Genomic DNA, 144,179 nt, shown 5'->3' with positions numbered 1-144,179 from the left:
TGGACACTCTCAGCAGGGCCATACAGTAACTAAAACAGAAAATACTGGACAATCTCAGCCGTTCCATACAGTAACTAAAACAGAAAATACTGGACAATCTCAGCAGGTCCCTACAGTAACTAAAATAGAAAGTACTGGACAGTAATAAAAACAGAAAATACTCGACAATCTCAGCAGGTCCCTACTGTAACAAAAACAGAAAATACTGGACAGTAATAAAAACAGAAAATACTGGACAATCTCAGCAGGTCCTTAGAGTAATTAAAACATAAAATACTGGACAATCACAGCAGGTCCTTACAGTAACAAAACAGAAAATACTGGACAATCACAGCAGGTTCATACAGTAACTAAAACAGAAAATACAGCACAATCTCAGAAGGTCCTTACAGTAACAAAAACAGAAAATACTGGACAATCTCAGCAGGTCCTTACAGTAACTAAAACAGAAAATACTGGACAATCACAGCAGGTCCTTACAGTAACTAAAACAGAAACTACTGGACATTCTCAGCAGGTCCATACAGTAACAAAACAGAAAATACAGGACAATCTCAGCAGGTCCATACAGTAACAAAACAGAAAATACTGGACAATCACAGCAGGTCCTTACAGTAACTAAAACAGAAAATACAGGACAATTTCAGCAGGTCCTTACAGTAACAAAAACAGAAAATACTGTACAATCTCAGCAGGTCCGTACAGTAACAAAAACAGAAAATACTGGACAATCTCAGCAGGTCCATACAGTAACTAAAACCGAAAATACTGGACAATCTCAGCAGGTTCATACAGTAACTAAAACAGAAACTACTGGACAATCTCAGCAGGTCCATACAGTAACAATAACAGAAAATACTAGACAATCTCAGCAGGTCCATACAGTAACATAAACAGAAAATACTGGACAATCTCAGCAGGTCCATACAGTAACATAAACAGAAAATACTGGACAATCTCAGCAGGTCCATACAGTAACAAAAACAGAAAATACCGGACAATCTCAACAGGTTCATACAGTAACAAAGCAGAAAATACTGGACAATCTCAGCAGGTCCGTACAGTAACATCAACAGAAAATACTGAACAATCACAGCAGGTCCCTACAGTAACAAAAACAGAAAGTACTGGATAATCTCAGCAGGTCCATACAGTAACTAAAGCAGAAAATACTGGAAACTCTCAGCAGGGCCATACAGTAACTAAAACAGAAAATACTGGACAATCTCAGCAGGTCCCTACAGTAACTAAAACAGAAAGTACTGGACAGTAATAAAAACAGAAAATACTGGACAATCTCAGCAGGTCCCTACTGTAACAAAAACAGAAAATACTGGACAGTAATAAAAACAGAAAATACTGGAAAATCTCAGCAGGTCCTTACAGTAACAAAAACAGAAAATACTGGACAATCTCAGCAGGTCCTTACAGTAACTAAAACAGAAAATACTGGACAATCACAGCAGGTCCTTACAGTAACTAAAACAGAAACTACTGGACATTCTCAGCAGGTCCATACAGTAACAAAACAGAAAATATAGGACAATCTCAGCAGGTCCAGACAGTAACAAAACAGAAAATACTGGACAGTAATAAAAACAGAAAATACAGGACAACCTCAGCAGGGCCATACAGTAACTAAAACAGAAAATACTGGACAATCTCAGCAGGTCCCTATAGTAACAAAAACAGAAAATACTGGACAGTAATAAAAACAGAAAATACAGGACAATCTCAGCAGGGCCATACAGTAACTAAAACAGAAAACACTGGAAAATCTCAGCAGGTCCCTACAGTAACAAAAACATAAAATACTGGACAGTAATAAAAACAGAAAATACAGGACAATCTCAGCAGGTCCGTACAGTAACCAAAACAAAAAATACTGGACAACTCAGCAGGGCCATACTGTAACATAAACAGAAAATACTGGACAATCTCAGCAGGGCCATACAGTAACAAAAACAGAAAATACTGGACAATCTCAGCAGGGCCATCCAGTAACATAAACAGAAAGTACTGGACAATCACAGCAGGGCCATACAGTAACAAAAACAGAAAATACTGGACAGTAATAAAAACAGAAAATACAGGACAATCACAGCAGGTCCATACAGTAACAAAAACAAAATACTGGACAATCTCAGCAGGTCCATACAGTAACAAAACAGAAAATACTGGACAATCTCAGCAGGTTCATACAGTAACTAAAACAGAAACTACTGGACAATCTCAGCAGGTCCATACAGTAACAATAACAGAAAATACTGGACAATCTCAGCAGGTCCATACAGTAACATAAACAGAAAATACTGGACAATCTCAGCAGGTCCATACAGTAACATAAACAGAAAATACTGGACAATCTCAGCAGGTTCATACAGTAACAAAGCAGAAAATACTGGACAATCACAGCAGGTCCATACAGTAACAAAAGCAAAATAGTGGACAATCTCAGCAGGTTCATACAGTAACAAAACAGAAAATACTGGACAATCTCAGCAGGTCCGTACAGTAACCAAAACAAAATATACTGGACAATCTCAGCAGGGCCATACAGTAACAAAAACAGAAACAACTGGACAATCTCAGCAGGGCCATACAGTAACAAAAAAAGAAAATACTGGATAATCTCAGCAGGGCCATCCAGTAACATAAACAGAAAGTTCTGGACAATCTCAGCAGGGCCATCCAGTAACAAAAACAGAAAATACTGGACAGTAATAAAAACAGAAAATACAGGACAATCACAGCAGGTCCATTCAGTAACAAAAACAAAATACTGGACAATCTCAGCAGGTCCATACAGTAACAAAAACAAAATACTGGACAATCACAGCAGGTCCGTACCGTAACAAAAACAAAATACAGGACAATCTCAGCAGGTCCTTACAGTAACAAAAACAGAAAATACTGGACAATCTCAGCAGGTCCATACAGTAACATAAACAGAAAATACTGGACAATCTCAGCAGGTCCTTACAGTATCAAAAACAGAAAATACTGGACAATCTCAGCAGGTCCATACAGTAACAAAACAGAAAATTCTGGACAATCACAGCAGTTCCTTACAGTAACTAAAACAGAAAATACTGGACAATCTCAGCAGGTCCATACAGTAACTAAAACAGAAAATACTGGACAATCTCAGCAGGTTCATACAGTAACAAAAACAGAAAATACTGGACATTCTCAGCAGGTCCGTACAGTAACAAAAACAGAAAATACTGGACAATCTCAGCAGGTCCTTACATTAACAAAAACATAAAATACTGGACAATCACAGCAGGTCCATACAGTAACATAAACAGAAAATACAGGACAATCTCAGCAGTTCCTCACAGTAACAAAACAGAAAATACTGGACAATCTCAGCAGGTCCATACAGTAACAAAACAGAAAATACTGGACAATCACAGCAGGTCCTTACAGTAACTAAAACAGAAAATACAGGACAATTTCAGCAGGACCTTACAGTAACAAAAACAGAAAATACTGTACAATCTCAGCAGGTCCGTACAGTAACAAAAACAGAAAATACTGGACAATCTCAGCAGGTCCATACAGTAACTAAAACAGAAAATACTGGACAATCTCAGCAGGTTCATACAGTAACTAAAACAGAAACTACTGGACAATCTCAGCAGGTCCATAAAGTAACAATAACAGAAAATACTGGACAATCTCAGCAGGTCCATACAGGAACATAAACAGAAAATACTGGACAATCTCAGCAGGTCCATACAGTAACAAAAACAGAAAATACCGGACAATCTCAACAGGTTCATACAGTAACAAAGCAGAAAATACTGGACAATCTCAGCAGGTCCATACAGTAATAAAAACAGAAAATACTGGACAATCTCAGCAGGTCCATACAGTAACAAAAACAGAAAATACTGGACAATCCCAGCAGGTCCGTACAGTAACAAAAACAGAAAATACTGGACAATCACAGCAGGTTCATACAGTAACAAAAACAGAAAAATCTGGACAATCTCAGCAGGTCCGTACAGTAACATAAACAGAAAATACTGGACAATCTCAGCAGGTCCATACAGTAACAAAAACAAAATACTGGACAATCTCAGCCGGTCCCTACAGTAACATAAACAAGAAATATTGGACAATCTCAGCAGGTTCATACAGTAACAAAGCAGAAAATACTGGACAATCACAGCAGGTCCATACAGTAACAAAAGCAAAATAGTGGACAATCTCAGCAGGTTCATACAGTAACAAAACAGAAAATACTGGACAATCTCAGCAGGTCCCTACAGTAACATAAACAGAAAATACTGGACAATCTCAGCAGGTCCATACAGTAACAAAAACAGAAAATACTGGACAATCACAGCAGGTCCATACAGTAACAAAACAGAAAATACTGGACAATCTCAGCAGGTCAGTGCAGTAACAAAAACAGAAAATACTGGACAATCTCAGCAGGTCCGTACAGTAACAAAAACAGAAAATACTGGACAATCTCAGCAGGTCCATACAGTAACAAAACAGAAAATTCTGGACAATCACAGCAGTTCCTTACAGTAACTAAAACAGAAAATACAGGACAATTTCAGCAGGTCCTTACAGTAACAAAAACAGAAAATACTGTACAATCTCAGCAGGTCCGTACAGTAACAAAAAGAGAAAATACTGGACAATCTCAGCAGGTCCATACAGTAACTAAAACAGAAAATACTGGACAATCTCAGCAGGTTCATACAGTAACTAAAACAGAAACTACTGGACAATCTCAGCAGGTCCATACAGTAACAATTACAGAAAATACTAGACAATCTCAGCAGGTCCATACACTAACATAAACAGAAAATACTGGACAATCTCAGCAGGTCCATACAGTAACATAAACAGAAAATACTGGACAATCTCAGCAGGTCCATACATTAACAAAAACAGAAAATACCGGACAATCTCAACAGGTTCATACAGTAACAAAGCAGAAAATACTGGACAATCTCAGCAGGCCCGTACAGTAACATCAACAGAAAATACTGGACAATCACAGCAGGTCCCTACAGTAACAAAAACAGAAAGTACTGGATAATCTCAGCAGGTCCATACAGTAACTAAAACAGAAAATACTGGACACTCTCAGCAGGGCCATACAGTAACTAAAACAGAAAATACTGGACAATCTCAGCCGTTCCATACAGTAACTAAAACAGAAAATACTGGACAATCTCAGCAGGTCCCTACAGTAACTAAAATAGAAAGTACTGGACAGTAATAAAAACAGAAAATACTCGACAATCTCAGCAGGTCCCTACTGTAACAAAAACAGAAAATACTGGACAGTAATAAAAACAGAAAATACTGGACAATCTCAGCAGGTCCTTAGAGTAATTAAAACATAAAATACTGGACAATCACAGCAGGTCCTTACAGTAACAAAACAGAAAATACTGGACAATCACAGCAGGTTCATACAGTAACTAAAACAGAAAATACAGCACAATCTCAGAAGGTCCTTACAGTAACAAAAACAGAAAATACTGGACAATCTCAGCAGGTCCTTACAGTAACTAAAACAGAAAATACTGGACAATCACAGCAGGTCCTTACAGTAACTAAAACAGAAACTACTGGACATTCTCAGCAGGTCCATACAGTAACAAAACAGAAAATACAGGACAATCTCAGCAGGTCCATACAGTAACAAAACAGAAAATACTGGACAATCACAGCAGGTCCTTACAGTAACTAAAACAGAAAATACAGGACAATTTCAGCAGGTCCTTACAGTAACAAAAACAGAAAATACTGTACAATCTCAGCAGGTCCGTACAGTAACAAAAACAGAAAATACTGGACAATCTCAGCAGGTCCATACAGTAACTAAAACCGAAAATACTGGACAATCTCAGCAGGTTCATACAGTAACTAAAACAGAAACTACTGGACAATCTCAGCAGGTCCATACAGTAACAATAACAGAAAATACTGGACAATCTCAGCAGGTCCATACAGTAACATAAACAGAAAATACTGGACAATCTCAGCAGGTCCATACAGTAACATAAACAGAAAATACTGGACAATCTCAGCAGGTCCATACAGTAACAAAAACAGAAAATACCGGACAATCTCAACAGGTTCATACAGTAACAAAGCAGAAAATACTGGACAATCTCAGCAGGTCCGTACAGTAACATCAACAGAAAATACTGAACAATCACAGCAGGTCCCTACAGTAACAAAAACAGAAAGTACTGGATAATCTCAGCAGGTCCATACAGTAACTAAAGCAGAAAATACTGGAAACTCTCAGCAGGGCCATACAGTAACTAAAACAGAAAATACTGGACAATCTCAGCAGGTCCCTACAGTAACTAAAACAGAAAGTACTGGACAGTAATAAAAACAGAAAATACTGGACAATCTCAGCAGGTCCCTACTGTAACAAAAACAGAAAATACTGGACAGTAATAAAAACAGAAAATACTGGAAAATCTCAGCAGGTCCTTACAGTAACAAAAACAGAAAATACTGGACAATCTCAGCAGGTCCTTACAGTAACTAAAACAGAAAATACTGGACAATCACAGCAGGTCCTTACAGTAACTAAAACAGAAACTACTGGACATTCTCAGCAGGTCCATACAGTAACAAAACAGAAAATATAGGACAATCTCAGCAGGTCCATACAGTAACAAAACAGAAAATACTGGACAGTAATAAAAACAGAAAATACAGGACAACCTCAGCAGGGCCATACAGTAACTAAAACAGAAAATACTGGACAATCTCAGCAGGTCCCTATAGTAACAAAAACAGAAAATACTGGACAGTAATAAAAACAGAAAATACAGGACAATCTCAGCAGGGCCATACAGTAACTAAAACAGAAAACACTGGAAAATCTCAGCAGGTCCCTACAGTAACAAAAACATAAAATACTGGACAGTAATAAAAACAGAAAATACAGGACAATCTCAGCAGGTCCGTACAGTAACCAAAACAAAAAATACTGGACAACTCAGCAGGGCCATACTGTAACATAAACAGAAAATACTGGACAATCTCAGCAGGGCCATACAGTAACAAAAACAGAAAATACTGGACAATCTCAGCAGGGCCATCCAGTAACATAAACAGAAAGTACTGGACAATCACAGCAGGGCCATACAGTAACAAAAACAGAAAATACTGGACAGTAATAAAAACAGAAAATACAGGACAATCACAGCAGGTCCATACAGTAACAAAAACAAAATACTGGACAATCTCAGCAGGTCCATACAGTAACAAAACAGAAAATACTGGACAATCTCAGCAGGTTCATACAGTAACTAAAACAGAAACTACTGGACAATCTCAGCAGGTCCATACAGTAACAATAACAGAAAATACTGGACAATCTCAGCAGGTCCATACAGTAACATAAACAGAAAATACTGGACAATCTCAGCAGGTCCATACAGTAACATAAACAGAAAATACTGGACAATCTCAGCAGGTCCATACATTAACAAAAACAGAAAATACCGGACAATCTCAACAGGTTCATACAGTAACAAAGCAGAAAATACTGGACAATCTCAGCAGGTCCGTACAGTAACATCAACAGAAAATACTGGACAATCACAGCAGGTCCCTACAGTAACAAAAACAGAAAGTACTGGATAATCTCAGCAGGTCCATACAGTAACTAAAACAGAAAATACTGGACACTCTCAGCAGGGCCATACAGTAACTAAAACAGAAAATACTGGACAATCTCAGCAGGTCCCTACAGTAACTAAAACAGAAAGTACTGGACAGTAATAAAAACAGAAAATGCTGGACAATCTCAGCAGGTCCCTACTGTAACAAAAACAGAAAATACTGGACAGTAATAAAAACAGAAAATACTGGACAATCTCAGCAGGTCCTTACAGTAATTAAAACAGAAAATACTGGACAATCACAGCAGGTCCTTACAGTAACAAAACAGAAAATACCGGACAATCACAGCAGGTTCATACAGCAACTAAAACAGAAAATACAGCACAATCTCATAAGGTCCTTACAATAACAAAAACAGAAAATACTGGACAATCTCAGCAGGTCCTTACAGTAACTAAAACAGAAAATACTGGACAATCACAGCAGGTCCTTACAGTAACTAAAACAGAAACTACTGGACATTCTCAGCAGGTCCATACAGTAACAAAACAGAAAATACAGGACAATCTCAGCAGGTCCATACAGTAACAAAACAGAAAATACTGGACAGTAATAAAAACAGAACATACAGGACAACCTCAGCAGGGCCATACAGTAACTAAAACAGAAAACACTGGACAATCTCAGCAGGTCCCTACAGTAACTACAACAGAAAATACTGGACAGTAATAAAAACAGAAAATACAGGACAATCTCAGCAGGGCCATACAGTAACTAAAACAGAAAACACTGGACAATCTCAGCAGGTCCCTACAGTAACAAAAACAGAAAATACTGGACAGTAATAAAAACAGAAAATACAGGACAATCTCAGCAGGTCCGTACAGTAACCAAAACAAAAAATACTGGACAACTCAGCAGGGCCATACTGTAACATAAACAGAAAATACTGGACAATCTCAGCAGGTCCGTACAGTAACCAAAACAAAATATACTGGACAATCTCAGCAGGGCCATACAGTAACAAAAACAGAAAATACTGGACAATCTCAGCAGGGCCATCCAGTAACATAAACAGAAAGTACTGGACAATCTCAGCAGGGCCATACAGTAACAAAAACAGAAAATACTGGACAGTAATGAAAACAGAAAATACAGGACAATCACAGCAGGTCCATACAGTAACAAAAACAAAATACTGGACAATCTCAGCAGGTCCATACAGTAACAAAAACAAAATACTGGACAATCACAGCAGGTCCGTACCGTAACAAAAACAAAATACAGGACAATCTCAGCAGGTCCTTACAGTAACAAAAACAGAAAATACTGGACAATCTCAGCAGGTCCATACAGTAACATAAACAGAAAATACTGGACAATCTCAGCAGGTTCTTACAGTATCAAAAACAGAAAATACTGGACAATCTCAACAGGTCCATACAGTAACAAAACAGAAAATTCTGGACAATCGCAGCAGTTCCTTACAGTAACTAGAACAGAAAATACAGGACAATCTCAGCAGGTCCATACAGTAACAAAAACAGAAAATACTGGACATTCTCAGCAGGTCCGTACAGTAACAAAAACAGAAAATACTGGACAATCTCAGCAGGTCCTTACATTAACAAAAACATAAAATACTGGACAATCACAGCAGGTACTTACAGTAACTAAAACAGAAAATACAGGAGAATCTCAGCAGTTCCTCACAGTAACAAAACAGAAAATACTGGACAATCTCAGCAGGTCCGTACAGTAACATAAACAGAAAATACTGGACAATCTCAGCAGGTCCATACAGTAACAAAAACAAAATACTGGACAATCTCAGCAGGTCCCTACAGTAACATAAACAAGAAATATTGGACAATCTCAGCAGGTTCATACAGTAACAAAGCAGAAAATACTGGACAATCACAGCAGGTCCATACAGTAACAAAAGCAAAATAGTGGACAATCTCAGCAGGTTCATACAGTAACAAAACAGAAAATACTGGACAATCTCAGCAGGTCCATACAGTAACAAAACAGAAAATACTGGACAATCTCAGCAGGTCCATACAGTAACAAAAACAGAAAATACTGGACAATCACAGCAGGTCCATACAGTAACAAAAACAGAAAATACTGGACAATCACAGCAGGTCCATACAGCAACATAAACAGAAAATACTGGACAATCTCAGCAGGTCCTTACAGTAACAAAAACAGGAAATACTGGACAATCTCAGCAGGTCCATACAGTAACAAAACAGAAAATACTGGACAATCTCAGCAGGTCAGTGCAGTAACAAAAACAGAAAATACTGGACAATCTCAGCAGGTCCGTACAGTAACAAAAACAGAAAATACTGGACAATCTCAGCAGGTCCATACAGGAACAAAACAGAAAATACTGGACAACCTCAGCAGGTCCGTACAGTAACAAAACAGAAAATACTGGACAATCTCAGCAGGTCCGTACAGTAACAAAAACAGAAAATACTGTACAATCTCAGCAGGTCCATACAGGAACAAAACAGAAAATACTGGACAATCACAGCAGGTCCGTACAGTAACAAAAACAAAATACTGTACAATCTCAGATGGTCCATACAGTAACAAAACAGAAAATACTGGACAATCTCAGCAGGTCCATGCAGGGACAAAACAGAAAATACTGGACAATCACAGCAGGTCCATACAGTAACAAAAACAGAAAATACTGAACAATCTCAGCAGGTCCATACAGTAACAAAAACAAAATACTGGACAATCTCAGCAGGTCCTCGCAGTAACTAAAACAGAAAATACTGGACAATCACAGCAGGTCCGTACAGTAACAAAAACAAAATACTGTACAATCTCAGATGGTCCATACAGTAACAAAACAGAAAATACTGGACAATCTCAGCAGGTCCATGCAGGGACAAAACAGAAAATACTGGACAATCACAGCAGGTCCATACAGTAACAAAAACAGAAAATACTGGACAATCTCAGCAGGTCCATACAGTAACAAAACAGAAAATACTGGACAATCTCAGCAGGTCCCTACAGCAACATAAACAGAAAATACTGGACAATCACAGCAGGTCCATACAGTAACAAAAACAGAAAATACTGGACAATCACAGCAGGTCCATACAGTAACATAAACAGAAAATACTGGACAATCTCAGCAGGTCCATACAGTAACAAAACAGAAAATACTGGACAATCTCAGCAGGTTAGTGCAGTAACAAAAACAGAAAATACTGGACAATCTCAGCAGGTCCGTACAGTAACAAAAACAGAAAATACTGGACAATCTCAGCAGGTCCATACAGGAACAAAACAGAAAATACTGGACAATCTCAGCAGGTCCGTACAGTAACAAAACAGAAAATACTGGACAATCTCAGCAGGTCCGTACAGTAACAAAAACAAAATACTGTACAATCTCAGATGGTCCATACAGTAACAAAACAGAAAATACTGGACAATTTCAGCAGGACCTTACAGTAACAAAAACAGAAAATACTGTACAATCTCAGCAGGTCCGTACAGTAACAAAAACAGAAAATACTGGACAATCTCAGCAGGTCCATACAGTAACTAAAACAGAAAATACTGGACAATCTCAGCAGGTTCATACAGTAACTAAAACAGAAACTACTGGACAATCTCAGCAGGTCCATAAAGTAACAATAACAGAAAATACTGGACAATCTCAGCAGGTCCATACAGTAACATAAACAGAAAATACTGGACAATCTCAGCAGGTCCATAAAGTAACAATAACAGAAAATACTGGACAATCTCAGCAGGTCCAGACAGTAACATAAACAGAAAATACTGGACAATCTCAGCAGGTCCATACAGTAACATAAACAGAAAATACTGGACAATCTCAGCAGGTCCATACAGTAACAAAAACAGAAATAACCGGACAATCTCAACAGGTTCATACAGTAACAAAGCAGAAAATACTGGACAATCTCAGCAGGTCCATACAGTAATAAAAACAGAAAATACTGGACAATCTCAGCAGGTCCATACAGTAACAAAAACAGAAAATACTGGACAATCCCAGCAGGTCCGTACAGTAACAAAAACAGAAAATACTGGACAATCACAGCAGGTTCATACAGTAACAAAAACAGAAAAATCTGGACAATCTCAGCAGGTCCGTACAGTAACATAAACAGAAAATACTGGACAATCTCAGCAGGTCCATACAGTAACAAAAACAAAATACTGGACAATCTCAGCCGGTCCCTACAGTAACATAAACAAGAAATATTGGACAATCTCAGCAGGTTCATACAGTAACAAAGCAGAAAATACTGGACAATCACAGCAGGTCCATACAGTAACAAAAGCAAAATAGTGGACAATCTCAGCAGGTTCATACAGTAACAAAACAGAAAATACTGGACAATCTCAGCAGGTCCGTACAGTAACCAAAACAAAATATACTGGACAATCTCAGCAGGGCCATACAGTAACAAAAACAGAAACAACTGGACAATCTCAGCAGGGCCATACAGTAACAAAAAAAGAAAATACTGGACAATCTCAGCAGGGCCATCCAGTAACATAAACAGAAAGTTCTGGACAATCTCAGCAGGGCCATCCAGTAACAAAAACAGAAAATACTGAACAGTAATAAAAACAGAAAATACAGGACAATCACAGCAGGTCCATTCAGTAACAAAAACAAAATACTGGACAATCTCAGCAGGTCCATACAGTAACAAAAACAAAATACTGGACAATCACAGCAGGTCCGTACCGTAACAAAAACAAAATACAGGACAATCTCAGCAGGTCCTTACAGTAACAAAAACAGAAAATACTGGACAATCTCAGCAGGTCCATACAGTAACATAAACAGAAAATACTGGACAATCTCAGCAGGTCCTTACAGTATCAAAAACAGAAAATACTGGACAATCTCAGCAGGTCCATACAGTAACAAAACAGAACATTCTGGACAATCACAGCAGTTCCTTACAGTAACTAAAACAGAAAATACTGGACAATCTCAGCAGGTCCATACAGTAACTAAAACAGAAAATACTGGACAATCTCAGCAGGTTCATACAGTAACAAAAACAGAAAATACTGGACATTCTCAGCAGGTCCGTACAGTAACAAAAACAGAAAATACTGGACAATCTCAGCAGGTCCTTACATTAACAAAAACATAAAATACTGGACAATCACAGCAGGTCCATACAGTAACATAAACAGAAAATACAGGACAATCTCAGCAGTTCCTCACAGTAACAAAACAGAAAATACTGGACAATCTCAGCAGGTCCATACAGTAACAAAACAGAAAATACTGGACAATCACAGCAGGTCCTTACAGTAACTAAAACAGAAAATACAGGACAATTTCAGCAGGACCTTACAGTAACAAAAACAGAAAATACTGTACAATCTCAGCAGGTCCGTACAGTAACAAAAACAGAAAATACTGGACAATCTCAGCAGGTCCATACAGTAACTAAAACAGAAAATACTGGACAATCTCAGCAGGTTCATACAGTAACTAAAACAGAAACTACTGGACAATCTCAGCAGGTCCATAAAGTAACAATAACAGAAAATACTGGACAATCTCAGCAGGTCCATACAGTAACATAAACAGAAAATACTGGACAATCTCAGCAGGTCCATACAGTAACAAAACAGAAAATACTGGACAATCACAGCAGGTCCTTACAGTAACTAAAACAGAAAATACAGGACAATTTCAGCAGGACCTTACAGTAACAAAAACAGAAAATACTGTACAATCTCAGCAGGTCCGTACAGTAACAAAAACAGAAAATACTGGACAATCTCAGCAGGTCCATACAGTAACTAAAACAGAAAATACTGGACAATCTCAGCAGGTTCATACAGTAACTAAAACAGAAACTACTGGACAATCTCAGCAGGTCCATAAAGTAACAATAACAGAAAATACTGGACAATCTCAGCAGGTCCATACAGTAACATAAACAGAAAATACTGGACAATCTCAGCAGGTCCATACAGTAACAAAAACAGAAAATACCGGACAATCTCAACAGGTTCATACAGTAACAAAGCAGAAAATACTGGACAATCTCAGCAGGTCCATACAGTAATAAAAACAGAAAATACTGGACAATCTCAGCAGGTCCATACAGCAACAAAAACAGAAAATACTGGACAATCCCAGCAGGTCCGTACAGTAACAAAAACAGAAAATACTGGACAATCACAGCAGGTTCATACAGTAACAAAAACAGAAAAATCTGGACAATCTCAGCAGGTCCGTACAGTAACATAAACAGAAAATACTGGACAATCTCAGCAGGTCCATACAGTAACAAAAACAAAATACTGGACAATCTCAGCCGGTCCCTACAGTAACATAAACAAGAAATATTGGACAATCTCAGCAGGTTCATACAGTAACAAAGCAGAAAATACTGGACAATCACAGCAGGTCCATACAGTAACAAAAGCAAAATAGTGGACAATCTCAGCAGGTTCATACAGTAACAAAACAGAAAATACTGGACAATCTCAGCAGGTCCCTACAGTAACATAAACAGAAAATACTGGACAATCTCAGCAGGTCCATACAGTAACAAAAACAGAAAATACTGGACAATCACAGCAGGTCCATACAGTAACAAAACAGAAAATACTGGACAATCTCAGCAGGTCAGTGCAGTAACAAAAACAGAAAATACTGGACAATCTCAGCAGGTCCATACAGTAACAAAACAGAAAATTCTGGACAATCACAGCAGTTCCTTACAGTAACTAAAACAGAAAATACAGGACAATTTCAGCAGGTCCTTACAGTAACAAAAACAGAAAATACTGTACAATCTCAGCAGGTCCGTACAGTAACAAAAAGAGAAAATACTGGACAATCTCAGCAGGTCCATACAGTAACAAAAACAGAAAATACTGGACAATCTCAGCAGGTCCATACAGGAACAAAACAGAAAATACTGGACAATCTCAGCAGGTCCGTACAGTAACAAAACAGAAAATACTGGACAATCTCAGCAGGTCCGTACAGTAACAAAAACAAAATACTGTACAATCTCAGATGGTCCATACAGTAACAAAACAGAAAATACTGGACAATTTCAGCAGGACCTTACAGTAACAAAAACAGAAAATACTGTACAATCTCAGCAGGTCCGTACAGTAACAAAAACAGAAAATACTGGACAATCTCAGCAGGTCCATACAGTAACTAAAACAGAAAATACTGGACAATCTCAGCAGGTTCATACAGTAACTAAAACAGAAACTACTGGACAATCTCAGCAGGTCCATAAAGTAACAATAACAGAAAATACTGGACAATCTCAGCAGGTCCATACAGTAACATAAACAGAAAATACTGGACAATCTCAGCAGGTCCATAAAGTAACAATAACAGAAAATACTGGACAATCTCAGCAGGTCCATACAGTAACATAAACAGAAAATACTGGACAATCTCAGCAGGTCCATACAGTAACATAAACAGAAAATACTGGACAATCTCAGCAGGTCCATACAGTAACAAAAACAGAAATAACCGGACAATCTCAACAGGTTCATACAGTAACAAAGCAGAAAATACTGGACAATCTCAGCAGGTCCATACAGTAATAAAAACAGAAAATACTGGACAATCTCAGCAGGTCCATACAGTAACAAAAACAGAAAATACTGGACAATCCCAGCAGGTCCGTACAGTAACAAAAACAGAAAATACTGGACAATCACAGCAGGTTCATACAGTAACAAAAACAGAAAAATCTGGACAATCTCAGCAGGTCCGTACAGTAACATAAACAGAAAATACTGGACAATCTCAGCAGGTCCATACAGTAACAAAAACAAAATACTGGACAATCTCAGCCGGTCCCTACAGTAACATAAACAAGAAATATTGGACAATCTCAGCAGGTTCATACAGTAACAAAGCAGAAAATACTGGACAATCACAGCAGGTCCATACAGTAACAAAAGCAAAATAGTGGACAATCTCAGCAGGTTCATACAGTAACAAAACAGAAAATACTGGACAATCTCAGCAGGTCCGTACAGTAACCAAAACAAAATATACTGGACAATCTCAGCAGGGCCATACAGTAACAAAAACAGAAACAACTGGACAATCTCAGCAGGGCCATACAGTAACAAAAAAAGAAAATACTGGACAATCTCAGCAGGGCCATCCAGTAACATAAACAGAAAGTTCTGGACAATCTCAGCAGGGCCATCCAGTAACAAAAACAGAAAATACTGGACAGTAATAAAAACAGAAAATACAGGACAATCACAGCAGGTCCATTCAGTAACAAAAACAAAATACTGGACAATCTCAGCAGGTCCATACAGTAACAAAAACAAAATACTGGACAATCACAGCAGGTCCGTACCGTAACAAAAACAAAATACAGGACAATCTCAGCAGGTCCTTACAGTAACAAAAACAGAAAATACTGGACAATCTCAGCAGGTCCATACAGTAACATAAACAGAAAATACTGGACAATCTCAGCAGGTCCTTACAGTATCAAAAACAGAAAATACTGGACAATCTCAGCAGGTCCATACAGTAACAAAACAGAACATTCTGGACAATCACAGCAGTTCCTTACAGTAACTAAAACAGAAAATACTGGACAATCTCAGCAGGTCCATACAGTAACTAAAACAGAAAATACTGGACAATCTCAGCAGGTTCATACAGTAACAAAAACAGAAAATACTGGACATTCTCAGCAGGTCCGTACAGTAACAAAAACAGAAAATACTGGACAATCTCAGCAGGTCCTTACATTAACAAAAACATAAAATACTGGACAATCACAGCAGGTCCATACAGTAACATAAACAGAAAATACAGGACAATCTCAGCAGTTCCTCACAGTAACAAAACAGAAAATACTGGACAATCTCAGCAGGTCCATACAGTAACAAAACAGAAAATACTGGACAATCACAGCAGGTCCTTACAGTAACTAAAACAGAAAATACAGGACAATTTCAGCAGTACCTTACAGTAACAAAAACAGAAAATACTGTACAATCTCAGCAGGTCCGTACAGTAACAAAAACAGAAAATACTGGACAATCTCAGCAGGTCCATACAGTAACTAAAACAGAAAATACTGGACAATCTCAGCAGGTTCATACAGTAACTAAAACAGAAACTACTGGACAATCTCAGCAGGTCCATAAAGTAACAATAACAGAAAATACTGGACAATCTCAGCAGGTCCATACAGTAACATAAACAGAAAATACTGGACAATCTCAGCAGGTCCATACAGTAACAAAACAGAAAATACTGGACAATCACAGCAGGTCCTTACAGTAACTAAAACAGAAAATACAGGACAATTTCAGCAGGACCTTACAGTAACAAAAACAGAAAATACTGTACAATCTCAGCAGGTCCGTACAGTAACAAAAACAGAAAATAGTGGACAATCTCAGCAGGTCCATACAGTAACTAAAACAGAAAATACTGGACAATCTCAGCAGGTTCATACAGTAACTAAAACAGAAACTACTGGACAATCTCAGCAGGTCCATAAAGTAACAATAACAGAAAATACTGGACAATCTCAGCAGGTCCATACAGTAACATAAACAGAAAATACTGGACAATCTCAGCAGGTCCATACAGTAACAAAAACAGAAAATACCGGACAATCTCAACAGGTTCATACAGTAACAAAGCAGAAAATACTGGACAATCTCAGCAGGTCCATACAGTAATAAAAACAGAAAATACTGGACAATCTCAGCAGGTCCATACAGCAACAAAAACAGAAAATACTGGACAATCCCAGCAGGTCCGTACAGTAACAAAAACAGAAAATACTGGACAATCACAGCAGGTTCATACAGTAACAAAAACAGAAAAATCTGGACAATCTCAGCAGGTCCGTACAGTAACATAAACAGAAAATACTGGACAATCTCAGCAGGTCCATACAGTAACAAAAACAAAATACTGGACAATCTCAGCCGGTCCCTACAGTAACATAAACAAGAAATATTGGACAATCTCAGCAGGTTCATACAGTAACAAAGCAGAAAATACTGGACAATCACAGCAGGTCCATACAGTAACAAAAGCAAAATAGTGGACAATCTCAGCAGGTTCATACAGTAACAAAACAGAAAATACTGGACAATCTCAGCAGGTCCCTACAGTAACATAAACAGAAAATACTGGACAATCTCAGCAGGTCCATACAGTAACAAAAACAGAAAATACTGGACAATCACAGCAGGTCCATACAGTAACAAAACAGAAAATACTGGACAATCTCAGCAGGTCAGTGCAGTAACAAAAACAGAAAATACTGGACAATCTCAGCAGGTCCGTACAGTAACAAAAACAGAAAATACTGGACAATCTCAGCAGGTCCATACAGTAACAAAACAGAAAATTCTGGACAATCACAGCAGTTCCTTACAGTAACTAAAACAGAAAATACAGGACAATTTCAGCAGGTCCTTACAGTAACAAAAACAGAAAATACTGTACAATCTCAGCAGGTCCGTACAGTAACAAAAAGAGAAAATACTGGACAATCTCAGCAGGTCCATACAGTAACTAAAACAGAAAATACTGGACAATCTCAGCAGGTTCATACAGTAACTAAAACAGAAACTACTGGACAATCTCAGCAGGTCCATACAGTAACAATTACAGAAAATACTAGACAATCTCAGCAGGTCCATACACTAACATAAACAGAAAATACTGGACAATCTCAGCAGGTCCATACAGTAACATAAACAGAAAATACTGGACAATCTCAGCAGGTCCATACATTAACAAAAACAGAAAATACCGGACAATCTCAACAGGTTCATACAGTAACAAAGCAGAAAATACTGGACAATCTCAGCAGGCCCGTACAGTAACATCAACAGAAAATACTGGACAATCACAGCAGGTCCCTACAGTAACAAAAACAGAAAGTACTGGATAATCTCAGCAGGTCCATACAGTAACTAAAACAGAAAATACTGGACACTCTCAGCAGGGCCATACAGTAACTAAAACAGAAAATACTGGACAATCTCAGCCGTTCCATACAGTAACTAAAACAGAAAATACTGGACAATCTCAGCAGGTCCCTACAGTAACTAAAATAGAAAGTACTGGACAGTAATAAAAACAGAAAATACTCGACAATCTCAGCAGGTCCCTACTGTAACAAAAACAGAAAATACTGGACAGTAATAAAAACAGAAAATACTGGACAATCTCAGCAGGTCCTTAGAGTAATTAAAACATAAAATACTGGACAATCACAGCAGGTCCTTACAGTAACAAAACAGAAAATACTGGACAATCACAGCAGGTTCATACAGTAACTAAAACAGAAAATACAGCACAATCTCAGAAGGTCCTTACAGTAACAAAAACAGAAAATACTGGACAATCTCAGCAGGTCCTTACAGTAACTAAAACAGAAAATACTGGACAATCACAGCAGGTCCTTACAGTAACTAAAACAGAAACTACTGGACATTCTCAGCAGGTCCATACAGTAACAAAACAGAAAATACAGGACAATCTCAGCAGGTCCATACAGTAACAAAACAGAAAATACTGGACAATCACAGCAGGTCCTTACAGTAACTAAAACAGAAAATACAGGACAATTTCAGCAGGTCCTTACAGTAACAAAAACAGAAAATACTGTACAATCTCAGCAGGTCCGTACAGTAACAAAAACAGAAAATACTGGACAATCTCAGCAGGTCCATACAGTAACTAAAACCGAAAATACTGGACAATCTCAGCAGGTTCATACAGTAACTAAAACAGAAACTACTGGACAATCTCAGCAGGTCCATACAGTAACAATAACAGAAAATACTAGACAATCTCAGCAGGTCCATACAGTAACATAAACAGAAAATACTGGACAATCTCAGCAGGTCCATACAGTAACATAAACAGAAAATACTGGACAATCTCAGCAGGTCCATACAGTAACAAAAACAGAAAATACCGGACAATCTCAACAGGTTCATACAGTAACAAAGCAGAAAATACTGGACAATCTCAGCAGGTCCGTACAGTAACATCAACAGAAAATACTGAACAATCACAGCAGGTCCCTACAGTAACAAAAACAGAAAGTACTGGATAATCTCAGCAGGTCCATACAGTAACTAAAGCAGAAAATACTGGAAACTCTCAGCAGGGCCATACAGTAACTAAAACAGAAAATACTGGACAATCTCAGCAGGTCCCTACAGTAACTAAAACAGAAAGTACTGGACAGTAATAAAAACAGAAAATACTGGACAATCTCAGCAGGTCCCTACTGTAACAAAAACAGAAAATACTGGACAGTAATAAAAACAGAAAATACTGGAAAATCTCAGCAGGTCCTTACAGTAACAAAAACAGAAAATACTGGACAATCTCAGCAGGTCCTTACAGTAACTAAAACAGAAAATACTGGACAATCACAGCAGGTCCTTACAGTAACTAAAACAGAAACTACTGGACATTCTCAGCAGGTCCATACAGTAACAAAACAGAAAATATAGGACAATCTCAGCAGGTCCATACAGTAACAAAACAGAAAATACTGGACAGTAATAAAAACAGAAAATACAGGACAACCTCAGCAGGGCCATACAGTAACTAAAACAGAAAATACTGGACAATCTCAGCAGGTCCCTATAGTAACAAAAACAGAAAATACTGGACAGTAATAAAAACAGAAAATACAGGACAATCTCAGCAGGGCCATACAGTAACTAAAACAGAAAACACTGGAAAATCTCAGCAGGTCCCTACAGTAACAAAAACATAAAATACTGGACAGTAATAAAAACAGAAAATACAGGACAATCTCAGCAGGTCCGTACAGTAACCAAAACAAAAAATACTGGACAACTCAGCAGGGCCATACTGTAACATAAACAGAAAATACTGGACAATCTCAGCAGGGCCATACAGTAACAAAAACAGAAAATACTGGACAATCTCAGCAGGGCCATCCAGTAACATAAACAGAAAGTACTGGACAATCACAGCAGGGCCATACAGTAACAAAAACAGAAAATACTGGACAGTAATAAAAACAGAAAATACAGGACAATCACAGCAGGTCCATACAGTAACAAAAACAAAATACTGGACAATCTCAGCAGGTCCATACAGTAACAAAACAGAAAATACTGGACAATCTCAGCAGGTTCATACAGTAACTAAAACAGAAACTACTGGACAATCTCAGCAGGTCCATACAGTAACAATAACAGAAAATACTGGACAATCTCAGCAGGTCCATACAGTAACATAAACAGAAAATACTGGACAATCTCAGCAGGTCCATACAGTAACATAAACAGAAAATACTGGACAATCTCAGCAGGTCCATACATTAACAAAAACAGAAAATACCGGACAATCTCAACAGGTTCATACAGTAACAAAGCAGAAAATACTGGACAATCTCAGCAGGTCCGTACAGTAACATCAACAGAAAATACTGGACAATCACAGCAGGTCCCTACAGTAACAAAAACAGAAAGTACTGGATAATCTCAGCAGGTCCATACAGTAACTAAAACAGAAAATACTGGACACTCTCAGCAGGGCCATACAGTAACTAAAACAGAAAATACTGGACAATCTCAGCAGGTCCCTACAGTAACTAAAACAGAAAGTACTGGACAGTAATAAAAACAGAAAATGCTGGACAATCTCAGCAGGTCCCTACTGTAACAAAAACAGAAAATACTGGACAGTAATAAAAACAGAAAATACTGGACAATCTCAGCAGGTCCTTACAGTAATTAAAACAGAAAATACTGGACAATCACAGCAGGTCCTTACAGTAACAAAACAGAAAATACCGGACAATCACAGCAGGTTCATACAGCAACTAAAACAGAAAATACAGCACAATCTCATAAGGTCCTTACAATAACAAAAACAGAAAATACTGGACAATCTCAGCAGGTCCTTACAGTAACTAAAACAGAAAATACTGGACAATCACAGCAGGTCCTTACAGTAACTAAAACAGAAACTACTGGACATTCTCAGCAGGTCCATACAGTAACAAAACAGAAAATACAGGACAATCTCAGCAGGTCCATACAGTAACAAAACAGAAAATACTGGACAGTAATAAAAACAGAACATACAGGACAACCTCAGCAGGGCCATACAGTAACTAAAACAGAAAACACTGGACAATCTCAGCAGGTCCCTACAGTAACTACAACAGAAAATACTGGACAGTAATAAAAACAGAAAATACAGGACAATCTCAGCAGGGCCATACAGTAACTAAAACAGAAAACACTGGACAATCTCAGCAGGTCCCTACAGTAACAAAAACAGAAAATACTGGACAGTAATAAAAACAGAAAATACAGGACAATCTCAGCAGGTCCGTACAGTAACCAAAACAAAAAATACTGGACAACTCAGCAGGGCCATACTGTAACATAAACAGAAAATACTGGACAATCTCAGCAGGTCCGTACAGTAACCAAAACAAAATATACTGGACAATCTCAGCAGGGCCATACAGTAACAAAAACAGAAAATACTGGACAATCTCAGCAGGGCCATCCAGTAACATAAACAGAAAGTACTGGACAATCTCAGCAGGGCCATACAGTAACAAAAACAGAAAATACTGGACAGTAATGAAAACAGAAAATACAGGACAATCACAGCAGGTCCATACAGTAACAAAAACAAAATACTGGACAATCTCAGCAGGTCCATACAGTAACAAAAACAAAATACTGGACAATCACAGCAGGTCCGTACCGTAACAAAAACAAAATACAGGACAATCTCAGCAGGTCCTTACAGTAACAAAAACAGAAAATACTGGACAATCTCAGCAGGTCCATACAGTAACATAAACAGAAAATACTGGACAATCTCAGCAGGTTCTTACAGTATCAAAAACAGAAAATACTGGACAATCTCAACAGGTCCATACAGTAACAAAACAGAAAATTCTGGACAATCGCAGCAGTTCCTTACAGTAACTAGAACAGAAAATACAGGACAATCTCAGCAGGTCCATACAGTAACAAAAACAGAAAATACTGGACATTCTCAGCAGGTCCGTACAGTAACAAAAACAGAAAATACTGGACAATCTCAGCAGGTCCTTACATTAACAAAAACATAAAATACTGGACAATCACAGCAGGTACTTACAGTAACTAAAACAGAAAATACAGGAGAATCTCAGCAGTTCCTCACATTAACAAAACAGAAAATACTGGACAATCTCAGCAGGTCCGTACAGTAACATAAACAGAAAATACTGGACAATCTCAGCAGGTCCATACAGTAACAAAAACAAAATACTGGACAATCTCAGCAGGTCCCTACAGTAACATAAACAAGAAATATTGGACAATCTCAGCAGGTTCATACAGTAACAAAGCAGAAAATACTGGACAATCACAGCAGGTCCATACAGTAACAAAAGCAAAATAGTGGACAATCTCAGCAGGTTCATACAGTAACAAAACAGAAAATACTGGACAATCTCAGCAGGTCCATACAGTAACAAAACAGAAAATACTGGACAATCTCAGCAGGTCCATACAGTAACAAAAACAGAAAATACTGGACAATCACAGCAGGTCCATACAGTAACAAAAACAGAAAATACTGGACAATCACAGCAGGTCCATACAGCAACATAAACAGAAAATACTGGACAATCTCAGCAGGTCCTTACAGTAACAAAAACAGAAAATACTGGACAATCTCAGCAGGTCCATACAGTAACAAAACAGAAAATACTGGACAATCTCAGCAGGTCAGTGCAGTAACAAAAACAGAAAATACTGGACAATCTCAGCAGGTCCGTACAGTAACAAAAACAGAAAATACTGGACAATCTCAGCAGGTCCATACAGGAACAAAACAGAAAATACTGGACAACCTCAGCAGGTCCGTACAGTAACAAAACAGAAAATACTGGACAATCTCAGCAGGTCCGTACAGTAACAAAAACAGAAAATACTGTACAATCTCAGCAGGTCCATACAGGAACAAAACAGAAAATACTGGACAATCACAGCAGGTCCGTACAGTAACAAAAACAAAATACTGTACAATCTCAGATGGTCCATACAGTAACAAAACAGAAAATACTGGACAATCTCAGCAGGTCCATGCAGGGACAAAACAGAAAATACTGGACAATCACAGCAGGTCCATACAGTAACAAAAACAGAAAATACTGAACAATCTCAGCAGGTCCATACAGTAACAAAAACAAAATACTGGACAATCTCAGCAGGTCCTCGCAGTAACTAAAACAGAAAATACTGGACAATCACAGCAGGTCCGTACAGTAACAAAAACAAAATACTGTACAATCTCAGATGGTCCATACAGTAACAAAACAGAAAATACTGGACAATCTCAGCAGGTCCATGCAGGGACAAAACAGAAAATACTGGACAATCACAGCAGGTCCATACAGTAACAAAAACAGAAAATACTGGACAATCTCAGCAGGTCCATACAGTAACAAAACAGAAAATACTGGACAATCTCAGCAGGTCCCTACAGCAAGATAAACAGAAAATACTGGACAATCACAGCAGGTCCATACAGTAACATAAACAGAAAATACTGGACAATCTCAGCAGGTCCATACAGTAACAAAACAGAAAATACTGGACAATCTCAGCAGGTTAGTGCAGTAACAAAAACAGAAAATACTGGACAATCTCAGCAGGTCCGTACAGTAACAAAAACAGAAAATACTGGACAATCTCAGCAGGTCCATACAGGAACAAAACAGAAAATACTGGACAATCTCAGCAGGTCCGTACAGTAACAAAACAGAAAATACTGGACAATCTCAGCAGGTCCGTACAGTAACAAAAACAAAATACTGTACAATCTCAGATGGTCCATACAGTAACAAAACAGAAAATACTGGACAATCTCAGCAGGTCCATGCAGGGACAAAACAGAAAATACTGGACAATCACAGCAGGTCCATACAGTAACAAAAACAGAAAATACTGAACAATCTCAGCAGGTCCATACAGTAACAAAAACAAAATACTGGACAATCTCAGCAGGTCCTTACAGTAACTAAAACAGAAAATATTGGACAATCTCAGCAGGTCCATACAGTAACTAAAACAGAAAATACTGGACAATCACAGCAGGTCCTTACAGTAACTAAAACAGAAAATACTGGACAGTCTCAGCAGGTCCATACAGTAACAAAAACAAAATACTGGACAATCTCAGCAGGTCCGTACAGTAACTCAAACAAAAAATACAGGACAATCTCAGCAGGTCCATACAGTAACTAAAACAGAAAATACTGGACAATCTCAGCAGGTCCATACAGGAACAAAACAGAAAATACTGGACAATCACAGCAGGTCCTTACAGTAACTAAAACAAAAAATACAGGACAATCTCAGCAGGTCCATACAGTAACTAAAACAGAAAATACTGGACAATCTCAGCAGGTCCATATAGGAACAAAACAGAAAATACTGGACAATCACAGCAGGTCCTTACCGTAACAAAATCAGAAAATACTGGACAATCTCAGCAGGTCCATACAGTAACAAAAACAAAATACTGGACAATCTCAGCAGGTCCTTACAGTAACTAAAACAGAAAATACTGGACAATCTCAGCAGGTCCATACAGTAACTAAAACAGAAAATACTGAACAATCACAGCCGGTCCTTACAGTAACTAAAACAGAAAATACTGGACAGTCTCAGCAGGTCCATACAGTAACAAAAACAAAATACTGGACAATCTCAGCAGGTCCTTACAGTAACTAAAACAGAAAATACAGGGCAATCTCAGCAGGTCCATACAGTAACAAACACAAAATACTGGACAATCTCACCAGGTCCTGACAGTAACTAAAACAGAAAATACAGGACAATCTCAGCAGTTCCATACAGTAACAAAAACAAAATACTGGACAATCTCAGCAGGTCCTTACAGTAACTAAAACAGAAAATACTGGACAATCTCAGCAGGTCCATGCAGTAAATAAAACAGAAAATACTGGACAATCACAGCAGGTCCTTACAGTAACTAAAACAGAAAATACTGGACAGTCTCAGCAGGTCCATACAGGAACAAAACAGAAAATACTGGACAATCACAGCAGGTCCTTACAGTAACTAAAACAGAAAATACTGGACTATCTCAGCAGTTCCATACAGTCACAAAAACAGAAAATACTGGACAATCACAGCATGTCCCTACAATAACATAAACAGAAAATACTGGACAATCTCAGCAGGTCCATACAGTAACAAAAACAGAAAATACTGGACAATCCCAGCAGGTCCGTACAGTAACATAAACAGAAAATACTGGACAATCTCAGCAGGTCCATACAGTAACAAAAACAGAAAATACTGGACAATCACAGCAGGTTCATGCAGTAACAAAAACAGAAAAATCTGGACAATCTCAGCAGGTCCGTACAGTAACATAAACAGAAAATACTGGACAATCTCAGCAGGTCCATACAGTAACAAAAACAAAATCCTGGACAATCTCAGCAGGTTCATACAGTAACATAAACAAGAAATATTGGACAATCTCAGCAGGTTCATACAGTAACAAAGCAGAAAATACTTGACAATCACAGCAGGTCCATACAGTAACAAAAACAAAATAGTGGACAATCTCAGCAGGTTCATACAGTAACAAAACAGAAAATACTGGACAATCTCAGCAGGTCCCTACAGCAACATAAACAGAAAATACTGGACAATCACAGCAGGTCCATACAGTAACAAAAACAGAAAATACTGGACAATCACAGCAGGTCCATACAGTAACAAAACAGAAAATACTGGACAATCTCAGCAGGTCAGCGCAGTAACAAAAACAGAAAATACTGGACAATCTCAGCAGGTCCGTACAGTAACAAAAACAGAAAATACTGGACAATCTCAGCAGGTCCATACAGGAACAAAACAGAAAATACTGGACAACCTCAGCAGGTCCGTACAGTAACAAAACAGAAAATACTGGACAATCTCAGCAGGTCCGTACAGTAACAAAAACAGAAAATACTGTACAATCTCAGCAGGTCCATACAGGAACAAAACAGAAAATACTGGACAATCACAGCAGGTCCATACAGTAACAAAAACAGAAAATACTGGACAATCTCAGCAGGTCCATGCAGGGACAAAACAGAAAATACTGGACAATCACAGCAGGTCCATACAGTAACAAAGACAGAAAATACTGGACAATCGCAGCAGGTCCATACAGTAACAAAAACAATATACTGGACAATCTCAGCAGGTCCTTACAGTAACTAAAACAGAAAATACTGGACAATCTCAGCAGGTCCATACAGTAACTAAAACAGAAAATACTGGACAATCACAGCAGGTCCTTACAGTAACTAAAACAGAAAATACTGGACAGTCTCAGCACGTCCATTCAGTAACAAAAACAAAATACTGGACAATCTCAGCAGGTGCGTACAGTAACTAAAACAAAAAATACAGGACAATCTCAGCAGGTCCATACAGTAACTAAAACAGAAAATACTGGACAATCTCAGCAGGTCCATACAGGAACAAAACAGAAAATACTGGAAAATCACAGCAGGTCCTTACAGTAACTAAAACAGAAAGTACAGGACAATCTCAGCAGGTCCATACCGTAACAAAATCAGAAAATACTGGACAATCTCAGCAGGTCCATACAGTAACTAAAACAGAAAATACTGAACAATCACAGCCGGTCCTTACAGTAACTAAAACAGAAAATACTGGACAGTCTCAGCAGGTCCATACAGTAACAAAAACAAAATACTGGACAATCTCAGCAGGTCCTTACAGTAACTAAAACAGAAAATACAGGGCAATCTCAGCAGGTCCATACAGTAACAAAAACAAAATACTGGACAATCTCACCAGGTCCTGACAGTAACTACAACAGAAAATACAGGACAATCTCAGCAGTTCCATCCAGTAACAAAAACAAAATACTGGACAATCTCAGCAGGTCCTTACAGTAACTAAAACAGAAAATACTGGACAATCACAGCAGGTCCTTACAGTAACTAAAACAGAAAATACTGGACAGTCTCAGCAGGTCCATACAGTAACAAAAACAAAATACTGGACAATCTCAGCAGGTCCGTACAGTAACTCAAACAAAAAATACAGGACAATCTCAGCAGGTCCATACAGTAACTAAAACAGAAAATACTGGACAATCTCAGCAGGTCCATACAGGAACAAAACAGAAAATACTGGACAATCACAGCAGGTCCTTACAGTAACTAAAACAAAAAATACAGGACAATCTCAGCAGGTCCATACAGTAACTAAAACAGAAAATACTGGACAATCTCAGCAGGTCCATACAGGAACAAAACAGAAAATACTGGACAATCACAGCAGGTCCTTACCGTAACAAAATCAGAAAATACTGGACAATCTCAGCAGGTCCATACAGTAACAAAAACAAAATACTGGACAATCTCAGCAGGTCCTTACAGTAACTAAAACAGAAAATACTGGACAATCTCAGCAGGTCCATACAGTAACTAAAACAGAAAATACTGAACAATCACAGCCGGTCCTTACAGTAACTAAAACAGAAAATACTGGACAGTCTCAGCAGGTCCATACAGTAACAAAAACAAAATACTGGACAATCTCAGCAGGTCCTTACAGTAACTAAAACAGAAAATACAGGGCAATCTCAGCAGGTCCATACAGTAACAAACACAAAATACTGGACAATCTCACCAGGTCCTGACAGTAACTAAAACAGAAAATACAGGACAATCTCAGCAGTTCCATACAGTAACAAAAACAAAATACTGGACAATCTCAGCAGGTCCTTACAGTAACTAAAACAGGAAATACTGGACAATCTCAGCAGGTCCATGCAGTAAATAAAACAGAAAATACTGGACAATCACAGCAGGTCCTTACAGTAACTAAAACAGAAAATACTGGACAGTCTCAGCAGGTCCATACAGGAACAAAACAGAAAATACTGGACAATCACAGCAGGTCCATACAGTAACAAAGACAGAAAATACTGGACAATCGCAGAAGGTCCATACAGTAACAAAAACAAAATACTGGACAATCTCAGCAGGTCCTTACAGTAACTAAAACAGAAAATACTGGACAATCTCAGCAGGTCCATACAGTAACTAAAACAGAAAATACTGGACAATCACAGCAGGTCCTTACAGTAACTAAAACAGAAAATACTGGACAGTCTCAGCACGTCCATTCAGTAACAAAAACAAAATACTGGACAATCTCAGCAGGTGCGTACAGTAACTAAAACAAAAAATACAGGACAATCTCAGCAGGTCCATACAGTAACTAAAACAGAAAATACTGGACAATCTCATCAGGTCCATACAGGAACAAAACAGAAAATACTGGAAAATTACAGCAGGTCCTTACAGTAACTAAAACAGAAAATACAGGACAATCTCAGCAGGTCCATACCGTAACAAAATCAGAAAATACTGGACAATCTCAGCAGGTCCATACAGTAACAAAAACAAAATACTGGACAATCTCAGCAGGTCCTTACAGTAACTAAAACAGAAAATACTGGACAATCTCAGCAGGTCCATACAGTAACTAAAACAGAAAATACTGAACAATCACAGCCGGTCCTTACAGTAACTAAAACAGAAAATACTGGACAGTCTCAGCAGGTCCATACAGTAACAAAAACAAAATACTGGACAATCTCAGCAGGTCCTTACAGTAACTAAAACAGAAAATACAGGGCAATCTCAGCAGGTCATTACAGTAACAAAAACAAAATACTGGACAATCTCACCAGGTCCTGACAGTAACTACAACAGAAAATACAGGACAATCTCAGCAGTTCCATCCAGTAACAAAAACAAAATACTGGACAATCTCAGCAGGTCCTTACAGTAACTAAAACAGAAAATACTGGACAATCACAGCAGGTCCTTACAGTAACTAAAACAGAAAATACTGGACAGTCTCAGCAGGTCCATACAGTAACAAAAACAAAATACTGGACAATCTCAGCAGGTCCGTACAGTAACTCAAACAAAAAATACAGGACAATCTCAGCAGGTCCATACAGTAACTAAAACAGAAAATACTGGACAATCTCAGCAGGTCCATACAGGAACAAAACAGAAAATACTGGACAATCACAGCAGGTCCTTACAGTAACTAAAACAAAAAATACAGGACAATCTCAGCAGGTCCATACAGTAACTAAAACAGAAAATACTGGACAATCTCAGCAGGTCCATACAGGAACAAAACAGAAAATACTGGACAATCACAGCAGGTCCTTACCGTAACAAAATCAGAAAATACTGGACAATCTCAGCAGGTCCATACAGTAACAAAAACAAAATACTGGACAATCTCAGCAGGTCCTTACAGTAACTAAAACAGAAAATACTGGACAATCTCAGCAGGTCCATACAGTAACTAAAACAGAAAATACTGAACAATCACAGCCGGTCCTTACAGTAACTAAAACAGAAAATACTGGACAGTCTCAGCAGGTCCATACAGTAACAAAAACAAAATACTGGACAATCTCAGCAGGTCCTTACAGTAACTAAAACAGAAAATACAAGGCAATCTCAGCAGGTCCATACAGTAACAAACACAAAATACTGGACAATCTCACCAGGTCCTGACAGTAACTAAAACAGAAAATACAGGACAATCTCAGCAGTTCCATACAGTAACAAAAACAAAATACTGGACAATCTCAGCAGGTCCTTACAGTAACTAAAACAGGAAATACTGGACAATCTCAGCAGGTCCATGCAGTAAATAAAACAGAAAATACTGGACAATCACAGCAGGTCCTTACAGTAACTAAAACAGAAAATACTGGACAGTCTCAGCAGGTCCATACAGGAACAAAACAGAAAATACTGGACAATCACAGCAGGTCCTTACAGTAACTAAAACAGAAAATACTGGACAATCTCAGCAGTTCCATACAGTCACAAAAACAGAATATACTGGACAATCACAGCATGTCCCTACAATAACATAAACAGAAAATACTGGACAATCTCAGCAGGTCCATACAGTAACAAAAACAGAAAATACTGGACAATCCCAGCAGGTCCGTACAGTAACATAAACAGAAAATACTGGACAATCTCAGCAGGTCCATACAGTAACAAAAACAGAAAATACTGGATAATCACAGCAGGTTCATGCAGTAACAAAAACAGAAAAATCTGGACAATCTCAGCAGGTCCGTACAGTAACATAAACAGAAAATACTGGACAATCTCAGCAGGTCCATACAGTAACAAAAACAAAATACTGGACAATCTCAGCAGGTTCATACAGTAACATCAACAAGAAATATTGGACAATCTCAGCAGGTTCATACAGTAACAAAGCAGAAAATACTGGACAATCACAGCAGGTCCATACAGTAACAAAAACAAAATAGTGGACAATCTCAGCAGGTTCATACAGTAACAAAACAGAAAATACTGGACAATCTCAGCAGGTCCCTACAGTAACATAAACAGAAAATACTGGACAATCTCAGCAGGTCCCTACAGCAACATAAACAGAAAATACTGGACAATCACAGCAGGTCCATACAGTAACAAAAACAGAAAATACTGGACAATCACAGCAGGTCCATACAGTAACAAAACAGAAAATACTGGACAATCTCAGCAGGTCAGCGCAGTAACAAAAACAGAAAATACTGGACAATCTCAGCAGGTCCGTACAGTAACAAAAACAGAAAATACTGGACAATCTCAGCAGGTCCATACAGGAACAAAACAGAAAATACTGGACAACCTCAGCAGGTCCGTACAGTAACAAAACAGAAAATACTGGACAATCTCAGCAGGTCCGTACAGTAACAAAAACAGAAAATACTGTACAATCTCAGCAGGTCCATACAGGAACAAAACAGAAAATACTGGACAATCACAGCAGGTCCATACAGTAACAAAAACAGAAAATACTGGACAATCTCAGCAGGTCCATGCAGGGACAAAACAGAAAATACTGGACAATCACAGCAGGTCCATACAGTAACAAAGACAGAAAATACTGGACAATCTCAGCAGGTCCATACAGTAACAAAAACAAAATACTGGACAATCTCAGCAGGTCCTTACAGTAACTAAAACAGAAAATACTGGACAATCTCAGCAGGTCCATACAGTAACTAAAACAGAAAATACTGGACAATCACAGCAGGTCCTTACAGTAACTAAAACAGAAAATACTGGACAGTCTCAGCAGGTCCATTCAGTAACAAAAACAAAATACTGGACAATCTCAGCAGGTCCGTACAGTAACTAAAACAAAAAATACAGGACAATCTCAGCAGGTCCATAAAGTAACTGAAACAGAAAATACTGGACAATCTCATCAGGTCCATACAGGAACAAAACAGAAAATACTGGACAATCACAGCAGGTCCTTACAGTAACTAAAACAGAAAATACAGGACAATCTCAGCAGGTCCATACCGTAACAAAATCCGAAAATACTGGACAATCTCAGCAGGTCCATACAGTAACAAAAACAAAATACTGGACAATCTCAGCAGGTCCTTACAGTAACTAAAACAGAAAATACTGGACAATCTCAGCAGGTCCATACAGTAACAAAAACAGAAAATACTGAACAATCACAGCCGGTCCTTACAGTAACTAAAACAGAAAATACTGGACAGTCTCAGCAGGTCCATACAGTAACATAAACAAAATACTGGACAATCTCAGCAGGTCCTTACAGTAACTAAAACAGAAAATACAGGGCAATCTCAGCAGGTCCATACAGTAACAAAAACAAAATACTGGACAATCTCACCAGGTCCTGACAGTAACTACAACAGAAAATACAGGACAATCTCAGCAGTTCCATACAGTAACAAAAACAAAATACTGGACAATCTCAGCAGGTCCTTACAGTAACTAAAACAGGAAATACTGGACAATCTCAGCAGGTCCATGCAGTAACTAAAACAGAAAATACTGGACAATCTCAGGTCCTTACAGTAACTAAAACAGAAAATACTGGACAGTCTCAGCAGGTCCATACAGGAACAAAACAGAAAATACTGGACAATCACAGCAGGTCCTTACAGTAACTAAAACAGAAAATACTGGACAATCTCAGTAGGTCCATACAGGAACAAAACAGAAAATACTGGACAATCACAGCAGGTCCATACAGTAACAAAAACAGAAAATACTGGACAATCTCAGCAGGTCCATGCAGGGACAAAACAGAAAATACTGGACAATCACAGCAGGTCCATACAGTAACAAAAACAGAAAATACTGGACAATCTCAGCAGGTCCATACAGTAACAAAAACAAAATACTGGACAATCTCAGCAGGTCCTTACAGTAACTAAAACAGAAAATACTGGACAATCTCAGCAGGTCCATACAGTAACTAAAACAGAAAATACTGGACAATCACAGCAGGTCCTTACAGTAACTAAAACAGAAAATACTGGACAGTCTCAGCAGGTCCATTCAGTAACAAAAACAAAATACTGGACAATCTCAGCAGGTCCGTACAGTAACTAAAACAAAAAATACAGGACAATCTCAGCAGGTCCATACAGTAACTAAAACAGAAAATACTGGACAATCTCAGCAGGTCCATACAGGAACAAAACAGAAAATACTGGACAATCACAGCAGGTCCTTACAGTAACTAAAACAGAAAATACAGGACAATCTCAGCAGGTCCATACCGTAACAAAATCAGAAAATACTGGACAATCTCAGCAGGTCCATACAGTAACAAAAACAAAATACTGGACAATCTCAGCAGGTCCTTACAGTAAATAAAACAGAAAATACTGGACAATCTCAGCAGGTCCATACAGTAACTAAAACAGAAAATACTGAACAATCACAGCCGGTCCTTACAGTAACTAAAACAGAAAATACTGGACAGTCTCAGCAGGTCCATACAGTAACAAAAACAAAATACTGGACAATCTCAGCAGGTCCTTACAGTAACTAAAACAGAAAATACAAGGCAATCTCAGCAGGTCCATACAGTAACAAAAACAAAATACTGGACAATCTCACCAGGTCCTGACAGTAACTAAAACAGAAAATACAGGACAATCTCAGCAGTTCCATACAGTAACAAAAACAAAATACTGGACAATCTCAGCAGGTCCTTACAGTAACTAAAACAGGAAATACTGGACAATCTCAGCAGGTCCATGCAGTAACTAAAACAGAAAATACTGGACAATCACTGCAGGTCCTTACAGTAACTAAAACAGAAAATACTGGACAGTCTCAGCAGGTCCATACAGGAACAAAACAGAAAATACTGGACAATCACAGCAGGTCCTTACAGTAACTAAAACAGAAAATACTTGACAATCTCAGCAGTTCCATACAGTAACAAAAACAGAAAATACTGGACAATCACAGCATGTCCCTACAATAACATAAACAGAAAATACTGGACAATCTCAGCAGGTCCTTACAGTAACTAAAACAGAAAATACAGGGCAATCTCAGCAGGTCCATACAGTAACAAACACAAAATACTGGACAATCGCACCAGGTCCTGACAGTAACTAAAACAGAAAATACAGGACAATCTCAGCAGTTCCATACAGTAACAAAAACAAAATACTGGACAATCTCAGCAGGTCCTTACAGTAACTAAAACAGGAAATACTGGACAATCACAGCAGGTCCATGCAGTAACTAAAACAGAAAATACTGGACAATCACAGCAGGTCCTTACAGTAACTAAAACAGAAAATACTGGACAATCTCAGCAGTTCCATACAGTAACAAAAACAGAAAATACTGGACAATCACAGCATGTCCCTACAATAACATAAACAGAAAATACTGGACAATCTCAGCAGGTCCATACAGTAACAAAAACAGAAAGTACTGGACAATCTCAGCAGGTTCATACAGTAACAAAAACAGAAAAATCTGGACAATCTCAGCAGGTCCGTACAGTAACATAAACAGAAAATACTGGACAATCTCAGCAGGTTCATACAGTAACAAATACAGAAAAATCTGGACAATCTCAGCAGGTCCGTACAGTAACATAAACAGAAAATACTGGACAATCTCAGCAGGTCCATACAGTAACAAAAACAAAATACTGGACAATCACAGCAGGTTCATACAGTAACATAAACAAGAAATATTGGACAATCTCAGCAGGTTCATACAGTAACAAAGCAGAAAATACTGTACAATCACAGCAGGTCCATACAGTAACAAAAACAAAATAGTGGACAATCTCAGCAGGTTCATACAGTAACAAAACAGAAAATACTGGACAATCTCAGCAGGTCCCTACAGTGACAAAAACAGAAAATACTGGACAATCACAGCAGGTCCATACAGTAACAAAACAGAAAATACTGGACAATCTGAGCAGGTCAGCGCAGTAACAAAAACAGAAAATACTGGACAATCTCAGCAGGTCCGTACAGTAACAAAAACAGAAAATACTGGACAATCTCAGCAGGTCCATACAGGAACAAAACAGAAAATACTGGACAACCTCAGCAGGTCCATACAGTAACAAAACAGAAAATACTGGACAATCTCAGCAGGTCCGTACAGTAACAAAAACAGAAAATACTGTACAATCTCAGCAGGTCCATACAGGAACAAAACAGAAAATTCTGGACAATCACAGCAGGTCCATACAGTAACAAAAACAGAAAATACTGGATAATCTCAGCAGGTCCATGCAGGGACAAAACAGAAAATACTGGACAATCACAGCAGGTCCATACAGTAACAAAGACAGAAAATACTGGACAATCTCAGCAGGTCCATACAGTAACAAAAACAAAATACTGGACAATCTCAGCAGGTCCTTACAGTAACTAAAACAGAAAATACTGGACAATCTCAGCAGGTCCATACAGTAACTAAAACAGAAAATACTGGACAATCACAGCAGGTCCTTACAGTAACTAAAACAGAAAATACTGGACAGTCTCAGCAGGTCCATTCAGTAACAAAAACAAAATACTGGACAATCTCAGCAGGTCCGTACAGTAACTAAAACAGAAAATACTGGACAATCTCAGCAGGTCCATACAGGAACAAAACAGAAAATACTGGACAATCACAGCAGGTCCTTACAGTAACTAAAACAGAAAATACTGGACAATCTCAGCAGGTCCATACAGTAACTAAAACAGAAAATACTGAAAAATCACAGCCGGTCCTTACAGTAACTAAAACAGAAAATACTGGACAGTCTCAGCAGGTCCATACAGTAACAAAAACAAAATACTGGACAATCTCAGCAGGTCCTTACAGTAACTAAAACAGAAAATACAGGGCAATCTCAGCAGGTCCATACAGTAACAAAACAAAATACGGACAATCTCACCAGGTCCTGACAGTAACTAAAACAGAAAATACAGGACAATCTCAGCAGTTCCATACAGTAACAAAAACAAAATACTGGACAATCTCAGCAGGTCCTTACAGTAACTAAAACAGGAAATACTGGACAGTCTCAGCAGGTCCATACAGGAACAAAACAGAAAATACTGGACAATCACAGCAGGTCCTTACAGTAACTAAAACAGAAAATACTGGACAATCTCAGCAGGTCCATACAGGAACAAAACAGAAAATACTGGACAATCACAGCAGGTCCATACAGTAACAAAAACAGAAAATACTGGACAATCTCAGCAGGTCCATGCAGGGACAAAAACAAAATACTGGACAATCTCAGCAGGTCCTTACAGTAACTAAAACAGAAAATACTGGACAATCTCAGCAGGTCCATACAGTAACTAAAACAGAAAATACTGGACAATCACAGCAGGTCCTTACAGTAACTAAAACAGAAAATACTGGACAATCTCAGCAGGTCCATACAGGAACAAAACAGAAAATACTGGACAATCACAGCAGGTCCTTACAGTAACTAAAACAGAAAATACAGGACAACCTCAGCAGGTCCATACCGTAACAAAATCAGAAAATACTGGACAATCTCAGCAGGTCCATACAGTAACAAAAACAAAATACTGGACAATCTCAGCAGGTCCTTACAGTAACTAAAACAGAAAATACTGGACAATCTCAGCAGGTCCATACAGTAACTAAAACAGAAAATACTGAACAATCACAGCCGGTCCTTACAGTAACTAAAACAGAAAATACTGGACAGTCTCAGCAGGTCCATACAGTAACAAAAACAAAATACTGGACAATCTCAGCAGGTCCTTACAGTAACTAAAACAGAAAATACAGGGCAATCTCAGCAGGTCCATACAGTAACAAAAACAAAATACTGGACAATCTCACCAGGTCCTGACAGTAACTAAAACAGAAAATACAGGACAATCTCAGCAGTTCCATACAGTAACAAAAACAAAATACTGGACAATCTCAGCAGGTCCTTACAGTAACTAAAACAGGAAATACTGGACAATCTCAGCAGGACCATGCAGTAACTAAAACAGAAAATACTGGACAATCACAGCAGGTCCTTACAGTAACTAAAACAGAAAATACTGGACAGTCTCAGCAGGTCCATACAGGAACAAAACAGAAAAAACTGGACAATCACAGCAGGTCCTTACAGTAACTAAAACAGAAAATACTGGGCAATCTCAGCAGTTCCATACAGTAACAAAAACAGAAAATACTGGACAATCACAGCATGTTCCTACAATAACATAAACAGAGAATACTGGACAATCTCAGCAGGTCCATACAGTAACAAAACAGAAAATACTGGACAATCACAGCAGGTCCGTACAGTAACAAAAACAGAAAATACTGGACAATCTCAGCAGGTCCATACAGTAACAAAACAGAAAATACTGGACAATCACAGCAGGTCCGTACAATAACGTAAACAGAAAATACTGGACAATCTCAGCAGGTCCATACAGTAACAAAACAGAAAATACTGGACAATCTCAGCAGGTCCGTACAGTAACAAAAACAGAAAATACTGGACAATCTCAGCAGGTCCCTACAGTAACAAAAACAAAATACTGTACAATCTCAGATGGCCCATACAGTAACAAAACAGAAAATACTGGACAATCACAGCAGGTCCCTACAGTAACAAAAACAAAATACTGTACAATCTCAGATGGTCCATACAGTAACAAAAACAGAAAATACTGGACAATCTCAGCAGGTCTAGACAGGAACAAAACAGAAAATATTGGACAATCTCAGCAGGTCCGTACAGTAACAAAAACAGAAAATACTGGACAATCTCAGCAGGTCCGTACAGTAACAAAACAGAAAATACTGGATAATCTAAGCAGGTCCATACAGTAACAAAAACAGAAAATACCGGACAATCTCAACAGGTTCATACAGTAACAAAGCAGAAAATACTGGACAATCTCAGCAGGTCCATACAGTAATAAAAACAGAAAAATCTGGACAATCTCAGCAGGTCCGTACAGTAACATAAACAGAAAATACTGGACAATCTCAGCAGGTCCATACAGTAACAAAAACAAAATACTGGACAATCTCAGCAGGTCCTTACAGTAACTAAAACAGAAAATACTGGACAATCTCAGCAGGTCCATACAGTAACAAAAACAAAATACTGGACAATCTCAGCAGGTCCTTACAGTAACTAAAACAGAAAATACTGGACAATCTCAGCAGGTCCATACAGTAACTAAAACAGAAAATACTGGACATTCTCAGCAGGTCCATACAGGAACAAAACAGAAAATACTGGACAATCACAGCAGGTCCTTACAGTAACTAAAACAGAAAATACAGGACAATCTCAGCAGGTCCATACCGTAACAAAATCAGAAAATACTGGACAATCTCAGCAGGTCCATACAGTAACAAAAACAAAATACTGGACAATCTCAGCAGGTCCTTACAGTAACTAAAACAGAAAATACTGGACAATCTCAGCAGGTCCATACAGTAACTAAAACAGAAAATACTGAACATCCACAGCCGGTCCTTACAGTAACTAAAACAGAAAATACTGGACAATCTCAGCAGGTCCTTACAGTAACTAAAACAGAAAATACAGGGCGATCTCAGCAGGTCCATACAGTAACAAAAACAAAATACTGGACAATCTCAGCAGGTCCTGACAGTAACTAAAACAGAAAATACAGGACAATCTCAGCAGTTCCATACAGTAACAAAAACACAATACTGGACAATCTCAGCAGGACCTTACCGTAACTAAAACAGAAACTACTGGACAATCACAGCAGGTCCTTACAGTAACTAAAACAGAAAATACTGGACAGTCTCAGCAGGTCTATACAGGAACAAAACAGAAAATACTGGACAATCACAGCAGGTCCTTACAGTAACTAAAACAGAAAATACTGGACAATCTCAGCAGTTCCATACAGTAACAAAAACAGAAAATACTGGACAATCTCAGCAGGTCCATACAGTAACAAAACAGAAAATACTGGACAATCTCAGCAGGTCCATACAGTAACAAAACAGAAAATACTGGACAATCTCAGCAGGTCCATACAGTAACAAAACAGAAAATACTGGACAATCTCAGCAGGTCCGTGCAGTAACAAAAACAGAAAATACTGGACAATCTCAGCAGGTCCATACAGTAACAAAACAGAAAATACTGGACAATCACAGCAGGTCCCTACAGTAACAAAAACAAAATACTGTACAATCTCAGATGGTCCATACAGTAACAAAAACAGAAAATACTGGACAGTCTCAGCAGGTCCATACAGGAACAAAACAGAAAATATTGGACAATCTCAGCAGGTCCGTACAGTAACAAAAACAGAAAATACTGGACAATCACTGCAGGTCCCTACAGTAACAAAAACAAAATACTTGACAATCACAGCAGGTCCGTACAGTAACTAAAACAGAAAATACTGGACAATCTCAGCAGGTCCCTACAGTAACAAAAACAGAAAATACTGGACAATCTCAGCAGGTCCACACAGTAACATAAACAGAAAATACTGGACAATCACAGCAGGTCCGTACAATAACATAAACAGAAAATACTGGACAATCTCAGCAGGTCCATACAGTAACAAAACAGAAAATACTGGACAATCTCAGCAGGTCCGTACAGTAACAAAAACAGAAAATACTGGACAATCACAGCAGGTCCATACAGTAACAAAAACAGAAAATACTGGACAATCTCAGCAGGTCCATACAGTAACAAAACAGAAAATACTGGACAATCTCAGCAGGTCCGTACAGTAACAAAAACAGAAAATACAGGACAATCTCAGCAGGTCCCTACAGTAACAAAAACAAAATACTGGACAATCTCAGCAAGTCCATACAGTAACAAAAACAGAAAATACTGGACAATCTCAGCAGATCCATACAGTAACAAAACAGAAAATACTGGACAATCACAGCAGGTCCATACAGTAACAAAAACAGAAAATACTGGACAATCTCAGCAGGTCCACACAGTAACATAAACAGAAAATACTGGACAATCACAGCAGGTCCGTACAATAACATAAACAGAAAATACTGGACAATCTCAGCAGGTCCATACAGTAACAAAACAGAAAATACTGGACAATCTCAGCAGGTCCGTACAGTAACAAAAACAGAAAATACTGGACAATCACAGCAGGTCCATACAGTAACAAAAACAGAAAATACTGGACAATCTCAGCAGGCCCATACAGTAACAAAACAGAAAATACTGGATAATCACAGCAGGTCCATACAGTAAGAGGTAGTTAGGTTCTTGATTAACAAGGGGATCAGGGGTTATGGGGAGAAGGCAGGAGAATGGGTATGAGAAAATATCAGCCATGATAGAATGGCGGAGCAGACTGAATGGGCCAAGTGGCCTAATCTTGCTCCTATATCTTATGGTCTTATGGTTTAATTTAAGGCAGTGCACAGAGCCCACATGACTCGAGGATGAGCCATTGTTTTGGGGGGGGTGGAGGATAGCTGTGGGCGGTTTCCGGGGGCGGGGTCCAGCGAACCATGTGTATATGTTCTGGGCGTGTCCGAGGCTGACGCCGTTTTGGAAGGGGTTTTTGGATGTAATGTCCGAAATTGTGGGTGTAGAGGTGGCTCCAAGTCTGGAGGTGGCGATATTCGGAGTGTCGGAAGATTTGGGAGTTTTAATAATAATCTTTGTTACTGTCACAAGTAGGCTTACATTAGCACTGCAGTGAAGTTAATATGAAAAGCCATACTCCGGCGCCTGATCGGGTACAACTGTGGGGAGAGAGAGGCCGATGTCGTGGCCTTTGCCTCCCTGATAGCCTGGAGATGGTTTTTGTTGAATTGGCAGGATTCACACGAGGGTATGGGTGAGTGACCTGGCAGAATTTTTGCACCCAGAAAAAGTAAGTTCGCCAAATACGGAGTGGAGGAGGGATTCACCCTGAGGTGGAATCCGTTTATCAACTTCTTTAAAGTGAATTGAGGTGGAGGGGATGTTATGGAGGTTTTATTTTGTTTGGGGGGTATAAGGGGAGGAGGAAAAAAGAAGGCGGTGAGCTTGTGGTGACAGTGGGGTGGAGGGTTGGAGAGTGCGAGGGGGGGCGATGGAAAGGATGGAGTGTTAGTTTTGTTACCTGTTGCCAAGGTTTGGCATGTGTAGTTTTGTATTTTTATATATGTGAAAAATACCTTCAATAAAAATATTTCTCAAAAAAAAGCAAGTACCCCAGTCGGGGTACTCCAGTACGAAAAAGTGGAAGCCACCAGAAAGATTAAGTTTTTGATGGACTGATGAAAAATATTCATTGTTGTAAATTATGGGGAACTGTATAAATTAACTATCATTCTGGGAATCAAGGATCAAAGAGGGGGAGGGATGCAGTAGCTGGCTCCTTTAAGGGGTGTTCTTTTGAAGGGTCACGTTACCTATTCACCCAATCAGTACCTAGTGTGCGGAATTGCCAAGCAGAGTGCGTGCTTTTGGCAGTTGGATCCAGGAGACATACTGGCAGCAACGAGGCCACACTCCTATGTGAAATAGCATGTTGTATAAATCAATGATCATTGTTTGTACCTAACTGGTAGAGTCAAGTTACTGCACTGGACAATACCAGGCACAGGAGAAGCTGCAAGGGCCCCTGCTACTCAAATGCTGTGTTGGAGACTCTCGACAGCAAGAAATCAAGGCAGCTACACGGCATGAGGGTGAATAATGGATTAATGTCGGCAGGATGGGTTCAATACAGGAAAAAGTTCAATAACCTCACAGACTCGTTGAAGTAAGCCTCCTAACATATCTTTCATTACTCTCTACTTAGCTCTGGTGTATCTGTATTGTCAAGCCTCCCCTCCCCCAAGTATCACCACTCTTCTTGTTTAACTGCACACCTTTCACTCCACCTGCTCCGAATGCCACACTCTGGATGTATTACACTCCTCATTATTACCTCCTTCACCCATCCACACCCAAGTCACCTTTCACACACCTTCAGCATTATTCTACCTTAACACAAGTGTCCTCAAAATTTCTTGTTTCTCGGCCACCGATGTGCTCTCTTGCAGGGCGAACGTGCACCGAACAAAAGAGAATACCTCATCATGTTTCACCCCTGTGCCATTCCCACAGGTCATGGACATTGTGGGCAGGGGGCATGGCAGGGGCACAGCATCTAGCCGGGTTGGAGGACAAACCCTGCAAGGTTTTTAAACCATCCTCACTCTTGTTCCCTTCTCAAGTAAATTTCACCCTCACCATGTCTGACAAATTGCTGCTGCTTTCAGAAGCTGCTCACCTGTCTCTGCTTAACCCTGACACTAAATGCTAACCCTCGTCCCTTTCTTTGATTTTAGGTCAAGAACCTCCAGTCAGCCCTCAGGCGAAAGAAGAGAGAGGAAAAGAGGGCAGCACTGAAGAACAGGAAGTGTCGTGACCTTAGATTTACAGACATTGTCTCAGAGTCTGGCACCCTGTGTGAGCAAGTGGGGTCTGCGTGTGGAGCTGTACCCAACACTAGTGCAGAGAAACGTGAGGCAGGGAGATGGGATGGCCGAGGGGCAGAGAGAGGCAGCCAACACCCTGTCCCTGTTGCAAAGCATAAAGGTGAAGACACTGAGGGATACAACACACATGACGACTGATGGGAAATCCACTCCAATCTTCTCAACGCTCTGGTTGGCCTCTAAACGAGCTTGACCACCATGGCAGAGATCCAGCTCCAACTCTTCATGGAGACTCGAGCCTTCCAAAATACTCTTGTGGCAAACGTGATTTTGAATCATGCCCACAGTGCAGAAGGAGGCCATTCAGCCCATCAAATCTGCATAGACTCATATATTGCATAGGCCCATCGCCCACCCAACCTGCACATATTTGGACTGTCACTTGAGGCCGGAATTGAACCCAGGACCCTGGCAGCAGTGCTAACCACTGTGCCACCATGCTGCCCAGTAAAAACAAAATCTTTATTAGTGTCACAATGTGGTAGTATCAGGTATTGCTGTACCCGAGAGGTTGTAGACCATTGGGTAAGCCTAGCAGCTTACCATTGGCTGTTTGGTATGTGGCTCCGCCCTGACAGGCGGGGTATAAGAACCGGTGCCGTCCCAGCAGCTCTCATTCTGTACCGAAGCTGCTGGGGAACAGATCTAGTCTATTAAAGCCTTCAGTTATGATACAACCTCGTCTTCGAGTTTAATTGATCGTGCATCACACATGTAAGCTTAAATTAACACTGCAATGAAGTTACTGTGAAAATCTCCTAGTCGCCACACTCCACACTGTTCGGGTACACAGAGGAAGAATTCAGAATGTCCAATTCACCTAACACGCACGTCTTTCGGGACTTGTGGGAGGAAGCTGGAGCACCCGGAAGAAACCCGCGCAGACATGGGGAGAACATGCAGACTCCACACAGACAGTGACCCAAGCCGGGAATTGAACCTGGGACCCTGGAGCTGTGAAGCAACAGTGCTAACCACTGTGCTACCATGTCGCCGGTATCCTCTATTACGGCAAATACCACACACAGTAATAGCAAACAGCTCTTAGGGTATTTGAAGCTTGCTGCCAATTGCTAAGAAAAGACTGGCACAGTCACCGTAATTAGGTTACCGTAGAGGGGTGGATGAAGCTTTCCGTGCTCCCGGAGTCAAGAAGGCAGGAATTCTTGTGCCCATCGATTTTCACCGTAGTTGTTGCGGTTGCGAGGTTGTGTGGCCGGGACTGGTCCAGGATGATCGAGGCAAGCTGCGGCTGGTGCTGGTAGGCCCCGGGCTGGTCGGTGTTGGTGGCAGGCGATGAACGGCCAGACAAAGTTCCCGACGAGCAAGGGTCCAGAGGCGCCGGCCAAAATGGCGCTGAAGATGGCGGCACCCACGGGGCGCACATGGTGGGTGCACACACATTTATACACCGCCTACTGGGCGGAGTCAGCAGGCAGGGATTTACCCCCGTACCTCTAGTACAGGAGCCTTACCGTACTACATCTAATATACAATTATTACATCTAATATACAGTTAAATGGTGACGACCACACTAACAATCTGTTAGGATTTGTGGGGGGAAACCAGAGCACCCGGAGGAAACCCACGCAGACACGAGGAGAACTAGCAGGCTCCGCACAGTGACCCCAGCCCGGAATCGAACCTGGGTCCCTGGCGCTGTGAAGCAACAGTGCTAACTACTGTGCTACCCTGCTTGTCACATTCAGAAAGTGACATTTCAGGTGAGACAATGTCACGAAACGATTCAAAATTCAGGCGCTGGCCTCTCTTTAGCCTTTTGAAATAAAGTCTACATTTGTTCCATCACCCAATGAGTGGCTGAAACAACACGTCGCTTTGTAGGGTGCAATTCCAGTGCTGTCCGGGAGGGGGGGGGGGACAGCACCGTGCTGCGGAATACCACTTCATGTTTCTCCCCCTCCCTCCCCCCCCCCCCCCCCGACCTTTTGGGTCCGGAAGATGTTAAACACACACAGCAAATTGCATCTCTAAAATTGCATTTGCCGCTCTCAAGATCACACCAGTATACAACAAGTAGCGGTGCTCTAACTGCACAAAATACACATTCAGAGTCACGGGTCATTGAAGAAAAAATACCCTTTGATTTACGTCATATCATTTTCACTTTCAAGGGCAATGAAATCACAAGCGTGAACCCCAATCGTTTAAAATAAATACACGCCTGCCAGTCATTTTAAGGCACAGTTGCAGCCTTTGGGGTTCAATTTAGGAAATTTTACACCTTCATTATTCTCAAAGTGTGCGATACTCGTAGAGGCACTCAATTAAATTACTGGCTTATAATTCACCCAGACCCAGTAACGACTATTATAACCCAAGGTTGTTTAGCCCAAAAGTAAAGGTCAAATTGACAATAAAAGTACAAGGTAGGGCTGATTATTTTAATCATTCTGAACCCCTGCCAGAAACTCCCTGGCATTGACATCAAAATCACTGCAGAGATAAATTCGGTCTGGGCTTTTCAAGAAATTACAGATTTTGCTGTAATTGTGCGATAAAGCCTGGCAATTGTACAGTTACAATTTAATTTCTTTTTCCTGCCGCCTGGGCTGTATATCCTGGACCCGAGAGTGAATATATTGCCTGGAATCAATAAACTGTTAAAATGGGAAAGGATTGGTGGGGGGGGGGGGGAGGAGGAGCTTGGGCACAGTTTCTGTAGAAAAGTCTGCAAAAAAAACCCTGAAAAATAATTAGAGTTTAAACAGTCTTCGCCTAATCAAAAATTCAATAAACTATTAAATAAGCGTTGCAGCCAATTGCCTAGAAAGGACTGGCACACTCATCATAATTAGGTTAACAAACTTTACACTTAATCTCATTTGATGGCGAATATGAACTATTTAATCCTGTCACACAAAAAAATGGAAGTGAAGAGAAAGTGTTTAATTACTCGAAGCAAAATTTGGACCCCAAAAAAATGTGCATATGTTTCCCTTCAGTCTACACATGGTTTAGTTTTGGAAACCAGATTTTTTTTGTTGTGTGGCAGCTGTTAGCTCGCCGAACCATTCCGAAGCAATTTTTTATAAAGTAAACTCCTAAATCAGGTAACTGATCCCATAAGGTAAATTATTTCCTTCCATCAGTTTGTCTCTACAAACAACTGACCTAAAGAATTCAGCGTAGTTAGTCAAACATGCACTCAATTATAGGAAAACCCAACCCAAAATAGGGGGGGGGGGAGAGAAAGCACGGGTTCTTCCATGGCACACACTGCGCTCCTTAGACAGAGCTTCTTTGAATTAAAGTGGTTAACATGTCATTTCAAATCTGCTGGAAATCGTGATTGCCTGATACAGGGAGATTGTATATTTAGCTTTGTGTCTGTGGTAATTTCCTGACCTACAGCCTTGATCCTTAGCGACTTAATGTTCAATATTGATAGTTCTATGAGTACAGTACCCACAACATGTTGCTCCAGGACTCTACGGAGCCTTAAACCATGCTATTGTTCAGGATTTTGATTTGCACGTGCAATTTGGCTGAATTCTGAAAGTAAAAGCATATGCCTATCATGTTTTAGCATGGCATTACTGTGGAGGCATTGAGGCTGGAAATCAAACGCTCAAGAGGCTCTATGCGTGTTTTATTTATGTCTCAGAGACTTCATTATTTTCAGCATATTTACCGAATCAGTTATTTACAGTTATTTTCTATTTTGGGTCTGCTCAATAGTCTGCCAATTCTTCAGAGCACCAATAATGCTCTGGCAATTATTTAGCGAGAGATATTCTTCCACAAGGCATGACAAAATTAAGATCGATCGTATCCTTGTAAGTCTATTTTTACTGGAACGAATAGCAGAAATGATAAATGTGACTATTCCTGTCTGCACAAGATGAAGATAAAGCAACACAACGGAGCCATGGAAGAAGCACTGGCTGGTTTGAAACTTCTGGGATAGAACACATGGTCATTTGTTAAACTGTGTTACAAATGGTCCTCTGCTCGCTATCAACTCTTGCTCCATCAACACATTGTGTCAGTCTTTTTAAGCTAGTCATCCCCAACAGAAATAAATCAAATCATAGCTATATTTGTTAATATTAATCCAAGTAATGCTTCATGGTTATGATTGACATTTCCATGTGTACATCTTTAGGAAATTTAGTTACAAGGCTCTTTGTTTTTTTTATTGGTTTATGGGATGGGATGTGGGCATCGCAGGTTGGGCTAGTATTTATTGCCCATTCCTGAGGGCATTTAAAAGTCAACCAAATTGGACCAGGAGCCACATGTTGGCAAGACCAGGTAAGGTTGGCAGATTTCCTTCCCTAAAGGAATTAGTGAACCAGATGGGTTTATTTATGACAATCGTTTTATGGTTCTTAATTCCAGATTTTTATTGAATTCAAATTTCACCATCTGCCCTGGTGGGATTCGAACCTGCATCCACAGAGCATTTCCCTGGGCCGCTGTATTATTAGTCCACTGACTACCACTGTGCCACTGCCTCCCCATGGTATGCCACTGTTAAAGAAGATTGTGGCATGAAGGAACAGCAAGGAGTAGGAGTTATGAGTGCACACCTGTTGTAGGTGGTAGGACAAAGATGTAGAATACGTGGAGCTGTTTAACAGAAGTTTATGCTCGTCAACCTTTATCTTTATTGTCACAAGTAGGCTTATATTAACACTGCAATGAAGTTACTGTGAAAAGCCCCTAGTCAACACATTCCGGCACCTGTTCTGGTATACGGAGGGAGAATTCAGAGTGTCCAATTCATCTAACACGCACGTCTTTCGGGACTTGTGGGAGGAAACTGGAGCACCGGGAGGAAACCCACGCAGACACGGGGAGAACGTGTAGACTCCACACGTGACCCAAGCCGGGAATCGAACCTGGGACCCTGGAGCTGTATCCTCTATTACGGCAAATAGCACACACAGTAAAAGCAAACGGCTCTTAGGGTATTTGAAGTTTGCTGCCAATTGCTAAGAAAAGACTGGCACAGTCACCGTAATTAGATTAACAAACTTTACACTTAATTTCATTTGATGGTGAATATGAACTATTTAATCCTGTCAAAAAGAAGAATACAAAACAAGGTAGTAAACATCTTTTCTGGTCAGTAACATTCAGGTGTATCACTGTCTGATACTTGGGTCTTAACCTAATTGCTCTTCTGTCATTATTTTCATTTCAGCCATTTCTTGCAGCTGCAGCCTTCCGGTTCAAGCCTGTCAAGGACTAGGTTAGAAATCATTGCACAAAGGCAGTAGATTAACAGTGACTCCTAATCCCTGTGGGCAAAATAGATCAGGAAAAAGATTGGTAGATTGTGGTGAGATTCACATATTTCATACGCGTCACTTAAATGCGAGTAGACAGCTCCATCCCTGATGTTTGTACCCCTTCCTCCCTCACAGCTGTAACTTGTAAAATTGGGAAATTCAGTGAAGATTTTTTTAGAATGCTTGTGTGGTCCCAGAGCTGTGGGAGCAAAAATCGTGTTTCACACTGGCAATGGCAGTGACACCGCCACAGGAATGGCCTGGGCTTCCCGTGAGCTAGAACGGAGAAGGGAAACTGCACAACAGCGCAAATCCACGGAAAACTCAACTTGTACAAACAGAATTGTTCGTGGGCAGCACGGTGATGCAGTGGTTAGCACTGCTGTTTCACGGCGCTGAGGACCCGCTGAGGTTCAATCCCGGCCCTGGGTCACTGTCCGTGTGGAGTCTGCACACCCCGCACAACCCAAAAAACATGTACAGGGTAGGCGGGTTAGCCACGTTAAATTGCCATTTAGTTGGGGAAAGAAAAGAATTGGGTACTCTAAATTTATTTTAAGAAACCCAGAAATAGTCAGGCAATTTCATTTTTTTGCACACTCATAAGCCTGCCCCATAACATATCAACGATGATTGGAGTGAGGTGCAGACGTGATGGGCCGAATGGCCTGATTCATCTTCTATGTCTTATGGTCTTAACCAGGAAGAGATCAATGAATGAGTGAGCTTTGGCTGCTGTTTAGGAGGAAAGGAGTCACTGAATCAAGCAGATTCCATGGAGAGTGCGCAGATTCACCTTTAAAGACACTTTAGAATTCAGACTGTTTTCATTCAAAGCGGGAGACGTTTGTTTGATCACATCCAGAGTGGATGCAAAACACAAACCGTTTCAGAATTGTAGGAGCAACAGCCTTCTACCATCAGCATTTTTATAATGAATAACTGTTCCCTGGCATCAAATTCAAGTTACACCCATGAAATGAAATGAAAATCGCTTATTGTCACAAGTAGGCTTCAAATGAAGTTACTGTGAAAAGCCCCTAGTCGCCACATTCCGGCACCTGTTCGGGGAGGCTGGTACGGGAATTGAACCGTGCTGCTGGCCTGCCTTGGTCTGCTTTCAAAGCCAGCGATTTAGCCCTGTGCTAAACAGCCCCTGATCATCGCATTAACACCTTCTTTCAATTTTGCAACATGGGGTTCCATTTATTGGTGAAAGTGGATGTTATCAGAGGATAATCAATAGCCATCTGCATTTGTTGTTGGGCTTTCTTCACAGATGATGTATTTTCAGCAGATTACTGTTTACATTCTTGCATTTGAGTCAGTATCATAAACTATACTATCCCATAGAGGCATTAGTTCTTATAAAAGCCTCACGTTTCTGTAAACTTCTATTTTATTCTCCCCAGGCATAGTTACTTCATACTAAATTGGCAGTGTGGTCTATTCTGACATACGCTGAATATTAGAAGCAAAACAGAGGGGGCCTGTCAGTCACAGCAACATCAAACCAATGCCTTGTGCCCTCAGAGCACATCTTCTGAAGAGGCTCCAAAGTAATTTGTAGTACCGTAGAATAATAAATGTTTACCTCGGGCGTTTATCTGTTATTTAATCTCTTCATCAGTACATCATTTGCACACAGGCTCTTACTACAGCTCTAAGCTGCAATGGTTTAAACATTGGTTCAAATGTTACATATCTTTCAGTAGCTATATAAAATTGTGGACACATATTGGACTACAGGGAGGTAGATCTTTCTCTGCCTAATGGCCTCACTGGGCTGGCTTCTGGGGCACAAGGCAGGAGGGAGATTTGAATGGATCCATGTAGTGCTGGGCTGGGTATTTCCTGAAGCGTCCAGGAAACAGGTGGGAACACAAAAATTCAATGGAACCGACGTGGGGGTGAAGTCATAAGGGCCTCCGCCGCCGTTTTAGGCATTCAGCCTGGTGTCCGACAGAAAAGAAATCCACCCTTGGAAACTTGGCAAATGTTTGTTGGATAGTCCCCGTCACGCTGGAGATTCTGAGAAAGGATCTGCGAGCATCTTTTAGCACCTCGGATAAAATTTCTCCCTCGTGTTCAGCAGGGCTGCACCATCAGGCTGGAGGCCAATTGGCTGCTGTAGCTGATGGAGCTGACTTTGGGACCTGGACTGGTGGAGGCTGTTTATTTAATGCAAATGAGCTGAACTAATCCGAAATTCAGTCAAATTATGCTTTGTGCAGTTTGGGTGAGTTTCAAACACACACCCTCCCGAAACTGACTTTTCTTGGGGGCGGGGGGGCGGGGTGGGGGGGAGGGGGGGCAGAATAATTGACCCGCTGCACAGGCCACAGTCGCAAAATATAGAAAAAAAAAATCAATGTTTCGCTAACTATGCATCATGTATTTTTAACCACGTTAGGGCGAAAGGTTAGTTTTCTGTTATTGAATTTGAAAAAAAAACAATTCATGGCAACTTTGTTAGAAGTAGCCAAAAAAAAAAAATCGACAAATTGCTGCCTCTACAGGAAGACAAGTAACAGCGGCTCGACAAAGAAGCAAAGAGGCAGTGTTAAATAATGGGGTATCGGCTTCAGTTATTCCTAATTCATTCAAATTAATAAAGCTTAGAAAGAATATAAAGATCAAGATGAGTAACAAGTTGTCTCCTGGCTACGGCCAACCTCAAATACAACATCCCTTCATGTAGAATTTATTCAAAGAATATTAAAAATGTGACACATTGTTACTGTTTATTGGACATGGCTGTTGTGTAAATTGGCTGACTTATTTCCTACTGTGCAACATTGATTACACATCAATACAAAATATTTGGCTGTAAAGCAAACTGGAATCAAAAGAGAAAATGCTGGAAAATCTCAGCAGGTCTGGCAGCATCTGTAAGGAGAGACAAGAACAAAAGTTTCGAGTCCAGATGGCCACACTCCCCCGCTATCCACCTTCACTGCTTTCCATTTCTCTCTTAGTGTTGGACAAGGTATTTACCAAGACTCGCTTCCACAGCCATATTTCCTTCCTCAGTGACTGTCTTTGTCTCCAACTTACCCCACGGTGATTTCAACATTGAGTTCAAGAGCTTCAGGTCATAATCAATGCTTCCACCTCTTTGGACATTGGTGTTAATTATTATGTTTTTATCATTATCTGCTACTCCAGGCAGATCTTTTGTTGTTCTATTGCCACCTCTGCAGCCTTTGCCATTTAATCATCCCTGCATTCTAGCCTATCATAGACCTTCCCTTCCCTCCTCACATTCCCTACCCTGACATTTGCTTAAAACTCGTCTCTTCGGCAACGTCTGCCAGGTCTGATGAAACATTAACTCTGTTTCTCCCTCCGCAGATGCTGCCTGATCGCCTGAGCATGTTTCCGGCATTTTCTAAATGCTCCAGTATTTAACATTTCCATAGACTCCCTTGCTCCCTCTTGTCACTTTGTCCAGCCAATATTTGCTTGACTTCCTGTGAAATAAGGTAGACTATTTCCAACAAAGTTGGCATAAATTATTTTTTTAAATATTCAACAACAAAAACACTAACTTTTCAGCCTAACAGGGATAATAAATACATGATCTATATTTAGTTATATACTGATTTATTTGCAGTTTTTAATAAGGGCACAGCTTATTATTTTTGCAATCACAGTAATCTACTATGAAATGCTCCTAAATCTATAAAGAGAAATGAATGAATAAGGTTAGCTTATATTGGGACTTCCGGTTGCGGCTATGCCTAGGTAGGTCGCACGTTCAGCAGCTCCCGCCGGGAACGGACTTTTGGGCTCTTCAGAGGGACCCCAATGGCAATTGTTCGATGGCTTCCAGTGTGGGAAGGTGATAGCAAGGTCACCCCGACAGTATATGGATTGGACCAGGAGTGGAGCGGTTAAAAAAGTGATCCTGGTGCAGCGGAAAGTGCGAGGGAGGAAAAGCAAGATGGCGGCGGGCAGAGACCAAGCGCAGTAGTCGCAGGAGCAGCAGGAGTTTCTTAAACGCTGCTTTGAGGAGCTGAGGACAGAAATGCTGGTGCCAATGAAGGCAGCGATTGAGAAACTTGTGGAGACCCAGAAGGCCCAAGGGGCGGCGATCCGGGAGGTGCGGCAAAAAGCCTCGGAGAACGAGGACGAGATCTTGGGCCTGGCGGTGAAGGTGGAGGCGCACAAGGCGCTGCACAAGAGGTGGGCGGAAAAATTTGAGGACCTGGAGAATAGGTCGAGGAGGAAGAATCTTCGGATTCTGGGTCTTCCTAAAGGAGTGGAGGGGCCCGATGCCGGGGCATATATGGGCACGATGCTCAATTCGCAGATGGGCGCGGGAGCTTTCCTGAGGCCCCTGGAGCTGGATCGGGCTCATCGGGTCCTGGCAAGGAGACCCAAAGCCAACAAGCCGCCAAGGGATGTAGTGGTGAGGTTTCACCGCCTTATGGACAGAGAGTGTGTCCTGAGATGGGCCAAAAAAGAGCGGAGCAGCAGGTGGGAGAACACGGAGATCCGAATCTACCAGGACTGGAGTGCGGAGGTGGCTAAGAAGAGGGCTGGTTTTAACCGGGCTAAGGCGGTGCTCCATCGGAATTGGGTGATGTTCGGGATGCTGCAGCCAGCGCGATTGTGGGTCAGGTTCCAAGATCGGCACCACTATTTTAAAACGCCTGATGAGGCATGGAACTTTATCCAGACTGAAAAGTTGGACTCAAACTGAGGGTTTGTTGTGGGGGGATGTTTACTGTGTTTACTGCGTTTGGGGAATGTTCTTTTTGTTTTGGTGCTAGGTGGGGATGGGTGAATGGATTTGATGTGGGGGCTGTGGGAGAGTGTGGGCGTTGGTGTTGGAGGGGCAGGGCCCCACGGAGGAAGAGGGGGGGTGGAGGCCTGGGGATGCGGAGTTGGGGTAAGGCCCCAAAAAGGAGCTGCACCAGAGGGGGGGGGACCTGCTCAGGAAAGCGCGGGCTTTTTCCCCGTGTTAGGGAAGGATGGGGGTGGGGACGGGGGGGGTGGAAGGGCGGTGCTGGAGAGGAGTACACACTGACTACCAAGGGGTGGGGGGATTCTCACACTGGGGGGTCGATGGGAGGCGGGAGAGACCGGGGTCAGCAGGAGTCAGCTGACTTACGGGAGTGTCATGGGGGGAGCAAAATGGCTAGATGAGGATCTAGTGGGGGGAAGGGGGGAGGAGGGGGGAGGGGGGGAACTGGGTTGCTGCTGCATTGGCCAAAGGGGAGCTGGAAGTGGGAGAGGTAGTCGGGGCGGGAGTCTGCCGCCTGGGGGACTGGAGGGTGCGGGAGGCGCGGGCACGTGGCTGGCCTAGAAAAGGAGATGGCTAGTCAGCAGGGTGGGGGGGGGGGGGGGTGCGAGTAGCCCCCCAATCCGTCTGCTAACTTTGGATGTGAGGGGCCTGAACGGGCCGGTCAAGAGGGTCCGGGTGTTTGCGCACTTAAAGGGACTGAAGGCAGACGTGGTTATGTCCAGGAGACACATCTGAAGGTGGCAGATCAGGTTAGGCTGAGAAAGGGATGGGTAGGGCAGGTCTTTCATTCAGGGCTGGATGCGAAGAACAGAGGGGTTGCAATACTGGTGGGGAAGCGGGTGTCGTTCGAGGCACTGAATATTGTAGTGGATAATGGAGGTCGATATGTGATGATGAGCGGTAGGTTGCAGGGGCTGCGGGTGGTACTGGTGAACGTATATGCCCCGAATTGGGATGATGCCGGCTTTATGAAACGCATGCTGGGTCGGATTCCGGATCTGGAGGTAGGAAGCTTGATAATGGGGGGGGGGGACTTCAACACGGTGCTGGACCCAGCACTGGACCGTTCTAGGTCCAGGACGGGTATGAGGCCGGCTGCAGCCAAGGTGCTCAGGGGGTTTAGGGACCAGATGGGGGGAGTGGATCCATGGAGGTGTGCCAGGCCGCTGGCCAAGGAATTTTCCTTCTTTTCCCACATCCAATGAGCCTACTCCCAGATAGACTTTTTCATTTTGAGTAGGGCGCTAATCCCGAAAGTGGAGGGAACGGAGTATTCGGCCATAGCCATCTAGGACCACGCCCCGCATTGGGTGGAGCTGGAGTTGGGGGAGGAGAGGGACCAGCATCCGCTGTGGCGCCTCGAAGTGGGACTGTTGGCGGATGAGGGGGTGTGCGGGCGGGTGCGGGGGTGTATTGAAAGATACTTGGAGGCCAACGACAACGGGGAGGTGCAGGTGGGGGTAGTTTGGGAGGCTTTGAAGGCGGTGGTCAGGGGAGAGCTAATCTCCATTAGGGCCCATAGGGAGAAGAGAGAGGGGAGGGAGAGGGAGAGGTTGGTGGGGGAGATTTTAAGGGTGGACAGGAGGTATGCAGAGGCCCCCGAGGAGGGGCTACTTTGAACCTCCAGACGGAATTCGACCTGTTGACCACGGGGAAAGCAGAGGCACAGTGGAGGAAAGCACAGGGGGCGGCGTATGAGTATGGGGAGAAGGCGAGTCGGATGCTGGCACATCAGCTTCATAAGAGGGAGGCAGCGAGGGAGATTGGTGGAGTCAAGGATAGAGGGGGGAATACGGTGCAGAGTGGGCTGAGAATAAACGAGGTATTTAGGGACTTCTATGGGGATCTGTACAGGTCTGAGCCCCCAGCAGGGGAGGAGGAGATGCGACGATTCCTGGATCAGCTGAGGTTCCCGAGGGTGGAGGAGGAGGAGGTGGCTGGTTTGGGGGCGCCGATTGGGCTGGAGGAGCTGGTTAAAGGATTGGGAAGCATGCAGGCGGGGAAGGTCCCGGGGCCGGATGGGTTCCCGGTTGAATTTTACAGGAAATACGTGGACCTGCTGGGCCCGTCGCTAGTGAGGACTTTTAACAAGGCGAGGGAGGGGGGGGACCTTGCCCCCGACAATGTCCAGGGTGCTGATTTCTTTGATCTTGAAGCGGGACAAGGATCCATTGCAGTGTGGGTAGTATAGACCGATCTCGCTCCTCAATGTTGACGCTAAGTTCCTGGCGAAGGTGCTGGCTACGAGAATTGAAGACTGTGTCCCGGGGGTGATTCATGAGGACCAGACGGGATTTGTGAAGGGTAGGCAGCTAAATACAAATGTGCAGAGGCTCCTCAATGTGATTATGATGCCCTCGGTGGAGGGGGAAGTGGAGGTAGTGGCAGCCGACAAGGTACACCACGAGCCCGGTGGTGGCGGCTGAAGATCCGTAAGTGGGTAATGGAGGGAGAGGGGATGGCATGGAAGAGGCTAGAGATGGCGTCCTGTGTGGGCACGAGCCTGAGGGCGCTGATGACGGCACTGCTGTCGCTCTTGCCGACAAGGTACACCATGAGTCCGGTGGTGGCGGTGGCGCTGAAGATCTGGGGGCAGTGGAGGCGACACAGGGGCGAGGTGGGAGCCTAGGTTTGGTCACCGATTCGGGAGAATCATCGGTTCGTCCCGGGAAGGATGGATGGGGGGTTTCAGAACTGGCATCGGGCGGGGATTAGAAGAATAGGGGACCTGTTCATCGATGGGACATTTGCGAGCCTAGGGGCACTGGAGGAGAGGTTTGGGCTACCCCGGGAAACGTTTTCAGGTACATGCAAGTGAGGGCGTTTGTGAGGCGGCAGGTGAGGGAATTCCCGCTGCTTCCGGCACGTGGGCTTCAGGACAGGGTGATTTCGGGTGTATGGGTTGGAGAAGACAAGGTTTCGGCGATTTACCAGGAGCTGCAGGAAGAGGAGGAGGCCTCGGTGGAGGAGTTAAAGGGCAAGTGGGAGGAGGAGCTTGGGGAGGAGATAGATGAGGGTCTGTGGGCTGATGCCCTGAGTAGGATTAATTCTTCCTCCTCTTGCGCCAGGCTCAGCCTAATACAGTTCAAAGTTACTCACAGAGCGTATATGACAGGGGCGAGGTTGAGTAGGTTCTTTGGGGTGGAGGACAGATGTGGGAGGTGCTCGGGGAGCCCGGCAAATCACGTCCATATGTTCTGGTCGTGCCCGGCGCTGGATGGGTTTTGGAGGGGTTTTGCGAGGACTATGTCCAAGGTGGTGAACGCCCGGATCAAGCCGAGCCGGGGATTGGCATTATTTGGGGTATCGGACGAGCCGGGAGTGCAGGAGGCGAAAGAGGCCGGTATTCTGACCTTTGCGTCCCTGGTAGCCCGGCGGAGGATTTTGCTACGATGGAAAGATGCGAAGCCCCCGAGTGTGGAAGCTTGGATCAATGACATGGCAGGGTTCATCAAGCTGGAGAGGATAAAGTTTGCCTTGCGAGGGTCTGTGCAAGGGTTCCTCAGGCGGTGGCAACCGCTCCTAGACTATCTCGCGGAGCGTTAGGAGGAGGTCAGCAGCAGCAGCCCAGGGGCGGGGCGGGGGTGTGTGTGTGGGGGGGGGGGGGGGGGGGGTGCGGAGGGGGGGTTTCTTTTGGAGTGGCGTATGGGTGAAGGTGGGGGTTTTCCCCGATTTGTGCTTTTAAATGTTATATGGGGGGTTATTGTATACGGGGGAAATCCAATGTATAATTTCTGATTGTTGTGTTTTTGTTTCTTCTTTTCTTGTTGAGGGGGGGTTTGTTGAAAATTTGTTGGAAAATTTGAATAAATATATTTTTTAAAAAGGTTAGCTAATATTGCTATCTGAATGAATTCTCAGGATAAACCTTCTTAGGGATTAAGATTGTACACTTAGGCCCGTCGGTTGAGATCAGGCGGCATGGTGGCACAGCAGTTAGCACTGCTGCCTCACAGCGTCAGGATCGCGGGTTCAATTCCGGCCTCGGGTGACTGTGTGGAGTTTGCACTTTCTCCCCGTGTCTGCGTGGGTTTCCTCTGGGTGCTCCGGTTTCCTCCCACGGTCCAAAGCTGTGCACAAAAGCTGGCCATGCCAAATTGCCCCTTAGTGTCCAAAAGATTAGGTGGGGTTACGGGGTTCCAGTGGAGGTGTAGGCTTAAATAGGGTGCTCTTTCCAAGGGCCGGTGCAGACTCGATGGGCCAAATGGCCTCCTTCTGCACTGTAAATTCTATGATCACAGCTGGGCCGTTTCCACAGTGCTCGGGCTTTTGCGCACAAATCTCTGCAGTCATTCCATGGATTGTGGTTATTCAGTCCCAGTTCATTTCACGCGATAGATCCAAAAATGTTACAGCTAACAAGATAGGATGGCACGGTGGCTCGCAGCACGAGAGACCTTCAATTCCGACCTTGGGTGACTGTGCGGAGTTTGCACGTTCTCCCCATGTCTGTGTGGGTTTCCTCTGGGTGCTCCGATTTCCTCCCACAGTCCAAGCATGTGCAGGTCAGCTGGATTAGCCTTGCTAGAACTTCCCCCTTAGAGTCCAAAGATGTGCAAGTTAGGTGGGGTTCCAGGGATAGGGCTGGGGAGTGGGCCTAGTTGGCTGCTCTTTCAGAGGGTCGGTGCAGACTCGATGGGCCAAATGGCCTCCTTCTGCACTTGAGGGATTCTATGGAATATTAGACACAATATATTTTCAAGGAAATACTTTGGGGTAGATTTTCTACTCCTGCCCACTGCATAAATTGTTGCGGGCGGGACTGAAAATTTGATGGGCCATTTAAAGGCCCGTTGACCTCAAGCGGGTATTTCTGACCTCAGAGCGGGCACGACCAGAAAATCCCACCATCTGTTTTCAATATCCAGATTCTCTTGCCAAAATAATTTTTTTAAAAAGCATGCTTTATTAAGATTATCCAAATTGCAGGAGACTCTTCCAGTCCATCCTATTTTGTCCTGTGGTGCTATTCAGAGATTAATCAGAGCAAAGTATATACAGATTCTGCAGGGACAATGTTTACTGTGTTATGATGTGGACAATGCTCAATCAAGAATGGTTTCAGTGTGTAGCAGCCTCTCAGTCTATCTGCTGTGAATTGGATCATCACGCGCTGCCAGATTTTCACCAGCAGTCCATGATGATTTCTATGATGTATGATCAATTACACAAAGACGAGAGCAGGATGTAATCGAGGCTTTATTACACTGAGATGTGTGGCCTCCTACAGCAGCTGACGAAATGGCTGCTGTACTGGGAGCACACATATTTATACTCCGCCTACTGGGCGGAGCCAGCAGGCAGGAATCTACCCCTGTACCTGTAGTACAGGGGCCTTACCGTAAAGCACATATATCAACAGCCTATATATGCAATATATACATCAGTGGCGATTACCACATTCACCACCTGTTAAAAAAATGAGTCCGGCGGGGGTGGTGGAGAACTATATACAGAAAGTTGTGTTTTAAAAGTACAGATAATATTACAAATTCAGGCGGTCCGGTGCCTTGATCTGTCGTTGGGAGCGCCGCAGTGCTGGTGGCGACTCCGACGGTGGCTTGGTCTTGGGTGACTCCGGGAGCGTGTCCAAAACTTCTTCATCCCCGGGTGTGAGCAAGGGGAGGACGGATTGTCCTGGAGCGGGGGCTGCGGTGGGGTGCGCCGGGGAGAGGGAGGGTGGCACCGGGTTGGAGGGTGTGTGTGTGTGGAACCAGCTGGTGCCAGGTCCCTGAGGGAATCTGTGTCTTGGCGGCCATCGGGGTACGCTACGTAGGCGTACTGCGGGTTGGCGTGAAGTAGCTGTACCCTCTCAACCAATGGGTCCGCCTTGTGGAGTGGACGTGTCTACGGCGGAGAACGGGTCCCGGAGCTGCCAACCACATTGGGAGCGAAACCCCGGAGGTGGACTTCCCAGGGAAGGCAAAAGAAACGTTCATGGGGGGTTTCATTAGTCGTGGTGCACAGGAGCGACCGAATGGAGTGAAATGCGTCGGGGAGGACCCCCTGCCAGCGGGAGGCCGGGAGCTTTCTGACTGTCGGCCCAGCTGGGCAGCCCTCCAGACCATCCCATTCTCCCTCTCCTCTCCTGTTTCCCTTGGGGTTGTAGCTGCCGAGGCAATGCCCCTTGTGAGCAGGTACTAGCGCAGCTCATCGCTCATGAATGAGGATCCCCGGTCGCTGTGGACGTAGGCGGGGAAGCCGAACAGAGCGAAGATGGTGTTGAGGGCATTGACGACGGTGGCAGACGTCATGTCGGGGCATGGGACGGCAAAGGGGAATCGGGAATGTTCATCGATCACACTGAGAAAATATGTGTGACGGTCGGTGGAGGGGAGGAGCCCTTTGAAGTCCACGCTGAGGCGTTCAAAGGGGTGGGAGGCCTTCACCAGGCATGCACGGTCTGGCCGGTAGAATTGCGGTTTACACTCCGCGCAGACCTGGCAGTCTCTGGTGATAGCCCTGACTTCCTCGATGGAGTAGGGCAGGTTGCGGGCCTTGGTGAAATGGTAAAAACGTGTGGCCCCTGGGTGACAGAGGTTGTCGTGCAGGGTCCGGAGTCGGTGCACTTGTGCGCTGGCATATGTACCTGAGGACAGGGCATCGGGGGGCTCGTTGAGCTTACCGGGGCGATACAAAATCTCGTAATCAAAGGTAGAGAGCTTGATCCTCCACCTCAAGATCTTGCCCCGCTGTGTATTATTAAACATGAAGGCAACCGACTGTTGGTCAGTGAGGAGAGTGAATCTCCTTCTGGCCAGGTAATTCCTCCAATGCCACACAGCTTCAACGATGGCTTGGGCCTCTTTTTCGACGGAGGAGTGCCGAATTCCGGAGGCATGGAGGGTGCGGGAAAAGAATGCCACGGGCCTGTCTGCCTGGTTGAGAGTGGCGGCCAGAGCGACGTCTGATGCATCGCTCTCGACTTGGAAGGGGAGCGTCTCGTTGACCGCGTGCATTGCGGCCTTGGTGATGTCGGCCTTGATACGGTCAAAGGCCTGGTGAGCCTCGGCCGATATGAGGAAAAACAGTGGATTGAATGAGTGGGCGGGCCTTGTCCGCATAGTTTGGGACCCACTGGGAGTAATACGAAAAAAACCTCAGGCAACGTTTGAGGGCCTTGGGGCAGTGGGGGAGGGGAGTTCCATGAGGGGGCACATGCAATCGGGGTCGGGCCCCAGACCTCTGTTCTGGACCACATAGCCGAGGATGGCTAAGCGGTTCGTGCTGAACACGCACTTCTCCTTGTTACGCGTGAGGTTGAGGAGAGTGGCGGTGTGGAGAAATTTGGCAAGGTTGGCGTCATGGTCCTGCTGTTCGTGGCTGCAGATGGTACCATTGTCCAGGTACGGGAAAGTGGCCCGCAGCCCGTACCGGTCAACCATTCGGTCCATCTCCCGTTGGAAGACCGAGACCCCGTTGGTGATGCCGAAGGGAACCCTAAGAAAGTGGTAAAGGCGGCCGTCTGCCTCGAAGGCAGTGTATGGGCGGTCCGCCTTGCGGATGGGGGGCTGGTAGTAGGCAGATTTCAGGTCTATTGTTGGGAAGACCCGGTACTGTGCAATCTGATTGACCAAATCAGATATGCGTGGGAGGGGGTACGCGTCGAGCTGCGTGTACCGATTGATGGTCTGACTGTCGTCAATGACGATCCTGTTTTTCTCCCCAGTTTTGGCCGCTACCACTTGGGCTCTCCAGGGGCTGTTGCTGGCCTCGATGATGCCTTCCCGAAGCAGCCGCTGGACTTCAGACCTGATGAAGGGCCGGTCCTGGGCGCTGTACCGTCTGCTCCTGGTGGCGACGGGTTTGCAATCCGGGGTTAGGTTTGCAAAAAGGGAAGGTGGGTCGACCTTAAGGGTCGCAAGGCCACACACAGTAAGGGATGGTAGGGGCCCGCCGAATTTCAGGGTTAGGCTCTGGAGGTTGCACTGGAAGTCCAGGCCGAGTAGCAAGGCAGCGCAGAGGTTGGGGAGGACGTAGAGGCAGAAGCCGCTGAACTCCATGCCCTGGACAGTGAGAGCGGCGATGCAGTACCCCCGGATCGCCACGGAGTGGGACCCGGAGGCCAGGGAGATTCTCTGGTTAGCGGGATGTACTGCGAGGGAGCAGCGCCTTACCGTAACGGGGTAAATGAAGCTCTCCGTGCTCCTGGTCCAGCAGGCAGGAGATCTCGTGCCCGTTGACCTTCACTTTAGTTGAAGCAGTCGCGAGGTTGTGTGGTCGAGACTGGTCAATCGTGACTGAGGCGCGATGCGGCTGGTCGTTGGCGGTTGCAGGAGATGAGCGGCTGGATGAGGTGCCCGATGGGCATGGGTCCTGAGTCGGGTAAGATGGCGGTGCCCACGGGCCGCACGTGTCGTGGGGAAAACAAGATGGCGGCACCCGTTGGTCCTGGGAGGAACAAGATGGTGGCGCCCATGGGCCGCACGTGGTCTTAGGAGGGGAAGATGGCGACGCCCACTGTCTGCATGTGGTGGGTGCCAGGATAATAGCGGCGATTGAGCGGGCCTGGCACACTGCAGCGAAATGTCCCTTCTTGCCACAGGCCTTGCAGAGGGCGGTCGGCACCAGGCAGCGCTGTCGGGGGTGTTTTGACTGCCCACAGAAGTAGCATTTGGGCCCCCCGGGGTTGGTTGGCTGCCGCGCGGCACAGGCGTGGGATTGGCTGAGGGCGGTCGCTGGTGGGGTTCACGATGGGGCGGCCGTCTGCGGAGTCCATGATGCATAGGTGGGGTGGGCCGCGCGGTCGGGGGCATAGGCCTGAATGTTGCGTGATGCGACCGTAAGTGAAAGCGCTAGTTTTGTGGTCGCCGCAAGGCCGAGCGTGGCCCCTCTAGGAGGCGCTGGCGGATGTAGTCAGGCCCTATGCCCATAGCAAATGCGTCTCTCATTAGCAAACTCGAGTGTTCCGTGGCCAAAATGGCCTGACAGTCACAGTCTCTAACTAGGGGGAGCAGGGCGCGCCAGAAATCTTCCACTGACTCACTGGGAAGTTGACGCCACATGGTGAGGAGGTGTCTGGCGTAGAGTGTGTTAGTCCGCAGAGCGTAGTTTTCCTTCAGTAGCGCCAAGACCTCGGTGTAGGTTGGCGTGTCCTGGACAAGTGGAAAGACGTTGGAGCTCAGCCCCGTGTAAAGGATTTGGAGCTTCTGTGCTTCTGGAATTTCATCTGGCACAGACCCGATGTACGCTTCAAAACAGGCTAGCCAATGTTCAAAGTCCTTTTTAGCGTTGTCTGCTTGCGGATGCAGCTGCAGGCGATCCGGCTTGATGCGGAGGTCCATCTTCTGAAAAACTCAGTGTAATAAATTGATGCACGATCAATTACACAAAGACGAGAGTAGGATGTAATCGAGGCTTTATTACACTGAGATGTGTGGCCTCCTACAGCAGCTGACGAAATGGCTGCTGTACTGGTGATGCTCGATCAATAATTCCAGAAGCGAGATTGGATGACAATTGAAAGCTTTATTGGACTAGATGTTTCCCCCAGCAGCGCAGGTACAGAATGCGGCTGCTAGGGAGACACAGGCTCTCATACTCTGCCTTACTGGGCGGAACCAGCAGGCAGGCTTCACCAATGATATTGCTGTCTCAGGTACCTCCCACACCAATGGTCTTACAGCATCAACCTGGATACCGTAATACCCCTAATACCGACTACCACATTCACCCCCTGTTAAAAAAAAGAGTCCTAGTGGTCTCGCGTTATACAGTGGTAGAGGTTGAGGTTATGGTGGTACCCGGTATACATTAGCACAGTGTTTTTGCCTCGTCACATGTCGCAACTATTTACAGTAATTATTTACATTCAAAATGAAGCAATTAGTCGATCAGGTGGTCCTCTGCGACCGTCGCAGTTTCGGCGGTGATGCAGGCGCCGTCTCGGGCATCCGTGGCTCCGGAAGCGTGACTTTGGCTTCTTCAGCAGCTTCATCACCCCTAGATGGGACCGGTGGGAGGACCGATCCACCTGGGAAGGGGGCTGCTGTGGGGTGCGCCAGTGGGAGGGAGGGTGGGGTTGGTGGTGGGGGTGTGGGTGGAGATCCAGCGGGCGCCAGGTCCCGTAGGGAGACCGTGTCCTGTCACCGTCGGGGTACGCCACGTAGGCGTATTGAGGGTTAGCGTGAAGGAGGTGGACCCTCTCGACCAATGGGTCTGACTTGTGTGCAGACACGTGTTTGCGGAGCAGGATGGATCCAGCAGCTGCCAGCCAGGTTGGGAGCGAGGTCCCGGAGGAGGACTTCCTAGGGAAGACAAGGAGACGTTCGTGAGGTGTTTGCTTGGTCGTGGTACACAGCAGTGATCGGATGGAGTGGAGAGCATCCTGAAGGACCTCCTGCCAGCAGGAGACTGGGAGATTCCTGGACCGTAGGGCCAGTAAGACGGTCTTCCAGACCGTTCCGTTCTCCCTCTCTACCTGTCCGTTTCCCTGGGGGTTGTAACTGGTCATCCTGCTCGAGGCAATGCCCTTGCTGAGCAGGAATTGACGCAGTTCGTTGCTCATAAAGGAGGACCCCCTATCACTGTGTATGTAGGCGGAGAAACCAAACAGTGTAAAGATACTGTGGAGGGCTTTTATGACGGTGGCTGCGGTCATGTCGGGGCAGGGGATGGCGAATGGGAACCGGGAGTACTCGTCAATCACGTTCAGGAAGTACGTGTTGCGGTCGGTGGAGGGGAGGGGGCCTTTGAAGCCCATACTGAGGCATTCAAAGGGATGGGAAGCCTTTAACAGGCTTTCTCTGGCCTGTAGAAGTGCGGCTTGCACTCCGCGCAGATTTGGCAGTTCCTGGTGGCGGTCCTGACCTCCTCGATGGAGTAGGGCAGGTTGCGGGTCTTGATGAAATGGAAGAATCGAGTGACCCCTGGGTGGCAGAGGTCCTTGTGGAGGGCCCGGAGTCGGTCCACTTGTCCGTTGGCACATGTGCCGCGGGATAGGGCATCAGGAGGCTCGTTTAGCTTCCCGGGACGATACAAGATCTCATATTGTAGGTGGCGAGCTCGATCCTCCACCGTAAGATCTTATCGTTCTTTATCTTGCCCCACTGTGCATTATCGAACATGAAAGCAACCGACCGTTGGTCAGTGAGGAGAGTGAATCTCCTGCCGGCCAGGTAATGCCTCCAGTGCCGCACAGCTTCTACTATGGCCTGGGCCTCCTTTTCAACTGAGGAATGGCGGATTTCTGAAGCGTGGAGGGTGCGTGAGAAGTCCACGGGTCTGCCTGCTTGGTTGAGGGTGGCCGCCAGAGCTACGTCGGACGCGTCGCTCTCGACTTGGAAGGGAAGGGATTCATCGATTGCATGCATCGTAGCCTTTGCAATGTTCGCTTTGATGCGGCTGAAGGCCTGGCGGGCCTCTGCCGACAGGGGAATAACCGTGGATTGAATTAGTGGGCGGGCCTTGTCCGCATAGTTGGGGACCCACTGGGCATAATATGAAAAAAATCCCAAGCTGTGTTTCAGGGCCTTGGAGCAGTGAGGAAGGGGGAACTCCATAAGGGGGCGCATGCATTCGGGATCTGGGCCTATAACTCCATCATGCACTACGTAGCTGCAGATGGCTAGGCGATCGGTGCTGAACATCCATTTGTCCTTGTTGTAGGTTAGATTAAGGATTTTTGCGGTATGGAGGAATTTTCGGAGGTTGGTGTCGTGGTCCTGCTGGTCGTGGCCGCAGATGATGACGTTATCGAGGTACGGAAACGTGGCCCGCAAACCGTACCGGTCAACCATTCGGTCCATCTCTCGTTGGAAGACCGAGACTCCATTTGTGACACCGAAGGGAACCCTTAAGAAGTGGTAGAGCCGCCCATCTGCTTCGAATGCCGTGTATTTGTGGTCGCTAGGGCGGATGGGGAGCTGGTGGTAGGCGGACTTTAGATCCACCGTGGAAAAGACCTTGTATTGTGCAATCTGATTGACCACATCAGATATGCGGGGGAGGGGGTACGCGTCGAGCTGCGTAGACCTGTTGATGGTCTGGCTATAATCGATGACCATCCTATGCTTCTCCCCGGTCTTTACAACCACTACTTGAGCTCTCCAGGGACTGTTGCTAGCCTCAATAATACCTTCCTTCAGTAACCGCTGGACTTCCGACCTAATGAAGGTCCAGTCCTGGGCACTGTACCGTCTGCTCCTGGTGGCGACGGGTTTGCAATCCGGGGTGAGGTTCGCAAAAAGGGAAGGCGGATCGACCTTGAGGGTCGTGAGGTTGCAGACAGTGAGGGGGGGTATAGGGCCGCTGAATTTAAAAGTTAAACTCTGGAGGTTACATTGGAAAACTAACCCTAGGAGCGTGGCAGCACAGAGGTGAGGGGGGACGTAGAGGCGGAAATTTTTTAATTCCCTTCCCTGGACTGTGAGGTTCGCTACGCAGAACCCTTTGATCTCTACAGAGTGAGACTCGGAGGCCAGGGAGATTTTTTGGTTAACTGGGTGGATGGGAAGAGAACAGCGCCTTACCGTGTTGGAGTGTATCAATGTTTTGTGCCCATTGATGAGCACAGTCCTTGTCGCGGTCGAGAGCGTTTGGGGCCGAGACTGGTACAGGGTCACCGAGGCAAGTCGTGGCAAAAGTTGCAGGTTTTCCTCGGGCGGTGTGTGGTCATCCGAATCGGGGTCCTGAGACTCCAACGAAGATGGCGGCGCCCACTTATTGCACATGGCTGGGGGTGTGCAAGATGGCGGTGCCCATCCATCGCACGTGGTACCTGGGGAACATGATGGTGGCGCCCGGGGCCCGCACGTTGCTCTGGAAAAGGAAGATAGCGGTGCCCGCTGGCCGCACATGGCTCGTGGAGGGAGTTGGGGTGGCGGTCCCGGTTCGCCCCCGGAGACCGTGTAGATCTCTGGGCTCACCCTCGAGTGGAGAACTTGCAGTTTCTGGTCCTCCGTAGGTGCAGTTGTGGCCATCCCGAGGTACCCTTTGAAGCACGCCAGCCAGTGTTTGAAGGTTGCCTCTGAGTTTGCCGCGTGGGGGCTGAGTTGCAGACACTCCGGCTTGATTCGGAGCTCCATTCTTTAAAATCTAGTCCAATAAATTGATGCTCGATCAATAACTCCAGAAGCGAGATTGGATGACAATTGAAGGCTTTATTGGACTAGATGTTTCCCCCAGCAGCGCAGGTACAGAATGCGGCTGCTAGGGAGACACAGGCTCTTATACTCCGCCTTACTGGGCGGAACCAGCAGGCAGGCTTCACCAATGATATTGCTGTCTCAGGTACCTCCCACAGCATCAACCTGGATACCGTAATATCCCTAATAGCTACTACCACAACTGGGAGCACACATATTTATACTCCGCCTATTGGGCGGAGCCAGCAGGCAGGGATCTACCCCCGTACCTGTAGTACAGGGGCCTTACAGTAAAGCACCTATATCAACATCCTATATATACATTATATACATCAGTGGTGACTACCACATTCTAAAAACAAACAATGGAAGGCCAAGAAGAACAGCCAAATAGCTGAGCGTTTGTTACAAAGAAGTATAGTTGACCCAAGTGCCAAGACTGTGAAACAAATGCCGAACAAGAGGGGTATACATGGCACGAACCCACACATCAGTGCCAGAAACTACAAGGAGTGACTTGTTGAAGAGACAATATCGTGTCAAGCACCCCGTGCACAAATTAATCCCCAAACAACCCCCCTTCCCACCTTTGCCGAATGGGAGAGTTTTCTGCCAGTCATCAGCTCAGGCAACAGCTCCAGCTTCCAGAGTTTTACCTCGGCTTTGGATCCTGTTTAATTGATGCCGTTTATTATTTAAAAAAGAGATAAACCAGGCCGTTAGGAAGACATCCTGGACGATGATGATCAGACACATGTGCAACTTTCTGTGATGCTGTCAAAAGATATGCAATCGCTTGACCTGATAGAAAGCGAAAGATTCTCTAGTGAGAGACAGCACAAGTGCCCTTCAGGTAACTCCCTCCCAGATACTGTGACAAGTGGCACAAAGGTGAATAAAAGAATTGCAACAGAACCGCACCACAGCCAACTTCAATCTAAGCATTTGTGTTGAAGCCTGAGAGCAGATTGTCGGCCTGAATAGTATAGAAACCGATTGAACTCTTTTTGAAATACGCCATTTGTATTAATATCCTTATCATAAAATCCTAGAATCACTACAGTGCAGAAGGAGGCCATTTGGCCGGTTGAGTCTGCACTGATCCTCTGAAAGAGCATTCCACCCAAGCCCACAGCATCGCTTTATCCCAATAACTCCTTAACCACATTGTTGCTTCACCGCGCCAGGGACCCCGGTTCGATTCCCGGCTTGGGTCACTGTCTGTGCGGAGTCTGCACGTTCTCCCCGTGTCTGCGTGGGTTTCCTCCGGGTGCTCCGGTTTCCTCCCACAAGTTCCGAAAGATGTTGGGTGAATTGGACATTCTGAATTCTGCCTCAGTGGACCCGAACAGGCACTGGAGTGTGGCGACTAGAAGATTTTCACAGTAACTTCATTGCAGTGTTAATGCAAGCCTACTTGTGTCACTAATAAAGATTATTTATAACCTAACCTACACACATCTTTGGAAACTATGGGCAATTTAGCATGGCCAATCGACCTAACCTGCACATTTTTGGACTGTGGGAGGAAACAGGAGCAGCTGGAGGAAACCCACGCAGCCATGGGGAGAACATGCAAACTCCACACAGACATTCACCCAAGGCCGGAATTGAACCCGGGCCCCTGGCTAAGGACTGGAGTGCTAACCACTGTGCCAGACCAAATGCTTATGTCCACCAACCCATCTGGAACTATGCTGCTGAATGGTGCAGAGGGAGGATGTGGCACCGTGCCTCTGGATGCAGAACATCCTATGGCATCAAGGGAGGGTCCTCAGGGCCGTTCTGTGGCCCAGAGGATGTTCCTTCTGAGGGAGGGGAAACATATGTAAGTCTCAAACCACATTACAAACTCAGAGTTTGTGCATTCCAGATGCCTCCATGAATGGACATCTGGCTGAGCACAGACATCTGAATGGATGAGAAAGGGATTTTTAATAAAATGCATTTGTTCATGGGTTGTGGGTTTTGCTGGCCGGGCCAGCATTTATTGCCCATGCCAGAGGGCATTTAAGAGTCAACCACATTGCTGTGGGTCTGGAGTCACATGTGGGCCAGGTAAGAACGACAGATTTCCTTCCCTAAAAGCACATTAGTGAACAAGAGTGTTTTTATGACAATGGTTTCATAGTCATCAATAAGCTTTTAATTTTATATTTTTTTATTGAATTCAAATTTCAACATCTGTCATCGTGGGATTCAAACCCAGGTCCCAGAGCATTGCTCTGGGCTACTAGTCTGGTAACAATACCACGACACCACTGCCTGCCCTAGTTAGTAGACTCCACCCATCAATCTTACAAGCACTATCCTATACCCCTCACAACCTCCACCAGTCGCCTCCATGTGCATTGGATTCTTACCCTCCTCCGAGACCCATGCCTCTCCAAGATCAGTGGACCAGGATCCACGTTTTTTGGGCATCTCGAGGATCTGCTCCTCAGTCAGACAATATGAGCAGGTCGTAGACACCACCCGTCCATCCTCACTCCAGCACATTCTGACTCGATTTCTCCTGTGACGACGATGGTCCTTTCATTAGTGCCTCATCTACATGCCAGAACATATCAACCTCCCTTCAAAAAGTGGCAGGTTTAGGTGCCCCCCCTGTGGTACACCAACCTTTATGTTCATGCCAACCACCTGGTATAATCACACGCAATCTTTAAGGGGCACTGGAAGAGGGCCAAATTTAAGCTTGGGATTTTATACCTGTGAGCACCGACAAGCGATACCACCCACAAACACACCTCTCCACGGTTATACCTAGGTTGAGCAATCACTCTGGCAGAGCGCAGAAGATCATTTAACCTTTTCCTGCACTGTCGCCAGGTCCTTTGCACAACATCATGGCCACTGGTCTGGCCTGTCACCTCCCTCCAGGCCTCCTTTGTGAATTGAGGTAACCTCCTCTTGCCAGGCTTACAGTGGAAAGTCTCCTGTCGGATCAGGCCTGGGGATGGCCAGCCTGTATGAGGTGGGGTGTGGGGGGGGCTCCAGGTCCCCCATATACGTGAGTTAGGGTATTGGAGGGACTCCGGGGGTCGAGTTAGGGTGGCGAGAGAGTGAGGCGATATTTAAAAATGGCATCCTGTTGCACATTGTCCCCGTGTTTGCGTGGGTTTCACCCCCACAACCCAAAGATGTGCAGGCTAGGTGGATTGGCCGCGCTAAATTGCCCCTTAATTGGAAAAAAATGAATTGGGTACTCCAAAATAAAAAAATTAAAAATGGCACCCTGACCTCTTCCTGCACTGGCGAGCGGGAGCTCCTTAGTGCAATATACGCGCCTGAGTGGGCCTCGGCCCTGCTGAGGCCCCCAAAAATAACAGAGTCGCATTCGATGGCGGGGCCGTTCCCAACGCTGAAACAGGACTCTTTTATTCATTAGATTGCGCCCAAAATCTTTGAATATTTTTAAGGCAGGAGTAGATGGATTATTGATAAGCAAGAGGTGTTGGGTTATCAGGGTAGGTGGGAATTTGCAGATGAAGTTACAAAATGGATCAGCCATGATTTTATTAAATGACAGATCAGGCTCGAGGGGCCGAGTGGCCTCCTGCTGCTCCTAATTCGTATGTTCGTATGCTGTACATACAGCAGGCTCACCTGCAGCTGAGCTAACACCAGCAGCAACAGGATGAGACCTATAATGCTCTCAATTAGCAGTGAGGCTGGAAGGGTGGATTACGAATACTTATTCGGCACCCTGTGGGCATTTAGGTTCAGGACACACTTGGATCCAATTCTGTACGTTGTTGTATAGTGTTTCGGCATTAAGATTAGTGGGTCCCTGATGGCGCCCCTTCGTTTCGGGAGAGGAATGTGTCAAGCTGCCCCTTTTCTGCCCAAATGTATTTTATCTGCATGGAGCCTTTTCTGCGCCTCTTACGGAGGAGGTTGTCAGGATTGGTTCTGCGTGAGCCAGGAAATGGGGTGGTCCTTTCAGCCTATGGTGATGATGTTCTCCTCATGTTCATGGTCCCTGCTGACCTGCGGAGGATGTGCAAGTGCCAGGCTGTGTACTCTGCTGCGTCCTCTGCCAGGATCAACTGGGCAAAGTGTTCCAGACCCCTGTTCTGTACGTAATGATGGACACCCTCCCAGGGGAGCTCAGCTGGAGCAGGACCAGTCTTCTCTACTTGGGAGTCCATCTTTGCCTGGCTGAGGAAACCTGGTTGGCAAATTGGCAGGGGCTGGAGACCAAGATCACCGCTCACCTGAGGCGGCAGACAGTAGGGTCGAGTTCTGGTCATAAACCAGCTGATTGCCTCCATGTTTTGAAACTGGCTGGTCATTTTGACCCCCCCCCCCCCCCCCCCTCCGTTTTTGTCACAAAAATCCACTGCTCATACAATTCTTCTGGGACAAAAGATTGCACTGGGTCGCTGCTGAGATTCTGAGTCTCCCGCTTAGGAAGGTCATTCAGGCGCTGGTGTGCCATCGCACCCAGGTGGCGACCTTCCCCTTCAGACCCTACAATGATACCGCTACGTCGAGCCCCCTCCTAGATGGTGTGCCGTGGCAGACTGAACTATGACATGTAGCTCCTCTTCATAGACCTGGCAGGTCTTCATAACTCCTTACAGGCGTTGCCCGTCTTTTACCAGGACCTACTCAAAGTCTGGAACATGGTCGTCTCGCACCGCAAACTTTGCCCTATCTGGAGTAGTGGCTGTTGTCATGGAGCCGCTGCTCAGGATTCCGCACCTCCACCAATACCATTTCAGGCGGCTGGTGGAGGGACAGGCTGTGGTAGCCGCGGTGACTAGGATTGGGGACATGCTGGGTGGCAGAGGAGTGGGCAGGATGACACCCCATGAGTTAGCTCATCATGTGGCAGTGGGTGCTCAGCTCACAGCCAATGCTATCCGTGACCTCAAAATGGTCTTGCTCAGACCCGATGGCAGTTGTGGTCTCGAGGCGGTGCAGGTGTGCGGTGAACTCCTGCCTGAGCGCACTCCTACTCGGACGGAATTTCATATTGGCCCCAAGCCCTGAATCCCCCCTCAGGAGCCAGAGCCCCAAATCCCAAGCTGCCTTGCCGAAGTGCCCTTCATGCCCTTTCACACGGCACGGAGGGATTTCCTGTATCAGCTCCTGCTGCACATCCTTCACATAAATCGTGGCCGGGTGTTCCTGGAGAGAAAGCATGTGGTTTCCACTGGTACCATCGAGGCCTGCCATACTCACTGGGCACCACAGGGACTGGGATGCTTTATTGACCCCTTTAATCACATTTTAGTTTGATGTTTTAATTATCATTTGTGATTTGTTTTTGTAAAAAGCCGTATCCCTTTAAGGGGCTGTCCCTTTAATTTGTCTCTCAGTTTATTTGATTTAGTTTACTTGGTTTCAACGCAAAATAATTTGGTCTTCCCACCCAGAATTTAATTCTGTTGGAGGTGGGAAGGCATCAGGATTCAGAACGGTCAGCTGAGGGCAGGTGGGCAAATCAGTAGCTGGCCCACCAGGAGAGACAGACGGCAACCTGCCTGTGCATACTTAATGAGCTTCTATATGCAGAATCTGACGTGGGATCCAACTGTTCTGGTTGTCGAGACAGGCCCCTCCGGAGCCATCCACCATCGCACTTACGTCTCAAAATAGGAGAATTCCTCCCATTGTTACTGCTCCCCAATCTCCATTCACACTGATTTAAACTTCTTCAACCTCTTATTGAGTGATCCACGCTACCCATCACTGCCATTCTTGTCAAGGCATTTTAAATTGGTATTTAGTTTGTTACCACCAGATGTTTAAAAAATATCTGACTCTTACCTGAATTCTTTCATTTATTAATGTAATTAAAATAGGAAATGCATGAATCAGTGTCATTATATATTCAAAATAAAATATGGCACAAGATATCATTATTCTCCCCAAAAATACGTGGCTTCACATTCCACTCAATCTAGCTGCTGAATTCTTCTACTTCATTCCTTTAGTGAATTGCATATTCCTTTTGACAGAGTCGAATGATATCCATCGAATCTATGTGGTACAGATTATCTCCATCAGTGATACCTGAGCTGCTGTATTCTATTTTGAATTGTTATGGCTAAATAAACAGATTGTTAATGCCTAATTAAGATTTGTTTGACAATTGGGAGTGTATATCAAGACCTTTTAAGACAGTAATAAATTGCAGACACATCCTTGTGGTATTTGACAAGAATGGCCTGTCTGTTTCTTAATTCCACAGAGGGGAAAGATTATAACAGATGTCAAGTGTCTAAACTCAGTGCAGCTCATAAAAATACTTGGAGCCACAAAACAGTGCATTTTCCTATCATGTCTGATTAACAAAGCTCTGACTCGTTTTATGAAAGGCAGATAGTATACAGATAATGTTGGTAAGTTGAATGGATTCAAGTTCTGTTGCTCGACCAGCACGCCAGAGAATGTGAGTTGCAAACCCACCACAGCAGTTTGAGAAATTAAATGCAGTTTAAAAATTGGAAGGAAAAGAAAACGGCTGTATTAAAACTGACCATGGAACTGTTGGATTGCCATCTTCGACTAAATTGATAGGATGGGATTTTCCAGTCCCGCCACTGGCAGGCATTTCTCCGGGCCGGGCAGGACAATTTAGAGAGCCATTGGGGGGGATTTTCCAGTCCAGCCTTCCCCGAGACTGGAAAAGTCTCCCCCCCCCCACCCCCGCGAGGTCAACGGACCTTTCAATGGTCCGTCAGATTATCCATCCCGCTCGCAATGATTCTCGCGATGGGCGGAACTGGATAAACTACCCCGTTGACTGAACAGCCCTACCAATTTTCCCGTCTTGCCCACGGCTATGGCTACCTTCCCATAGGAAACATAATCCATAATAAAGTAATGATAAAGGTAATGGAAGGGGAGTTGCTCGTCAATGAGGCAAGTATGAGACTACAAACGTTAATGGAGAAATAATAACAGGGATGGCTACCGAAGAAATTAAGCTGAGATGTCAAGTCTTCAAACTGGCTTTCAAATATTGGCTATTTGTGACTTAGTGCAAATTCAAAATTTATGATCACCCACGTAATCTGAGCCTACAAGATAAATGAGGATAAATCAGCATTACTAGTCAAGTGTTTATAAAATAATCCATCCTAGTCATGCTATTCCATTGAGTATCTAGGAATACTGGGCGGGATTCTCTGATCCTGAGGCTAAGTGTTGACACCGTCGGAAATACCGTCGCGTTTCTTGACGGCATCAACATGGCCTCAGGATCAGCAATTCTGGCCCCTCAGGGGGCCAGCACGGCACTGGAGCGACCAACGCCGCTCCAGCTGCTGATCCTGGCGTCAACCGGGCACCGCAGGGAACGCACAGTGGCACTGGTGCCAATGCGTGCATGCGCGGTGACTCCGGCGCCAATGCGTGCATGCGCGGTGACTCCGGCGCCAATGCGTGCATGCGCAGTGGCTCCCTTCTCCGCGCCGGCCCCGACGCAACATGGCGTAGGACTAAAGGGGCCGGTGCGGAGAAGAAAGGATGCCCTCAGCCCAAGAGGCTGGCCCGCCGATTGGTGGACCCTGATCGTGGGCCAAGCCACAGCGGAGGCACCCCCCCCCCAGGGTCGGCCCCCCCCCCTCCCCCCCCCCCCACAGGTCGCCCCCGGACCCTTCCGCGCCGATGTCCCGCCGGGTAAGACCACACGTGGACGGCGCCGGCAGGACTTGGGATTTTTGCTATGGCATAGAGCGGCCCCCGACCGGAGGTGCGCCGACCACGCTGGTGCCAATGGCGCCGATTTGCCGCAGAGTGGAGAATCGTGTCCCGATGTCGGGGAGGCATGGCGCGATTTGTGCCGGTCGCGACGATTCTCTGGCCCGGCCCCGGGCTGAAAGAATCCCGCCCACTAATTCCCAATTAAAAGGAAAATATATTGCTTAAATTGTAAGGACCCTTCTTGTTGATTCCCTATTTTCCCATTTCTTTTACTTTGTTGTTATCATTTTGATATATACCTTTAAATCGAGCAGAAGAAGTGAGGAACTCAAAAGTTGTAAAGTAGTACACTTTTGAACAACAGAACTCAGACTTTTTGGCACTCGAGCGTTCGAAGGGACTGGGTTCAATTGGTCGGCTGGTGGGCAATGAATTGGCCAAAGGCCATATTGCGCCTCTTTCTGTCTGAAATTTCCTAGCCCTTCCTACTGGCGGAATCGTCCGGTGCTGCTGGCGACTAACCCCCCGCCCCCCCTCCCCACCCCCCACCCACGGCGCATTCCCCAGCGGCAGACAGCGTGGGGCATGAAAAACCCTGTAGAAGGGACCAGAAGACTGTGGGAGGGGTGGAGTCATGTCCTCTGTCTACATGTTACCATTCTCAAGCTAGGTTGCCAATTTTTCCTCTGCCACAGAATCTTGACTCTGATTGTAATTACACTGCCATTTCCTATTATGGTTTGTCGCTCTACACTTTGGCCTCATTCCCTCCAAATCTATGAGAAATTAAATGCAACTTGCTGCAGGAAAACAGGTAGTTTTCACCCTGTAGTAATCCAAATACGGAATGAGATAGGAGAGCCAGAACCCAATGATCTGGATGTGCTTAATAGATCAATAACTATTGGATATTATTGAAGCTGATTCGATGCATGTTTATTTATTGTGCAAATTTATTGGAGAGCTATGGTATGGGAAAATGTTTTTTTCAAACATCATCACTGCTGGATGCTCATCATGGTTATTAATTTAACCTTAGAATAAGCCCCCCCCCCCTCCACAGGTTTTTAAAACTTATTATGCATCCAATCACTTTATCTAAAGAATCCAACATTACACAATAGGCCCAGAACATATTATCCATCAGTCATTTACAATTCCTCTTGTCTGAATAACAAGGAGTAAGTTTTGTATTTTAAAAATATCCTAAACATCCAACCTGTATTTATTTAAGAGAGTAAAATAGGATTTAAGATGTATTCTGACTAATACCTATTGTAGAATGGGTAATCATGTGCATATTGCCATGAGCTGTACACAGGAGGTGACATGTTGGTTTTGATGCATCTCATTGAATCATCCTTATGACAATCGTCGCAACATCATTACGTTCCACCGCTCAATTATCTTGCTCCTGTAAGCAACAATGTTTCTGCCATTTAGTAAAAGAATTAGGAGTCACCAACAGAACTAGGCCCTGCTCTTGACTTCCTCTCTGGGATTTTATAATTGTGTTGCTCGTTATAGTGAAAATCAACCAGCAAGAGAGAAGGGTGTTGAGCATCTTTGAATTGCTTAAATGTCACTCATAATTGGAATGAAAGTGACAGTGGCTGCACAGCCGTGTGGAACAAACGCTACAGAATTAATAGCATTATGGGTGGATGTCAGAGGAGAAAAACTTATTTCAATGACACTGCTGTAGAAGAGGGATAGCCTGAAGATGAAGACAGCACTTCAATGCTGAATGGTGCTACGATGGTGGAGCCTTGTACATCCATTGAATCTTAATGACAGCTACTGTCCCTTTAACAGAGCAGTTCCTTTAGCTCCAGGAACACAAGCGCCTTACTTCCAGAACAAGAGTACTCCTTACTCAGTGATGATAGTAAAATTAAAGGTCGAAGGTTCATCCAGGGGTGGTCCAGAAGCTTATTGTAAAATGTCAACGGTTGGAACTCCTGTCTTATTGGAGGACGGAGATTTCCAATGGAAAATGCTGAGCATATTGCAGTAGGCCCATGGAACAGAGTGAGTCATCACAGGTGGCAGCATGACCCCGAAGTTGAGGAATACAGACCAACTGGATAGAATAACGGAGAATGGGTTCTATCAGGTGTCCATTGCATTGCCAATTTCTAAATGCAGAGCATCAGCACAAAACCGCTCAGGTCTTCCACAAACAGCTGCTCTGAGTATGCAGGAACACAAGAATTAGAAGCAGGAGTCGGCCATTTGGCCCCTCGAGCCTGCGCTGCCATTCGCTAAGATCATGACTGATCTGACTGACCTCAACTCCACATTCCTGTCTGCCCCACATAACCCTTGACTCCTGTGTGTGATGTTCTCTGTTGTGTCTATCAGGATGTCTTGAGTACGTAATGTTGAACAGAGAACATCACGCTACGTAAATGAACAAAGCCGATTTATTTACACTTAAATAAGATTCAAACAAGTCCCAAGGTAAAAGTTATTAAATTAAACTATACGATACCTCTAACTACAGAACTCTACACTACGCAACTAATCTCTCTCATGCCTAAATACCTTCTCCCAGAATCCCAGGAGTCACATGATATTTATACGACTGCTCCTTATCGCCATCTGATGGTGAGAAGGATTAACATCAAATTGTTAACCCTTTGTATTCCTTACATATTGTTACACCGTGTTGATCAAAAATTTGTCCAACTCAGCCGTGAACATATTCAATTGCCCAGAACTCTGGGGAAGAGAATTCTGCAGATTAACCATCCTCTGAGAGAAAATATTTCTCCGCATCTCAGTCTTAAATGGGAGTTCCTTCATTTTAAAACCGTATCCCCTACTTCCTACAAGGGGAAACAGCCTTTCAGTATCCATCCTGTCGAGGTCCCTCAGAATATGTGTTTCAATAAGATCACCTCTCATTTTCACTAAATTCCAATGGATACAGGCCCAACCTGCTCAACATGTCCTCAGACAACAATCCCTTCATCCCAGGAATCAGTCAAGTGGACATTCTCTGAACTGCTTCTAATGCAATTATATCCCTTCTAAAAAGCTCGAAAGGAGTTGGCTTTCACTCAGAGAGGGAGGAGTTACACTTCTTCCCTCAAACTGGACATGGTATTGGGAACTGATGAGTGTCTCCATAATTTGGGCACAGTTCTGTGGGTATCTGACCATGATGGGCTCCCTTGCAGCTTGATGCGACCATCAATTCACTCGAGACAAGAGTAGAAATAAACTGTGGCTTTAATCAACTTTGAACAGTGTCTGCCTGCGACTGATCCAATACTGAGAACCGCCTACAGGTCGACTGCTCTTTATACCTCCCTTCAAGGGGAGGAGCCATGGACGGAGCCCATACAGGCCCCAACATGTTCCCCGATGAATAATGCCATACAATGGCCCATAGGAGGAACCCACAAGGGCAACAGCATAGCACAGATACAAATACAATGGTGGATTATTGGCATAATACATTCACCACACAGCTCTGGTGAAATGCCTGCATATCAATCATTATACTTTTCTTTGACTCAGAGTATTTTTCGAGAGTACTTACTGCAGCATCATCCGTGGACTTGACTTCTGTGAGCTGCTCAAATATTTGCTTGCTTTCTCCTCCAAGACAATGTGCTAGTCTCCCCTTCTTGCAGATCACTGCTACCTCCCCTGAGTGAGCAAGTAGATGTTTTGTGCCTCAGAGATATGCAGAGATAATACACGCACACACACAAACACACACCAGGGTCGGGATTCTCCCCTACCCGGCGGGGCGGGGGGTCGCGGCGGGAGGGAGTGGCGGGAACCACTCCGGTGTCGGGCCGCCCCAAAGGTGTGGATTTCTCCGCACCTTTGGGGGCCAAGCCTTCACCTTGAGGGGCTAGGCCTGCCCCGGAGTGGTTGGCGCGCCTCCGGCCAGTGAGAAAGGCCTTTAGCGCCACGCCAGTCGGGGCCGAAGGGACTCCGCCGATCGGCGGAAGTCCGCGCATGTGCGGGAGTGTCAGCGGCTGCTGACTTCATCCCCGCGCATGCACAGGGGGGGTCACTTCCGCATCGGCCATCGCGGAGGCTGATGGCCGAGGCGGAAGGAAAAGAATGCCCCCAGGGCACAGGCCCGCCTGCAGATTGGTGGGCCCCGATCGCGGGCCAGGCTACTGTGGGGGCACCCCCCGGGGTGAGATCGCTCCGCCCCCCTCGGAGCCCGCACGTGCCGCTAGTCCCGCCGGTAAGGTAGGTGGTTTGATTCACGCTGGCGGGACTGGCATGACAGCAGCGGGACTTCGGCCCTTCGCGGGCCGGCGAATCACCGGGGGGCGGCACGCCGACCGGCGCGATTCCCGCCCCCGCCGAATTTTCGGTGCCGGAGAATTCGGCTGCCGGCGGGGGCGGGATTCACGCCACCCCCCGGCGATTCTCCGACCCGGCGGGGGGTCGGAGAATCCCGCCCCAGGTTTGTGTGTGTGCAACAGGAGATTTATTAACAAGTGCTCTTCAAAATGTCCATTCTCATGCTTCCCGCTTCTTGCTTCAATTTATTTTCTCTTTCTCTGTAACCACACCCAGCTTTGACCAACAACACACAACAACACGGAACAAGAGACAATGTGTAATCTTATTTGTTTTCACTACTTATCCAGCAATTGGAAAATTGGAATGCCTCAAAATAATAGTTTAATAGTTGGTATTTTTATCAGCAGATTTGGCAGTATAATGATAATGCACAATGCTGGGCGTAACTGTACCATTTGATTCATTCTTGGGATGTGAATGTTACTGGAAGGTCACCACTTACTGCCGATCCCTAATTGTTCATGAACTGAGTGGCTCAGTAAACGGGCTCAGTGGGACGTCCAGAGTCAGCTTCATTGCTGGACTCGTATATAGACCAGACTGGGTAAAGAGAGCTGATTTTCTCCCTTAAAGGAGATCCTTTGTTCAGATATTTTGCCATTTAGAGTTTATTATTTAGGATAATTTTTAATATTCATGATTCGTTGCTTGGCAGGATCCACTTTGGGTGGGTAAGCACTCAGACATCGCATAGGGTGTAATTCTCCCAAAGGAGAACAAAGTTCCCCAGCGAGCACGTTTAGCCACATGTTTCCCCGCACTTGCAGCTGACTCACATTGAATAAGGGGCTGAATGGGGACCATGGGACCGAGGCCGGACATAGGCCCGTTTCTTACAGTGGGGAGTTCCACTCGCCGGAACTCTCCATTATAGCAAGAGATCGGGACACCATTTTTAAATGGCATCCCGATCCCCAAAAGAAACCCCGACCTCCCCCCATCCTGAACGCAATATGAGAGGGACCCCAGCAATTCCCCACAACACCCACACCAGACAGCCCTGGCAGTGCCATCCAGGCAGTGCCAGGCTGCCACCCACATGTCACTGCCAGGGAGCCCAGCTGGCACCAACAGTGCCAGGACACCACCGTGCCCAAAGGGCATGCAGCTGGGGATCTCCGATCCCCGTAGAGACCCCCATAAATGCTGCTCTGTCTGGTCCCTGTTTGTGGAAAGTATATTTTCCAAAAATATACTTTATTCATAAAATCTATCATAAACATTACAGAACATTTTGAATTGTCTTGACTGTACATTTCCATCAGAGTTACACATTCCCTTGACTTTCTTCCATTCAATTTTGATAACCTTACACACATATCGCTCTTTACGTTACGATTCCTTCTTAAACATTTACATTGTCATGTTTCTTTTATACATTGGAGTGTTAATGACCCAGACTGAGGGGGGTTTACACTGTTACCCGCCCCTCGGTGTACATTTGCTGGTAAAACCTTACACAGTGGTCTTTTCCCCATTGCACCTTGGTGGCAGCTGCCCCAAGCTTGAGTGTGTCCCTCAGCACGTAGTCCTGCACCTTGGAATGTGCCAGTCTGCAACACTCGGTCGAGGACAGCTCTTTGCACTGGAAGATCAGCAAGTTTCGGGCAGACCAAAGAGCGTCTTTCACCGAGTTGATGACCTTCCAGCAGCAGTTGATGTTTGTCTCGGTGTGTGTCCCTGGAAACAGTCCGTGGAGCACAGAGTCCTGTGTCACAGAGCTGCTCGGGATGAACCTTGACAAATACCACTGCATCTCCCTCCAGACCTTCTTTGCAAAGGCACATTCCACAAGGAGGTGGGTGACCATCTCATTTCCCCCACAGCCACTCCGAGGGCAGCGTGCAACGGCGCTGAGCCTTCGGGTGTACATGAAGAATCTGACAGGGAGGGCCCTTCTCACCACCAGCCAAGCTAGGTCTTGGTGCTTGTTTGTAAGTTCTGGTGATGAGGCGTTCTGCCAGATGGCTCTGGCAGTCTGCTCAGGGAACCGTCCAACGCCCTCCATAGTCTCCTTTTCCCTAAGGGCCTCGAGGACATTACATGCTGACCACTGCTTCATTGCCTTGTGGTCAAAGGTGTTTTTCTTTCAGTGCTAAATGGCACTCATTTGAGGTCCCCAAGGCAAAGGGGTTGAATCCCAAAGCCTCAGGTACCTCGGGAATCACACATTAGAGTAAGGCTTACTGCCTCGCTCTAATATGCAGATTTTCTAAAAAGTGATTCCGCCCATTGTGGGCGGGATTGACATTGCAACATCTCACGATATTGCATTGACTCTCGGGAGACATTGCGAACCGGGTAGATCCCGGAAACGGGGTCTCCCGGCTTTCAACAGCTATGCTGCGGTGAGTTGCTTTGTCGGTGCAGCGTGGCCGTAGGATAGCGCCCGTAATTTATAAAAGTATGGAAGTTTATTGCAGAGTTACTTAATATCAATACATTAGAAAATTTATTTTCTGCAAAAGTTCAGAGTGCTGTTAAAGAACCTTAAAGGACAGTAACGAACAAAGAACAGTACAGCACAAGAACAGGCCCTTCGGCCCTCCAAGCGTGCGCAGATTATGATGCCTGTCTGACCTTTATTATTACATTTTCTTTTTGGAAATTTAGAGGACCCAATTATTTTCTTCCAATTAAGGGGCAATTTAGTGTGGCCAATCCACCTAGCCTGCACATCTTTGGGTTGTAGGGGTGAGACCCACACAGACACGGGGAGAATGTGCAAACTCCACACGGACAGTGACCTGGGGCCGGGAACGAACTTGGGTCCTCAGAGAACGTGGGCAGCAGTGCTAACCACTGTGCCACCGTTCCACCCTTTTATTAATTTTTTTTTTAATGAGGCCTGTCTAACCTTCTGCACTTCTGGGATCAATATCCCTCTAATCCCATCCTATTCATGTATTCGTCAAGATGCCTTCTTAAACGTCGCTATCGTATCTGCTTCCACCACCTCCCTCGGCAACGCGTTCCAGGCACTCACCACCCGCTGTGTAAAAAAACGTACCTCACTCATCTCCTCTAAACTTTCTGCCTCGCACCTTAAACCTCTGTCCCCCAGTAATTGATTTTTCCACCATGAGAAAAAGCATCCGACTATCCACTCTGCTTATGACCCTCAATTTTGGAAACCCAATCAAGTCCCCCATCAACCTCCGTCATTCCAGTGAAAACCACCCGAGTTTATCCGACCTCGCCTCATAGCTAATACCCTCCAGACCAGGCAACGTCCTGGTAAACCACTTCTGTGCCCTCTCCAAAGCCTCCACACCCTTTTGGTAGCGTGGTGACCAGAATTGTACGCAATATTCTGAATGCGGCCAAACTAAGGTTCTACACAGCTGCAGCATGACTTGCCAGATGGGTTTTTACAACAAACCAGGATGAGACTTGCATTTTATTCCAGATTAATTAATTATTAATTAATTAATTGAGTTTAAATTCCTCAGTTGCCATGCATTTGAGCTCCTGTTTCCAGAGCATTCACAAGGGCTGGAGATTACTGGCCCAGTAACATTATCACTTTGCCAACAATTCCCACAATAAAGAACACAGATAACTGTGGATTAAATCTAAACTTTACACCCCACATCAATTACATCGGAACTTACTTATTTTAAGATAATGTATGCAGTTATCAGTCTCAACTTGTGATAACTTGATAAATACATTAATACGTGGGCGAGATTCTCCGTTCCCCCAGCCGTGTGTATCTCAGCGGTGTGTCATTCACTGGTGGCGGGATTCTCTCTTCCTGCCACTTGTCAATGGGATTTCCCATTGAAGCCACCCACATCGTTGGAAAACCCACGGGCAGGGGTGCGCTGCCAGCGGGAACAAAGAATCCCAACGGCCGGAGAATTCCGGCCCATTATTAATACTTAAATACATTGAGATATTACACGATCTTATTGCAGCACTGGAAGTCCTTGCTAACTGTATCCTGGTGTAGGTGCCAGGCAGTGGACACCTGAGGCCTTTGGGTATGACCCTGTCAATCTTTCATTTAAATATGAATGACTGGTACCCACATGGTTGTACATTGCAGCACAGGACGATGAATTGCTGCAGGTTGTTGGCTATAAGTGTAATCCAGGTAGGATGAAATGAAGATCCCCTTGTCTCCTTTTGAATGCGCGCTCCTTTCAAAATAAAAACGAAATTCTCCAATAAATCCTCTGGCGTGTTGGCCACAATCTTCAGCCTGGACTCAAGAGGTGGGATCCTCACCTGTCATTTGATTTACAGGTACAGGGATTGCTGGTCTCCAAGAATCTGCCAGATCCGTATAATATTGGACATGGGAAGCACAATCCTCAGTTCCACTGCCTACTGTAGCAGCAGCCTTGTGCGAGTCAGGCAGAAGGCCCGTCTCTTACACGGCATGATTGGTATTTTGGTACACTGGACCTTTTGCCAAACTCGTGCCATGGTGACGGTGTGTTGCTAACTTCTGGTTGGCTCTTAATTTGGCTGTTTAATCACGTTTGCTCAAGAGTTGCCAAGTATCTTTCGACACCGCCACAAGGTTCACAACCGAATACTGATCAATGACTCGAAACACCAGTTAGTAAGTTCAAAAGCGATGCTCATTTATTTACACACAGTCAAATCTACTCATGCATAAACTCTACAAACTAAACTACCACTATTACTAAAGCCTATACTTAGCTTCGGGTGCCCACTCAGTCAGAAGAACAATGGCCGTTGCTCGGTTCTGAGGCTGCTGGGTTGAGCTGTTTACAGGGTAGCAACTAGGAGCGTCTATCTCGTAGCGTGCGTTGACTTGGAACTTACTTCGTCTGGTGCAGCTGCTAGGCAGGTCTCTCTCTTCGGTTAGAGCCAAAGCCAAAGGAGGAAGATTCTCCCTTGGGGGATACCTTTTATACTGAAAAGGGCTTTGTGCTCTTTTGGATGGGCCTTGAACTTGGCCTCAACTAATTGGGTCTTTCCCAATCATCTGTATCGATTTTCCTCCAATAGAGGGGTGGTTCCCTGATCGCTGGGTGTGTCCTGGTGACTGTCAGTCTGCTTTGTCTTAGCTTCTTCTGGTGCCGGGGAGTCAGCCTTAACATTGTATATCTAAATGTTTCCCTTTTGTCCCCGGAGATGGCTCATTAGTATGTAGATTGTTTGGTAGTTTCTGTCCTGTCTGAGAGTTTAAGGTTCTAATCAACAGACAGAGCTTGCACCTGCTTGTTTCTTAGCATTGTCCAATTTTCCCTGCATTCTTTGCAGGTGTCCATTTTGTAATCGGGACGTGGCCATCCCAGATGGCTACAGGTGGGAGTATGCTTGTAGGGTCATGGATTTGAAGTTCCTAAATGAGTTAATAATCCTTCTGAGTAAACTGGAACTCAGTTTATTAACAGAATGAAGGGTGCAATTAATGCATTGGGTAAACTGAAACGGTAATACAGTGAAATTGTTCAGAGTTAACAGCATTCCCCACATAGTTCCTCAAAGCAGTGAAATCTTGCCTACACCGATAATAGTAAATTCATTTGATATTACTCTGCTTCCTATTCTAAAATATTGTTCATTTTAAATAGGTTAATAGCCGCATTAAAATGGCAAATCGAGGAATGTCATAAACTTATTGTGCATTTATTTGTTGCTATAGAAATGCCAAGCCTTAAAGTTCGAAAGCCAAAGAGTAGCTTTGAAACTTACACAGAACAAGTGCACCAATTCTTATTGAGTCCAAGGAGAAACATTGGGACTGGGTAACAATTTGCATTCAACAAGCCTCTGTTCATGCAAGTTTGAGTCCATTTAAAAAGATATATACTTTAAAACAAAAATAAATTAGTTCTTGAAATACCATTTTGGTTTCTCACAGCACAGAGCCAAGTACACATATCGGGTCTCCCCTCCGGGAGTATGGGATTAGTCATTGACCTTAGCAGTGTTAGACATGTTCATTAAACCTCAAGGCTACTGTCTCCCCAGTGCATATGGTGAAAGAAACTGCCTCAAAACTAATCTGGATAAGTGCACGAGGGTTAGTAAATGTTAGGGTAGGAGAACAGTTCTTAGAAACTAGAATATTGTTTACTTTGAACTGACTCTACTGCATAGGAAATCCCTGTCACCCTTTTGAATAATAAACCTTGAGCTCTGAGCTAGACCAGACATGCGACAGAAAGAACATCTTTCACTCTAAGCTCACTGGAGTAAGGAAGTGATGAAGGGGCAATGGGGAAATTAGGACAAATTACCCAAACAGCAGTATTTTGTCAAAAAAGAAAATGGTACTCTTGCAGGTCAAGAATGGTTGCATAATGTGAAGAAAAAAACAATTCATTGCTCAGATTGTTTTGCAATTTGAATGCTGCAGCTTCTCAATGAGTATTATCGATGAGAATTTATAATGCTGGATGTTATACAAAGTGCTTTGGACACTACAGAATACTCATTGTAAATGTAGCACAGCAATTAATTTTTTTTGCTGAATAAAATGATTCAATTTCCACAATAAATATTAAATGAATCTTGGACAATGATTTTCCAAAGATCTCCAAATAGCTTTTAATCTTGTATGATATCATAATTCTCCCCAGCAATTCTGTGACAAGGGTTAATAATGTTTCCCAAATAGTGCCTCAAAGCAGCTTTCTAAATTTCCGTCAGAAAATACATTTTCAATTTAATAACTTTAAGTCACTCAACGATGGACTCCAATATTGTAATAAACTATGGGTTGTGTGAGTGCTTACCCACCCTGGGTGAATACTGCTGAGCTATGACTGCGCAAGTATATAAAAAAGGACTAAATAACAAATTCTAAATTGCAAAACAAAATCTGTGCAAGACTTTTAAATTTTAGCTTTTCACAAGAGCATGAGATAATTACAGATGAGGAAGGCCCATCTTAATTCATACAGAGAAATCTTAAGGACTCCCGTTATGGTATCTGATTGTTTTTGTAAATGATTCCCAGATTTTGGCCTCTGCTGTTCAATGTGGAAATTTATTCTGCACATTGATCATTTTTTTATGTGAAGAGGGTTTCCTGAAATCAATCTTGAAATTACCTTCCCGGGTTTAAAGTTGCCTCTCTTTGTAATACTCTGCGCTTTAAATATTTGGAAATTAACTTTCTGAATGTAACGTGCTTTTACAAAGATCCCTCCGACTAGGCTGAAAAGGTCAAATTTCTCTCGCAGCCACATCGGAAAATATTTCAGAATTGCTCTGGGTAAACAAAGAAAATATGACCTTTGAATCAATAGTGTGACCAATGATCAGGTGATCCAGGGAGCTTATCCTGCGAGTAACTGAGCTCTGAATTGGCTTCATGACAATTAGCTTCAGAATCACTGGGATAATGTGGGGCAAAATCACCCTGGATTGCTGCTCCTGACTATTGGTGAAAACACCCTTTGGGAGTAAATATCAGAGGATAAATAGGCCATGCTTTAATTATAATGTTTCCCATGGAAAAATAACCTTTTAGCGCACATGCTCAAGTATTGATGTGAAGCTGATGAGGTACTGATAAAGAAACTAGCACCTTCAAGGGAAGTTATTAGAGATGAAAAATGTTAAGGAGCGAAAAGCACTGACAGTATAATGTTGTGCGGGAGTGAAGAATGCACTGTGGGAGAGGGTACTCAGAGTGGAACATTGTGAGAGTATAGCGGTTACGTACAAATGAATAACATCTCCTCAGTGTCAGCTTGGTTCACTTAGCCGTATTCCTCTCAGTTCGAAACACCCTCACCTCTGAGTCTATAGGTTGTCATCTCAAGCCCCATTCCAGGACTTGATAATGTAGGCTCAGCTGATGCTGCTGTGCTAATAGTATTGTAATGAAGGATGTTATCTTCGCAATGAAGCATTACAGGCAAGTCCTTTACTGCCAGTTGATGGACATAAATGCTCAATTGGTTCCATTTGAAATATATTGGTGCTTTTCTGCTGTTCAATTCAACCTTGCTGTCTCAGTTAATGACACAGTAGCTAGATTACGTGATCATTCAATTGTGGGATCTTGCTACATGAAAATTTAATTTGTCCAAACTATTGTGATTGTCTTTCAAAAGTGGTTCATTAGATGGAAGGAGACTTGGGTCATGCTGAGGACAAGGACAGCAGACACATGGGAACGCCACCAACTGGAAGTTCCCCTCCAAGCCACACCACCCTGACTTGGAAATATAGGGCAGCACGGTAACATTGTGGATAGCACAATTGCTTCACAGCTCCAGGGTCCCAGGTTCAATTCCGGCTTGGGTCACTGTCTGTGTGGAGTCTGCACATCCTCCCCGTGAGTGCGTGGGTTTCCTCCGGGTGCTCCGGTTTCCTCCCACAGTCCAAAGATGTGCAGGTTAGGTGGATTGGCCATGATAAATTGTCCTTAGTGTCCAAAATTGCCCTTAGTGTTGGGTGGGGTTACTGGGTTATGGGGATAGGGTGTAGGTGTTGACCTTGGGTAGGGTGCTCTTTCCAAGAGCCGGTGCAGACTCGATGGGCCGAATGGCCTCCTTCTGCACTGTAAATTCTATGATAATCTATGATATCGCCGTTCTTTCACTGTCACTGGGCCAGAATCCTGGAACTCCCTGCCTAACAACACTGTGGGTGCACCTACACCACAGGGACTGCAGCGGTTCGAGAAGGCGGCTCACCATCACCTTCTCAAGGGAAATTATCGATGGGCAACAAATGCTGGCCTAGCCAGTGCCACTCACATGACATGAAAGAATTATTTTTAAACAAAAAGATGCAACGGTGTATATTGTTTCGACTAATAATCACTCTTATTAGTCAGTAACTTCATTGCAGTTAATATAAGCCTACTTGTGACACTAATAAAGATTATTATTATATAACGAGGGCGGCACGGTAGCACAGTGGTTAACACTGTTGCTTCACAGCTTCAGGGTCCCAGGTTCAATTCCCGGCTTGGGTTACTGGCTGTGCGAAGTCTGCACGTTTTCTCCGTGTCTGCGTGGGTTTCCTCCGGGTGCTCCAGTTTCCTCCCACAGTCCAAAGATGTGCAGGTTAGGTGGATTGGCCGTGATAAATTGCCTTTAGTGTCCAAAAAGGTTAGGTGGGGTTATTGGGTTATGGGAACAGGGTGGAGGTATGGGCTTAAGTAGGGTGCTCTTTCCAAGGGCCGGTGCAGACTCGATGGGCCAAATGGCCTTCTTCTGCACTGTAAATTCTGTGATTCTATGATAATTAACTATCGTGTTACAGAATAAAGTATTAAGTGTTTTCATTTTAGAAAGATAGTAAAAGATTATTGCTTCAATGTTGATTACGTAAGACACAGGAAGTGAGGTCAGCAGGGTCCCTTCTACCCATTGAATTGGGGAACATACTTTCCATCTACCTTGTAAAAAAAGATATCTACAGGTCCAATAGCTGTGCACTGTAAGTAAGTGATCTTAGTTCGTTATTTTTTAGCTAGATTGTTCATTTTTGAATTTATACTTTTGTTTTATTTTCCAGTTCTTCAGAATTAATTCACTTAAGCTTGGCTTAGTCTTATTATTTTTGTCTTGAACATCATTCCATTTATTTCTCCTTTCAAGCCTGCTGCACAGTTCCATAAGGTTGTCTCCATAAACACCATTGCAAGCTTCAATCTCTATCTGTTGCCTGCACTCAACCTATCTCCTTCCTTCTTTGAGTTTAAGGTTTTGCCTCGGTCATTGACTTCTGTTTAGGCATTAACGTCCTGTTCGGATTTACCGAGAAACCGTGGGCTGGATTCTCCAATTTTGAGGCTATGTCCGGAGGAAATGTCTAGTTTTACAATGGAAAAATCGGCGAGGCCCCGGCACTTATCCTCCGACCGGTGAGGGGCTAGCAGCCGCGCCACCTAAAATGCACGGCCTTCCCTATATAAATGCCTAGAGAATTGCTGGGTCCATGGCCGCACATGTGCATGGCGATGACCGACGGAGGTGGCCGTGCACATGCGTGGCCACGGACCCGGCAATTCCTTTTAATTGAAGGTGTATTTATTTTCCCATCCTCAGGACTTTCCCAAAGTATTGCACAGACAACCAGCAAGTCCAAGTGAAGTTACTGTTAGCCAAGTGGATGTGGCAGCCAATTTGTGTTTACCAAGTTCCTCAAACAGCGATGAGATAGATGATCAGTCAGTAAGGTTGACTACAAGGTAAAGCCTAGCTGGGACACCAGGGCAACCATTCTTCATCGAGTACACCCCAACAGACAGATAGGGCCTGAGTTTGCTGTCACCTCCTGTCCAGCATCCCTCAGTATTAAAGTAAAGAGTCAGCTATAATGTGTTCAAGCGTCCAGAGCAGGGCCCTGAACCTACACCAGTTATTCAGTGTCAAGAATATACCCTTGTCTTGTCAATAAGACTGTTTACAGTCTACTCAGAAACTCCTACTGCATTAGTTACCTCATGTTCATGGTAATGTATGCTATTTAAGTCACTTCACCATATTAATTCACTAGTTACATCTATGTTGTCAGTTATATTTGCCCTCTCATTGCTTAAGTCTGTAAAGTACATGACACCTTATTGTACAAACATTTACGTCAAATTCTGTTCTTTTAATGGAGGCTTTAGCCCATCTATTAAAATAGTAGACCAAAAGAAGGATTTGATAAAAATACATTAGAAACTCAAATGATATCATATGATGTTATTTCCAGGCTTATTGTTTTGAGAGACCTGAGAGAATGCACAAGAAAACATCAGCACTCATGCACGTTTTGCTGCCATCTCACATCCCTCTTGTCGTAAGTCTATGTCCCATTTGTAATTGTAGAGCTGAGTTTTGCAATTTAAGCGTTCTCCTCCCTTTCTACAATGTTTTGTTTATTTGCTCCCAAATTAATCAAAATTCAGCCCATTACTTCTAACGGAATAGGCCTCTCCACAAACCTGACCCAAATACTAATAAAACCCACCCCTTCCTCTTCAACCTCTCATTATGGTTAATTTCCTGTTCAGTCTCTCAACACTGAAAGGAGCACAGAACGTTACATTTCCTTTGCCTCATCATCTCGAAACATCTTTATCCTTTCTCTGTTCCTTCAGTTCCTCAGACTGCTTGTGGAAATACCGTTGATGCTCACATGGAACATGTCGGCTGTTCCTTTTAGCTTATTCGCCGATATTGTTTGTTGGTTTTATTGCCTTCGCTTGCACATTCATTTATCCACTGGCCTCACAATCGAATTTCCTGCCGGGATCGTTTTTTGTGACTCTGTGAAATAACTCCTCGTTCCTGCAGCTTTACACAATTCTAACGTTATCCAGCCTCTTAGCTTTGTGGCCTCAGCACTGCTATAACAATTTGAAACACTTATCACGTTGCTCTTCATTCCTCACATCATAAAATTGACTTTAATCATGGCTTGCCAATTCTCTGACTATTTGGGCACATCACCCTGATGTCGCTGGACCCCATGATCCATGTCAAAGGACTGAATTTCCCCTAGTTCATCAGTGAACAGGAGGTAGATCCAGAGGTAAGTGGATTGTTGTCTACACCCCCCCCCCCTCCCCCCCTCATCCCGGTGCCAGCCAATTAACGGCCACCCAGCTTGGAGCCAGCCAACAGCTTTGGGAGATGGTGGGCAAGGCCGGATGTCCAGGGGCCAGGCACTGACTCGGAAGGAGACCACGGCATTGGGACTGTGGCAGCTGCACCAGTGATTGGGTGCCTGAGAACTTTGCGCTGAAGAAATTGAATTCCTGTGCACTGTTGGAGTAGTTAAGAGCTTCTTTATAAATGTGTATGACTATTCATCTAGTTTGTAAGCATTCAAGACTTTGGCCAGTGATGGGAACATAGCTGACCCACTTCCCTGAGGGATATCCAGTGTTTAATTTTCTCAAGCCTGAGAAACCCCGCCCTGTGATATCCAGTATTTAGAGAGATATTGAAAACTAGGCCTTTCGGTCATAGCAGAGTGGTTACAAACATTGTGGTTAGCATCAAAGCAAGGTCCTTGAGATGCATTCAAGCATGAAGTGAAAGATAGATCAACAATCCACCAAGCACCTGTCTTTGAAGTAATAACACTGTTAATCACTTGCTAATGTATTGCTGTGTGAAATTGGATGGGAGATTTGCATTTTAAATGCTGTCAAGGGATTTAATGGCCTTTGCAGTGGACTGGGCTTTCAAGGAAGCCTCTCACACTTGTAACAGCTGCTGTGTTAAACACTTTTGTTTGAGGCAGCAGGTGTTAGGGAAGGGTAAGTGCAAATGAAGTGATTTTTCACTGTATTGCCTGGACTGCTGTTCAGCTATCAAGCAGGGGTCTCTGATGGAGGTCTCTGATGGACAGTTCTGATGGGATGCTTGCCCGACACCAGGATTCCAGCGGAATCCGGCAATCTCCCCGGTGTATAAATTAGCATGGTAAAGGAGACGGAATCGCATCTGGGCGCCACTCCTAACTCCAGTGGAGACGAGCGAGCCCTCGCTAGCGAGAGCACCAAGTCTCCGGAATGGAGAATCCAGCCTCTGATATTCAATGGTGTGATAATTAGCAGGTTAGCAGGGTTACATTGACATTTGACAAAGCTTTAAGGCGTTTACGACATGGACGGGGAGCTCCTGGCAACATTGCCCACTTCATGAGGGCAATGATTATCTGCTGGCATTCATCTGGGGAAAGTTAAGTTCTCTTTGGAGTAAAATTTCATCAGTCGTTAAACATTACATCCAGTACCTGTTCAGTGGGCCTGTCTCAGGTGACTAATTTAGCTCCAATCACTGTATTAATGAAATTAAAGTTGCTATAGTCCCACATGGCCATAGGTTGCTTTCCCCTTTGAGGGGGAGAGCTGATTGGTGGTGATTTAACCTGAGGATCACCACACCTCAGGCAGGAGCAAGGTTGAGAAGGCAGGACCTTCATGAACAACCTCAGCCGGTACGGGAATTGAACCCGTGCTGTTGGCCTCGCACTGCATCAAGAACCAGCTGTCCAGCCAACTGAGCTAAACCAGCCCTCCTGAATGAAATTAAGGCATCGCAATGAGAGATTGCCTTCTCAATGCAATTCAGGACACCTGGCTCACATTTTTCAAAGATTTGTAAGACTGACACTCTTCCCCTCAGAAGATTTGTATAGCATTCCTCACATTCAAAAAATGAATTCTCGCAGGTTGGGAAAGGTCCTGAAAGTTTGTGTATTCTTTTAAACAGTTCTCGCAAATAGAAACAGGTAAAGGATTCCATGGTCACACCTGGTGCAATTGTGAACTAAAAAGCCTGTCAAACGCTTGTGATATACTACCCATAACCGACTGTCACCAGTCAAGTAAATCGTACATCTATACTTTTAACCGTATTGGCACCAGGCAACACTTTTGTGTTTTAAAGCTTTTTAAAAATTGAAATCTTGAAAAATAGTTTATGTACTTTAAACACTTGAGCAAAATTATTGCAACAAGATCACATGAAGTACGGTTCCGAAATATTCTAAAGTAGTAGATTTACCACAATGGGAATTATACCATGTTCTGTGGTGTAAAGCTTTTTTAACTCATAGTGAGAATTAAAATACATATCAATAAATCTGTTGAGACTCATGTGCCACACTATATAACCAATTTGTTAGTTCAGCAGCAAATTTCTTGATATTTTCAGACAATGAAAGGAGTCAAACTCTCTCAATAGCCCAAAACTCTGAAGAGAGTTAAACTTTTCTCTATTCTGGACATCAATAGTATTTAGAACATCCATTGTGTGTGCTGGGGGATACTCCTATAAATAAATAAAAATATTTACAGAATGTGGGCATCACTGGTTAGGCCACATTTATTGCCCGTCCCTAGTTGCCCTTCAGAAAGTGGTAGTGAGTTGCTTTCTTGAACCGCTGCAGTCCCTGAGGTGTAGGTGCACCCACAGTGCTGTTAGGGAGGGAGTTCCAGGATTTTGACCCAGCGACAGTGAACGAACGGTGATATATTTCCAAGTCAGGGTGGCTTTGAGGGGAATCTCCTGGTGGTGGGTTTCCTGGGTATCTACTGCTCTTGTCCTTCTAGATGAACATGGTCGTGGGTTTGGAAGGTATCGCCTAAGGAACCTTGGCGAGTTCCTGCAGCGCATCGTGTGGATGGCACACACGGCTACCACGGTAATGCTCTCCTGCTAGGGGTCAAAGGCTGCTCACCACTGATTTGCCTACTTCCTTTCAGAACCAGTGTCGGCTTCTATGGTCGGAATTTCCTGGCTGTTCATGTCGGTGAGATCTTCCGCCCTCGCCTACGGTGCATCTTCGCTGTGGGTTTCCCAACGGCGAGGGGTGCATTCGGTTGAGAAGGGCGGGATAAGAAGATCTCGTTGCTGGGCAACGGCGGGCCACCTCCGCTGCTGTGAAACACGTGGCGGAGGTAGCACGGAAAATCCCGCTTGTTATTCTTGATAATTAGTCCGCTGATGAGCCCAGACATTGTTGTGTTCTGTGTTCTTGTCTCTGCAATGAATCTACTGACCTGCTGGTGACTTAACTAGAATGATGATTTCTTGATGCACACACGGTAAGGTAATGATCAAAGTGCTATACAGATTAAGTTACCATAGAGTTACATTAGACTCTCCTGGAACTACTCGTATGTGTGACTGTCCTCATATATGCCTTACAGCCTTCTGCTGGTAGCCGGATGTCGCCTGACTGATGTCTGACGCCACCTGCTGGTGGGAGGCTACACTGCTGAGTACATGTAATATTATCTACAGGCATATCACCACAGACATTGTAAAAGAAATCCAACTTGCCAGCTTTTGCATCTTCTTGCTAGGCCTCTGAGGGGGTTAAGCCTCCTCCCTTCTCGGTCAGTTAATGTTTTGTGAGATTTAAAATGCTAGGTTAATGTCAGTGTATCATTTAACCAAGTGATCTGGCTTCAATGTGACTTTTTGTGACAAAGAGAGTCAAAATCTGAAGGAGGCTTGTTGAATGGGGAATTACTGCAACCAAGGAGGAGCCCGTTAAAAAAAACACATTTATTGAGAGGAAAAATGGTGGTCTGTGAACACACAAATATAAGTTTCTTCAGTGTTGTACCTACAAGGATCACCTGGCAACTGAGAAAAAGAATATTTACACACACGTGATACAATTATTTCTTCTTGAGGGCTGGAGAGCCGAAACACTGGGTTACAGAAGGGACAGAGATTGTGGTTTTGGTTTAAGACCTACTGCACATTGAATCACAATGACCTGCCAGATTGAAATTCTGAGGTGCATCAAGCAGAAAGTTGCAGTGGGTGTTATATTTAACCCACAGCTAAAACAAATCTGAGGTACAGTAACTTATTTTTAGTTGACTCTTCCCTAGCCCAGTGCAACCATTGATAGCCACAAGGCTCCAGTTCAAGTACGATTAATTTTACAAACTTATGGAACCATTTGCAATGTAAACGGAGTTACCAACGGAGTTACCATCCTGAAACTAGTGAGTTATAGAACATAATTCAGATGAAAAATTGGGGTAACCTAGTCATTTTGAGAATTAAGCCTTCGCTGTTAGTGAAGTTCATTAATTAGTTGATTAATTAGTGCCACTGATTAATTACCTTCCATTACATACTGTTGATCATATTGAATGGCAGAGCAGGCTCGAAGGGCCGAATGGCCTACCTGTGCTCTATTCTCTATACTTCTATGTTGCCTATTGGCAATTCTGTACAAACCAAATCACTTCACTCCTGTAATAATGGATAAGAACATAAGTAACGAACAGAAGAGCTTCATCCATCTCTTAATGTCCTCTGGTTCTCTGCTGTTGCTTTGTAAAATGCCTTACTACGGCGCTTTAGAAGACAGATTAACTGAGATATTTGTATATCTTGCAAAACTGTTTGTTAATACCAGGAACTGCATGAAACTGGTAAGATTAATTTCGCTTGCAATCATTACCTCTTTGAGAAAGAGAGAGAAACTTCACAGAATGAACTTTCACTTAGTAATATCTGTGTGGTTGCAGTAACCGTTATTCTCCATTAAACAAGACCACTTCAGATTTCGACTCTCTTGTTGTCACAAAATATCACATTGAAGCTGGATCACTTTGTTAAATGATGCACTGACATCATTGACTAAGCATTTTAAGTCTCGAAAAACATTAATTGACCGAGAAAGGAGGAAGCTTAAGCCCCTCAGCGGCATGGCGAGGTGAAAAAGATGGCGAGATGAATTGCTTTTACAATGTCTGGGCTCCTTACCTGACTAAATATCAGGTATACAGAAGGCGACACTGGTTCACGAAGAAAGTGGGCTACCCAGGGTGAGCAGCGCTGTAACCCCTATCAGGAGAGCATTATAAGAGTAACCCCCCTCCCTAACACTCCCAATGAATGGCCTAAATGCTGACAGGGTTGTAAATAAAGACTCTTCACTTCCCAAAATGTCAGCACGGGACAAGAGCTAAACTTCACTCAGTACCCTGAACTCCTGCAGTCTTCGTCCGGAGTATGATTACATGGAACTCTGTCCACTGGACAAAGGCATTATGTAAACACTTTTCAAAAAAGGCCTTTTGGGCCCCTCATTACCTCATGGGGAAGCTCAAATTCTTCAGCCTTTAATATGGCCACCTGGACTAGTTTCATGAGAGGTTTGTTACTTCTGATTTTGGCTGCTCCATGTCATACCTTGTGGAGCGCAGTAGCCCATCCTGAAACCTTCTGTTATTAGTGACGCGCCTAGTTCCTATCAATTGATTAGGAAGAATGTTTGGTTGGTCTTATTCTGGAATATAAGGTCCCAGGTGTAGAGCAACTGCAGAGCAGATGATTTATAAGTATTATCACAAAGCAGTAATCATTTTACACTGAGGTAATTCCCTCTGAGAGCAACACAGCTTTTGTTTGTTGTGTCTTTTGCCAAAAGGTGTAATAAAGCAGCGACTGTATGTTTTGGGAAAGTGAAGAGTGATTATAATAATCAATATGCTGCCATTAAAGTTGAGTAGCAACGGTTTGAGCAATAGCAATATTTCAACATTTGTTTTTTTTTTAAGAAAGCAATCATATGCTCTTCCTTCACGTTGCAAATGCATTGTGCTGAGGCTCCTATTTAAATGCATTGGGACTAATTTTAACTTTGGGAAGCGATGTGGAATGGGTGACTGACGGTGAGCCAGCAGCCTGCTATACATCTCTCCTGATTTTTATTACTATTGAAGTCAGGTGACTGACTTGTCCCCTGTCCAAGTTGGCCCAATATCAATAGTATCCTGCACAATGAGCCTCAATTGCCCTTTCATCCAGAATTCTTATTTTCTTTTGACAAACGTTTATGTAAAATATTGAATTAAAGATGCTGTCAGATTTAATTTTCGTATTCAGTTCATTTCGCAAATGTTTGGTGGAATATCCATAGAATTTCGTGGATATACTGAGAGATGTTTGGGAAGTGGGCAGGGGGCAGAAATGTGCCTTCTCTTTCAATACCCTGTTCTCCAGTGCAATTTTTATTGATTAAATTATGTGATTTAATTGAACAACATTTTTTTCTGTTTCTTAGTTACAGAAGTGATTTTATAAAAGAAATGAAGGAAAATAAATATAAATTTTAAAGAAGGCTGGACTTCCCTAAAAAAATGGCAATTTTTGGGGTGGAGAAAATCAGTGCGATTTCCGCCAGCGGTGCTGCGATTGGGATTGCAATCTTGAGGCACTTTGAAAAACACTTTTTCCCCACGTGAAAAACGCCGTGCCTGAGACGCAAAGCATCTGATTCGCCCACTACCGGGGGTCATCTGAGCACTTCAATCAAGGAGACGCTGAATTTAAATGGCTCCACAGCAGTTGCTCACAGTCAAGCCAAGAGGATGGAAGTCAAGAAGCCACGATTCACTGAGGGGCCCCTCCCAAGAATGTCGGATGCCATGAAGGAGAGAATGGCAATTGTCTACCCTCAGACTGACAGGAAACTCTCCCGCGAGGTCACAAATCCGGCCTGGGAAATGGTGGTCAGTGCCAGCAGCTTGACCAAGATACTGGGAGTGCAGTGTTGGAAGAAGATGAATGACCTACTACAATCAGCAAGGGTAATGCCCTCTGTCTCCTCTGGACACTCCACTCTTCCGGCACCCCGGAACATTACCTGGAACCCAAAAATCCGTCATGTCGTACCTTCCCAGCACTCGACCTCCGGGAATCATCATCAACCCCCCCCCTCCGGCAGACTTCATCAGTCCACATCATGTGTCCACACATGCCAGTTGTCATCGACCTCTGACCCACCAGGTGTCCTTCGCACATTCTTCCCATTTGTGTCCCTGCAGGAGAAGATTGCCCACAACTGAAGAGAGAAAACGGGTGGTGGAATGCTCAAGCTGACGTTGCAGAGCAGTTAGCATGATCTTAATGGGGGGGCTTCTTGAGCTGTTGGGCAACATGGTTTCCGACTGTGACACAGGAATCGATAAGGGTAGCCCTGGTCCTCTGCCCATGCAAACCCTCACCCCCTCCTGTCCTGCATCCTCCGGATCCTCTCCAGCCTCTTCCTCCACTCCCCCCTGGTCTTCCTCATGGGCAGGGTCAAGTGGATAGCTCTGTCCACCTGGAGGGCTAATGGGTCCTCAATAGCAGTTGCTGGGGTCCGGGACTTATTCAGACACAGTCCCTCTCGGTCCTGTCCACAAAAGCGTTTTTCCTTGAACCAATTCTCACCCTTCTCCTTATAGAATCATAGAACTCCTAAAGTGCAGAAGGAGGCCATTTGGCCCATTGAGTCTGCATGGACTGTCTAAAAGAGTACCCTACCTAAGCCCACTCCCCTGCGACCCCATAACCCCACCTAACCTAACATGTATGTCTTTGGACAAGGGGCAATTCTAGCATGGCCAATCCATCTAACCTGCACATCTTTGGACTTCTCTGCAGATTCATTCATTCAGGATTTTTACAGCTTCAGAAATGCTGGGCGGCATGGTGGCACAGTGGTTAGCACCGGTGTTTCACAGCGCCAAAGACCCAGGTTCAATTCCAGCCTTGGGTGACTGCCTGTGCAGAGTTTACACTTTCTCCCAGTGTGTGGGTTTCCTCCGGATGCTCCAGTTTCCTCCCACAGTCCAAAGAAGTGTAGGTAAGATGAGGTTATGGCGATAGGGCGGGTGTGTGGGACTAGGTGGGGTGCTCTTTCAGAGATACAGTGCAGACCTGATGGGCCAAGTGGCTTTCTTCTGCACTGTAGGAATTCTACAGAATTCTTCTATGGAAATACAGCAGTTGTACAGCTTTCCTGGAGAAAACACGAAGAGAGAACAAGTCCTTGTCTCTGCATTTCTGGGACACAACTGCTTTCTGACGTCTCTAAGAACCATCCCAATGGGATAAGATCCCATCTCCATCTGTTACCAGGCAGAGTACGGCCTTTTGGCCAATTCATTGGCCACCAGACAATCAATTGAACCGAGTCCCACCTCATCTCTCTCTCTCTGATGTCGAAAGGTCTTGGGTCTCCTCTTCAAAGTGGCAGTGTTCTCTCCTGTAACTTCTGAATTCCTCACTCCTCGCTACTACTTGACTTAAAGATACATGTTCATTAATCATCCATGGATCAAACATGATAACAGCAAAATAAAAGAAAGGGGAAATAAGGGAATAAACAGGAAGAACCCTGACAACATGAGGCACGATGAATTGAACAAAGACTAGAGTTGGATACAACTGAGGCTTTATTGCTCTAAGATGTGTGGCCTCCCACAGCAGCTGGCGAAATGGCTGCTGAATGGAGGGCACGCATTTTTATACTCCGCCTACAGGGCGGAGCTAGCAGGCAGGGACTACCGGCGAATCTGTAGTACAGTTCCTACCTTACATCACCTAATACAGGTGCAACAGTGGTTTACCACACAACACAATGCTCTCAAAAATGTTTAAACGACACAGGCAGCAGGTCTGGTGTTAAATGCACCAGACGCAGCCCTCATCCGAAAGGCCCGGAATCCCCCCCCTCCCCCACACACTCTTGGGGCTCTGTCCCCTTGGACTCCCTAGTATTAGGTGGAGAACAATGCTCACCTCCTTCCTCCCTCTCAGAAGTCATGGCGCCTGGTTCTCATTTTTAAAAAGCAGTAGTAATTCTCACCCACGTGACACCGCGCTTGTTGGATGTGAACAGTTGATAAGATCTGAAGATTCGACTTTAACCTCGCTAAGTCTATTAGAATGAATTCAAATTGATCCAAATCAGGTTTGTGCCCTTCCTGGACGTGAACCTGATCACATCATCGCGGAGGGTCCGGGAACATCACGATCGGAAATCTCACCGCTGCAAATCCTGTTTTTGGCATCCCATGATATTTTGCGGCCATGGCAGGACTTGAACCCCGGCTAACCGGCCAGCTACAGCCCGATCTAACACTATAAAATAGAAAACTACCTGAAAATCTGCCACTATGGAAAACAGTGTGCAGTCTTCCAAAAGACTTAACAAACATATTTATAGCAAGGAAATTAACAGGTTCGCACATGGCACAGCTGTAATCACCACAAATTACACATGTATGATTTCACTTCATGAATAAATTTGCTTCTCCCAGCAAGGACTCCTGCTTTAAGGAGGTGTGGGCAAGTGATAGGCTCAATCATTTTTGTACTGATTTAAGAAGCTCTGCTAGCAATAAGTGCAATATTCTACCGGGTACTTTCTCTAAAAGGCAACAAATACTGGCAACCTTAAATAAAAGCACAAGTAATGTGGAAATTCAACATCATCTGAAAGGGATAGGTTGATTTGTATGTGGGTTTATCGCACTCAAATCATAACCTATCTATCCCCTTTTCATCCTGACCAACGCTGCGCCTTTTCCAAGCTTGTTGGTTATTCTTTGCATTTTTACACTATTTCATCTGAGAAAATTGCCGCTGTTATTTTACTTTAAAAAAAAAATTTAGAGTACCCAATTCTTTTTTTTTCAATTAAGGGGCAGTTTAGCATGGCCAATCCACCTACATAAGAACTAGGAGCAAGAGTAGGCCATCTGGCCCCTCGAGCCTGCTCCGCCATTCAATGAGATCATGGCTGATCTTTTGTGGACTCAGCTCCACTTTCCGGCCCAAACACCATAACCCTTAATCCCTTTTTTCTTCAAAAAACTATCTATCTTTATCTTAAAAACATTTAATGAAGGAGCCTCAACTGCTTCACTGGGCAAGGAATTCCATAGATTCACAACCCTTTGGGTGAAGACGTTACTCCTAAACTCAGTCCTAAATCTACTTCCCCTTATTTTGAGGCTATGCCCCCTAGTTCTGCTTTCACCCACCAGTGGAAACAACCTGCTCGCATCTATCCTATCTATTCCCTTCATAAGTTTATATGTTTCTATAAGATCCCCCGCATCCTTCTAAATTCCAACGAGTACAGTCCCAGTCTACTCAGCACCTCCTCGTAATCCAACCCCCTCAGCTCTGGGATTAACCTAGTGAATCTCCTCTGCACACCCTCCAGTGCCAGTACGTCCTTTCTCAGGTAAGGAGACCAAAATTGAACACAATGCTCCAGGTGTGGCCTCACTAACACCTTATACAATTGCAGCATAATCTCCCTAGTCTTAAACTCCATCCCTCTAGTAATGAAGGACAAAACTCTATTTGCCTTCTAAATCACCTGTTGCACCTGGAAACCAACTTTTTGCGACTCATGCACTAGCACACCCAGGTCTCTCTGCACAGCAGCATGTTTTAATATTTGATAATTTAAATAATAATCCCTTTTGCTGTTATTCCTACCAAAATGGATAACCTCACATGTGTCAATATTGTATTCCATCTGCCAGACCCTAGCCCATTCACTTAACCTATCCAAATCCCTCTGCTGACTTCTGGTATCCTCTGCACTTTTTGCTTTACCACTCATCTTAGTGTCATCTGCAAACTTGGACACATTGCACTTGGTCCCCAACTCCAAATCATCTATGTAAATTGTGAACAATTGTGGGCCCAACACTGATCCCTGAGGGACACCACTAGCTACTGATTGCCAACCAGAAAAACACCCATTAATCCCCACTCTTTGCTTTCTATTAATTAACTAATCCTCTATCCATGCTACTATTTTACCCTTAATGCCATGCATCTTTATCTTATGCAGCAACCTTTTGTGTGGCACCTTGTCAAAAGCTTTCTGGAAATCCAGATATACCACATCCATTGGCTCCCCGTTATCTACCGCACTGGTAATGTCCTCAAAAAATTCCACTAAATTAGTTAGGCACGACCTTTATGAACCCATGCTGCGTCTGCCCAATGGGACAATTTCCATCCAGATGTCTCACTATTTCTTCCTTGATGATAGATTCCAGCATCTTCCCTACTACCGAAGTTAAGCTCACTGGCCTATAATTACCCGCTTTCTGCCTACCTCCTTTTTTAAACAGTGGTGTCACGTTTGCTAATTTCCAATCCGCCGGGACCACCCCAGAGTCTAGTGAATTTTGGTAAATTATCACTAGTGCATTTGCAATTTCCCTAGCCATCTCTTTTAGCACTCTGGGATGCATTCCATCAGGGCCAGGAGACTTGCCTACCTTTAGCTCCGTGCTTGCCCATCACTACCTTCTGAGTGATAGCAATCATCTCAAGGTCCTCACCTGTCATAGCCTCATTTCTATCAGTCACTGGCATGTTATTTGTGTCTTCCACTGTAAAGACCGACCCAAAAAACCTGTTCAGTTCCTCAGCCATTTCCTCATCTCCCATTATTAAATCTCCCTTTTCATCCTCTAAAGGACCAATATTTACCTTAGCCACTCTTTTTTGTTTTATATATTTGTAGAAACTTTTACTATCTGGGGAGAGATTCTCCGACCCCCCGCTCGGAGAATCGCCGGGGGCTGGCGTGAATCCCGCCCCCGCCGGTTGCCGAATTCTCCGGCACCGGAGATTCGGCGGGGGTGGGAATCACGCCGTGCCGGTTGGCGGGCGCCCCCCCCGGCAATTCTCCGGCCCGGATGGGCCGAAGTCCCGCTGCTAGAATGCCTGTCCTGCCGGCGTGGATTAAACCACCTCTCTTACCGGCGGGACAAGGTTGCGCGAGCGGGCTCCGGGGTCCTGGGGGGGGGGGGGCGCGGGGCGATCTGGCCCAGGGGGGTGCCCCCACAGTGGCCTGGCCCACGATCGGGGCCCACCGATCCGTGGGCGGGCCTGTGCCGTGGGGGCACTCTTTTCCTTCCGCCTTCGCCACGGTGCCCACCATGGCGTAGGCGGAAGAGACTCCCTCCACTGCGCATGCGCGGAGATGCCGTGAGCAGCCGCTGACGCTCCCGCGCATGCGCCGCCCGGCAATGTCATTTCCGTGCCAGCTGGCGGGGCACCAAAGGCCTTTCCCGCCAGCTGGTGGGGCAGAAATCAGTCCGGCACGGGCCCAGCCCCTCAAGGTTAGGGGTCGGCCGGTCAAGATGCGGAGTATTCCGCACCTTTGGGGCGGCGCGATGCCGGACTGATTTGCGCCGTTTTTGGCGTCTGTCGGCGGACATCGCGCCGATTACGGAGAATTTCACCCCTGTTTTTATATTCTGAGCAAGTTTACTCTCATAATCTATCTTACTCTTCTTTATAGCTCTTTTAGTAGCTTTCTGTTGCCCCCTAAAGATTTCCCAGTCCTCTAGTCTCCCACTAATCTTTGTATGCTTTTTCCTTGAATTTGATATTCTCCCTTATTTCCTTAGATATCCACGGTCGATTTTCCCACTTTCTACCGTCCTTCCTTTTTGTTAGTATAAACATTTGCTGAGCACTGTGAAAAATCGCTTGGAAGGTTCTCCACTGTTCCTCAACTGTTTCACCATAAAGTCTTTGCTTCCAGTCTACCTTAGCAAGCTCTTCTCTCATCCCATTGTAATCTCCTTTGTTTAAGCACAAAACACTAGTGTTTGATTTTACCTTCTCGCCCTCCATCTGTATTTGAAATTCCACCATATTGTGATCGCTCCTTCCGAGAGGATCCCTAATTATGAGATCATTAATCAATCCTGTCTCATTACACAGGACCATTTCTAGGACCGCTTGTTCCCGCGTAGGTTCCATTACATACTGTTCTAGGAAATAATCGCGGATTCAGTCTATAAACTCCTCCTCAAGGCTGCCTTGACCGACCTGGTTAAACCAATCAACATGTAGATTAAAATCCCCCATGATAACTGCTGTACGATTTCTACATGCATCCGTTATTTCTTTGTTTATTGCCTGCCCCACTATAATGTTACTATTTGGTGGCCTATAGACTACCCCTATCAGTGACTTTTTCACCTTACTATTCCTGATTTCCACCCAAATCGATTCAACCTTATCCTCCATAGCACCAATGTCATCCCTTACTATTGCCTGGATGTCATCCTTAAATAACAGAGCTACACCACCCACCTCCCTTACCATCCATTGTCTTTCTGTATAGTTTGATACCCTCGGATATTTAACTCCCAGTCGTGACCATCCTTTGACCATGTTTCAGTAATGGCCACTAAATCATAGTCATTCACGATGATTTGCGGCATCAACTCCTTTACCTTATTCCAAAAATTACGAGCATTCAGGTAAAGTACACTTACGTTGGCTTTTATACTTCTGACACATCTTCTTTGGCTTGCGGGGGTGAGACCCACACAGGCATGGGGAGAATGTGCAAACTCCACACGGACAGTGACCCAGGGCTGGGATCGAACCTAGGACCTCGGCGCTGTGAGGCAACAGTGCTAACCACTGTGCCGCCGTGCCATGCTGCCATTGTTATTTTACTGGTCGTGAGGAACGACATCATGTTATCATTCCTCCCGGCCAGTAATTCCTTCAGCAATTTTAAAAAACTATTTCTATCAAGATTATCCTTTAAACTGGATAACACATGTAAGGCAACGGGATCAACTAAATTGCAAAATTAAAGTCCCGATCTTAACCTAACTGAAGTCAAATGCAGTGTAAAATGAGTCGGGGTGTTTCAAAGCAGCATCTGACCTGCTCCCAAGTCTGCTAGGTTACAATCCAGATTTAATACTGGCCACATTTCAACGTCCCTTTTCAAACCTTTGCTGAAAAAAAAAAAATTCCTTTCAGCATTCGCTTCACATTTTAACATTTTAATTCAATCTTCCGTTAGTTATGATTGTTTACAGTGTATTTTTTTGCCCCCAAGAAGTGATTGTTAGTGATACTGTAATGCACACTGATCAACAGCCAGCAGCATGGCTTTTTTTTCTCCTTGGAAGGGCCCAGAACCACCCATGCTGACACCAAATTTGCTGTGCTTCATTTTCAAAGTTGAAATAAGAAACAAATATAGAGGTCGGTCAGGAAGTCTGTTAACCAGTAATCTAATACTAAGGAAGGAAGAACACAGGAAAAAGCTTTCAAAGCTTTCACCAGCCATATTCATCATACTTTACAGTCCAAACTCACTAGCAGCACGCTGCTTCACTCAACTAAACATCTTTCTTGAGAGAATAAATGCTTCCAGGTTCTTTCGAACAAGGGTCAAGGAAGCATCTGCTGCCAATTATCAGGGTGATGCTGTGCTGCTTCAGGCTGGTTACCACAGTGACCACAGTAACAAACAGGAAGTGCTCTGAAACCTAAAATATATGATTGTGGTGATGTATTCCTTCAGACTGGGAGGGCACGTGAACTTGACTATGGAGCGCCACCAAAGAATGATTCATTAAGCAAGGCTTTATTCCTTCTAGAAGGAGCAGGATAATATTTTGCCAGAGCAGCTATTTAGAAGCATAAAGAGAAAATCAAGTAGTTACCTTTTTATTTGACTACCAGCTGATGAGATAGTTCCCACATATCAAAGGTTAATAATGCAAGCCCGGGAAACTGGCTTATGTCAGCATACGTATGGAAAAAAGTCGCAGCCTCCTTATGGCACCATCCCAGCTGAGGTATTCGATTCTGGGTTTCTACCTTCATTTTCAAAGCCTGAAGTCCATTGCTCTATTTTGTTCACTCTCTGCACCCGCGAAGGAGGAAGGTGACAGGGACAGGGGTGGGAAATGGTGAATAGAGCGCGAGGAGGCTCACGCAGATTATAAAAACCAGCCTTCACCTATGGGGCCGAATGGCCTGGTTAGCTGCTCTAGATTCAGTGGAAAAATAGCCTCCTGACCACATCAGGCATAAATTTGCCTCTTGTCAGTTTGAATCTTTGTCCCCTCCCTTCCTCTAATCTTGCAGTTCAACTTGAATAACAATTGAATATATTACATGCTGGGGGAGGGGGGGGGGTGGGGGGGGGGTGGGGTAGCCCACCCCTTCAGTCTTTCCACGTGACTCAACCCCCGCCTTAGAGATTGGTCATGAGGCTTTTTTCTGCATCATTTGGATGTTTCCAGTGTCTCTAAAACTGGACGCAGTCCTGAAACGGTGGTCTATACTACCAGCACCTTGAGCCTCGCATCCTCTCCTGGCTGAGCAATATATTCCAGCACTTCCATTGTGTGCCGTCACCATGACGTCACATAGCATTGTCTTTGGGTTTGGCGGGCCACTTGATGTGCAACACTTTGAGGAGTGTGGCAGCGTTGAACAGCACACCAAATATTGAACAAGACTGCCAGATATCAATTCAATTCATACGTTGTAAGATAATTGGTTTTATATTTGCACATGCTGAAATCCGTGTTGTCAGCTTCAAGAATTGCCGATATTCAGACCTCACATCGCTCATGAAATATGTAGTAATGTGCATTGACTGAGGGACAAATATTAGCCTCCCGAATACTAACTTACGGGCAGACAGATAATATACGCACATGCCTAGTATAAACTCACAAACCGCTTCCTCCTCGGTGCATGTACTATATGCGGATACACCGGATGCAGTGGACAGGATTTTGTGGAGGCTGATTGGGATGGTGGGCCGGCGTGCCAGTTTGTCACCACCACTCCCGAGCCATTTTCAGCGGCTCGAGGCAGAATTTCTCCCCACCACAAGTGCTCGGCAACCAATTGAGCATCCCACGCCAACTGGACCTTTCCAATCGGCAGGCGGGTCCAACACAGCAGCCAAGAGACAGCCGATATTGCTCCCTATGCTACATGAGGTTGGGGTCTGCATTTAACTCATGATGAGCATCTGACCCATAACTAATAATCCTGCCGAGTATGGTTATTCTCACACTATATCTAAAATAAAGCTTTCCAAACATTTTCAGTTTGCAAGTATTTATGCTTTGTCTGATCGGATGACAATTGACAGGGCCTCAGTCTCTACTGTCCTCTAACTAATTCCACAATCCTTGCACTTGTATTCCAAGGTCCATTAAAAGCACTGAAGCAGCCAGCTGTTTTCTTGTGAGCGATATGCAGGGGCTGTTTAGCACAGGGCTAAATCTCTGGCTATGAAAGCAGACCAAGGCAGGCCAGCAGCGTGGTTCAACTCCCGTACCAGCCTCCCCGAACAGGCGGCGGAATGTGGCGACTAGGGGCTTTTCACAGTAACTTCATTTGAAGACTACTTGTGACAATAAGCGATTTTCATTTCATTTTTCATTTCAGCGCACACACCTGCCACCTAGCTTTTACTTCCCACGTTGCGAGCTGTGGTCTGTCTCTTCCCTATTCAAGAGGAGAAACCACAAAACATTCATTTCTCCGACATGTGACGACTGTCACATGGACAACACACCTGGATTCTCCGATCTCCCAGTCGCGTGTTTCTCGGCCGCGCGCTGTTTGCTGGCAGCGGGATTCTATCTTCCCGCCGCTTGTCAATGGGATTTCCCATTCAAACCACCCCACGCCGTTGGGGAACCCACGGGCGGGGATGCACTGCCGGTGGGGAATGCGAATCCCGACGACTGGAAAAGTCCGACCCCAGTCTACAAATGTCGCGCTTCAGAAAACAAGACATTCCAATCAGAAGTAACCACCATGTTCCTGTGGTCTTGGACTATTTAAAGGAAATTTTATCTGCTGCTCAGAAGAGGGAAGATAGTTGGTTCTGTTAAGTGGCAGGGAGATGACCAAATTTAAATTAAGCCTTAACTTATCATACAGAAAATAAAGAGACATTACATACCCCTACTTCAGATGTTCATATTGCTTTGCTTTGAAATGTCGGGAGCCTTTCATATTGAAATAAATAGAACCAACAAAAGTTAAGATTTAAGATCACAAGTCCTGATTGGAAAATGTAGGCATTTTATCATGGATTTACAGGGGAAATTTGTCACTAGATACAGGAAAAACAAATGCAAGGTCCAGGAGAATGACCTTGTTCAACAGACCTTTAAAGAAGGTCTCCCTCGTTGTGATGCTCATTCAGCAGCAGGAAGAATAACCATTTGTTTGTGAACAGGGAGTATAGAACTTAGAACATAGAATAGTACAGCACAAAACAGGCCCTTCGGCCCTCGATGTTATGCCGAGCCTTGTCCGAAACCAAGCTCAAGCTATCCCACTCCCTGTCATTCTGGTGTGCTCCATGTGCCTATCCAATAACCGCTTGAAAGTTCCGAAAGTGTCCGACTCCACTATCACAGCAGGCAGTCCATTCCACACCCTAACCACTCTCTGAATAAAGAACCTACCTCGGAGATCCCTCCTATATCTCCCACCCTGAACCTTATAATTATGCCCCCTAGTAACAGCTACATCCACCCGAGGAAATAGCCTCTGAACGTCCACTCTATCTATCCCCCTCATTATCTTATAAACCTCTATTAAGTCGCCTCTCATCCTCCTCCGCTCCAAAGAGAAAAGCCCTAGCTCCCTCAACCTTTCCTCATAAGACCGACCCTCCAAACCAGGCAGCATCCTGGTAAATCTTCTTTGCACCCTTTCCAATGCTTCCACATCCTTCCTATAGTGAGGTGACCAGAACTGCACACAATACTCCAAATGTGGTCTCACCAGGGTCATGTACAGTTGCAGCATAACCCCACGGCTCTTTACCTCAAGCCCCCTGTTAATTAACGCTAACACACTATAGGCCTTCTTCACGGCTCTGTCCACTTGAGTGGCAACCTTCAGAGATCTGTGGACTGGAACCCCAAGATCTCTCTGTTCCTCCACATTCCTCAGAACCCTGCCGTTGACCCTGTAATTCGCATTCAAATTTTTCCTACCAAAATGAATCACCTCGCACTTAGCAGGGTTAAACTCCATCTGCCATTTTCCGGCCCAGCTCTGCATCCTATCAATGTCTCTTTGCAGCCTACAACAGCCCTCAACCTCATCCACTACTCCACAAATCTTGGTGTCATCAGCAAATTTACTGACCCACCCTTCAGCCCCCTCCTCCAAGTCAATGATAAAAATCACAAATAGCAGAGGACCCAGCACTGATCCCTGGTAACTGGTCTCCAGCCTGAAAATTTTCAATCCACCACCACTCTCTGTCTTCTATGTGATAGCCGGTTACTTATTCAATTGGCCAAATTTCCCTCTATCCCACACCTCCTTACTTTCTTCATGAGCCAACCATGGGGAACCTTATCAAACGCCTTACTAAAATCCATGTATACGACATCAACTGCTCTACCTTCATCTACACACCTAGTAATCGTCTCAAAGAATTCAATCAAATTTTTGAGGCAAGACTTACCCTTTACGAATCCGTGTTGACTATCCCGGATTAAGCTGCATCTTTCCAAATGGTCATAAATCCTATCCTTCAGGACCTTCTCCATTAACTTACCGACCACCGTAGTAAGACTAACCGGCCTATAATTACCAGGGTCATTCCTATTCCCTTTCTTGAACAGAGGAACAACATTCGCAACTCTCCTGTCCTCTGGCACTATCCCCGTGGACAGTGAGGACCCAAAGATCAAAGCCAAAGGCTCTGCATTCTCATCCCTTGCCTCCCAGAGAATCCTAGGATACATCCCATCTGGCCCAGGGGACTTGTTGACCCTAAGGTTTTTCAAAATTGCTAATACATCCTTCCTCAGAACATCTATGTCCTCCAGCCTACCCGCCTGTATCACACTCTCATCCTCAAAAACATGGCCCCTCTCCTTGGTGAATACGGAAGAAAAGTATTTATACAATGCCTCTCCTATCTCTTCTAACTCCATGCACAAGTTCCCACTACTGTCCTTGACCGGCCCTAACCTCACCCTGGTCATTCTTTTATTTCTCGCATAAGAGTAAAAAGCCTTGGGGTTTTCCTTGATCCGACCTGCCAAGGACTTCTCATGCCCTCTCCTAGCTCTCCTAAGCCCTTTTTTTTTAGCTCATTCCTTGCTACCTTGTAACCCTCAAGTGACCCAACTGAACCTTGTTTTCTCATCCTTACATACGCTTCCTTTTTCCTCTTGACAAGACACTCTACCTTTTTTGTGAACCACGGTTCCCTCACACGGCCATTTCCTCCCTGCCTGACAGGGACATACCTATCAAGGACACGCAGTATGTGTTCCTTGAACAAGCTCCACTTTTCATTTGTGCCTTTCCTGACAGTTTCTGTTCCCATCTTATGCTCCCTCATTCTTGCCTAATCGTATCATGTACCCCTCCCCCAATTATAAACCTTGCCCTGCCGTATGGCCCTATCCCTCTCCATTGCAATGGTGAAAGACACCGAATTGTGGTCACTATCTCCAAAGTGCTCGCCCACAAACAAATCTAACAGTTGGCCCGGTTCATTACCCAGTACCAAATACAATGTGGCCCCACCTCTTCTCGGCCTGTCCACATATTGGGCGCGATTCTCCACTCCCACGGCGGTTGGGAGAATCGCCTGGGCCGCCGAAATTTCCGGGGACGCCGGTCCGACGCCCTCCCGCGATTCTCCCAAGCGGCGGGAACGGCCCGGTCGAGTTTCGCGGGCCGCAGGCCAGAGAATCGCCGGAGATACCCAAAATGGCGATTCTCCGGCACCCCCGCTATTCTGAGGCCCGGATGGGCTGAGCGGCCAGGCCAAAACAGCGGGTTCCCCCCGGCGCCGTCCACACCTGGTCGCTGCAGTCGTGGGCGGTGCGTGAACGCTGGGAGGGCGGCCTGTGGGGGGGGGCGAGGGCGGATCCTGCACCGGGCTTCACCTTGAATGTGGGGTGGCCCGCGATCGGTGCTCACCGATCGTCGGGCCGTCCTCTCTGAAGGAGGACCTCCTTCCTTCCGCGGCCCCGCAAGATCCGTCCCCCATCTTCTTGCGGGGCGGATTTGGACAGGACGGCAACCACGCATGCGTAGGTTGGCGCCGGCCAACCCGCGCATGCGCGGATGACGTCCGTTATGCGGCGCCGGCCGCGTCATCTATTCGGCGCCGCTTTTACGCGGGCGACAAGGCCTGGCGCGTATAGATGACGCGGCCCCGATACTGGCCCATTGTCAGGGCCTGAATCGGTCGGGACCGGGGCCGTTCCGCGCCGTCGTGAATCTCGACGGCGTTCACGACGGCGCGGCCACTTCGGCGTGGGGGTGGAGAATCCCGCCCATTGTGTCAGGAAACCCTCCTGCACACACTGTACAAAAACTGCCCCATCCGAACTGTTCGACCTATAGAGGTTCCAATCAATATTTGGAAAGTTAAAGTCACCCATGACAACTACCCTGAGACCTCCACACCTATCCATAATCTGTTTTGCAATTTCTTCCTCCACATCTCTATTACTATTTGGCGACCTATAGAAAACTCCTCACAACGTGACTGCTCCTTTCCTATTTCTAACTTCAGCCGATATTACCTCAGTAGGTAGATCCCCCTCGAACTGCCTTTCTGCAGCTGTTAAACTATCCTTCACCTCTTTTACCACCTTCCCTAATCTTACTGAAACATCTATACCCCGGAACTTCCAACAACCATTCCTGTCCCTGTTCTAACCATGTCTCTGTAATGCCCACAAGATCATAGTCCCAGGTACCAATCCACGCTCCAAGTTAACCTACCTTATTCTGGATGCTCCTTGCATTGAAGTAGACAAACCTCAACCCACCTTCCTGTCTACCAGCACATGCCTGCGACCTTGATACCCTCCTCAGTACCTCTACTCTCAACATTGGCTTCTGGACTACAGCTCGTTTTCCCATCCCCCTGACAAATTAGTTTAAACCCCCCCCCCCCCCCCCCCCCCCCCCCCCCCCCCCCCCCCCCCCCCCCCCCCCCCCCCCCCCCCCCCCCCGAAGAACCGTAGCAAATTTCCCTCCCAGGATATTGGTGTTCCTCTAGTTCAGGTTCAAACCGTCCTATCTGTACAGGTCCCACCTTCTGCAGAATGTGCTCCAATTATCCACATAACTGAAACCCTCCCTCCTACACCATCCCTGCAGCCACATGTTTATCTGCACTCTCTCCCTGTTCCTCAACTCGCTAACAAGTGGCACCGGCAACAAACCAGAGATGACAACATGGTTTGTCCTGGCTCTCAGTATCCACCCTAGCTCCCTAAATTCCTGTTTTAAATCCCCGTCTCTTCTCTTACCTATGTCGTTGGTACCGATGTGTACCACGACTTGTGACTGTTCCCCCTCCCGCTTAAGGATTCTGAAAACACGGTCCGAGACGTCACGGACCCTGGGCACCCGGGAGGCAACATACCACCCGTGAGTCTCTTTCGTTGCCACAGAACCGTCTATCTGTCCCTCTAACTATCGAGTCCCCAATAACTATTGCTCTCCTGCTCTCCTCCCTTCCCCTTCTGAGCCACAGGGACGGATTCAGTGCTGGAGATCCGTGGCTTACCTCTGGTAGATGGTCCCCCTCAACAGTATCCAAAGCGGTATACTTGTTACTGAGGGGAACGACCACAGAGGATCCCTGGACTGACTGCTTCCTCCCAGCCCCTCTCACCGTCACCCATCTATCTTGATTCTTCGGAGTAACTACATCCCTGAAGCTACTATCTATGACCACCTCTGCCTCCCAAATGTTCCGAAGTTCATCCAGCTCGAGCTCCAGTTCCCTAACGCGGTTTCTGAGGAGGTGGAGATGGGTGCACTTCCCACAGGTGAAATCAGCAGGGACACGGATGGCATCCCTCACCTCAAACATTCTGCAGGAGGAACATTGCACTGCCTTCCCTGCCATCCCCCTAGATAACTTGCAGATAAGAACAAGAAAAATAAAGAAAGAGCTTACCTGATCTTCACTCAACCCCTTAGGTTAGAGGAAGTGGAAGGGTGGGGAGACTACAAGTGTAGTGTCTCAGGTTTATGTTTTAAAAATGAATAGGATTGCTCTTTCAGTCCAAAACTGGCAATCTGGGCAAATGTCTTTAACCGGGACATTGACCATTCGCTGATGGTGGAACAGAAGAACCCACGGGACTTAATGGGCGGGATTCTCTGCGAGCGGGCAGGGCGGACCACTCCGGCGCCGAGGAGTGGCGTGAAGCAGTCCGGCGTCGGGCCGCCCTGAAGGTGCGGAATACTCCGCACCTTCAGGGGCTAGACCGGCGGCGGAGTGTTTGGCGGCGTGCTAGCTGGCGCATAAGTGCTTGGCGCCACGCCAACCGGCGCTGAAGGGCCTCTGCCGGCCAGTGCGAGTTGGCGCATGCGTAGGAGCGCCAGCGTGTGCTGGCGTCATCCCAGCGCATGCGCAGGGGTTCATCTCCTTATCGGCCATGGCGGAGGTTGACAGCGGCCGGTGCGGAGGGAAAGAGTGCCCCCACAGCACAGGCCCGCCCGCGGATCGGTGGGCCCCGATCGTGGGCCAGGCCACCGTGGGGGCACCCCCTAGGGCCAGATCCCCCTGCGCACCTCCCCCCCCCCCCCCCCCCCCCACCCCCGAGGACTCTGCAGGCCGCCCGTGGAGCCAGGTCCCACTGGTAAGGACCTGTTGAGATTTACGCCAGCAGGGACCTGCCAAAAACAGGCGGCCACTCGGCCCATCGCGGGCCGGACTGTCGCCGGGGGGGGGGCCGCTGCCATCGGCCCCCGACCAGCGCGGCGCGATTCCTGCCCCCGCCAAAACCCCGGCACTGGAGAATTCGGCAGCCGGCAGGGGCGGGATTCATGCCGCCCCCCCGCCGATTCTCTGACCCGGCTGGTGGTTCGGAGAATCCCACCCAATATGTTCAGTAATTTCAAAAAATAACAAAACAATTATAATGATAATCTTTATTATTGTCACAAGTAGGCTTACATTAACACTGCAATGAAGTTACTGTAAAAAGCCCCTAGTCGCCACATTCCAGCGCCTGTTCGGGTACACTAAGGGAGAATTCAGAATATCCAATTCACCTAACAACCACGTCTTTCGGGACTAGTGGGAGGAAACCAGAGCACCCGGAGGAAACCCACGCAGACACGGGATGCAGACGCAGACAATTCTGTGCACTCAGCCAGCAATGGTGTTCAGAGCACCGAGCACTTGCAATCCAATCACACAGCCAACAAAGAAAGTTAGTTCAGTATGACCCAGTTAAAATCAGCATCACTCTTTACGACTGTGATCCCCTTTTACAGTATTTCCCCCTTAAAATCGGAATGATTTTGCATTCTACAAACTTAGCCTTAATTCTCATGCTTCTGCCCTGGAAATTTGAACTTTGACTATCGTCTCTTGTGCACTTCATCAACCTAAAAACTTACTCAATGCTTTATACATCTCTCTTTCTAATCTCTTTTGGGCCAAGCAATTGAAAGATGCTTTCCTATGTGTGGTTTCAGTTTCATAGAATTAGGAGCCTCATGTTAGGACTCAATCCAATAATCTCTGACAATGTAAGATACAATTATCTAATTTCGGTTTTCACACTGGGGATATTGATTAAATGTAACTCGAAAGTTCGTACGGGATTCATTAGATATAAGTGAGTTCTTGGTGTTTTTACTGACATTGCTTTTGGTTGACTTTTTTGAAATTCTTCATGGGATGTGGGTGTTCGTGCCAAGTCCACTATTTGTTGCCCGTCTTTTGTAAGGGTTTGTTGAAATGAAAACTTACTTTGTTTTACAACAACTATTATGCACAGGTCCAGTCGTTCCATAGAATCATAGAATTTACATTTCAGAAGGAGTTCATTCGGCCCTCCGAGTCTGCACTGGCCACTGAAAAGAGCACCCCATCCAAGCCCACACCTCCACCCTATCCCCGTAACCCAGTAACCCAAGCTAACCTTTTTGGACACTAAGGGCAATTTAGCATGGCCAATCCACCGAACCTGCACATCTTTGGAGTGTGGGAGGAAACCGGAGCACCCAGAGGAAACCCACATAGACACGGGGAGAACGTGCAGACTCCACACAGACAGTGACCTGAGCTGGGAATCAAATCTGGGACGCTGGAGCTGTGAAGCAACAGTGCTGAGCACTGTGCTAGTGCCGTTCCAGACTGGGTTTTCTCTAGTCGGTTCCTTTCTGGCCGCATCTATTCATGCAAAGCCAGCATTGTAACGGTCCCCCCACCCCCTTATCGGGGGAGTTCTTCTGCAAGGTCCACAGGGTAATTAATCCGCCCTAGCCCATAAGACCCATGCGGGTTATAACGCCATCCCTAATGGCCCTTGGGCTGAGTGGCTTCCCACATCTTTTCAGAGGGCACTTAAGGGTCAACCACATTACTGTGGGTCTGGAGTCACAAATAGGCCGGACCGGGTAAGGATGGCAGATTTCCTTCTCTGCAGGGCATCAGTGTACCAGGTGGGTTTTTAACAACAATTGGTAATGGTTTCATAGCTACCATTATTAAAGGTTAGCTTTTCAATTCCAGATTAGTAATTGAATTTAAATTTAAATTTCACCAGCTGCCATGGTGGGAGTTGCTCCCTTGTCCCCAGAATATTAGCTCTGGATTACAAGTCCAGTAACATTACCGCTACACCCTCACTCCGAGAGAGATTTTACCTTTACCTGTTGTAAAGTACTCTACGTTCAAACCTGCTCTTGCAGCTGGGATTCGTTTGGTGAAATTATTGAGAACATTATGGAGAAACATTATGGGCCCAGTTTAGCTCAGTGGGCTAAACAGCTGGTTTGTGATACAGAACAAGGCCAGCAGCACGGGTTCAAGTCCCATACCCACTGAGGTTATTCATAAAGACACCACCTTCTCAACCTTGCCCCTTGCCTGAGGTGACTGGTAGTGGTTCTCAGGTTAAATCACCTCTCCCCCTCATAGGGGAAAGCAGCCTATGGTCATCTGGGACTATGGCGACATTACCTTAGAGTAGCACGGTGGCACAGTGGTTAGCACTGCCACCTCACAGCACCAGGGACCCGGGCGACTATCTGTGTGGTGTTTGTACGTTCTCCCCATACCTGCATGCGTTTCCTCTATGTGCTCCCACGTTTCCTCCCACAGTCCAAAGTTGTACAGCTTAGGTGTATTGGTCATGCCTAATTGTCCCTTTAGTGTCCAAAAGATTAGGTGGGGTTACTGGGGTGGGATGGGGGCATGGACCAAGATAGGATGCTCTTTGGGAGGGTCGGTACAGACTCGATGGACCAAATGGCCTCCTTCTGCTCTGTCGGAATCTATAATTTAAATATTTATATTTTTGTGACAAGTCTGTGTTGATGAATTTTTTAACAAGTGAAGCCGAATTTCCAATCTTATTTCTGTGTTCCTGGGATAACCATAGTTGCACATGATGTAAAGAGGTCAGGGAAACAAGAACTGGCAGTTACCTCAGCGCCTAATTGACTGAGCCAGTGAGATCAGGGTCTTAAAACAGGACAATTAATGTAGTTAAAGAACCAGTGTTTAGGCTCTGGGTCTAGGCTTTCCTGATTGGTCAGGAAGCTGTTGTGCGGAAGCTTTCCCACTTCTGTGATAGCTCTTTAAATCATTTAAAGTTTTCATCGTGTGTACCAGTTGGCTGGATAGCTGGATTTAAATTTGCTGATTGCCAGCCACTGGAAAATCATTGCCAGAACCTCAATATTTTATCAGGCATTTTGATCTTAAAATTTAACCTTTGCTATTTCCATTTTCTTTTAAATATGAAAGGCTCCCAACATTCCAAACCCGAAGTAATGCAAATAAACGACTGAGGAGCAGAGTAGGCCATTTGGCCCCTTGAACCTGCACCATCGTTTGATAAGATCATGACTGATGTGACTGTGACCTCAATCCACTTTCCTGTCTACCCCTATATCCTTTGCCTCCCGTGTCAAGCAAGAATCTATCTAACTCGCCTTAAAAATATTTTAAACCCCAGCCTCCACTGCACTCTCAGGCACAGAATGCCACAGATCAATGTCCGTCTAAGAGAAAAGGTTTTTTTTGCATCTCCATTGTGAACAGGAGACCCCCTGGGCTTGATTCTCCGATCCTGCGGCTATGTCCACAGGATCCGTCTGGTCGTCCGACCAGAACGTCGCACTGCCCCCGCAACGATCCTCCGTCCATTGGGGGGCGAGCAGCCGCTCAATGTAGAGCCCCCCGGCTTTACCTGCGGATACGGGCGGAGAATGGCCGGGTCCGTGGCCGTGCATTCGCACAGTGGCGGCTGCGCTGTGCAACATGGTGCCGGACGCGAGTGGACCCGGCCTGCCAAAAACTGCCCCCCCTGTAACCAGCCTCGCCATCCCTAGACCACCCCTCACCAGGCCCCCCCCCCAGCCCTTGCCGAAGCTGCCCCTGCCAGCAGAACGGCTTGCCCCCCCCCCCCCGACTCAGTCCACAACCGCCATGCGAGGTTCCTGAATGGTGTGGGCACACATGGCCCATGCCGTCAGGGACTCGGCCCATCGGGGGCGCAGCACCAGGGGAGGGGCTCAGGTCACGTTGTGAGGCCGCCCATATGGCGTGCGGCGTGGGAGTACGCCGTTTTTGAGGGGGCGGAGCATCGCAAAAACAGCGCCGCCCCGATTCCGGCGTAAACGGGGATCCTCCGGCCACTCGCCAAATGCGATTTCGACCTTGGCAATCGCAGAATCCAGCCCCTTACTTTGAAACTTTGTCCCCTCGCTTCAGGGTGCGATTCAGCTGAACAAAATGTAAGTTGCGCTTTCGGGCTCGTTTGGCAGGGTGACTCTCGGTGGCTGCAGCGCCGACAATCACCCTGCTATTCAACGGCAACTTTGCCGTTTCTTTTGGCCTCGGGGAATTTCTCCCCACTGGGAGCGGGGCACCATTTCAGCCCCCCCTCCCGTATTGGCTTTCCGGAGCCCCCCCCCCTTCATGCCCCTAACCTTTTATGGGGCTCTCAAAACCCCCTTCCCCACAATCCTATGGGCATGCCCCCCCCGCCAATGCGGCAGAACTCTGACACAGCCAACCTGGCAACTGGGCACCTTGACGCTGCCATCCTGGTACATTGCTGTGCCCCAGCTCTGGCAGTGCCACCTAGACACCCTGGTGGTGCCAGCCTGACACTGCCATGGTGCCCAGGTGGCATTGCCAGGATGCCAGTCTGGCAGTGCCAAGGTGCCTGGTTGCCAGGGTGAGTGCCAGGGTACCACCCTATCCTGTCCCTAATGACCCAGGTGTCTCTAATGGCCTGCAAGATTCCTCCCCCCCCCTCACCCCCTCCGAGATGCCATCATGTCTGGTCCACATTTGTAGGAACCAGTGCTAAACGGTTTCTGCCCTGCCAAGGTCTCGCGGGTGCGGCCGTTGACTCCCAGGCGCCGGCTGCATCCAGATATGTATGCAGATCTGGATCTCCCGATTGGCCCAGAGTCCGGTGCGGAATCCGATTTGGGGCTCTCGCGGGATTCACCCATTGCGCCCGGATCTGTGCCAGCCGCAACCAAGTCGCCGAATCATGCTCCACAAAGGGAAACATTTTCCCAGTCTCCACCCTGTCATTGTTCCTCAGAATCTTTTATGTTTCAATAAGATCCTTCTAATTCCCAATGGATACAGGTCCAATGTTTCCTCATTTCCAACATTTTCAAATTTTCAATCCACAGTAGTGAGCAAACAACTTGCTCATCTTCACTAAACAACTGATCCATATGGGATACAAAAATTATTGTCAGAACATCCCCCACCCTTTCACTTCGGAAGCCTCCATCATCTAACCTGGGCCTTCAGGTTCTCAATTATAGACAGCCTGCGCAGCAATGAACAAACCACAATGTTGCAGCCAATGATGCAGCTTTGTTTTGATAAGTATTATAGCTGATAAATGTTTTGCTGACTGCAAAGATCTGTGGGCAAAGGCTATAAAACAGATGGCCGCAGCAGTGAGTGCAGTGAGAAAGAACGAGCGAGAGAGAGAGAGTGGCAGAACGAGTGAGCGAATGAGAGCGAGAGAGAGAAAAAGCAGCACTAGCCTGTAATTATCTTAAGCAGGTCATACAACATGTGTTGTAAAGGAGAATATCAATGCATGTCACTGTAATAAAGAGTGCTCTTCCGTTTGTGACTGTGAAATCCATAAGATTTAGATATTGATTGAAACTTAGGAACTGTCAAATATGATTTTTTACTTTTGGTATGTCTAATAATCGGAATCTATTTTATTCCTAATAAGAGTCTAAGAGTGCTTTATGAGGACAGAGAATTATAGTTACATAGATGGAGACTTAAATATTAATGCCAAAGCAAAGGAGTCGATGCTGAAAATCTAAAATAAAAAGCAGAAATAGCTGGAAATCGTACGAATATATATTGACCCTGGGTACCGATGATCAAACTTCATTCTCCTTTTTGCACAGCTGTTTAATTATCTTCAGCCTCGAAGGGTAACATTGGCAACACCAGCTCCAAGCACAATACCAGGAAGTACTGTACCTGTTTGAATTTGTTGCAATTGGATGACACATTTTTAAAAGATTGTTTGGGACTTGGTTAAGGCCCAGCTCGAATGCAGAATTTGCATCCATGAAATGCCACTTTTGCTTTGCATCAAATAAAAGTAAACCTGCAGCATAGCTAGAACATGTAGCAGCGTATCCTGCAGCAGATCAAATCCTGCAGATTAAACAGGGTCATTAAGGAACCAGCTAGCCCGCACAGCGAGATAAACATCAAATGAAGACACAGTTATTTCTCTCAGTAAGGTGCAGGTCACAAAAAGCCACATGTTTCGCATTGTTATGTATCATCCAGTAGGGAGACCCACACAGCGCCCTTCCATTATATGGATAATTTTACTCTATTGGTAAATGATGTGGGGGACCAGTTTTGCTGAACTCAAAGGAGGGAGACGCCTGTTTTGTTATGTCTACTGTAGAATAAGTGGCGATACAAATGGAGTCAAAAGGCTTCCAAAAATATTTTGGTGATAAGCCACGTATTCCTCGCAGATTCACAAGCAAAATACCCTGAAAGTCTTTTCAAAATGAGTAATTGAATTCATGACCCGTTTCTCTTGCCATTTTGTTACATCCAGAAAAATATGATAGCTTATCAGATCAATTTTAGCACTGCTACATTTCTACGGTCATGAGATTTGTGTTTATCGGTCACCATCGTCATGACTTGGCCTATCCCACATTAACTGGATCATTTGAAGATAGCAGGAAAATAAATGACCTGCATCTTATCGGTGTCCCTGTAAATGTGGAACGATGGCAAAGAAATTGAATTTTTAGATAAACGACACAAAGCTTTGCCATTAGTTAATGTTATACTCAACAGTACTTTTAAGAAAACGAAATGGCTGAATAATCAGAGAGTCTACATAATAAGTCTTGGCGTAATGTTTCATGTAATGATTGGTTTGTATGTTAATTAAAGTAAGAGTGATGACAGGATCAGTTGCGTGGTGGCTTGCACCAATCAGACATGCCCATTTTAAAGCCAGGGAGGGATTAGTCGAGCAACGAAGGGCGAAATTCTCCGGTATCGGCGCGATGTCCGCCGACTGGCGCCCAAAATGACGCAAATCAGTCGGGCATCGCGCCGCCCCAAAGGTGCAGAATGCTCCGCATCTTTGGGGGCCGAGCCCCAACCTTGAGGGGCTAGGCTGGCGCCGGACGAATTTCCGCCCCGCCAGCTGGCGGAAAAGGCCTTTGGTGCCCTGCCAGCTGGCGCGGAAATGACATCTCCGGGCGGCGCATGCGCGGGAGCGTCAGCGGCCGCTCACGGCATTCCCGCGCATGCGCAGTGGAGAAGTCTCTTCCGCCTCCGCCATGGTGGAGACCGTGGCGAAGGCAGAAGGGAAAGAGTGCCCCCATGGCACAGGCCCGCCCGCGGATCAGTGGGCCCCGATCGCGGGCCAGGCCACCGTGGGGGCACCCCCCGGGGCCAGATCGCCCCCCCCCCCCCCGGAGTCCGCCCGCGCCACCTTGTCCCGCCGGTAAGGTAGGTGGTTTAATTTACACCGGCGGGACAGGCATTTTAGCGGCGGGACTTCGGCCCATCTGGGCCGGAGAATCGCAGGGGGGGGCCCGCTAACCGGCGCGGCGCGATTCCCGCCCCCGCTGAATATCCGGTGGTGGAGAATTTGGCAACTGGCGGGGGCGGGATTCACGCCAGCCCCCGGCGATTCTCCGACCCGGCGGGGGGTCGGAGAATCTCGCCCCATGGGCTGAATGGCCACCTTCTGAATTGTAAATTTCTATAGTAGTAAAGAAGTCCAGTTGCAATTTTAGACTGTATGGTGAGTTTGGGAATAATGAGTCATCCTCTATTGAGGAAAGAGTGCGTGGAAATAATAATCTTTATTATTAGTGTCACAAGGAGGCTTACATTAACTGCAAGTTACTGTGAAAATCCCCGAGTCGCCACACTCCAGCGCCTGTTCGGGTACACTGAAGGAGATTTCAGAATGTCCAATTCATCTAACAAGCACGTCTTTCGGGACGCGTGGGTGGAAACTGGAGCGCCCGGACGAAACCCATGCAGGCACGGGGAAAACGTACAGACTCGGCACAGACAGTGATCCAAGCCAGGAATCAAACCCAGGTCCCTGGTGCTGTAAAGCACCAGCGCTAACCACTGTGAATCAGAAGACGGGTGAGGATTTCTGGAGCTGAGCAGTGTACCCCTAAAACACATGCAGCTATCAAAATGAAGAGGAACCACTATGTTTCAAAATGGTGCTGGAATGGATGTACAGCATGTTGTACTGCTGAAGCAAAGCAATGTGTAGCCTCTACAGCGTGAAGTGCTGGTAGCCCAACAATCCAGACACACCTTTACAGTAAGATTTCAGCACTGCCTGACTGATGTTACCGATCAACATTCTTCACCTAATTGTAAAACAGCAGGAAATCCTTCTGCTGATTCAATCCTCCAACACGAACATGTGGACAAGCCCTTTATTTTTGTGCAGCTGATAGTCTTTCACAGTCATGTAGCATTCGATGAACAGAAACAGATTTAGGTCAAGAAAAGATAAAACATTTGTAGCATTCTGGAAGGGTCTCCAGAGTATAAGCACTCGCAGAACACTAACTAATTCACAGTACATATGAACGATCAACATTCTGTGGAAGTTCAATAATTTCGCTCATGCCTTGATAATAAGAATAATAATCTTTATTATTTACATAGAATTTACAGTGCAGAAGGAGGCCACCCGGCCCATCGAGGTCTGCACCGGCTCCTGGAAAGAGCAACCTACCCAAGGTCAACACCTCCACCCTATGCCCACAACCCAGCAACCCCACCCAACACTAAGGGCAATTTTGAACACTAAGGACAATTTATCACGGCCAATCCACCTAACCTGCACATCTTTGGACTGTGGGAGGAAACCGGAGCACCCGGAGGAAACCCACGCACACACGGGGAGGATGTGCAGACTCCGCACAGACAGTGACCCAAGCTGGAATCGAACCTGGGACCCTGGAGCTGTGAAGCAATTGTGCTATCCACAATGCTACCGTGCTGCCCCTTATTGTCGCATGTAGATTTACATTAACACTGCAGTGAAGTTACTGTGAAAAGCCCCTCGTCTCCACATTCCGGCGCCTGTTCGGGTACACAGTGGGAGAATCCAGAATGTCCAAATTACCTAACTGCACGTCTTTTGGGACTTGTGGGAGGAAACTGGAGCACCCGGAGGAAACCCATGCAGACACGGGGAGAACGTGCAGACGCCGCACAGACAGTGACCCAAGCCGGGAATCGAACCTGGGACCCTGGCGCTGTGAAGCAACAGCGCTAACCACTGTGCTACCGTGCCGCCTAATGATAATCAGACAATGCTTCATTCTCATTGAATGGTGAAGCCAGATCGAAACTCAAATATCTATGGAGGAATTGTAGAAATATATATATTTTACTCAACAATACAGACGTACTGAATCTTTCACTGCCTTTAACATGTATTCTGAGCTTGCTTTCCTCCTCGCCTCTTACATTGAAATTGGTTTGTCAGTGAGGCTCTAAATCCACAGTGTTTGACGCAGCACTGGCTGGGGAAAGGGTGAGGTGTTAAAAGAAGGATCTTTCCTCTCTCCCAGGACAATGGAGCAGCAGTGGAGGGGAAGGAAGGGAGACAGGGAATGGGTGAATTCCAGAGAGTGCTGAAGCTCTCCACAGTAACCACTCACTAAGTATAACAAAAGCAAACCTGCATAGTCATACAGGCTTATGCACTGCCAGAGATATATGGGAAGACAAAACAATCATAGTTTCATTGTCAAATGTTACAGAATCATTAATAAGTAAGAGGACGGGCTACTTTTTGATTCTATGCACAGCTCTCCTGGTGCTGCTATTTTTGGATTATGTCGTAGCCACTATGTAAGGATGAAAGAATCAATTAGAAAGTCGAGCATTTTCTTGAGGTTCAATATCAAATGTTGAACCGCGGTTTTGGGCCCATTCCGGCCAAATTGATTGGGTGGGATTTTCCGCCCGCCCCTGGGAGCGTGTTTCACGATGACATGCCATTGGCCGGCGCCAGGATCAACGGGGGTTTCCTGTTCTGGACACCCCCCTACTCCCGCTGCTGCGACTGGATGATCACGCCAGTGAGAACAGCCGGAAGATTCTGGCCATTGTTTCAACTCAATTGTGACCACTCACAAGGTGATTTAGCAACAATAAAACTGTGCACAAAATAAAAATAAAATACTTTGCCTGATTAAAAAGAGCCAACTGGGCTGAAATCAGGAAAATAGTTCAAGACTGATATTCCGTGTTGAAACACTTTGAATTAACATTAACATGGGGTGTCTCGCTCTCTCTCATGAGCTGACATGCACCATATGAAGCTTCCCCAAGCCCAACGGACTTATCTGCTGCATGTCTATCAGTTAACACTAGATGGCAGGATTGTTTTTTAAAAATGTTTTTCCAATTAAGGGGCAATTTAGCATGGCCAATCTACCTATCCTGCACATCTTTGAGTTGCGGGGGGTGAGACCCACCCAGACACAGGGAGAATGTGCAAACTCCACATGGACAGTGACCCAGAGCTGGGATCGAACCCAGGCCCTCAGCGCCGTGAGGCAGCAGTGCTAACCACTGTGCCACCCAGGATGGCAGAATTGTTGATGACTTTGCAAGGAGCCCTGTCTTCAGTCTTTTTAATTCTTTCAACATGCTGCCGTTCAATTAATATATTTCATTAGGGAGCAGTCCATTGCAAATCATGGTACTATGTGATGTTAGGCAAATGCTCCAAGTTTTATACGTATGTGTAAATAAAAAAATATATAAATGTTGAGCTTTTGTGGACTGATTGTAAATGTGACTTCCATTTTGGTAGGTTATTGTGTCATGTGAGAGTACCTTTAAGAAATGGGTGTTTATAAAATATCTGTAGTGAATGTACCTTTAAGAAATGGGTGTTTATCAGTGATGTCAGAGTGTAGGTGGAGCTGGACTGTCTGTCTGCTTTACTTTTGTTTTAGGCTGTTTGCTACAGGGTGTTTTTTAGTTTCGTTTTTGAGATCTGGATAGCTGCAGGAAAAGCGAGCAGCTGTATAAGGATCTCTCCCTGCAAACTAAAGACAGTCTCCAGATCAATTGGGTGATTTCAAAGTGCTGACTGCTCTCAGTAGTGAATTTAAACCTGATCTCTGTGTTAAAAAGGGTATTTTGTTTTATGGATGTTAATAAAGAAAGATTAAGGGTTACTTATAGAATATTGTATCTGTGGGGATTATTGGTGTTGATAGTTGTTAAGGTGTTTACTGTGGGTTTATAAAGTGTTAACTGGTTTCATAAATAAACATTGTTTTAATTTAAAAGTAATGTGGATTTCTGTTGCATCACACCTGCAGAGTTTCTCCATGACCACAATCTATTAAAAGTTGTGCGTCAGGTGAACTCCATGATACACTTTGGTGTTCTCTGGCCCAGAACAATTGTTTTAAACCATAAATTGATGAAGGTAAAAAGGTGGCATGAGAGTACCAGATTCCCACCACCACAGAATTAATTTGTGTTTTAACAGCATCAAGATTCCAACATTCACAGAAATATGGAATATGCCTTCAGAATACTACTCATTCATGCTATAAAATTACTCCAGAACTTCTGCAAATAATCTAAATTGACACAACAGTGTAGTACTGAGGGAGTGCTGCATTGTCAGAGGTGTCATCTTTCAGATGGGACATTAAACCAGCTCAGGGCTTTGTAAAAGATCCTATGGCACTATGAAAGGAGCAACAGATGTGTCGGTCCATATGTGTATCCTCCAAACAACACCTCCCAAAACAGATTAGCTGATAATTGGCCCCATTACTTGTGGGACTTTTCTGTAGTGCAGGTTGCCCACTATCTTGGCTGATGAAGCAGAAGTGGCTACATTAGCAAATGTGACGCCGTGCCTCAGGACTCTGTACATGCCTGAGGTGATGTACTTCATTGCCTGTGCCAACAAGTGAGGGCTGCTTTTCATAAAAGGGCATATCTATTTTCATATCTAGGGCAGCACGGTAGCACAAGTAGCTAGCACTGTGGCTTCACTGCGCCAAAGTCCCAGGTTCGATTCCCCACTGGGTCACTGTCTGTGCGGAGTCTGCATGTTCTCCCCGTGTCGGCGTGGGTTTCCTCTGGGTGCTCCGGTTTCCTCCCACAAGTCCCGAAAGACGTGCTGTTAGGTAATTTGGACATTCTCCCTCCGTGTACCTGAACAGGCACTGGAATGTGGTGATTAGGGGCTTTTCACAGTAACGTCTTTGCAGTGTTAATGTAAGCCTACTTATGACAATAAAGATTATTATCGAGTGAGAAGTTTTTGGATTGAACCCTTTGGTAAGCTAACCTCAGAATCTGTGCAAAAGGAGTGAGGAGCTCTACGGATGGGAGTGCTCCTGAGTCTCAAACCAAAACGGCCAGAAATGAGTTAAGCAAAAAGGTAGCAGAGCCTTCCCCATGGATCTTAGACAATAAATTTGATGGTGCGATTTTCTTTTCACTTGAAAGAAAAGATCTGAAAAGAAAACCATTAGCTGGAGCGTGTTGTCACACAGTGCAAAACAATTACAATTTCTGAGGAGTTTTTCCCTTTTTTTTTTGATTGTGTACGTTGTCATTTAATGTGCCGTGTGCACGAAACGCCTCAGTGGTACCTAATAACTTCTAAGGCCACTGAAAAGCAGCTGCTGATTGCAGAATACAAAAGGACAACACAAACAGCAATCAGGCTATGCAGTAGACACACCTGTACTGGCAGAGTGACTGCTTCCCTCACTCAAAACATTACAGTTACTCGATGCAAACACCGCACAGAATCTCGCACAGCTGCAGCATGCAGCAGCAGGATTACATGGCACCATTCTGATGTGGAAAATAGTTGGGTGTGGAGACGGCAGGATTGGGATTTGATTCAGTGCACGGTGGCCTTTGTTCCCTCGCTAGTAATTGCTATAATTATTCATATGATCAGCTAGCAATGAGTACTGGTTTACACTGAGTGAGATAATTAAAATTAGAAGATCACTGCCTGTTCTCCCCCTTGTGCTGAGGTTGGATTAAGTGATGAGATTAAAACTGCCCCAAACCTGGCCTTTCTGTCCACCTCATCCCCCCCTGCTCAGTTTACTCACCCAATAATTCATGACAGCAGAGAAGCGACACTGACTGGCTGCTGTGGGGATGATTTGCATCGGGTGGTCAGTGCTTCCAGAAAGTGGACCTCAGCAGGTTTGTGGAGGAGCTGTTGTCACAGTTAACATCCCAGTGTTTGCCTCACTTCCTCTAATCAAACTAAAAGTCCAGTCACTGTGAGGACCACAAGCAAGAGACAGAAAAAGGGAGGGAGACCAACAGGTGTGCTAGTAGAGAATTTGCAGCAGAGTGCTTGAGTGATGAGAATTTGGCTCGAGAGACTTCGGCGAGTGGCTTCTCTGTGGAGTACAGGTAATATCAGGTAACGTCCTCTTAACTTTCATCTTGGTGCAGTTGGGATGGCAAAGGGGGCAGTGATATGCTCCTCCTGCAGGATGTGGGAGCGCAGGGAGAATTCTGTCGTCCCTGATGACTCCACTTGTGGGACATGCAGCTGGCTGCAGCTCCTGGAAGACCGAGTTCAAGAGCTGGAGCTGGATACACTCAGAAACATCAGGGATGCTGAGCACTTTATAGATAAGAGTTTTAGTGAGGCAATCACACCTAAAGTGCAGGCAGAGAGTAGCTGGGTGACAATCAGGGAAGGCAAAGGGAACAGACAGAGAGTGCAGGAGTCCCCTGTGGCCATTCTCCTTGTGAACAAGTATACAGTTTTGGATACTGTTGAGGGGGGGGGGGGGGGGGGGTGACCTGCTGGTCGTTGTGCACGTTGGCACAAATGACCTAAATAGAAATAAGGATGAGGTCCTGAGGAGTGATTATAGAGAGCTAGGAAAAGGGTTAAGAAGCAGGACCTCGGGAGTGGTAATCTCTGGATTACTTCCAGTGCCACGTGCTACTGAGGGTAAGAACAGGAGAATATGGCAGCTGAATGCATGGCTTAAAAATTGGTGCAGGGGGCAGGGATTCAGATTTGTAGATCATTGGGATCTTTTCTGTGGCAGAGGTGACCTGTTTAAAAGGGACGGGTTGCATCTGAACTGGAGGGGGACCACTATCCTGGGGGGCAGATTTGTTAGTGCTGCAAGGGAGGGTTTAAACTAGTTAGGCAGGGAGCGGGGGTGGGGTGGGGGGGGGCGGGGGCAGGGTGGGTGGGGGGAATGGGGGGGCTGAGGGGGAGGGGGGGGAATCCCCAGCAGCAGGGAAGCAAATGAGGGGCTGAAAGGAGATGCAGTACTCAGCAACGACAAGCTGAATGAACATGATAGGCAGGAGCAAGGCAGGGAGCAGGTACGTGGGACTGGGAAATTATAGCCATAACTGAAACATGGCTAAGGGAGGGACAAGACTGGCAGCTTAATGTTCCAAGGTACGGGTGTTTTAGGCGAGACAGAAAGAGGGGAAATTGCATATTTTGATTATGGGGAGCATCACGGCAATAATCAGAGATGAAATAACCGAGGGATCATCCAGTGAGGCTTTGTGTATGGAACTAAAAAATGAGAAGGGGATGGTGACCTTATTGAGGTTGTACTATAGGCCCCCAAACAGTCAACGTGAATTAGAAGAACAAATATGTAGGGAGTTTGGGGAGACTTGCGGAGTAATAGGGTTGTCATAATAGGGGATTTTAATTTTTCGAACATAGACTGGACTGCCATAATGTTAAGGGCTTAGATGGGGTGGAATTCATTAAGTGTATTCAGGAAAGTTTTCTCAGGCTATATTTGGAGGGTCCTACTCGGGAAAGGGCAGACCTTGGCCTACTCTTGGGGAAATAAGGCAGGGCAAGTGACTGAGGTGACGGTGGGGGACCACTTTAGGACCAGTGACCATAGTTCTATTAATTTTTAAATAGTTAAGGAAAGGGACAGAACTGGTCCACAGCTGCAAGTTCTAAATTGGGGCAAGGCGGATTTTGATGGAAGTAGGCAGGAGCTTGTAAGGGTTAATTGGAGTAACTTGTTTGAGGGTAAAGGGACCTCTGGGAACTGGGAGGCCTTTAAAAGTGAAAAAGCTAGAGTTCAGCCTTTATATGTTTTGTTAGGATGAAGGGCAAGGCTAGCAGGAGTAGGGAACCCTGGCTGACAAAATATTTGAGGTTTTGGCCAGGAAAAAAAAGGAGCAATGGCTTAGGTACAAGCAGCTGGAATCAAGGGATTCCCTGAAGGTGTGCAGGGGATACAGGAGTATTCTCAAGAAGGAAATTAGGAGGGCAAAAGGGGGGCATGAGGGAGCTTTGGCTGAGAGGATTATGGTGAATCCAAAGGGATTCTTTAAGTATTAAAGGAAAAAGAATAACTAGAGAGAGAATAGGACCCCTCAAGGTCCAAAGTGGACACATATGTGTGGAACCGCAGGAGATGGGCGAGGTTCTCAATGAATATTTTTCCTCTGTGTTTACCGTGGAGAAAGACATGAAGACTTGGGAACCTGGGAAGGTTAGTGGCGATGTACTGGGGACAGTTCACATTACATGAGATGAGGGGATGGATATATGAAAATGTATGAAGGTGGATAAATCTCCTGGCCCTGACCAAGTATATCCAAGAGCACTGCGTGAGGCTAGAGAAGAAATTGCGACAGCCCTGGCTGAGATATTTGCATCATCGTTAGCCATGGGTGAGGTATCAGAAGACTGGAAGGTAGCCAATGTTGTGCGTTATTTAAGAAGGGCTGGAAAGATAAACTAGGAATTATAGACCGGTAAGGCTAACATCTGTGGTGGGTAAGTTACTAGAGAGGATTCTGAGGGATAAAATATACAGGCATTTGGAAAGGCAGTGTTTAATTAGGAGTAGTCAGTATGGCTTTGTGCATGGGAGATCATGCCATACAAATTTGTTAGAGTTCTTTGATGAAGTGACCAAGGAGGTTGATGAGGGCAGGGCAGCAGACAAAGTCTGTATAGACTTCAGTAAGGCCTTTGATAAGGCCTTGATGGGCCATTTAAGGCCAGTAAGGCCAACTATCCCAGTAAGGCCATGATGGGCTGCTCTGGAAGATTAGATCACATGGAATCCAGGGAGAGCTGGCAAATTGGGAATACAACAGGCTTGATGGTAGGAAGCAGAGGGTAATGGTGGAAGGATGCTTGTCGGACTGGAGGCCTGTGACTAGTGGTGTGCCTCAGGGGTCAGTGCTGGGCCCATTGCTGTTTGTTATCTATGTCAATGATTTGGATGAGCATGTACATGGTATGATCAGTAAGTTTGCAGATGACAATAAAACAGGTGGTCTTGTAGACAGTGAGAAAGGTCATCAAAAATTGCAGTGTAATTTTGATCAGCTGAGGAAGTGGGTCGAGAAATGGCAAATGGAGTTCAATATAGATAAGTGTCTGGTGTTGCATTTTGGAAAGTCAAATCAAGGTAGGACTTTCAAGGTGAATGGTAGGACCTTAGGGAGTATTGTGGAACAGAGGGACCCTGAAGTTTAGGTGCACGTCTCTAAAGGTGGAGTCACAGGTAGATAGGGCAGTGAAGAAGGCTTTTAGCATACTGGCCTTCATCAGTTAGGGCATTGAGTATAGAAGTTGGGAAGTTCTGTTGCAGTTGTAAAGGACATTGGTGAGGCCACACCTGAAGTATTGTGTTCAGTTTTGGTCGCCTTGCTATAGGAAAGATGGTTTTAAACTGGAGAGAGCGCAGAAGAGATTTACAAGGGTGTTGCCAGGACTCAAGGGACTGAGTCACAGGGAGAGATTGGACAGGCTAGGATTTTTTTCTTTGGAGCATAGGAGACTGAAGGGTGATCTTATAGAGGTGTATAAGATCATGAGACGCATGGATAGGGTGAATGCATTCGGTCTTTTTCCCAGGGTTGGGGAATCGAGAACAAGAGTAGAAAGAATTAATGGGAACCTGAGGAGCAACATTTTTACACAGAGGGTGGTACGTATGTGGAATGAGCTGCCGGAGGAAGTGGTTGAGGCAGGGGCATTGACAACATTTAAAAGGCATTTGGAAAGATACATGGATAGGAAAGGTTTAGAGGGATAGGGGCCAAATGCAGGCAAATGGGGTTAGCTTAGATGGGTTTTCTGGTTAACATGGATCAGATTGGGCCGAAGGGTCTGTCTCCATGCCTTAGATTCTATGATAGTAACTGTCTAAAACATCCAATTCCAATTGGATTGAATTACAGCACTAATCAACTCGCTCCGCTCCAATAAAGCCCCTACTGCCACCCAATATTGCACCAAATCCTTGCAGACGACAGGATTGTTGGTCCCCTCTCTCACATTGTCAACTATCCTTCCCAAGATTTTCTCTATTTCTCACAAACACCACAAAAGATATGTCTCAAAGAAAAGCTAAGATTTCTGACAAAGATCCGCGACACAAGACAATTTTCCGGTTACAATTAAAGTGTTAGCCTTTATTAACTTCACTATCTGAGCACCATTAAAGAATGAACCTTTACGACTTCCGGGTGCGGCGATGACCAGCTGAGTCGCACGTTTCGGCAGCTCCCTGTGAAACGGACTTTTGGGCTCTTGATAGGAGCCCCAACGGCAATTTTGACGGCTAAAAACACTGTGCGGTAAACCAGAAGGGAATCCCCCCTGGATACGGATGGAAAAAGGAGGAGAGAGTGGCCAGATTGCAGTGGATCCTTTAGAACAGCGGCAAGGAAGGCAAGCAAAAACCAAGATGGCGTCGGAAGGTGGCAGTTTAACATGGGGCCCTGAACAACAAGAGTTCTTGAAATGCTGTGTGGAAGAGATAAAAAAGGAAATGAAGAAAGAGCTGTTGGCCCCGATACTACAGGCGATCGAAGGGCTAAAGGAGGAACAAAAGACCCAGGAGCGGGAGCTTCGGGTCGTGAAGGCAAAGGCAGCCGAGAATGAGGACGATATACAGGGCCTGGTGGTGAAGACAGAGACGCAGGAGGCACATCAGAAACGATGTGTGGAAAGGTTGGAGGCACTGGAAAACAACGCAAGGAGGAACAACCTGAGGATTCTTGGTCTTCCTGAAGGTGTGGAGGGAGCGGACGTCGGGGCATATGTGAGCACGATGCTGCACTCGTTAATGGGAGCGGAGGCCCCGGCGGGTCCGTTGGAGGTGGAGGGAGCATACCGAGTGATGGCGCGAGGACCGAGAGCAGGAGAAATTCCCAGAGCCATAGTGGTGAGATTCCTCCGTTTTAAGGATAGAGAAATGGTCCTTAGATGGGCGAAGAAAACTCGGAGCAGTAAATGGGAGAACGCGGTGATCCGCGTTTATCAAGACTGGAGTGCGGAGGTGGCGAGAAGGAGGGCGAGCTTTAATCGGGCCAAGGCGGTGCTTCATAAAAAGAAGATAAAATTTGGAATGCTGCAACCGGCAAGACTGTGGGTCACATATCAAGGGAGGCACCACTACTTTGAGACGGCGGATGAAGCGTGGACTTTTATTGTGGAAGAAAAACTGGAATGAGCGGGTTATTAAAAAGAACGTTCGAACAAAGTGGTGGGGCGAATGTGGGGGGCAAAGAGGGGCTTTATGTACTAATCCTGCGATGTGGTAACTTTTCTCTCTCCCACAGGTGGTGATGGGGGGAGGAGGGGAGGTGGAGGAGATGGGGCGTTGGCCATTGGGGGCGGGGCCAAGGGAGAAGCGCGGGCTTGGTTCCCGCGCTATGATAATCATGGCGGGAATAGAGAAGCAGGAAGGAGGGGGCGTCGCACGGTGCGAGCCGAGGTCACGGGGGGAAGCCGAGGTCAGCCAGAGTTTGCTGACTTCTGGGAGCAACATGGGGGGAGTAATTACGCTAGCGGGGGATCTAGCGGGGGGGGTGGGAGGGGGGAATTACTGGGTTGCTGCTGCTGGGGAGAGGGGGGAGCTGGTATGGGAGAGGATGGGCGGGGGGGCACCGCCTGGGGGAGATACAGCTGCGTGGGAACTGGGTGAGGAGCTGGATAAAGGTGATGGCTAATCGACAAGGGGGGGGGGTAGGAAGCCCCCCAACTCGGCTGATCACGTGGAACGTGAGAGGGCTGAACGGGCCGATAAAGAGGGCACGGGTACTCGCACACCTTAAGAAACTTAAGGCAGATGTGGTTATGTTACAGGAAACGCACCTGAAACTGATAGACCAGGTTAGGCTACGCAAAGGATGGGTGGGGCAGGTGTTCCATTCGGGGCTAGATGCGAAAAACAGGGGGGTGGCTATATTAGTGGGGAAGCGGGTAATGTTCGAGGCAAAGACTATAGTGGCGGATAACGGGGGCAGATACGTGATGGTGAGTGGCAAACTACAGGGGGAGACGGTGGTTTTGGTAAACGTATATGCCCCGAACTGGGATGATGCCAATTTTATGAGGCGGATGCTAGGATGCATTCCGGACCTAGAGATGGGAAAGCTGATAATGGGGGGAGATTTTAATACGGTGTTGGAACCAGGGCTGGATAGGTCGAAGTCCAGGACTGGAAGGAGGCCGGCAGCAGCCAAGGTACTTAAAGATTTGATGGAGCAGATGGGAGGTGTAGACCCGTGGAGATTTAGCAGACCTAGGAGTAAGGGGTTCTCGTTTTTCTCCTATGTCCATAAAGTCTACTCGCGAATAGACTTTTTTGTGCTGGGTAGGGCATTGATCCCGAAGGTGAGGGGAACGGAGTATACGGCTATAGCCATTTCGGATCACGCTCCACACTGGGTGGACTTGGAGATAGGGGAGGAAACAGGAGGGCGCCCACCCTGGAGAATGGACATGGGACTAATGGCAGATGAGGGGGGGTGTCTAAGGGTGAGGGGGTGCATTGAAAAGTACTTGGAACTCAATGATAATGGGGAGGTCCAGGTGGGAGTGGTCTGGGAGGCGTTGAAGGCGGTGGTTAGAGGGGAGCTGATATCAATAAGGGCACATAAAGGGAAGCAGGAGAGTAAGGAACGGGAGCGGTTGCTGCAAGAACTTTTGAGGGTGGACAGACAATATGCGGAAGCACCGGAGGAGGGACTGTACAGGGAAAGGCAAAGGCTACATGTAGAATTTGACTTACTGACTACAGGCACTGCAGAGGCACAATGGAGGAAGGTACAGGGTGTACAGTACGAATATGGGGAGAAGGCGAGCAGGTTGCTGGCACACCAATTGAGGAAAAGGGGAGCAGCGAGGGAAATAGGGGGAGTGAGGGATGAGGAAGGAGAGATGGAGCGGGGAGCGGAGAGAGTGAATGGAGTGTTCAAGACATTTTATAAAAAATTATATGAAGCTCAACCCCCGGATGGGAGGGAGAGAATGATGGGCTTCTTGGATCGGCTGGAATTTCCCAAGGTGGAAGAGCAGGAAAGGGTGGGACTGGGAGCACAGATCGAGGTAGAAGAAGTGGTGAAAGGAATTAGGAGCATGCAGGCGGGAAAGGCCCCGGGACCGGATGGATTCCCAGTCGAATTCTATAGAAAATATGTGGACTTGCTCGCCCCGGTACTGACGAGGACCTTTAATGAGGCAAAGGAAAGGGGACAACTGCCCCCGACTATGTCTGAAGCAACGATATCGCTTCTCTTAAAGAAGGAAAAGGACCCGCTACAATGCGGGTCCTATAGACCTATTTCCCTCCTAAATGTAGATGCCAAGGTCCTGGCCAAGGTAATGGCAATGAGAATAGAGGAATGTGTCCCGGGGGTGGTCCACGAGGACCAAACTGGGTTTGTGAAGGGGAGACAGCTGAACACGAATATACGGAGGTTGTTAGGGGTAATGATGATGGCCCCACCAGAGGGAGAAACGGAGATAGTAGTGGCGATGGATGCCGAGAAAGCATTTGATAGAGTGGAGTGGGATTATTTGTGGGAGGTGTTGAGGAGATTTGGTTTTGGAGAGGGGTATGTTAGATGGGTGCAGCTGTTGTATAGGGCCCCAGTGGCGAGCGTGGTCACGAATGGACGGGGATCTGCATATTTTCGGCTCCATAGAGGGACAAGGCAGGGATGCCCTCTGTCCCCATTATTGTTTGCACTGGCGATTGAGCCCCTGGCGATAGTGTTGATGGGTTCCAAGAAGTGGAGGGGAGTACTTAGGGGAGGAGAAGAGCACCGGGTATCTTTGTATGCGGACGATTTGCTACTATACGTGGCGGACCCGGCGGAGGGGATGCCAGAAATAATGCGGATACTTGGGGAGTTTGGGGATTTTTCAGGGTATAAATTGAACATGGGGAAAAGTGAGTTGTTTGTGGTGCATCCAGGGGAGCAGAGTAGAGAAATAGAGGACCTACCGTTGAGGAAGGTAACAAGGGACTTTCGTTACCTGGGGATCCAGATAGCTAAGAATTGGGGCACATTGCATAGGTTAAATTTAACGCGGTTGGTGGAACAGATGGAGGAGGATTTCAAGAGATGGGATATGGTATCCCTGTCAAAGGCAGGGAGGGTGCAGGCGGTTAAGATGGTGGTCCTCCCGAGATTCCTCTTTGTGTTTCAGTGCCTCCCGGTGGTGATCACGAAGGCTTTTTTTAAAAGGATTGAAAAGAGCATCATGGGTTTTGTGTGGGCCGGGAAGACCCCGAGAGTGAGGAAGGGATTCTTACAGCGTAGCAGGGATGGGGGGGGGCTGGCACTACCGAGCCTAAGTGAGTATTATTGGGCCGCTAATATTTCAATGGTGAGTAAGTGGATGGGAGAGGAGGAGGGAGTGGCGTGGAAGAGATTACAGAGGGCGTCCTGTAGGGGGACTAGCCTACAGGCTATGGTGACAGCCCCATTGCCGTTCTCACCGAGGAACTACACCACAAGCCCGGTGGTGGTGGCTACACTGAAGATTTGGGGACAGTGGAGACGGCATAGGGGAAAGACTGGAGCCTTGGGGGGGGTCCCCGATAAGAAACAACCATAGGTTTGCCCCGGGGGGAATGGATGGGGGATATGGAATGTGGCAAAGAGCAGGAATAACGCAACTGAAAGATCTGTTTGTGGATGGGAAGTTCGCGAGTCTGGGAGCGCTGACCGAGAAATATGGGTTGCCCCAAGGGAATGCATTCAGGTATATGCAACTGAGGGCTTTTGCGAGGCAACAGGTGAGGGAATTCCCGCAGCTCCCGACACAAGAGGTGCAGGACAGAGTGATCTCAAAGACATGGGTGGGGGATGGTAAGGTGTCAGGTATATATATAGGGAAATGAGGGACGAAGGGGAGACTATGGTAGATGAACTAAAAGGGAAATGGGAAGAAGAGCTGGGGGAGGAGATCGAGGAGGGGCTGTGGGCAGATGCCCTAAGCAGGGTAAACTCGTCGTCCTCGTGTGCCAGGCTAAGCCTGATTCAGTTTAAGGTATTACACAGGGCACATATGACTGGAGCACGGCTCAGTAAATTTTTTGGGGTGGAGGATAGGTGTGCGAGGTGCTCGAGAAGCCCAGCGAATCATACCCATATGTTTTGGTCATGCCCGGCACTACAGAGGTTTTGGATGGGGGTGACAAAGGTGCTTTCAAAAGTAGTAGGAGTCTGGGTCGAACCAAGCTGGGGGTTGGCTATATTTGGGGTTGCACAAGAGCCGGGAGTGCAGGAGGCGAGAGAGGCCGATGTTTTGGCCTTTGCGTCCCTAGTAGCCCGGCGCAGGATATTGCTAATGTGGAAAGAAGCCAAGCCCCCGGGGGTGGAGACCTGGATAAATGACATGGTGGGGTTTATAAAGCTAGAGCGGATTAAGTTCGTCCTAAGGGGGTCGGCTCAAGGGTTCACCAGGCGGTGGCAACCGTTCGTCGAATACCTCGCAGAAAGATAGACGGAATGGGAAAAAGAAGGCAGCAGCAGCAGCCCAGGATCGGGGGGGGAGGGGGGGGGGGGGGGGGGGGGAGGAACCAGAAGGACTCTCAGGGTTGTTAATATATACTGTATAGTATGTATAGGTCGTTGCTACAGATAATTATATATTGGACTGTTAAATTATATTTTTGGAGAGTGTTACTTGTGATAAGGCAGTTGCCAATTAGGGCTAGTTTTCATTTTTGTTATTTATTATTTATTCATTTTTTGTTTATAAAATAGGTCATTGTTATTTGTGTTGTTATAATATTGTGTAAAGGATGCACAATGTACTGTGTTGGTTGACCAAAAATTTTCAATAAAATATTTAATAAAAAAAAAAGAATGAACCTTTACTAACTTCACTATCTGAGCACCATTAAAGAATAAACTTTCACTAACTTCACTATCTGAGCACCATTAAAGAATGAACCTTTACTAACTTCACTATCCGAGCGCCATTAAAGAATGAACCTTTACTAACTTCACTATCTGAGCGCCATTAAAGAATGAACCTTTACTAACTTCACTATCCGAGCGCCATTAAAGAATGAACCTTTACTAACTTCACTATCCGAGCGCCATTAAAGAATGAACCTTTACTAACTTCACTATCCGAGCTAGAATGGTTCTCATAACTATGGACAAAGAATGCATTGTACTTCAAAAGGGATAACAGAATTATATGGCGTAGCTCTCAAAATGGAGAGAAGATTCATTGAAAAAGTGACAAGAGGCAATCGGGGTTGAAGGGTTTGACTTTTCCAAAATCTCGACCTGCTGGAGTATAAAAATGAGGATGAGTGGACAAATCCTACCTGATTATCCGCCCAACTTTTAAAAAATAAATAAATTTAGGGTACCCAATTCATTTTTTCCAATTAAGGGGCAATTTAGCGTGGCCAATCCACCTACCCTACACATCTTTGGGTTGTGGGGGCGAAACCCACGCAAACACGGGGAGAATGTGCAAACTCCACACGAACAGTGACCCAGAGCCGGGATCGAACCTGGGACCTCGGCGCCGTGAGGCTGCAGGGCTAACCCACTGCGCCACCGTGTTGCCCCATCAGCCCAACTTTGAAAAGTATTCTCCATACAACATCTGTTGAAGCTGGAGCAACAATTGCAAAGTTGAAGTCCATGTGGTTAGTAGACTAACGGATTTAATTTTATATCGACATTGAACACCTTCCAAAGAATATTTGCGGTCCCTATATGACTGAAAACTTAAATAAAAGCAAAATACTGTGAATGCTGGAAATCTGAAATAATGATTGAAAGCTTTGTGGCTGTAGTTTCATTTTTGTTAAGAATTAATAAACATTCACTGAAATTGCTGTTTTACTGCAGTGTTTCTTACACTGCCGCAATTTTCTTGAAGGAACACTTCACTTCCTCACCCCCTTCTCCTTCAGCCATTTATTCCTCCACCAACAGACACAAAATAAATCTCGACTCCCTCCACCATAAAACCACGCAGTTCAGAAAGCAACATTTACACCTACAAGTTACCAGAGCAACCTTCCTAAGCACGTAGCCAGCAACTAATGCATCAATTCCCCGCAAGGTGTAGAGAGCTTTGTGTGAGACCTTTATAAGTAGATTCCATTTTACAGTCAACTAGAATGCTGCCAGAATCAATATCTCGCAAACAGCCTCCATTACCCCTGGTAGCAGGAGCGACCGTTCAGTGTGCCCATCAGTGAAGCAATAGGAGGGCTGCAGTGAATTGATTAACTGAGGTTGAGATCCTGAGCAAAGGTACCCAGGCAATAGATTGCAAATTAGCAAGCTTTCTGCAGAGACTGGGGGAAGAAAAACACGTTCAAAAAAAGGAGCCCTATTATGTAGGTCAGGTGATTCCTTCCTTCCTCCACCCTTTCTTAACCAACCAGGAAGAAAGAGAATAACCTCGTGCAACAGATATGGAAATTTGGAAAGGTTCATCCCTTCAAACAAGGCGAGGAGTTGTGTTCTGCATTGGGAGGGGGTGAGGGGGAGGGGGTTGGCTAGAGGAAGACCTTCCATCTTTACCTCTGGAGCCCTTCAGTCTGCAACTCAAATAACTAGAATTCTATGGAACAATGAGGAGGGACCAGAATTCTTGAGCAAGAATATAACATTAATTACCTGTCTAGTGTTGACCAAGGAATAATAATAATCTTTATTAGTGTCACAAGTAGGCTTACATTAACACTGCAATGAAGTTACTGTGAAAATCCCCGAGTCGCCACACTCTGGCGCCTGTTCGGGTACACTGAGAGAGAATTCAGAATGTCCAATTCGCCTAACAGGCACGTCTTTCGGGACATGTAGAAGGAAACTGGAGCACCCAGAGGAAACCCACGCAGGCACGGGCAGAATGCGCAGACTCTGCATGGACAGTGACGCAAGCCGGGAATCGAACCCAGGTGCCTGGCGCTGTGAAGCAACAGTGCTAACCACTGTGCTACCGTGCTAAATGATGCAACCCAAGATGTTGCATCTCATTGCACATTAAGAGAATCCAGAAGTGCTACTTACATTGTACTGCCACCCCTCACTGATACTAACCATGTGCTCATCCAGAAAGTTTCTGCTATCATTTGTTTCTAGGTTGTGTTAGATTATTTAAATTGGATACCAATTTGATAATCATTGACCGCTTTAGGTTGCCTCTTGTTTCTATTATTGACGAACAAGCTCCCATTCTCCAGCAAGGTAATTCGAATCAGATGTCACATTGCCTCCTGTTCTATTTAAATGTCCTGCTTAGACCATGAAGATCCAATTTATAGAATCTACCTTCACATTGTGAAAAACCTTAAAACCTTGTCAGAATAAAACAAACTCAATATTTTAAATCCATGATACGATGATTACAATACCGTCTAATGATAAACAGCTGTTCAACATTTCATACCCTCTCAGGAACTTTGAATTGAGCTGAAGGGTTGATGATCAGAAATGACTGTCAAAGTTTATGGGCGGAATCTTTCCAGAATTTGGCAGTGTCGGGCTCAGACTGAAAACTCTCCAGTTTCTCTCCAGATATTGAGCCTCTTCAACAAAATAGAATGTTTGGATGTAGTTTACACCATCACTCAGGCAGGATGGGGCCTGATAGAGCCACAACCGGCTCCACAGACATCAGGGCGCCATCTTTTTTTTTTCTAAATGTTTTTTATTGGATTTTTGCACAGAGTATATTCTGCCGTTATGTACACAGGATATGATATATCTATAAATATATAAGTAGGCATCTGTTTGTGCCGGTGAGGCACTTCCGGAATGCAATCCTCGAGTGGGCCTGGTGCCGGTGTTGCCCCTCGCTTCTCCCGATCGGATTTTGCCGCTGTTGTCTTCTCGTGCACGTTGCCACGTCAGCCGGCCCTCCCGTCCTCCACCTGTATTCTCCTTTTTCTCTGTTCCTGTGGATGTCAGGTTGGTTAACGTTTCCCTGCCTCCCCCCCCGGCTCTCCTCTATTGTTCCCTGTCTCCCCCCCCCCCCCCCCCCCCCCCCCGCCTCCTGCGGTTCGCCTTTCCTTCCTCTTAGACTGAGTTGTTCCCCCCCCCTTCCGTTTCATCTCTCCCTCTCATGCTTTGGCTGCTTTCCCCTGGTTCTTGGCTACCTGGCTATTCTTCTGTTTGTTTGTTGGGCACAAACAAATCCCGGAACAATCGGGTGAATGGCTCCCACTTTCTGTGGAAGCCGTCGTCAGACCCTCGGATGGCGAATTTGATTTTCTCCATTTGGAGAGATTCCGAGAGGTCGGACAGCCAGTCTGCAGCTTTGGGCGGTGCTGCTGACCGCCAGCCGAACAGGATTCTACAGCGGGCGATCAGGGAGGCAAAGGCAAGGACGTCTGCCCTCCTCCCCAGAAATAGATCTGGCTGGTCTGAAACCCCGAAGACCGCCACTTTCGGGCATGGCTCCACCCTCATCCCCCACCACTTTATTGCCTCGAAGAAGGCAGTCCAGTACTCCACAAGTCTGGGGCAAGCCCAGAACATGTGGGCGTGGTTGGACGGGCCTCCTTGGCACCGTTCGCATCTATCCTCCACCTCCGGAGGAAGAACCTATTCACACGGGTTCTTGTTAAGTGGGCTCTATGTACCACCTTTAGTTGCGTCAGGCTGAGCCTTGCGCAGGTGGAGGTCGAGTTGACCCTATACAGTGCTTCGCTCCAGAGTCCCCACCCTATGTCGATCCCCAGGTCCTCCTCCCATTTCCTTCTTGTTGCGTCCAGTACGGTGTTGGCCCCTTCTACCAGTCAGCCGTACATGTCGCTACAGTTTACTCTCTCTAATATGCTTGCGTCCAGTAACTCCTCTAGTAATGTCTGTCGTGGCGGTTGTGGGTAAGTCCTTGTCTCCTTTCGTAAGAAGTTTCTGAGCTGCAGGTACCCCCTGGCCAGCTGGAATTTCTCCGTCAGTTCGTCCAGTGTCGCGGCCCTGCCGTCTGTGTATAGGTCCCTGACTGTCAGTGTCCCCTCGTCCTGTCTCCACCTTTTGAAGGTTGTGTCAGTCAGTGCTATGTGAACCTATGGTTGTTAAAGATGGGAGCTTCGTCTGACATTTTGGTCAGGCCAAATTGCTGCCGTAGCTGGTTTCAGGACTGGGGTGTCTATCGCCACCGGGCTGCTGGAGTGTTTTTTGGGTGGCGATGGGAGTGCTGCCGTGGCGAGGGCCCGGAGGGAGGTCCCCTTACATGGAAGAGATACCTGGGCAGCACGTTCATTTTGATCGTCTGGACTCTCCCCGCGAGGGAGAGTGGGAGTGTGCTCCATCTTTGCAGGTTACTTCCTCCGACAGACTGGTGAGGTTCCATTTGTGGATCCCTTTCCAGTCATGGGCTATTTGGATCCCCAGGTAGCGGAATTTGAGTCGGGCTTGTTTAAACGGCAGTCCCGTTAGTGCTGCCCCCCCTACTTGTGGGTGTACCGGGAAGATCTCGCTTTTGCTCATGTTGAATTTGTCGCCCGAGAAGGCGCCAAATTCTTTCAGGAGCGCAATGATTCTATCCATGCTGCTTTGTGGGTCCGAAATGTAGAGGAGCAGGTCATCCGCATAGAGTGAGACTCTGTGCTCTCTGCCGCCCCTTTGGATTCCCCTCCAGCTTTTTGCCACTCTGAGCGCAATTGCTAGTGGCTCGATCGCTAGGGCGAACAGCAGCGGGGACAATAGGCATCCTTGTCTGTTGCAGCTGGAAGTATCGGGATTTGGTGTTGTTTGTCCGTACGCTCGCCATGGGAGCGTTGTATCGGAGTTTTACCCAGGAGGTGAATCCTGTTCCAAGCCCGAGCCGCTCCAGTACCTCTATGAGGTATTTGGGCACCATCTTTAAAGGGCGCATGCATTCCCCACTCCCCAACAATCATTGCTGACATCGAACCCCCCACACCTCCACCACAACCGCAGAGGTATCGACGGCAATCCCCTCTCCCCTCAGTGCTCACTCTCCCTCCCCCTTCTCTGGCACCAATAGATGAACCCCCCCTCCCCCCCCCATGTGGCTCCCACTAGGGCCTGTTCCAGCATTGTCCCCTACTTCAGCCTGGCAGGGCCAACATGGCTGTGCTACACTGCGCCGGGGGGCAGTTCCAGAGCACTGCCCGGGCATGTTCCTCTCCCCTCAGTGGTTATACTTACCTCTGCAACATGGGAGGAACCCCTTCACTGATTCTCGTTTGGCCAAACCTGCTGTAAACGTCGCCAATGTGATGTCACGTGAGCGCGGTATGAATATTTAATGAGGGGGGATCAGGTGGCCCATTAATAACATTTAAATACATTAATATCTATTCAAATGGTGGAGTCGCTGGCGAACAGTGGGGAAATTCAGGAGGTGTGATCTCTCGGGAGAGATTCAGATTTTCCGATTCTCCCGGATTTTCCACCCACGTTGACGATTCCCCACAAGGCTAGTGCGGGCTCAAACCCGCCCCCTATATCTGCGAGGAAGAAAGTATTGCACCCAAAAGCATGAACATTTATGTATTTTAACACAACCACATCGAATGCATGGCCTGGGCTGGTGAATGAAGTAGAAATCATGGGCGCGGTTCTCCGGCCTCGTGGCGCTCTCACTCAAGCGTAACGAGGCTGGTGAATAGCGGGAGAGACCAAAACCGAGATCCGCATGGGGCGCCAAGCAGTAGGCGAAATCGGGATCTCGGCATAGCTGGCCCTGCATCATCTGGCTCTGCCAGCTCTGGCTGTTCCCCATGGTCCACACCATGGTGTCGAGGCCCTCGGCGATGGTCCTCAGTGACTGGATCATGCTCTGCAGTGCCCCAGCAAAGCCCACCTGTGACTGGGACAAGATCCACTGTGCCTCGGCCATGCCGATCTGGGAGCGGGACATGTCCCACAGAACCTCATCAAGGTCGGCCTGGCACTGGGTGACATCCCCCAGCGAGTCAGACATTCTGGGGAGACCCTCAGCCATGGCCGACACCGACTGCACGATACCTTGGACACCTCCACTCATGGTGCCAACGTCGTGCACCAGGCTCTCCGCTGCGGTCACCACCCTAGCAGTGTTGGCCTTGGTGCCACGCATTGCCGGCGCCAATTCATGCTCTCCTAGCCTCTGGGACTCTTCCAAGCGGCTCTGGAGCTGCTGGAGCGACACTGACATCTCCCTCTGAATGTCCCGGCTGCTCCCAATCGTCTTGATCAGCTCCGGGTAACTCGCTTCCACAGACTCAGCATCAGACTGGGAACCAGCTGGGTCCTGGGTCTCCGGGTAACCCACTTCCACAGACTCAGCATCAGACTGGGAACCAGCTGGGTCCTGAGATCCAGCAAACCCTCCGACTGCTCACTGACCAAGGGGTTCCTGCCTCCACCAGATGTGCATCATCAGCAGTGTGATGCTCACCAAATTATGCTCCAGAAGCTTATCCACTAATATTTCCCACTGAGGTGTGTGTATCTGCTCTGGCGGGGGGGGGGGGGGGCGGGGGAGTGGGGGGGGGGGAGCTGTTCTGTGACTATGGTGGCATCCTCGGAGCTCTCTTCCGAGGTGTTCTCCTTGGAGTCAGGAGAGGGGGCCATCCAGGATGGGCCACGCCATCGGCTGAAGGTCCTTGGGAGAATGGACAGGTGGTCAGTGGGAGGGATCATAGAATTTACAGTGCAGAAGGAGGCCATTCGGTCCATCGAGTCTGCACCGGCTCTTTGAAAGAGCACCCTACCCAATCCCACACCTCCACCCTATCCCCATAACCCAGTAACCCCACCCAACACTAAGGGCAATTTTGGACACTAAGGGCAATTTTAGCATGACCAATCCACCTAACCTGCACATCTTTGGACTGTGGGAGGAAACCGGAGCACCCGGAGGAAACCCACGCACACACGAGGAGAACGTGCAGACTCCGCACAGACAGTGACCCAAGCCGGAATCGAACCTGGGACCCTGGAGCTGTGAAGCAATTGTTCTAACCACCATGCTACCATGCTGCCCATGGAAGGATGGGTCAGTCAATTAGTAAGTCAATCACTGCTCCCGTTTGACATGTCTCCAAATGGAACCCAGTGCTTCCTCACCTCTGCGACATCCGCCAGCCTCCAGGTGGGTGAACTATCTATCCTTGGCCACCCTGTTACCTCCAGGGACCACTCCTTGAAGGAGCTGAGGATTCTTCGTTCCGGCACCCCACCGCCAGTCTGGGCCCTCTCCCGACGATTGTGGGAGAGATTTTCCTCTGAGCCACAGACAGGGCTTCGTTAGCCATAGGCGTGGTTCACAGTGGTGGGAGAGGGGTGTGTGAAGGCAGAGTTGCGGGGGTTGAGTGGGGAGAGTGGAGCAAGGGCTGGGTGTCCAATGGGGGATTGGGTGCTCCCTTGGGGGAGCTCCGTTGGTGCATACTCGCTCGTGCTGTCGGTGTAGGCCATTGACCTTCTTCCTGTACTGCTGGCCGGTCCTCCTGGTTATACTATTCGAGCTTACGGCCTCCACCACCTCATCCAGGCAGTACTGGCTGCCTTGTGGCTCACCCTCTGGGACTCTCGGGGGAACAGGACATCCCTCCTGACCTCCACTGCGTCCAGGAGCCTCCCCAGGTCAGCTCCCCGAACCTTGGGGCCAGTCTCCTGGACGCCATTGTTGTGAGCTGGCCGGGGTTGGCTGAGCAAGTGCAGTTTAAGTGCTGCTCGATCTTCTTAGCGGGGGGTTGGCGAGCACGGTGCCGGCAAATGAGTTGGCGAGCTGTTATTTGCGGTGAGAAGCCCGTGAGGCCTTGTTGAAGTGGACCAATTAACATTGAGTTGCGTTGCCGGCCTCGCTGGGCCGAGTGCCGGGAAGCTCGCGGCAATTCCCGCTCGCTACCACACTCAGAAAGTTTTCCAGAGAATTGGGCCCCATGGCTGAGAAATTTCTTGGAGTGAATCCGGAAGTACCATATTTCATGTGAGCAACTCAGGAATTTCCTGGCCAATGTTGATCATTAAAATTAAGTTTGATCAAAGGTTGTAGAGGAAGAAAGGGATATGGGACCAGAGAAAGCATCTGAGTGTGAGGCTGTTGTGTTCACTTGGCGGATAAACGCCGATACGAGCTGATTGTGACGTATTGTTTCTATGGCAATGTGATGATTTTATCACTTTGTGCGCTGTCCCTACTCCAAGCTACTTGAACTAGTTTTAAGGCACTTTGTTATGACTGTGGTATTATCAGGTATTGCGGTACCTAAGAGGCTGATGACCATTGGTTAAACCTAGGAGTTTACCATTGGCTGTTGATACGTAGCTCCGCCCTGACAGGCGGAGTTTAAGAACCAATGCCATCCCAGTAGCCTTCACTTTCTGTACCGAAGCTGCTGGGGAACAAGTTCTAGTCGATTAAAGCCTTCAGTTATGAAATCACTTTGTCTTGAGTGTAATTGATCGTGCATCAATTTAATCGACTAGACTTAAGCTGGAAGGATGGATCTCCGAATCAAACCGGAGTGCCTACAACTCAGCCCCCACGTGGAGAACTCGGCTGCAATATTTAAACACTGGCTGGCGTGCTTTAAAGGCTACCTCGAGACGGCCGGAGGCACCCCCTCAGAAGGACAGAAAATGCATCTCCTGTGCTCAAAGGTCAGCCCTGGGATCTACACCCTTATCGAGGAGGAGGAGGACTATTATCGAACTGTTAAAAGGATATTATATCCGCCCTGTAAATCAGGTCTACGCACGTCACCTGCTTGCAACTAGACGGCAAAGCCCCGGGGAATCGTTGGAGGATTTCTACCGGGCGCTACTGGTGCTGGGCCGAAACTGTGGCTGCCCGCAAGTTTCGGGGAGCGAGCACATGGAACTTTTAATCAGGGATGCCTTTGTAGCAGGGATGAGCTCCTCAGTAATCCGCCAAAGAATCCTAGAAAAGGACACCCTGGGACTTAGAGAGGCACGGGCCCTGGCAGGGTCCATGGATGTAGCCTCCCAAAACACGCAGTCCTATGCGCCAGCCCCCTGGGCTGCGTGGCACCCCACAGCGGCAGTCCCACAGACCTTCCCCCTGACCCCGCAGGTCTGCGCGGCGAGACGGTCCGCTAACGCCGCCGGGCCCTGCTGTTTCTTCTGCGGGCAGGCAAATCATCCCCGCCCGCGCTGCCCGTCCCGCACCGCCACCTGCAAAGGGTGCAGCAAGAAGGGCCACTTTGTGGGGGTCTGCCAGGCCCGCGCCGTGGCCGCGGTCTCCAGCAACTCCGGACCGCCACGGCAACCCCCCTTCAGGCCCCGACCGGCCAGTGCTCGCCGCCACCCCCCCTATCCTAGGGCCACGTGCGACCCATGGGCTCGGCCATCTTGCCCCCCGGACACCACACTGAACGGGTGGGCGCCGCCATTTTGTCCATTCCCGCCGCCATCTTGTCCATCCCCGGCCACCATGTGCGACCTATGGGAGACGCCAACTTGGATGGGGCCCCAGGCCCCCAGCACGGCTGACTACACGCTGCCCGATCAGAACTCGCAACTGCTTCATCTGGCCTCGGTGACACTGGACCAAAGTCGACCTCGGACACTCGCAACAGCAACAACGACGGTCTTCATCAACGGCCACGCGACGTCTTGCCTGATTGA

The sequence above is a fragment of the Scyliorhinus torazame genome, chromosome 22, assembly GCF_047496885.1.
Source record: "Scyliorhinus torazame isolate Kashiwa2021f chromosome 22, sScyTor2.1, whole genome shotgun sequence".
In the NCBI taxonomy this organism is placed as follows: Eukaryota; Metazoa; Chordata; class Chondrichthyes; order Carcharhiniformes; family Scyliorhinidae; genus Scyliorhinus; species Scyliorhinus torazame.
This window is presented reverse-complemented; position numbering follows the sequence as displayed.